General features: G+C 43.0%; 2 protein-coding genes across 4 annotated transcripts; both read right to left on the bottom strand.

The window, feature by feature from the left end:
- Positions 1-36,451: 36,451 nt before the first annotated feature.
- Positions 36,452-97,238, bottom strand: LOC142487783 (phthioceranic/hydroxyphthioceranic acid synthase-like). Of its 3 annotated transcripts, none has more exons than XM_075587660.1 (8): positions 97,070-97,238; positions 94,611-94,696; positions 72,772-72,841; positions 66,582-66,735; positions 65,488-65,648; positions 58,291-58,494; positions 56,235-56,416; positions 36,452-43,249 (listed from the first exon to the last, which is right to left on the bottom strand). In XM_075587660.1, the coding sequence occupies exons 3-8, from the start codon at positions 72,827-72,829 to the stop codon at positions 37,754-37,756; spliced, it is 6,255 nt and encodes a 2,084-aa protein (XP_075443775.1). In that variant the 5' UTR covers positions 72,830-72,841; positions 94,611-94,696; positions 97,070-97,238; the 3' UTR covers positions 36,452-37,753. The 3 variants fall into 3 exon arrangements, with proteins under 3 accessions (XP_075443775.1, XP_075443771.1, XP_075443770.1); XM_075587656.1 differs by lacking the exon at positions 94,611-94,696 and adding an exon at positions 90,414-90,479; XM_075587655.1 differs by lacking the exon at positions 94,611-94,696.
- Positions 97,239-120,020: 22,782 nt separating this feature from the next.
- LOC142488857 (uncharacterized) lies at positions 120,021-126,781 on the bottom strand. Its single transcript, XM_075589195.1, has 4 exons — positions 126,704-126,781; positions 123,555-123,726; positions 121,432-121,509; positions 120,021-121,066 (listed from the first exon to the last, which is right to left on the bottom strand). Exons 1-4 carry the CDS (start codon positions 126,779-126,781, stop codon positions 120,021-120,023), a joined length of 1,374 nt encoding a protein of 457 aa, XP_075445310.1.
- Positions 126,782-144,179: the final 17,398 nt, after the last annotated feature.

The following is a 144,179-nucleotide window of genomic DNA, read 5'->3' as shown; positions in this document are numbered from 1 at the left end:
AAGTGAAGTGATCCGGTGATCCCAGGTCTGCAGACCACCCTCGGGTCTAACAGCAGTAAAGAATGTCCTTAATGTCCTTTGTGAAGCAGTGTGGGTATGAGGGGCTGGTACACTTCCAGTGTGGAGTTCTGAGTGTTCGCCGTGTCCCTCACTCTCCCCAATGCTGTCAGCGCTTCCGATCACGTAACCCTGGTGTGCTGGTCACTCACTGATGACGCAGCTCTCGCGGGATCTTATCCACGGACACCAGGAGTCAGTGTGTTAAGGTGCAGTGGACAGAAAGTGTTTAGGCAGACTTGCAATGGAAGAAAATAGATGTAGCTAGTGTACAGCTATGAGGCAATCATTCAACGCGTTTCGTAGCTGAACGGTACTTCAGGAAAGTTACAGAGGTCCCAGGCCTCTGGATAGTGATTGCCCCTGATCTTACAGGGCATCTGTGGGTTGAATCAGATGTTCCCCCAGCCCAAAGGCTGAAGGTGAGCACACTCATCCGGCTATGGGAGAGACTCACAGCTCTACTACTCTCTCTTACTCCTCCAGAGCAGAACTGACTAAATTTGTCACTCCCTCCTAGGAGGAACCAGAAGGGGCGGGATCATGGGCTATACCTATCCAAGATAGGCTTTCACAGGCCATGAGTCACCACCACACTTCTGTCACTCATAAGAGGGACATGAGGGGGGTCAAAAAGCCCATAGATTAACCAGTCATAGCCTAGACTGCTAGTAGTTACATGACAGGCAGGAGAGATAGGCCAGAAGATACAGACCATGTTATATATGTATACAGTTGTGTGAAAAAGAAAGTACACCCTCTTTGAATTCTATGGTTTTACATATCAGGACATAATAACAATCATCTGTTCCTTAGCAGGTCTTAAAATTAGGTAAATACAACGTCAGATGAACAACAACACATGACATATTACATCCAGCCACAGCATTTCAATCAGGTTGAGGTCTGGACTTTGACTGGGTCATTGCAACACCTTGATTCTTTTCTTTTTTAGCCATTCTGTTGTAGATTTGCTGGTGTGCTTGGATCATTGTCCTGTTGCATGACCCAATTTCGGCCAAGCTTTAGCTGTCAGACAGATGGCCTCACATTTGACTCTAGAATACTTTGGTATACAGAGGAGTTCATTGTCGACTCAATGACTGCAAGGTTCCCAGGTCCTGTGGCTGCAAAACAAGCCCAAATCATCACCCCTCCACCACCTTGCTTGACAGTTGGTATGAGGTGTTTGTGCTGATATGCTGTATTTGGTTTTCGCCAAACGTGGCGCTGTGCATTATGACCAAACATCTCCACTTTAGTCTCGTCTGTCCAAAGGACATTGTTCCAGAAGTCTTGTGGTTTGTTCAGATGCAACTTTGCAAACCTAAGCCGTGCTGCCTTGTTCTTTTTAGAGAGAAGAGGCTTTCTCCTGGCAACCCTTCCAAACAAGCCATACTTGTTCAGTCTTTTTCTAATTGTAACACACAAAAGAAGGATAACCCCGAAAAGGGTTAGTATGTACCCCACACAACACAACAAAGGAGTATAAATGGATGTCCTGTTTATGACAGGAAGCTACACTGCAATAACGGATGTAAGGGTGGTGCTGACTGGGATTGTGTACTGTGATAAACAAAAGAAAGAAAAGCTCCCTATTGTGTCGCACTAGAGAAAACACCCTTAACTGAATTAAAAATATTATTTATTAATGAATTAATTAAAATATATTATTGCAGCGAGATATACAATGAACCAAATAATTAAAACAAATTAAAAATGAAGGAGGTGTCTGTGTGCTATATCAAAACGACAGTTTGGATGAGGGAATAGCTATTAATCACTATCTTTTCCCACGGTTATATTATTAGACTAGCCGTGGTAATAGCTATTCCTATACAATTATAAGTCGTCAGATAACTACTCCTATATAACTGAGAGTGTTGATGATTGAGGGGGCTACTAGCTCTGTATGTCAATAACAGTGTTTGTATGTGGGGTAATGATAGGACCAATGTGAGGTCTGCTCAACCAGGTGTTAGTCCACACCTCTATATACACATACACAGTATCACCAGACCACCAGGTTCAGAAATAACTGAGCCTGTAGGTCTGTCCTGGTGAACCACTTGACAAGTAATAGCCAATTACGCCTATAGAATGAATATAAAGGACATAGACCTCTTAGACCACAATCTTAAAGTCTGACACTCAAATTACAGAAATATATAGGATCTAGTCAGAGCGTTGTGCTTCCCATGATGAAGGCTCCGAAACGCTCTGACTGAAATGAAGCACCAGACCTCTCCGACTAGCCTGCGTACCTGGTAGTGGCGCTGAGCCTGCCCAACATATGTTTCACCTCTGTGGCTTCATCGGGGGCAGTTTCAAAGTGTTCCTGATATTTATATGCATCTATCGCCGTATCAGCTAGTTAATGTCAGGCGCTAATTGGTCCTATGGTGTCGCGTCATAACCATGCGTCGTATTGGATTACATAAGTCTAATGTGCCCTGATTGGTCGTTCCAGATCACCTGATCATCTACAACAGTGCTGATTGGTCCGTGTGTACCCACATTTAAGTTTACCTGTCTTCGTGAGTTGATTACATAAGCCTAATGTGCCCTGATTGGTTGTTTCAGATCACCTGACCATCTACAACAGCGCTGATTGGTCCTTGTCTACCCACATTCAAGTTTAACTATCTTAGTGAGTTGCTATGGTCTCCCAAAATGCCAGACACTGATTGGTCTTCCGTGACGTCGCATCATGGTCGCGCGTCATCCCTCATGCAAAAGTGGGCATGTAATACGTATACAATAATTTCCCACCATCACCTGACTGCCTGCGAGGTCCGTGATTCATTGATGTCACTGGATACTCATATGTGTGTATTGTTTACATTTCTGTAGCTGTCAAAAGTGCGTGTTGATTACTATGCATAGGAATAAAGGATTATTCAACCCCTTTGTTTATTATGTGTTACTCCAACCAGTTCTAGAGTATATTAGTGGCAAAAAAGAGGGAGAAAAAACGGAGCACTAATCCACACCTGGCAATGCCAGAAAAACTTCAAGGATGCGTTCCCGTCAGTAAAAGCTTATTTTAATGGATCATATACCAGAAAAAAACACACCAACGCGTTTCAGACTATCTCTAGTCCTTTATCAAGGTGAATGGTTTACTTACCCCCTTATGGTGTCATTTATAGTTAAAGGGAATCCAGGCACGCCAATCGCAAACACTTCCGCAATTCACCACGTGATAGGGACGTCACACGTTATCACGTAGGATCGCGTCATAGCGTTAAAGCATTAAAGACTAAACAGCGCGGAGGGGGTGCGGCATAAAGACAGGACCACTAAGAAAACAGTTGATACCGATCGATAGCGCTACTCTCCCAACCGCGCTGAGTATAGAAGTCAGAAACGCCGGACAGTGTGACGTCATCACGTAACGTGATGAGACGTGCTAGCGTACGCGTGACGTGGATCCCAGTAGAATAGAGAAAACTTTATTAATTAAAAAAAATCAATGACAAACCAAAAAGGGGGGCAATATCAGGGAAAATAGAAAATAACATAAATAACAAAACAAGACATAATGATTAATTAAAAATGATTAAAAGAAATACGAACAACCTTTGATATTGGTCAAAATAGTAATCGAAGGTAGTGAATTGGGCAATGTATTTTTAGGACAATAGAAGAAATGCATATAGATAAAATTCATACATTATCATACATCCACAAAGCCCAATTTGCATAGAAAGAGAAAATGAGACTGGTCGCAAGCATATAATTAATTAATCATTTCATGATAAACATATAAATTATCAATTGCATTGTATAATCAATAACTATATATTTTTTTGTGTATATAAGTTACAATAATCCATCAAACAATTGAAAAAACAATTGAAAAATTAGAATATACACATAAGTGTACATACTCTGTACACTGACAATCCATCAACTGCTTAAGATTGTGACAAAACATTAACCAAATGCTAAAAATAGCAATGATTAAAAAACAACAGTAGTGCTTGAACTAAGTATCATAAAGAAGGGGTCCTATGTCCCAGTCTGAATTTAAACCAATTGGGGCACGTGTCTGTAGTATGAAAATCCAGTATAATTCTCTTTTATTCAAGATGTTCAATCTATTGCCCCCTCTGATTGGGCACGTTATATGCTCTATACCTTGGAAAGTTAAATTATTCACATTGCCGAAACTGCAATTAGTAAAATGAAGGGATACTGGGTGGTTAGTATCTTTTTTAGCAATAAGACGTAGATGTTCTAGGATCCGAACCTTTAAACATCTAATGGTTCGTCCTATATATTGCTTACCGCAACCACAACTAAGTAAATAAACCACAAAGGTGGTGTCACAATTGATAAAAGATTGTATATTAAATGATTTCTTTGTCTTAAATGAACTGAATTGTGAGGTCTGTTTCATGAACTTACATGCATTACATTTGGAACAAATGTAACTTCCTTTGGGTAAAGTGTTGGTAGACATTGTATGTGAAGTAAACATGCTTGCAGAAACATAATTGGCGATTGTTTTTGCCTTTCTGAACACGAACCTAGGGCCCTCTTCAAAGATTTTTTGTAAAACCGGGTCTGCTGCAAGCACTGACCAATGTTTTCTAACTATGTTTTTAATAGTCAGGGCTTGATTGTTATGTTGTACAATAAAATACGGTGCTTGAAAAACTTTTTCTTGACATTTTTTGTTATTCTTATCCAAAATGACTATTCTATCCATCATTTCTACCTCCTTAAAGGTTCTATCAAGTTCTACTCTAGAATAACCCCTAGCTTCAAAGCGTTTAATCAGATCAAGGGATTTATCCATAAAATCTTCATGATTAGTACAAATTCTTTTTAACCTTATCAGTTGGCCTTTGGGAATGCCTTGTATGAGTGACTTGGGGTGGCAGCTGTCAGCACGCAAAAATGTGTTTCGTGAATTTATCTTACGGTATACAGTTGTAGTAATATTTTTTTGTATATCAATAAGTAATAATAAATCCAAAAAGTGAATATGGTGAAAATCATAATTAATAGTGAATTTTAAATTGAAATCATTATTATTAAGGTGCTCAGTGAATAATAATAGTGAGTGCTCATCCCCATTCCAAATAAAAATAAGATCGTCTATGTAACGTTTATAAAAAGTGATCAAGTGTCTAAAGGGATTTCTTTCTCCAAACACGTGGATCGACTCCCACCAACCTAAAAAAAAGGTTGGCGTAGGAGGGGGCAAAACTAGAGCCCATAGCGGTACCACGTGTCTGGAGAAAAAAATCCCCATCTGGCTTACCCTCGACATAACTTCCTTATACACAGTAATACTGCATGAACATGGGCTGGCAGCTGTCAGATTTTATCTACAACACTCTGATTTGTCACCTGCACAGAGCACTTTTATATTAAACGCAATAAGATTTTTACTAACTCACAATTATTTTATGTTTGATGGGGATTTTTTTTTGGATAGAATAGTCCTTTTGGATAAGAATAACAAAAAATGTCAAGAAAAAGTTTTTCAAGCACCGAATTTTATTGTACAACATAACAATCAAGCCCTGACTATAAAAAACATACTTAGAAAACATTGGTCAGTGCTTGCAGCAGACCCGGTTTTACAAAAAATCTGTGAAGAGGGCCCTAGATTCGTGTTCAGAAAGGCAAAAACAATCGCCAATTATGTTTCTGCAAGCATGGTTACTTCACATACAATGTCTACCAACACTTTACCCAAAGGAAGTTACATTTGTTCCAAATGTAAGGCATGTAAGTTCATGAAACAGACCTCACAATTCAGTTCATTTAAGACAAAGAAATCATTTAATATACAATCTTTTATCAATTGTGACACCACCTTTGTGGTTTATTTACTTAGTTGTGGTTGCGGTAAGCAATATATAGGACGAACCATTAGATGTTTAAAGGTTCGGATCCTAGAACATCTACGTCTTATTGCTAAAAAAGATACTAACCACCCAGTATCCCTTCATTTTACTAATTGCAGTTTGGGCAATGTGAATAATTTATCTTTTCAAGGTATAGAGCATATACCATGCCCAATCAGAAGGGGCAATAGATTGAACATCTTGAATAAAAGAGAATTATACTGGATTTTCATACTACAGACACGTGCCCCAATTGGTTTAAATTCAGACTGTGACATATGATCCCTTCTTTATGATACTTAGTTCAAGCACTACTGTTGTTTTTTAATCATTGCTATTTTTAGCATTTGGTTAATGTTTTGTCACAATCTTAAGCAGTTGATGGATTGTCAGTGTACAGAGTATGTACACTTATGTGTATATTCTAATTTTTCAATTGTTTTTTCAATTGTTTGATGGATTATTGTAACTTATATACACGAAAAAATATATAGTTATTGATTATACAATGCAATTGATAATTTATATGTTTATCATGAAATGATTAATTAATGATATGCTTGTGACCAGTCTCATTTTCTCTTTCTATGCAAATTGGGCTTTGTGGATGTATTATAATGTATGAATTTTATCTATATACATTTCTTCTATTGTCCTAAAAATACATTGCCCAATTCACTACCTTCGATTACTATTTTGACCAATATCAAAGGTTGTTCGTATTTCTTTTAATCATTTTTAATTAATCATTATGTCTTGTTTTGTTATTTGTATGTTATTTTCTATTTTCCTTGATATTGCCCCCCTTTTTGGTTTGTCATTGATTTTTTTTAATTAATAACGTTTTCTCTATTCTACTGGGATCCACGTCACGCGTATGCTAGCACGTCTCATCACGTTACGTGATGACGTCACACTGTCCGGCGTTTCTGACTTCTATACTCAGCGCGGTTGGGAGAGTAGCGCTATCGATCGGTATCAACTGTTTTCTTAGTGGTCCTGTCTTTATGCCGCACCCCCTCCGCGCTGTTTAGTCTTTAATGCTTTAACGCTATGACGCGATCCTACGTGATAACGTGTGACGTCCCTATCACGTGGTGAATTGCGGAAGTGTTTGCGATTGGCGTGCCTGGATTCCCTTTAATTATAAATGACACCATAAGGGGGTAAGTAAATCATTCACCTTGATAAAGGACTAGAGATAGTCTGAAACGCGTTGGTGTGGTTTTTTCTGGTATATGATCCATTAAAATAAGCTTTTATTGACGGGAACGCATCCTTGAACTTTTTCTGGCATTGCCAGGTGTGGATTAGTGCTCCGTTTTTTCTCCCTCTTTTTTGCCATTCACATCCATTTGCAGGCGGAGGCACAGTTAACCCGTGGATTTTGGATACAGCTGGACTCATTCCTCATCGTGGACATTCAATCCCATGTGAGTCTTTTCCAATTTACCCACAGTTTGTCAAGGACTTTCATAGTGTTTTCCATTTCAACAGTTGCTTATATTACTGATCACCGGAAGGTGTATTGCTATAATTATATCCTTACTGCTTTGCCTTGTAGGATTATAGTGTATCAGTTTGCAGCTTTTGGAAACACCACACATACGTCTTTATTGGGTTAATTCCACTCCACAGGACTTCATTTATATCTAACACTGCTGTTTTATTCAGAGCACCATACAACGCTTTTTTCTAGAGTATATTAGAGCTGATGATTTCAAGAGCTATGTTGGTGATCAAAATAAATGGTTATACAATGAATGGTTAGATCTGGTTGGTCTAAAACAGGAGGAAATGATCAATGGATACATATCTACTAGGGGTATTTATTTAGATGATCACTGATGATTGCTCAAGTCCACAGGGGGAAAAAGGAGGACTAACTGAGTAATGTAGATCACACAGAACCCCTATGAGTCATTAGAAATATTCATGAGACTCTTAGTAGTGGGGTGTTAGTAGTGACTCTAATAATGTAGAAAAACAGATATCAGGGCAGGTTTACAAAAAGGGGGTGAAAAGGAAGCCCTCATTCAGGCCACATGGGGTCAGAGTGGATAGTTGGTATATCCAGCGGGATTCTAGTTGTAAAAGTTTTTCTAATTGTACTGTCATGAACTTTAACATTTAACATGCTAACTGAGGCCTGTAGAATCTGAGATGTAACTTGTTTTTTTTGCAATTTTTCTGAGCATTGCACAGTCTGACCTTGGGGTGAATTTGCTGGGATGTCCACTCATGGGAAGATTGGCAACTGTCTTGAATGTTTTCCACTTTTGAATAATCTTTCTCACTGTAGAATGATGAACTTTAAATTGTTTGGAAATGGCCTTATATCCCTTCCCAGATTGATGGGCAGCAACAATTGCTTCTCTAAGATCATTGCTGATGTCTTTCCTTCTTGGCATTGTGTTAACACACACCTGAATGCTTCAGACCAGCAAACTGCTAAAACTTCGTCTTTTATAGAGGTGGTCACACTTGCTGATGATCAATTAATCAAGGTCATTTGATTAGCAGCACCTGTCTGCTACTTAGCATCTTAATTCCTATGGAAGCAGTAAGGGTGTACTTAGTTTTTCACACATGGCTTCTCCATTTTGGCTTTATTTTTGTTAAATAAATCATGACACAGTGTAATATGTCATGTGTTGTTGTTCATCTGAGGTTGTATTTACCTAATTTTAAGACCTGATAAGGAACAGATGATTGTTAGTATGTCCTGATATGTAAAACCCTATATATATATATATATATATATATATTGTGACAAACGGCTTACTCCGGGGCTCCGTCGTTTGTCCGGGACTGTTTAGAACACGGTCTTTTAGGGTAGGTTAAATGATGAGGCGTCACGTACTGTTCCTTTAAACAGGCTATGCCTGGTTTATTCAGTCCCAGGCACTGAGACTGCCACAGTGCATACAACAGAAAACAGATCAAAACAAAAGCTGCTCACCTGAGCGATAACTTAACTTAGATATCCCTGACTCAGGGTTGGAAGTGGCTTTTCCACTTCCAACATCAAAACACGGTACTTTTGCAGTCTTACACAAATGAACAGAAAGATTGAACCTGTTTGGGGAAGAGGCTTCTCCCCTCTGTAGTTCAGCAGCCTTCCAGCCTCCTGGCTCTTGTGGGGAGAGCAGAGCAAACAGGAAATCAGTCTTTCATACCTGATTCCTAATTAGCATGACAGGTGACAGAAATCAGGCAGCAGACAAACTCTGGTCTGGATCTCTCATCCCTCAGTTCCAGCGCTTGCCAAACTGTGGGATGGAGTGTATGTATTATAAGGCTGCACTCCCAGGCCAAACAGGATAGAAACTGTCTAGTATCCTGGGAGCCCTATATACGGAATTTATTACCATCCCCTGGTTTCTGTCACATATCCTCCCCCCCAGCTCAGACCTCGAGGGATGAGCGACCATGGATATTAGGGAGTGCATCCTTGACAACCCGTCAGCATTGCCATGTTTGTGCCCTGACCTGTGTTCCACAGAAAATTTAAAGGGTTGTAGGCTTAGGAACCACCTGGTCACTCTAGCATTCTTTTCCCTGTTTTGACACATCCAGGTAAGGGGTGCATGATCTGTGACCAACCGGAATTTTCTCCCCAACAGGTAGTATTTGAGCGTCTCTACAGCCCACTTTATTGCGAGACACTCTTTCTCTACTATGGAGTAATTTTTCTCCTGGGGATTTAGTTTCCTACTTAAATAAAGGATGGGGTGCTCCTCACCTTGAGACTCCTGGGAGAGTACCGCCCCCAGCCCTACCTCAGATGCGTCGGTTTGGACTACGAACTCTTTCGAGAAGTCGGGTGTGACCAACACTGGTTGGGCACAGAGAGCTTCTTTCAGGCTTCTAAAGGCCTGTTCGGTTTCGGGGGACCACTTTACCATTAGCGGTCCTCTTGCTTTTGTGAGGTCAGTTAGTGGGGTTGCCTTAGTTGCAAAATTGGGAATAAACCTTCTATAGTACCCAATTAACCCCAAAAAGGTCCTTACTTGTTTTTTTGTAACTGGCCTTGGCCAATTTTGTATCGCCTCCACTTTGAGTGTTTGGGGTTTGAGTAAACCTCTGCCAATAGAATATCCCAGATACTTGGCCTCCTCCAGACCAATAGTGCATTTAGCGGGGTTAGCAGTTAGTCCAGCAGACCGGACTGCGTCAAGCACAGCTTGGACCTTTGGAAGGTGGGATTGCCAATCTTCACTATGGATTACCACATCATCCAGGTAGGCGGCAGCATACCGAGCATGTGGTTTTAAAATTTTATCCATCATTCTTTGGAATGTGGCGGGAGCTCCATGTAAGCCAAAAGGCAACACCTTATACTGAAAGAGGCCGTCTGGGGTTGAGAAGGCTGTCTTTTCTTTTGCCCTTTCTGTGAGGGGAACCTGCCAGTACCCTTTTGTTAGGTCTAGGGTTGTGAGATATCGGGCTTTGCCCAGTCTCTCTACAAGTTCATCTACCCTGGGCATAGGATAAGTATCAAATTTTGACACCGCGTTTAGTTTCCGGTAGTCATTACAAAACCTTGTTGTACCATCTGGCTTTGGGACTAAGACTATAGGGCTGTTCCACCCACTTTGGGATTCCTCAATTACACCTAGTTTTAGCATTTTTTTAACCTCTAAACTTATAGCCTTTCTTTTGGCCTCTGGGATTCGGTACGGTTTAAGGTTAACTCGGACCCCCGGTTCAGAGACTAGGTCATGTTCAATTACGCTAGTTCTACCTGGCCGTATAGAGAAGATTTCTTTGTTTCTTTTCACTAAATTCTGAACCTCTCGTTTCTGATGAACAGACAGGGTTTCAGCTATGCTAACCTCTGGGTCAGTTTCTTGATTCTCTGACGGACCTGGGGGTACTAGGGTTAACAAGACTTCTCTATCTTTCCAGGGCTTGAGTAGGTTTATATGGTAAATTTGCTCAGGTTTCCTCCTACCTGGCTGTCTTACCTTATAATTTACTTCTCCCACTCTTTCCAAGACCTCATATGGCCCATGCCATTTAGCAAGGAATTTACTCTCCACGGTGGGAACCAGAACTAGTACCCTATCACCTGGAGAAAAAATTCTGACCCTAGCACCCTTATTATATGTATTCCTCTGTGCTTCTTGAGCTTTCTCCATGTGTTCCCTCACTATGGGTAGGACTGCAGCAATGCGGTCCTGCATCTGGGCAACATGCTCTATTACACTTCTGTAAGGGGTAACCTCGTGTTCCCAAGTCTCTTTGGCTATATCCAGTAAGCCCCTTGGGTGTCGGCCATACAATAGTTCAAACGGGGAGAAGCCAGTGGATGATTGGGGAACTTCCCTAATGGCAAATAACAGGTACGGTAACAAACAATCCCAGTTTTTCCCATCTTTATCAACCGCCCGCCGTAACATGCTCTTTAAGGTTTTATTGAACCTTTCCACTAAACCATCTGTTTGTGGATGATAGACTGAGGTTCTGAGATGCTTGATTTTTAGGAGTTTACATAGCTCTTTCGTTACTTGGGACATAAATGGTGTTCCCTGGTCAGATAGAATCTCTTTAGGAATCCCGACCCGGGAAAACAGAACTACTAACTCTTTTGCTATGTTTTTAGCTGAGGTGCTACGTAGGGGAACTGCCTCCGGATATCGGGTGGCATAATCTAATATTACCAATATATGCTAATGTCCCCTAGCAGACTTTATTAGGGGTCCTACTAGATCCATAGCAATCCGGTCAAATGGTTCCTCTAATATGGGAAGGGGTACCAATGGGCTGCGGTACGCCTTGAACGGGGCGGTGATCTGACATTCTGGGCATGAGGAACAATAATTCGTAATTTCTGCCAGAACCCCAGGCCAATAGAAGCTTCGGAGAACCTTTTCTTTTGTCTTTTCCACCCCTAGGTGTCCCCCCAATGGATGACTATGTGCGAGGTGTAATACTACGTTACGGAATGTCCGTGGTACCAACAATTGTTTAGTTGTAACTGATTTCCTTTTATCAACCCGATATACTAGGTCGTTCTCTACCTCGAAGTAGGGGTAAGCAAGTGACCTATCTGGTTGGCAAGGAGTACTATTCTGGTCCCGTATATTTCCCCTTGCTACCGCTAATGTGGGGTCCTCCCACTGGGCCTTCTTAAAACTCCCAGGACTGACCTCTATGTCAGCGAGGGTCTTATCCGGTTCTGGGGTGGTAAGTGTCTGCTCAACATCTTGATTTGGGGTATTCCCTACCAAAGTAGTGATGGGGAAGGGAATTTTACAGCACTCCTCCTTTTCCCCCTTCTTATTTGGGCCCTCGTCAACCTCCATTTCTGAAAAAGGGAAAGGATTTGTTTCTTCTAATACTTCGTTATGGTCCGCTATTGACCTCTGGGCGCTATTCTGAGCGGGGGACCACATTTTTAGAAAATGGGGAAAGTCGGTCCCTATTAACACATCATGTGCCAGTTTGGGTACAATACCCACCTTGAAATCTAAAGAACCAAACTCTGTTTCAAAAAAAACATCAACAGTGGAATATTCATGATTATCCCCATGTATACAACAAATTGCCACTCTTTGTGAACTGTTTCCCTGTTTCTTCTTAATGGGCAAGAGGTATTCGGACACTAGTGTGACCATGCTCCCAGAGTCAAGAAGTGCCCGAACCCTCTTACCATTAACCTTTACAAATGCCCACAGATGGTTATTCAAGGGGTCCTCTGGGCTAGGGCCCATACATTGGGACAACAGCGAATAAGGTTCCACGCTGTTGCATTGCATGGGCTCATCATTTAGTGGGCAGATTTTTGCTGTGTGGCCCCTCTCATGACAATTTACACATTTAGGTACATAGTCTGTGTCCCACTTAGAGCCTTTTCCCGGCTCCCCATGTTGGCTATTGCCCTTAGTGTGCGAACCACTGTTGCTGGTGCTGCGTGAAGGTGGTCGCCGCTCTTCAGCGCCCCTTAACCCCGGTACCCTTTTACCGTCTCTGGAAGAGTCCTGGAACCTCGGGTAGTGGGGTTGCTCCACGACTGTGGGTTGCGGGTGCTCTTCTGCTGCATTGTACCTTTCTACGAGGGCCACAAGCTCATCCGCATTGTGGGGGTCACTCCGACTGACCCAACGGCGTAAGGCAGAGGGAAGTTTCCTCAAGAACTGGTCCATGACCAACCGTTCCACGATGTGGCTGGCTGAGTTGATCTCGGGTTGTAGCCACTTCCGGGCGAGGTGGATGAGGTCATACATCTGGCTTCGGGTGGCTTTATCCATCGTGAAGGACCATGCGTGAAACCTTTGGGCGCGAACAGCCGTGGTTACGCCGAGGCGGGCGAGGATCTCGAACTTCAATTTTGCATAGACGTTAGCTTCGGCTGGCTCTAGATCAAAGTAAGCCTTCTGGGGTTCGCCGCTTAGGAAGGGTGCGATTAGACCAGCCCACTCAGCTTCTGGCCATCCCTCTCTCTGTGCCGTGCGTTCAAACGTGAGAAGATAGGCTTCCACATCATCCGAGGGTCCCATCTTCTGAAGGTAGTGGCTTGCCCTGGTCATTTTCGGAACTGGGGCTGCCGCTGCCAGTGGAAGGTTACTGATAGTCCCCCTCAGGATCTCGAGTTCCTGCTGTAAGCCCTGAGCGAACCGCTGTTGCTCCTCTCTCAGCAAGCGGTTTGTCTCTTGCTGGTTTGCATTCGCGTTTTGCAGGGCTTCATTCGTCTGTTGCTGGTTTGCATTCGCCTGTTGCTGGTTGGCATTAATCTCTTGCTGGGCTATTAGCAGCTGTTGATGGGCTGCATTCGTCTGCTGCTGGTTTGCATTAGTTTCTTGCTGGGCTATTAACAGCTGTTGCTGGGTTTCATTCGCGTCTTTCTGGGCAGCGACATTGCGTACCAGCGCACCCACCACGTCTTCCATCTTGTTTGCAGAGGATGAAAAAAACTTTTTTTTTTTTTTTTTTTCAAAGTTCTTTAACCCGCAGACACCCTAGTGCTCTGCCCGCATTCTCCACCATATGTGACAAACGGCTTACTCCGGGGCTCCGTCGTTTGTCCGGGACTGTTTAGAACACGGTCTTTTAGGGTAGGTTAAATGATGAGGCGTCACGTACTGTTCCTTTAAACAGGCTATGCCTGGTTTATTCAGTCCCAGGCACTGAGACTGCCACAGTGCATACTGTACAACAGAAAACAGATCAAAACAAAAGCTGCTCACCTGAGCGATAACTTAACTTAGATATCCCTGACTCAGGGTTGGAAGTGGCTTTTCCACTTCCAACATCAAAACACGGTACTTTTGCAGTCTTACACAAATGAACAGAAAGATTGAACCTGTTTGGGGAAGAGGCTTCTCCCCTCTGTAGTTCAGCAGCCTTCCAGCCTCCTGGCTCTTGTGGGGAGAGCAGAGCAAACAGGAAATCAGTCTTTCATACCTGATTCCTAATTAGCATGACAGGTGACAGAAATCAGGCAGCAGACAAACTCTGGTCTGGATCTCTCATCCCTCAGTTCCAGCGCTTGCCAAACTGTGGGATGGAGTGTATGTATTATAAGGCTGCACTCCCAGGCCAAACAGGATAGAAACTGTCTAGTATCCTGGGAGCCCTATATACGGAATTTATTACCATCCCCTGGTTTCTGTCACAATATATATATATATATATATATATATACATACATACATATATATATACAGTGTTCGACAAATAGGCATAACCACACGCCCGTGGCGAGTGGATTTAGGCCGCTGGCGAGCCGTGCTGCGGCTCTATGAATTTCCCATGCAATTTTCCCTTCTCGCACTATGTGAGCCCATTATTTGGCTCGTTCTGTACCTGCAATGGCCGCGCGGCGTCAGACGCCGTTTTGCCGAGCGTCAAGGAGCTGAGGAGCACGAGCCACCATTGGAGCCGGCATGTCCCATCTGCTGCCCCTGCGTGACCCATCTCCCGCCCGGCTGGCCGCATCTCCCATCTCCCGCCCGCATCTCCCATCTCCTACTTGCATCTCACACCCAGCTGGCCGCATCTCCCGCCCGCATCTCCCACCCGGCTGGCCGCATCTTCCGCCCGCATCTCCCGCCCGACCTCCAGCACCGCCCGCATCGCCCGACCTCACTCACCTCACACCCGGCCTCACGTACCTCCCGCCCGACCTACCGCACCGGCTGCCCGACCAACAGCACCTCCCGCCTGGCTGGATGAACTGCTGCACAGGTGGGCCCCTCCTTTCAATGAATACCCTGTCTGTGAGTGTGTGAGAGGGCCTCTGTGTGTGTCTGTGTGTCTGTGTGAGAGTGTCTCTGTGTGTGCCTGTGTGTCTGTGTGAGTGTCTCTGTGTGTGTGTCTCTGTGTGTGTGTGTCTCTGTGTGTGTGTGTGTCTCTGTGTGTCTGTCTGAGTGTGTCTGTGTGTGAGAGTGAGTGTGTGTGTGTCTGTCTGTGTGTGAGAGTGTGTCTGTGTGTGAGCCTGTGTGTGTGTGTGTGTGTGAGCCTGTGTGTGTGAGCCTGTGTGTGAGCCTGTGTGTGTGAGCCTGTGTGTGTGTGAGTCTGCGTGTGTGAGCGTGTCTGTGTGTGAGTGTGTCTGTGTGTGAGTGTGCCTGTGTGTGAGTGTGCCTGTGTGTGAGTGCGCCTGTCTGTCTGTGTGTGAGTGTTCCTGTGTGTGTGTGTGTGTGTGTGTGTGTGTGTGTGTGTGTGTGTGTGTGTGTGTGTGTGCCTGTGCGTGTAAGTGTTTGTGTGTCTGTGTGTGTGTGTGAGTGTGTATGTGTGTGAGTGTATGTGTGTGAGTGTGTCTGTGTGTGTGTGTGTCTGTGTGTGAGAGTGTGTCCGTCTGTGTGTGAGTGTGTCTATCTGTGTGTGAGTGTGTCTGTGTGAGTGAGAGTGTGTCTGTCTGTGTGTGTCTGTCTGTGAGAGTGTGTCTGTCTGTGTGTGAGAGTGTGTCTATCGGTGTGTGAGTGTGTCTGTGTGAGTGTGAGAGTGTGTCTGTCTGTGTGTGAGTGTGTCTGTGTGTGAGTGTGTGTGTGTCTGTCTCCGTCTCCGTCGCCCTCTCTCTGTCTCCCTCTCCCTATCTCCCTCTCCCTGTCTCCTTCTCTCTGTCTTTGTCTCTCTGTCTCTGTCGCCCTCTCTCTGTCGCCCTCTCTATCTTTGTCTCTCATTCTCTCTGTGTGTGTGTTCTCTCTCTGTGTCTCCCTTTCTCTCTGTGTCTCTCTTTCTCTCTCTGTCTCTCTTTCTCTCTCTCTTTCTCTGTCTCTCTTTCTCTCTCTGTCTTTCTTTCGCTCTCTGTCTTTCTTTCTCTGTCTCTCTCTCACCCACTCTCTCTCTCTCTCTCTCTCTCTCTCTCTCTCTCACACACACACTCTCGATCTCTTATTTACCCTATATATCTTAACTGCCCTATACCTATACCTACACCGAAATAACCTATTCTGCTTTCTTCCAGATCTAACTCTCGAGCTTCACACGGAAGACATCAGAATCCCCCCTAACCCAGAAGACAGGTAGGGAACACCTCCCCTCCAATGTGTAACATTGCGGGAATGAGGGTACCTGGACATTGAGGGACTGCGGATCAGGTAAGATCCCAGGCGGGATTGCTGCTTTAGATATTGTGACGCGGGGGCATCCAGGCACTAGTTATGGGGTTCAGGAACATTTACACACACATACACACACACACACACGTAACAAGGACTAATTGTAGTATAATGTAATACAATAAATAAACTAATGTCAAAAACTAATGTTGTTCTTACTAGGAATTTACTCTTTTTTTTTTAAAGCGGGACTGGGGGCAGGACTAGGGGCAGGGCTCGGGGCAGGGCTCGGGGCGGGACTGGGGGCGGGGCTAGGTGGCGAGTAGATTTTTTGTTCGGCGAATAGATTTTTGGGTGATTTGTCGAACACTGTATATATATATATATATATACATACACACAGTGGTCGACAAATCACCCAAAAATCTACTCGCCGAACCAAAAAATCTGCTCGTCACTTAGCCCCGCCCCATTCCACCCTTAGCCAGCCCCATCCCACCCTTAGCCCAGCCCTGTTTTTAAAAAAAAGTAATTGAATACATTTCTAGTAAGAACAACATTCGTTTTTGACATAACAGTTTATGTATTGTATTGTGTATATATACAGGGTAAATAAGATATCCAGAGTGTGAGAGAGTGTGGGTGACAGAGAGCGAGAGAGTGTCGGTGACAGAGAGAGAGTGGGTGACAAAGAGAGAGAGGGTGACAGAGAGAGAGGGTGATAGAGTGAGAGAGAGAGTGTGCGTCAGAGGAGAGAGAGTGTGGGTGACAGAGAGGGATGGTGACAGAGAGAGAGGGTGACAGAGAGAGAGGGTGCAACAGATAAGAGAGAGTGTGGGTGCAACAGAGAGAGTGTGGGTGACAGAGAGAGACAGGGAGAGGGTGACAGAGGGTGGGTGACTGGGTGGGTGTATTCACACACACACACTCACAGACGCACACACATACTCACAGACACACATACACTCACAGACACACACTCACAGACACACACACACACACAGGAGACAAGGGATGTCGCACATGACAGGTACTGAGGGTTTGATCTCCCCGGGTGCCCCGTTGTAATTACCTGCCTGGGGCTCTCCTCTCTCCCCTTGCCCTCCACCTCGGCAGCAGCACGTCCACCCGTGCTATCAACGCTACTGGCAGCGCAGCTCACATCCTCAGGACACCTGGGTCACCATAATGTGATGCGCTCCCTCCTCTCCCCCCCCCCACTGCCGCAACACCCCCTCCCCCACCACGAGTGCCGCGCTCCCCCCTCCCCCACCATGAGTGCCGCGCTCCCCCCTCCCCCACCACGAGTGTTGCGCTCCCTCCCCCACTACGAGTGCCGCGCTCTCCCCCTCCCCCACCATGAGTGCCGAGCTCCCCCCTCCCCCACCATGAGTGCCACGCTCCCCCACCCCGAGTGCCGCGCTCCCCCCTCCCCCACCACGAGTGCCGCGCTCTCCCCTCCACCACCACGAGTGCCGCGCTCCCCCTCTCCCACCACGAGTGCCGCGCTACCAGCGCTCTGGCTGCCATGACTGCTCAGAGAGGCTGGGGAATAGGAAAGGGCTAGTCAGAGAGGCGGGGAGGAGGGAAAGCGCTGATCAGGGAGCCAGAGGTGGGGTAATCTCCCGCAGCAACATGAACCCACCTCTGGCTTCCCCCCCCCCCTTTTTCTGCGTGAGCGGGGAAAATTAAACAGGAGCACGTGCGCTGCTTGGGCCAATCACCCAGGGGCAATTTCAGGTCGCCCCCGGCAACCGGGCGACTGGGTTTGTCGAACATTGTATATATATATATATGACATTTCCCAGAATCCCTTGCTGCGGTGAAGCACTGTATGCTAGGTGATAATGATTGAAAGGCAGGGTTGCAGACCTGTTTAAGACATGTGAATGTGCTCACAAGTGATATTCTTTATTTTGCTAACGGTGGTGGATTATTGCTAACGGTGGAGGTTTTTTGTTGCCTTTTTCACCCACCATAACTTAAAATGTGTGTATATATATATATATATATATATATATATATATATATATATATATATATATATACAGTGGTTGACAAATCACCAAAAAATCTACTCGCCACCTAGTACCAAACGTGTGCTGCTTGGGCCAATATTTACTCGCCCGGAGGTTAAATCCACTCGCCCGGGGCGAGCAAATGTATAGGTTTGTCGAACACTGTATATATATATATATATACTTTAAATAATATAGTGGTAAAAAGTTCCAATTACGCAGACTGTCATATAATGAAATTAGTACATAGGTTATAGTGATTTTCAAGTTATCCACTTCCTTGCTGCATGAGTCTCTAGTGGCATAATCCCCATTATAGGACGAAAACTTTGTGAATATAAATAATTATGAATGTGAAAACTTAAAGTGAAACAATTCAATTTATGTGTCCTTAATTAGAACTATAATTATTGAAACGTGAATGTGAATGAGGTGTGACGGTGATATGACATTGAGTCATATCAACTGAAAGAGTTATATATAATAACAGATAAGTGCAAAATCTTGATTAGCAATACATAAACTATTAAAAGGACACTAATGGGAAATATAATCTCCTGAAATTATTCAAAACAACATTAACCAATGCAAAAAAAGGGTGTGTGTGGCGAGCATGTACATTTTAAGTGAAACCTCTATTTGTTTTGTCACTGAAAGTGTAATTATACTCTCAAAAGTCTTTTCTTCTATCAAAAAAATCAAAATACAATTTCAGTGACAAAACATAAATAATTTTCAATACTGAAAAAATTTTTGATTACATAAATAATTTTCAGTTAAAACACACCATTTTTTGTTTTTTTTTTATATGTAGGACTCTAAAATAGCAGACGTCATGCCATATTACATATTCTTAATAAAGTGTACATAGTGCATCCTCTTAATGATAAGATAATTCTGCTTAATACATATTTCCACTTATATATTTACAAACAAATGAAAGAACATATAATCAGCTGTGAGTTTTCTTAATTTGAAGATTACTCCTGCATCTTTCTGTGCTGACAGGTGCTTGTGTCTTTCTATGTCACTATGCATGCGCCCGCGGCATTATCCGCCTCTGTGCATGCGCAGGAGTAGATGGTTGCCTCTGCGCATACGCTGGGGATAGTGGCTGTCTCTGCGCATGCGCTGTAGGGACCGGCCGCCTCTGCGCATGTTTTGGCGGTGTCGGACACCTCTGCCCATGCACTGGAGGCAACGGACATTTTTGCGCATGCGCAAGGCAACGGCTGCTTCTGTGGATGCATGCCTAGGGAAGAAACTTGTTAGTGGCTTCTGCGCATGCGCGGGGAGGAAGACGTCACTTCTGTCACCATGAAGCAGATATGTCCAAGCATTTTGAGCGGGTGCCGCTTCCTATTGCGGCCGCCTGGAAACAGCAGCTGCACTCCACGGGGCTCTTTCTCGCTCGCTCGGTATCACTCCTTCCACTCTCCTCCTGGATTCTACACGTTTCACTTGATAGAGCTAGCTGCGTCAGGAATCCTAATACCCTACACAGCTTATAACACTTATAAAGTATTGAGTAATTCCTCATTTGGTCCGGAGCAGTAACAGTAACACTTGTCTATATGGTATGTAATTATTAGGCATCAGCAGCATCAGCCAATGTTTGACGCTAAAGATGCCTCAATACCCGCTCCAGTGCCAAAATGACAAACCCTCACATCTCCAATCGATCATTACAGACATTTAAATCCAATAACAACATACATCAAAAGAGGCCTATAGTTAATACAGCACACAAATACTAAAGGCGTTCTGTTTCTATTACTCCCAAACTTGTTGCAATAAGCAATACGAGCTATCTTAAATTTTACCATCAAATATTATCAAAAAGTTCCAACTAAGGTTCAGAAAAAACAGCAATAAAACCCAACAATTATACAGAAGCATGAACAATATATCATTCATTAAAGATATATAATATATTTAAAAAATCTTCAATTAAAACTCATCACTAAAAACTGGAAGATCTAATAAACTATTATAGAATGTTTGTAATTTCTGTCTTCTTGTAGATATTGTTCCAGTTTAAATGTTCAGCCGAATAGCATGAAAGATTCAAGATATCAAATATGAATTAATAATGGAGTACTGTACTTGGAAGCAACTATAGTAATTACGTAAAATAAGCTTAAATCTAAAGCCTATTTATATGCATGATCATACATGACACGATCTATCATTGAACTACATGGAGAGTGTACACAAATGACACTAAGAAAAAGGTAGCAATAAGACTTAAAAAATACCTTTAAAATATATCTTTAAAACAGTCTTAAAATTAATTATACAAAATGGCTCTTATTACTAAAAACACCTAAAAAATTATAGTAATATATAACAAAACTTTATGTGCAGCTGGAATAAAGATCCATACTAATATATACATAAAGTGCTAGACAAATAAGGTACAATGTAGGATCTGGTCATGTGATATAATCAGCAATCGAAAAAAGGTCCAATAGGATAGTGATCACACACACAGATTGGTACTCGAGTAACAACTAGACTGACGAATTAAATCAGAAACACTCCCAGTTCTATATCTGCATTTTATCCCATAGGGATCAATGTCTTTAATTTGTATATCCAAAATGCCTCTTTATTTGTTAAATCTGTGCCCCTATTGCCTCCCCCCCTATGTCTCTTAACATGCTCCATTCCTTTGTACTTCAAACCCATAGCGTCTGCTTGGTGGCATAAATCAAAATGTCTGGATACACTACAGTACTGTATGTGTTGCTACCTTTCTCTTTATATTGCCTAAGTGCTCCAAAATTCCCACTTTCAGTGGCCTTGATGTTTTTCCTATGTATTGGAGGCTACATGGGCACTCCAATACATATATAACAGTGTCTGTAAGAATCGTTATGTGGCTATTTATTTTAAAATTGTCACCTGTAGTGTTTGATTTAAACTCTATTTTTTGTCTGATTTTATATTTACCAACCTTACAGGAGAAACACCTTGAAAAAACCTTTTATAGGATTCAGCCAATTATCATTCTTATTTTCATTATTTGCTAATGCACTTGGAGCCAGTTGATTTTTCAGGTTCTTAGATTTCCTGAAAATAACTCCCAGCATATCGGGAACATGATTTTTTTTAAACAGGATAATTTTTAACAATTTGCCAATGTTTTCTCACTATTTGTCGTACTTTCATGGCGTCTTTTTTTTAATTTAAAACCAGAGACAGAACATAAAACACAGACAGAGCTCAGTGCACATCCAGTGAAACTTATACACGGTACAGTGCCTAAATATATATGTATAGATATCTATTAAATAAAATGGTCTTTTAGTTTAACATTTTGGCCAAATTGTTGTAAGCCCCTGAGCCACTACACGGCAGACCACATCTCAAGGGTCCCTAACACTAATATAAATTCTTAATAACCTGTGCATTACCAAGAAGAATGATTTATAATAAATCTGTCAAAATTAGTTGCATAGTTCTAAGTCTGATTGAAGCTTTTATTAACCTGTACATTACCAGGAAAAGCACTCTGTATTAAATTTGTCACAATCATACTGCAAGCAAGTTCCCCTGAGAGTGGGAGATGCTATGGAGTGAGCTTTTAACCATTTAAATGTGGGAGGGGGTGAACTTCTATTAGGTAGGAGGTTGTCACCCTCCAATCAGCTAAGACTAGCTGAACAAGAATTGTAAAACATTCAGGACACCTACAAGCTCATATTGAACCCCCAAAATAACCACAACATATATATAAGCATATAAGTGTCACAGAGGAGTGCTACTGAGCATGGCAATATATATTTAAAACCAGAGACAGAACATAAAACACAGACAGAGCTCAGTGCACATCCAGTGAAACTTATACACAGTACAGTGCCTAAATATATATGTATAGATATCTATTAAATAAAATGGTCTTTTAGTTTAACATTTTGGCCAAATTGTTGTAAGCCCCTGAGCCACTACACGGCAGACCACATCTGAAGGGTCCCTAACACTAATATAAATTCTTAATAACCTGTGCATTACCAGGAAGAATGATTTATAATAAATTTGTCAAAATTAGTTGCATAGTTCTAAGGAGGTTATGTACATGGTACCATACCAGTACTTACCATTTCGCCTTGAGAAAGCGTCTCTCGCGAAACGCGCACGTCGGCTCCGTTTTCAGACGTGCACGCACACAGTTCTGACTTCCACCGCACCTGACTATCTCGCACTGCGAGCTGGTGCGGCTCTGTGTACATGCACTATACAGGTTCATCATGTGCCCCGACGGACACTATTAACCTCCTCCATAGCTTACAGGGCTACTATACCTTCTCAAGTTAGATACATATGTACTCACGATTAGTCTCATTACCTGATTAGCCAGGTTCACGTACCTTCTGCTTATACATGATTACAAGAGTCTCTTTTGACAGCACATTTCTGCCTCACTTACCTTATTCAAGAGTCTCCTCTGTCAGCAGTATATATGGGCAACTTATCAGTACATTTTTATTTATGTGAACAGCAGCAGCTGCTACAACTGTGTGTTACTAAGCTGATCCTGATTCTCGAGTACTCTTTGCCTCAATGCCTATATACCACTAACCTCCCTTATGCAAGGGCGAACAGAGGACACCCTCTATATATTTTATGGTCTACCACAAGGTTATTTGAGGTCATAGCATTGATGTCAGTCCTACTGATATGTCTATCTACGCTTAGGGGTCTGCAACTATAGGGACCTTATACAGTGACACTGGCCCAAGTACCTACTTGAACAGTTCCATCTCAGTGATTTGATGACATGTGATATCTAGATTATACACCTATCTTGAGCACTGCTGCAGATCCCCTATAGGTTATCTGAGGTCAAGCCAGTGACAGCAATGTTATAGATTCATCTATACCTTTGCCCACAGTTATACAGAGAGCACCTAATCTCCTCTGATCACACCCTTTCCTTGCCGGCTATATTGTTGTGTATCTATATAATATAAACGTAACACCATAATCACCCACCGGCAACTGTATATCCTATTACCCAACTTTACATAGTTACATAGTAGTTACATAGTAGATGAGGTTGAAAAAAGACATAGGTCCATCAAGTTCAACCTATGCTAAATTTAGACAACAGATATTTTATCCTATATCTATACTTACTTATTGATCCAGAGGAAGGCAAACAAAAAACCCCATTAAGGGGAAATATTAATTCCTTCCTGACTCCAAGAATTGGCAATCGGATTAATCCCTGGATCAACATCCTTCCCATGTATACTTATTTGGTATGTCCCTGTATACCTTTCCCATCTAAAAAGATGTCCAACCTTTTTTTGAACAAATCTATTGTATCTACCATCACAGTCTCCATGGGTAATGAATTCCACATTTCAACTGCCCTTATGGTAAGAACCCTTTCCTTTGTTGCTGGTGAAATTTCCTTTCCTCCAACCTTATAGGATGGCCCCGAGTCCAACTTTATTAGGTCACTTGTTCTAGTGATTTACAGTGTATGTTATCTTGTATATGATTTCCCTGTACATATCCATTTCCATACAGTTCCTCTACAAGGACTGTGATCTAGTATGCTAGTAGCATTTTCTATTGGCACACTTATATTTCAGGATCCTGAGCCTGTACAGCTGTCAGCATTTGGATCCAGCACCTACCTTCAGTTTGTCATTTTAACACCCTTTATTTTATTTGGTTGCTAATAATAATAAAGATTACGTTTTAATTACTACACAAATCACCGGAGGATGAGCTTGAGTGCTACATTTGGGTTCTTTCTGTCTCAGTTTTGAATTCATCATTACCCATTAGCACCGCTCACTATCACCATTATTGTGGCAGTAGCAGGTGCTCCCCTTTTGTCCCTACATTTGGGAGAGCAATCCTTGGATTGCCCCAATTCCTCAACTCTGCATCGTTATTGAGAAAAATCTCTTTACTGGTATTTTTCTTATATATTTACTTGCATATATAAATAGTCCAAAATTACTTGAACCACTGATATGTGCAAATGTAAGTCCCCTGGTGATCTCTCGTTCTTGATTTTGTGTTAATGTTTTGGAACTCAAGTTGAATATACTCCTGTTATCTACCTGGATGACCTTTTTCTGGATTTTCTCGTTGGAAAAACCGCTTCCCTCTGTGTTTCTTTCTCGTTTTTTAGTCGTTATCGGATCTTCCTCCCTCAATCGATCAAAGATGAATACATGTTGGCCTCCCAATAATTCGGAAACCTGGCCCTCTCTGGAAAAAAAAAAAAAAACCTCCTCTCACTGTTGTATTCACTTCTGGATTTTGTTGAATTTCCCTTTTTGGATTCTCAGGCTTTGATCTATCCCTCTATTCTCTATTGTCCTTTTGGAATAGTGTCTATAATCTCTAGGTTTAAAGCCTCTTTTGTTATAGAATCTCTTATTGTAATTCTGATATTGCCAATCATTATTCAATCTATACTGTCTCTCAGGGGACCATCTATCATGGTATCTCATCAGTCTGTATGGCGACTTTTACCTATCTTGGATATATGAGGGGTGGTCGCTCCATTTTGGGCGTGTATCATATATCTTCTCTGTATTGAGAGTGTTCTCTCTCTGATTCTCTATGACGTGAGGGATCTCTCTCTTTGGGGCCTATGCAGAAAGGGCCGAAAAATTGCATTCGCCAGGGTTTCAATTCGCCAGGTTTTTGGCGTGTTAACCTCGCTGTATGCAGGGAGGGCCGAATCCCTGGCGAATTAATGCGCCACCACCATTTGATAAAATGGCGAGTAACCGGTGGCGAGACGGCTGCCTGGCGAGAAGCTGCCGAGAAGCCGTCCCCTGGCGAGATGTGTTTGCAGCAGAGAGAGATCCGCTGCTCTCTATGCGCAAACATCGGCACATTAAAAATTATTGAAAAACCATTTTTATTGATAGTGTAGATGTGCAGGGGGTCTCCGGAGCTAAACCGCGTTGGTTTCAGGTCGGGGGACCCCCTGCTTCCCGAGATACAGGCCCCTTTATGAGGTGCCGGTATCCCTCTGTATTTAAGGTCCCGATCACGTGACCGCGGAATGTAAACAAAGCAGAGGGATACTGGCACCTCATAAAGGGGCCTGTATCTCGGGAAGCAGGGGGTCCCCAGACCTAAAACTAAAGCGCTTCAGCTCCGGAGACCCCCTGCACATCTACAGTATAAATAAAACACACATATCAATAAACACTCGTTCCTTACCTTTGCGGCTATGTGCTACGTTAACGAAGCAGGATGAATGTATTTTTAATAATATTGTACAGTGAGCAGGGGGTCTCTGAGCCACAAATCAAAGCTCAGGGGACCCCCTGCTACCGCACAATATTATTAAAATACAGAAATGCTGCTTCATTACCATAGCGTATAGCCGCTAAGGCAATGAAGGGTTAAGGCAGAATAGCATGTTTATTTGGGACAATTGCCCCCAATAAACATGGCACTAAACAACATACACCCCCTGTGTATTTAAAATACAAAAACAAGAATAAAGACATTAAATACGTATAGCACTTACCCATTACCGGTTGCCACGATGAAGGCCATCCTCCTCTTCATCCTGCCCATGCCTCCTCCGCTGCTGCAAAACAGACACTAGAATGAAAACATCCAAAGTAATGTCCCCTAACCCCTTAATCACCATAGCGGTTATTAACCGCTACAGTCATTAAGGGATTAACCCACCCTCACCCACCACTCGGGACGCCTACATACCCTCCTACACTAACCCCCCACCCCGTGAGGCCTAACCACCCTCACCCACTACCCACAAGGGAGGCCTACCCACGTGGGAACTCCATCCCTACTCTGATTGGCTCTAGTATACCATGTGACAGAGGCTTGGGGGAGAAAGGATGTGACGTCATTGAAAGCCTGACACATGGTACCAGAGCCAATCAGAGTAGGGATGGAGTTCCCACGCCCTGATTGGCTACCGTACCATGTGTGGACGGCCATGTTTCTTTTAATGACGTCATCTTAAAGGCAATTGAAGCAAAGCCATTCTGATTGGCTGTGCTTTCATTGCCTTTAAGTGACGTCATCAGTTTTTTTTTATCGGCCAAAACACATGGTTTTCATGGCCCAATCAGGGCCGTGGGAACCATATGACGAAAATGTGACGTCATAGGCCTTTAAAAGCCTATGTCGTCTCATTTTGAAGCCAGACGCCGAGGAGGAAGGACCTCCGGAGAAGAAAGAAGACCAGGGCGTGGCCGAAGACGGGAAGAAGACCCCGGAAGAAGGTAAAAGAAAGAAGAATACAGATGAAGATGGATTACAAGTAGAAGACCCGTGGATTGATTTGGATTTTTAGTTTAATGTTTATTTTTTTATGGTTTGTTATTTTATAGGTTCATGTGCCTGGTGGTTTTGTACGTGAGTAACCAGTTCAACGGGAGTCGGTGGGGCCAAGTAATGGTAAGTGAAGTAAAGAAATGTATTTAATTCAACTAGTTAATTTTTTTAAATTCTGTTCTTTACATGTTTATTTAATTATCTGTGGTATATAATTTCTTGCCACTGTATGTATGTATGTATGTCTAGAGAGATATATACATACAGGGTAAGAAATGATAGTGTTTTAAAAGCTTGATTTGCTGTGTTTTTAATTATTTTGACTATGCATGTATGCTTAAATGTGTGTTTTAAGTCTTTCAAAATTAGATAGATGTAATCGTTGCTATTGTATGTTGTTGTAGAGGCCAGGGGTAGCCTTCGTTGTTAATTTTTTATGCTTCTTGGTACTTATATATTTACACAGCCTACATTGCTGAGTTGCAGGTTTTAATTAGTTAATTGTTTAATTGTTAGGGATTGAATGTAAATTGTTTAGGGATGCAATGTTAATTGTTTAGGGATGTCATTATTGAATGGTAATTGATTTATGTTTACCGGATTGGTTACAATAGTATATTTGTTTAGAGTTATCTGTATTTGGATTGAAATGTTATTGTTAACATTCATTAGCAGAATGTATATGGTGCATAGATTGTATGCATCATATATTCAATGTTAATGCAATGTGTTGATTGTGATTAGAAGTTTTTGATTGGCATTTTATCTTTTTGATTGTAATATCAGTTAGGATTTTGACAGGAAATTACTTGTATTGTAGTGTGCATAAATGGAGAACTGTTATTTTGAGTAGTGCCTTTTTTTGATAACCCTTCTACATTTATTTGTATATTGGTTCATCATGTGTGTGTATATATATATCTCTCTCTCTCTCTCTCTCTCTGTGTATATATATATATTTGCATGATGAAGCCAATGTACAAATTCATGGGTGAAGGGTGGGTATCGGGCCAGTGTGGCTTAACCCCTTAATTACCTTTGAGGTTATTATCTGATATGGTATTTAAGGGGTTAATTGATATCTCAATGTAATTGCAATGTATTGGCATTGTATTGGCTATGTTTTTTTGTGGCCAAGACAAGGATGTTGCTGGCGAATGAGACTTCTTATTGATAAGGTCAGTAGTACTTAATTTATTTGAATATGCTAGTTAATGTTTTTAATAATGGCCAAATAATCTATTATCCCTATCTGGATAATAGTTATTTTGGACATTGTTGTACTGTAGGTGTTGGGGGGGGGGGCTGTTCCCCACCGGTATGTGGGTAGGCCTCCCTTGTGGGTAGTGGGTGAGGGTGGTTAGGCCTCGCGGGCTGGGTGGTTACTGTGGGAGGGTATGTAGGTGTCCCGAGTGGTGAGTGAGGGTGGGTTAACCCCTTAATGACTGTAGCGGTTAATAACCGCTATGGTGATTAAGGGGTTAGGGGACATTACTTTGGATGTTTTCATTGTTGTGTATGTTTTGCAGCAGCAGAGGGGGCATGGCCAGGATGAAGATGAGGATGGCCTTCATCGTTGCAGCCGGACATGGGTGAGTACTATATGTATTTAATGTATTTATTGCTGTTAATGTATTTAAAATGGGCAATTCACTATTATCCCTTTGTGGATAATAGTAATTGTGGCCATAGCTATACTTCTATGTGTTGGGGGGGTTATTTCTTTAAAAGTATGTATGTGTTTATTCATTAATTTGGGGGGGGCACATAATTGGTACTGCAGGCCTGCGGGTAACACCCGAGGCCCCCCGCCGGTCTATAGTATCATTGATGTGCATATATGTGTATGTTAGGGGTTATAGGTGTTGTTGTTATATATATATATATATATATATATATATATATATATGTATATATATATATATATATATATATATATATTCATATATATATATATTTATATTCATTTATTTATTTATTCTTTTACATTTATTTATTTAGTGTGGGGCTGCTGTGTGTGATTATTTTTCATTGTGGGTAGTGGGGGTGGGTGAAGGGGGTATTAGCCCCAACGGTGGTTGTTTAGGGCTTGCGGGTGGGTAGCTGGAGGGCTTAACCCCTTCATGACCGTAGCGGTATTAACTGCTACGGTCCTGAAGGGGTTAAGTGCACCCGCAACCCCCCCGCAAGCCCTAAACTCACACCAAGGGCCACATACCCCCTTCACCCACACCCGCTACCCACAATAAAGCTGGCACGGTGGGTTAACCCCTTCATTGCCTTAGTGGTTACCCGCTAAGGTAATGAAGTGGGCTGTACATGCATTTTTCCTGCCTCGGATGCATGCCGGGGGCCTTCGGTGCTGATATTCCTGGGTATCAGCTCTGGAGCCCCCCGGCATCAATCGGAGCCAGGAAAGGGGATGATTTTTTTTTATGGTCCCTCTCGCCCGTGATGGGATAAGACCTTCCTAGAGAAATATTTGGAATGTGAAAGAGTACCGAAAGGCCTCAGACTCCCTAATTGGGAGGCTGTAACAGGGGAGTTATCCCTGTTCAGGTAATGTGCCTTTAATCCAGCAGTGTGGTGGTTAACTGCTGGTAGTCAATTAACAAACACCACCTGCCTGATTGCTTAGAAAAGCCTGTCTTTTGAGACAGGAAGTGAGACTCCTTAGCTCACACCTGAGCTGAACTTGGAGACAGAGCATAGATTCCTTAGTCCACAACTGGGCTGAACCAAGGAAGGCCAGATGTCTTGAGCGACAAGCTGACCACAAGACAAAGGGGACAAGATTCTAACCTGGAGCCTGACATTTCCTGTGCACACAAGGGTGCGGTTCCAAGAGAGCAGAGAAGCTTCCCCTACAGCAGTACAGCTAACAGATAAGACTTTCATTTCTAAGACTTTTTATATCTGTTCGTTTCATGCTATATGTTTGGGGCTGGGAGACATGCTTATCTAAAGGGAGTTGTGGATTGCATAGTATTTCACTAGAAATACTCCCAAGTGAATAGAAGCTTTGTTTTCCCCTTGTTTGGATGGTTTCCTGATGTTAAGGAAACAGGCGCAATAAAAGCCTTATTTAATTTCACCATAACCAGTCTCCCTTGCATACCTCTGTGAGCGTCCGCCTACAGAGGCCAACAGGTATTCATTCATCTTTGAGGGAAGTAGATCCGATAACGACTAAAAATCGAGAATGAACCACCAAGGGAAGCGGGGGAGAGGAATGAGAAAATCCAGAAAAAAAGATTAGCCAGGTAGATAACAGGAGTATATTCAACTTGAGTGCCAAAACATTAACACAAAATCAAGAATGAGTAATCACCAGGGGATTAACATTTGCACCTACCAGTGGTCCAAGCAATTTTGGACTATTTATAGACGCAAGTAAATATATATATAAGAAAACTAACATTAAAGATTTTTTTTTCTCAATAACGATACAGAGTTGAGGAATTGGGGCAATCCAAGGATTACTCTCCCAAATGTAGCAGACAATGTAAATCCAAAATACATTCATACAGAACTAAAAAATAAATCAACCTTTTATTCAAGAAGGAGCAAGGGCAACTTTTTAGATGTTTTCAAAAAATTGATTTTGAGAAAATGGCTTCAAGCAAGAGCAAATATAGACATAATTTGACAAAATTAGAATTACTTTTCTTCACTAATCAACACGCACAAGTTTAACCAACGCCGATGCTTCTCTGTCATTGACTCTCTACTCAAATCACCTCCAGCTGCCTCTTCTTCCTCCATTTCACCTCAGGACTTTGCTGACTATTTTAAGGAAAAGGTGGAATCCATACATCAGAACATCCCCTCTGTTTCCTCCTCCCATCCTACACTGCTTCCTAACTCTCCTCCTGCCTTCCTTGACTCCCTTTCCACTGTCTCAGAGGAGGATGTGTCACTGTTGATCTCCTCTTCTCCCTCTGCCACTTGCCCTCTTGACCCCATTCCCTCTCATCTCCTAAAACCTCTTGCTCCTACTATAATCCCTACGCTAACACACTTTTTTAACTCCTCCATCTACTCTGGTACCTTTCCATCCTCCTTCAAGCATGCAACAGTTATTCTGTACCATTACTCAAAAACAGCAAGCTTGACCCCACCTTTCTTTCTAACTATCGACCTGTCTCCCTCCTGCCTTTTGCCTCTAAACTCCTTGAACGTCTTGAATTCTATCGCTTGCTCCATTTTCTCAACACCTATTCTCTCCAAGATGCTCTACAATCTGTCTTCTGCGCTGCTCACTCCACTGAAACAGCCCTCACTAAAATAACTGATGACCTCCATGCTGCCAAAGACAGAGGTCATTACACTCTGCTCATATTACTCGACCTCTCTGCAGCATTTGACACCGTGGACCACTCTCTTCTCCTTCACATTCTCCATACTCTTGGTATTCGAAACAAAGCTCTATCCAGGATTTCCTCTTACCTCTCCCATCGTACTTTCAGTGTCTCTTCTGCTAATACCTCCTCCTCCTCTATTGATCTCTCTGTGGGGGTACCCCAGGGCTCTGTCCTGGTACCTCCTCTCTTTTCTCTGTACACACTCTCTCTAGGTGACCTAATAACATCTCTTGGGTTTAAATATCACCTCTATGCTGATGACACACAAATTTACTTTTCAACCCCCGACCTTACACCTGCTGTACAAACCAAAGTTTCTGAATGTCTCTCTGGGATAGCATCCTGGATGGCCCTCCGCCGCCTTAAACTTAAAATGGAAAAAACAGACATCCTTCCTCCCAAACCTGGCCCTACTACCTCCTTCCACATTACTGTTGAAACTACAATCATTCACCCAGTAGCCCAAGCACGCTGCTTAGGGGTCATACTCTCACATTTTCCTTTCATATTCAAAACTTTACCTGTCGCTTTTTCATCCGCAATATCACAAAGATACGCCCTTTCCTCTGTTGCTCGACTGCTAAAACTCTGACTCAGGCCCTCATTCTCTCCCGTCTTGATTACTGTAACCCCCTGCTGTCTGGCCTTCCTGCCTCTCACCTGTCTCCCCTACAATCTATCCTAAACGCTGCTCCCAGAATCGCTTTACTCTTTCCTAAATCTGTTTCCGCGTCTCCACTCCTGAAATCCCTCTCCTGGCTTCCGATCAAATCCCACAGCTTGCACTCAATTCTCCTCCTCACTTTTAAAGCTTTACACTCTTCTGCCCCTCCTTACATCTCAGCCCTAATTTCTCGCTATGCACCATCCCGACTCTTGTGTTCTTCTCAAGGATGTCTTCTTTCTACCCCCTTGGTATCTAAAGCCCTCTCCCGCCTTAAACCTTTCTCACTGACTGCCCCGCACCTCTGGAATGCCCTTCCCCTCAATACACAACTAGCACCCTCTCTATCCACCTTTAAGACCCAACTTAAAACATGCTTGCTTAAAGAAGTATATGAATAGCACTGTGGATAATACTGGATTAATGATACATAAAGCTTGGCCCCCTGCAGACGCACTTACCAGAATTCCCTCCTACTGTCTTTGTACGTTCTCCCTACCTAACAATTATATTGTAAGCTCCTCGGAGCAGGGACTCCTCTTCCTTAATGTTACTTTTATGTCTGAAGCACTTATTCCCATGATCTGTTATTTATATTATTTGTTATCTATATGATTACCACGTGTATTACTACTGTGAAGCGCTATGTACATTAATGGCACTATATAAATAAAGACATTCTTACATACATACAAAGGGATGCAAAAAAACTATCTGATGACAAAACAATTGTTATAAAACAAGCGGACAAAGGGGGTGGGGTCGTTATAATGAATAGGGTTGATTATGTTAAAGACTCCTGGGTGACTTGGATACATATGAGAAATTAAGTAATGACCTTACGAATGTGTATCATAAAGAATTATCAACGTTATTAACAAAAGGAAAAGGCCTAGAAATTCTAAGAGAGAAAGATTTCCAATATCTGATGGTCGAGAATCCAAGATTACCTCTCTTCTACTATCTTCCAAAAGTACACGTCACTGACCCATCCACCAGGTAGACCCATTATTTCTAGGATTGGTTTTCTGTCCCAAAATGTATCAGAATGCATTGATCAATATCTGCAAAAATATGTCAAGTGTTTAAAATCATATCTTCGTGATACCACAGATGTTTTAATGGTTTTAGAAAGTTTTAAATGGGATGATGGTTTTATTCTTTCTACTTGCGATGTGACATCCCTGTACACGTCCATTGGACATGTACAGGGGTGTACCACCATAAAACAGGTTTTAGATAGGGATCCAGATATGCTAGAAAGTCAGTCTAATTTTATATTGGATCTTATAAATTTAATTTTAAATCATAACTATTTTAATGGTCAATTTTTCTTACAAAAGTGTGGTACCACCATGGGTACCACGCTCACGCCGAACTACGCTAACCTGTTAATGGGAGTATGGGAAGACAAGTCTGTCTAGTTGTTACTCGAGTACCTATATATGTGTGTGATCACTATCCTATTGGGCTTTTTTCTATTGCTGATTATATCACATGACCAGATCCTACATTGCACCTTAATTGTCTAGCACGTTGTGTATATTTTAGTATGGATCCAGTTCCAGCTGCACATAAAGTTTTGTTGCATAATACTATAATTTTTTAGGTTTTTTTTAGTAATAAGAGCCATTGTGTATAATTAATTTTAAGACTGTATTAAAGATATATTTTAAAGTTATTTTCTAAGGCTTATTGCTACCTTTTTATTAGTGTAATTTTTGTACACTCTCCATGTACTGCAATGATAGATCGTGTCATGTATATCCATGCATTTAATTAGGCTTTAGATGTAAGCTTATTTTATGTAATTACTATAGTTGCTTCCAAGTACTCTATTATTAATTCATATTTGATATCTTGTATCTTTCATACTATTCGTTTGAAAATTCATGCCGGAACAACATTGACCTTACCTACAAGAAGACAGAAAATACAAACATTATACAATAGTTTTAATTGATGATTTTTTTAACGTATTATATATGCTTCTGTATAATTGTTGGGTTTTATTATTTTTTGCTGTTTTTTTCTGAACCTTATTTTGATCATATTTGATGGTAAAATGTAAGATTTGAGCTTGTATTGCTTATTGCAACAAGTTTGGGAGTAATAGAAACAAAATGCCTTTAGTATTTGTATGCTGTATTAACTATAGGCCTCTTTTGATGTATGTATTTGTTGGAGTTAAATGTCTGTAATGATTGATTGGTGATGTGAGGGTTTGTCATTTTGGCACTGGAGCGGGTATTAAGGCATCTGTAGCGTCAAACATTGGCTGATGCTGCTGGTGCCTAATAATTACATACCATATAGACAGGTGTTACTGTTACCGCTCTGGACCAAATGAGGAACTACTCAATACTTTATAAGTGCTGTTAGCTTTGTAGGGTATTAGGGTTCCTGACGAAGCTTGCTCTGTGACACAGAGTGAGCGAGAGAGAGCCCCGTGGAGTGCAGCTGCTGTTTGCAGGTGGCCGCAAAAGTAAGCAGCACCTGCCCGACATTGACGTTCAAAGACATACATCCAATCTGTGCAAGAGGGGTGGTGAGATTGTCGTCGCTCTGTGATTTTTTTATGTGCCTTGTTCTATTGCACTAATAGTAAGTGCACATTTTAAAAGTTTTTTTTAACTATTACTTTATTAAATGATGTTCGGATAGCCTGCTATGGTGTTCTCCTATCTTATACCTTAGCGTACCCACACAGCGTCTTACCTACGAGGTCATCTTACATACTGTAGGTTGGATCGTTTTCTGCACACCTGAATATTGAGTGTAATACGCTCTATTTACTCATACTTATGTGAGTATAATGTTTGAAGATTAACCTCACTGTATCTGTATTTTTTTTATCGACAGTACTATACTATATTTTTTTCTCACTGATTACAGTACGTATCCCGCTCCCTTATCCCGTTCGACATCCCAGCATCTATGTATATGCCCGGGGTGAATGCGTAGACCTTTACACAGAATGTACAAAACATTATAAAACGTGCTTTAATAAAGTATATGTTCTGGGGAACCTTATGCCTGTGAGAGAAATGGGTCTGGGATACTTGAGCTTGAAAACAAGGATTCTGGGGGACACCGTGTAGCCCCAGTGTAACTTGCCACGTGTACCCGCAAATCATACCTGCACGCTGGGGAGAGTTACCTACCGGTAACTTTGTCACCCGAACTCCTGCAAACAAGACACATACATTTCAACTCAAATATCCCACCTAAAACTTACACTCTCAAAATCTCATGTCTCTAGGGCACCGAGAACCCAAAAAGCCCCTAAACAGGTCAAGTTTTTACTCTACTTTAACATTGGGACTGGGAATAGAACTTGGTCCCTAGAACATGGTCCCAGGACACAGATTTTCCATAGACATTCATTGGACTTCCATAGTCCACTGCGTCTTTATGTATAGACGCTGTGACATAGTCCCAGGGTAGTAGGCAGCTTTCTGTCTGATTCATAGCAGAAAGTGCAGACATAGTGTGGATGTGATCCACCCCACAGATTCACAGTCCCTAAGGCTGGTGGATAGGTAATGCATACGAGACTTTACAATGGTTCTGGTTCCCCTCACCTGCTCACCTAATTACTAGAACAGGTATTTAGAGCAGAGAGGGTTGCTTTTTCAGTCTCTCTCTCTTAGAGCCTGGAGGCTGGGAGGATGCTGCTCCCCAGGATCCAGTTCGGAGTAGACGGCCGCCTCACGTGTTGCAGTATCTGAGAATCTATTGGGACGCTGTCCCCATCTGACTGTTAAGAATTGAATGTTATATCTGTGTGTTATTTAAAGTTGGTAACTAGCTTACCCAGCCAACATTGCAGATAAGGACATGCTGTGAGTTAGACTCCTGACAGGAGTAGATGTTATTTTTATGATTTCTTTTGTTTTTTTAAAGTGATGGTGTTTGAAATATTTAGTGTCACTAATGGAAAAATAAACCGCTGGAGCTTGAGGGCATTCTATCTCCCCCCTTCTCTGGGGAAACATCAGTATCTCTCAATGGCAGCTCTCAGTCTGTCTTTTAAAACACCTCTGTTCACTCAGGAGTCCAGCCTGATTAGCTGCACCTGTGGGTAGCTTCTCCCGGGGAAATTAACTCTCTGTATGCTGGAAAGCCCCTAAACTGCCTTATTCCAGCACCTAGAGACAGTGATTGCATCACAATAGGAACAATACAATTCACAATGGCTAATGCAAGCTGGGGCTATGCTGAACCAGGGCACCCTAATGGTGAGTTGCGGTTACATTTTTAATGGGAGATATTAACGGGGTAATGGGCATACATGTACTGCAAACTTTGGCGGCTTGTCGGGTACTTTCACTGGGGAACCAGAAAATTTGGCCCCGGACCCCTTATGCACAGTCTGACAACAGTTTCACCCAAATATCCCCCTTAAAACTCATACACAAGAAATCCTGATTTAATGCATGCACGGAAATGTGAAAACCCAACACATGATTTGCAATACAGTTTGATAATAGATTACTACCCAAATACACATGGTATTGCAATGCTGAATCCAAGAGCTGACCCTTTCAGCCATTGACATACAGTTTTCAGGGCCAGCCAGCCCAGCTTCACCTTTATTATGAAGGCCGGCGACCCCCTACCGTCACAGATAGTATCCCCTGCAGGAACCCCCTTATCCAGTAATGACACAGAGAAGTGGAACCATTCACCTTTTATTTTGGCGGGCCAGGAAACAATACCATCTCTTGCAAGAGAGGTACTACTTAGACCAACCATCATATATCTTCCCTCACATCTTGCATCATTGTCATTCCTTGACTAGGCCCCCCAAGGGCTTGAGGCCCTTGAAGCTAGTCGCCACCCCCTCAACCCCTGATGGGGTAAGGCAGAAACCACCTCACTCACTGAGGAGCAGGCTACATCCTGGAATTGTCTGATCTAAATTTGGGTTAGGAGCCTCTTATACACCTGGGGAGGGGTTAGTGACCCTGCCCAAACTGGGCAGGTGTTAGAGGACATCCCAGTGACACACTATACCACGTGGGACCCCTTAACACTCCCCACCACCCCCGCAGGCATGACATTCCCAACTGCCATCCAGCCTGCACCTTGCCATGGCAACAATATAGCTAGTGTGCCAACAGACTCACATCCTGGCCATCTGAAGGGATTTAACCCTGACACTGCCTGCCTTACTAGGACTTACATGCCAGGCCCGGGAAACACAACCAGGGGCACTAGGCTACATATATATTTAGTCAAACTGGCTAAATATTAAAATCCTTTATTAGTAACCTTATTAAAATTCATTAAGGAGTAAATCCATTAAGTTAGGAACAGAAACACCTTAATGAAAATAAGAATAAAAATACATCTATGTAATGAAGAATATAATACATAATGATCCCAAATAATCTGTGCAGATAAACATTCTTAAAAAAAAGGTGCAATATCCACTACATCATTAAAGCCCATTGGGTGCTTGGTTCTAAGCATAAAAATCCAGAATTGTTCCTTGTGTAGCAGGGCTAAGGCTTTGTTTACCTTCCTCTGGATCAATATATTGTAAGTACAGATACAGTATAGGATACCGTATATATATAACCTTCCATAGTTAACAGTCCATTTAATATAATTTGACATACACGATTGCATATATATATTTACATGATAAAGGAATACCAAAGGGCTTTCTAAACAGATGACAAATTATTATGCACAACATACACCAGAAAATAATTTATATACTGGCGCCTATTATGCTTAGCATCACCAAACTATTAAATATTTAATTTACAGAGATTAAGATTTTGTGTATCTTGTAACATGTTTTAATGGACCCATAAAATAGTTATTTTTATATAATAATTATAATGATTATTATTATTATTATATACAGAGATTTTGAAAAACATTCTGTATTTATTTTTTGCTATTCAAACACAATAAATTAATGTAAGGTGTCCATCTTAATCAATAAAATATGTTTGTTGGTTTTTTACAACCTTGTTTCTTCCAAGATACTGTCTTCTATGGTTTCTGCTATGTCAGCAGTATTTTCCTTGAACATTGACACTAAAAATGAGACCGTTGTGCTGGGGTCAAGTAGTTTCACAAGAGGTAGATTCACATTTTTCTCCTGAAAGAGACGATTCTGCAATGTCATGGCCAACATGGAGTCGATTCCCAATGAATTCAGTGAAGTACTCATTGTAATATCACTGAAGCTGACACTGGCAAGTTCACTCACCAATGATATAATGTAATCTTCTTGTTTAATGTTAGATGGTTTTTGAGATACATTCGACATGGCTGTGTCCTGCAGTTTGAACATTTCTTCAAAAAACACATTGTAGAGTCGTTTATTCAATGTAGGAATAAGGGAAACCAAATTATCATGCAATGCTTTAAAATTAAATTTGACAATTGCTTGATGAGAATTATTTAGCATTAAGATTTTTTCAAGACATTTGTGTATCTCTCGTGTTTCCAAGAGAAGTATTCCTTTTGCTTGCAACAATCTGTGAATATTGTATTGATTAAGCAATACTCCAAGGTTGAGGGCACCCCAGTTGATGGATTGTCCAGAAAGTCCTTTATTTCTTCGATATTGACAGAACTTATCCAGAAAGGAGTTGGCTGCAGCATAATTTGCTTGTCCTGCATTTCCTATAAATGAAGCAATAGATGAATAGCATACAAAATAATCAAGTTCTTGTTTTATTGTAGCATGGTGAAGATTTAGTGCCCCCTCCACTTTTGGACTCAGGACTTTCTCAAAGTGGGACATATTCAGATTCTGAAGAACTCCGTCATGAAAAACTACAGCACTGTGAAAAACACCTTTGATTTGAATATTTGGAGAGATTAAAAGAACAGAATCAATGGCCTTCATTACCTCAGAGTCATTGGTTACGTTACACTGCAATGTTATTATTTTGCACATCGTTTCATTTTGAACCTTTTTTATTTGGTGTTGCATCTCGGTGGTCGGATTTCTCCTGGAAAGAATCACAATGTGTCCCCCACCATGCTGTGCAATAAACTTTACTGTTTCGAAACCCAGACCAGTGAGACCTCCAGTAACTATGTAGGCAGCATCATGTTTGAAAAGCATTTGCTCTCTGACAGACAATGATATACTTGAGATTGTGTTTTTGTCCAGTTGAAGAAGTGGTAAAGATTGGGCTGTGAAGTAACTGGAAACTGTAGCATTCGTGCAGTTGTTAGTGCAGATAGACTGTACAGAGCTGGAATTTGGTAGACTTATGATCATGTCTGCATGCATTGACTTTAACCACTTATATATATCTTTTGCAAACTGATTTATGTATGCCTTCTGAAAAATGTTAGCAAGATTGAGCAAGTGAATGTGAACATCCTCTTTGTAACTTTCAGTCAGATTCTGATAGCTATCCGGATTTTTCCTGTCACAAATTATAACTAAATCTTTAAGTAGAGGTAGGTGAGATAAGTCTTCCCTAGAAATGTCTCCCAGTGGAGGAAGAATAATCATGGCACTACATTGCTCGGCATTTATCCTTTTATCTGAAGACGCTGTTAGTTCCCAGCCGCTTTTTTTTGCTGTCACAGTCAGAACTTTGCACAAAACTGACTTGGCTTCAGAAGTTATGATGGTCAGTTTAGGTTTATTTGTTGCCTTTGGCAGCTGGTGATGTAATATTTCCCACGCTAAAATAAAAGGAGAAACACAGGGAAGATTCTTTAAGGGCGGAACCTTTTTTACTAAATAGCAAACTGTCTCTGGAAGAGCCACTCTGGATGACGCAACAGTTGGATAGCATGCGGCAACATGATCACCCAATTTAAGTTTTCTGACACCCTTTCCAATGGCAGTTACAGTACCAGTGAAATCCAGAGCAATGAGTTTATGTTTATCCATAGCCAAAGTGTTCCAGTACAAAGTCTTTCCAAACTGGTAACTGGAAGCGCTAACAGGAAAATAATCTTCTGTATGGATGCATATCTGATCAATTTGTACCTCAACATTGTTGATTGGGAGCTCAGTAGTTCTAGGATCTGTGTGTTTAGCTGAAAGCTCAGTTACTCTATAGGCATCAGCAGAATGCAACGTGAAACTGTCAGACTTTTTCAGGAGGACCGTATGTTGCCTGTTATCTGTAACATTAATTGTAGTGCGAGTGATTTCACTTGTGTATATTTTGCCCTCATTTATCCAAATTTCTGGATGTTCATTTGGTTTATAATTAAGAACAACTTGTGCTAGAGCTTCTATGTTTTCTGTATTGGAAGAGCTAATGTCAATCAGTTGAAATGTAATCTCAGTCATTTCCATGACACACGCTCTAGTCATGCCAACCAGAGCAAATCCAGGGTTAATGTGATCCACTGTTTTCTCAGTTGTTCTGTAGGTGACTGTTCTTATGCAAGCCTTAGAATTGCTTTGTCTCACTGCTAGAATCACCTGACGATATGCCTCACAAAACTTTGCAAGATATTGTGTAACATTTTTTGGGAAGTCTTCACGAACTCTGTGAATTCCCCACATAAACAAAATATCCTTACACTCGCTATTGTGTATTTTCTGCAAATCCATCTCTGAATCCGAATTGTTATACATAATGTATGTCAATCCATGGTGTATGTATTTTTCTAATCCTAGACCTATTCCTGAAATGTCAGCAAAAACTAGGATTTGGGGCTCTTGTTTTGATCTATTAATTTTTTCTGATCCTGGTGCCTCTATCCATGTATTTTGAAACAGAAAATTATCAGATTTTTGCATTGCTTGCCTTACAGATGTAATTCTAGCATTTTTTACTTCTGCCAAAATGAAACCATTTCCATCTGCAAAATACCCACATACGTCAAAATAGCTTTCCGTTGTTTCGATTGTTTTTACATATATGAACATTTCTTCTTGAAGGGGTCTGAAAACTGTCAGACTGCCTATGGAAGAAGGAAAGAAAGCTGCAGATTCCGTAGGACTGGCACAAACAAAAGCAGACATTTGCAGGAAGCAGTCTAAAATAACTGGATGTATGCAGTATTCGTACATTGTTTCTTTGATCTCTTCACTCACTTTGATTACAGAGATGGCTTCATTTAAATCTTCCCCACAGTGGACTTCACTTAGTTGTTTGTAAACATTTCCGTACTGAAATCCAAATTTAGATAGTCTATCATAAATCTGATCTCCTTTATGCACATTTGTACATCGTTTGGAGATGTGTTGAAGGGAGATTTTCTCTTCATTCAAAACTCCGTTCTTTTTTTGTATTTGTCCTAGAGCGTAAACATGGGATGTCAGTATTTCAAACTTAGTCACTTTGTTTCCTTGTTCCAGCTTTATTTGCAGATTATGAGATTGTTGGTTGACAACATATGGTTTCGAAAATTGGATGCTGATTTCAAGGGAATTTAAGGGCACTTTGGGTTTTAAACTGTTAATTGTAGATGCCAGACCAAGCTCAACAAAGAATGAACCAGGCACAATAATAGTTCCATTGTTCTTGTGCTCATACACATAGGGTGTTATTTCCTGTGAAATAGTGCAGCTGAATTCAGTAAGGTTTTTGCTCATACCATGGAGCAACGGATGGTTGGAGGTTGCTACTGTTTTGTTTCCGTGACGGGTTGTCTCAAATTTGATATCTTGTTTAATGTGGTCGAACTGATATCTTGGGATAACAGCTGGCACAGATGTATACATTTCATAGATATTACCCCAATCAGGGTTGTGTCCGTCTGTAAAAAGTTTTTGTAGGATGGTAAAAATTGTCTCATATTCGTTGCTTGGCTGCACAGCAGGCAAAATTACAGTATTTTGCCCAAAAACTTCAACTATGTTGCGTTGTAATGCTCTCCTGGGTCCAATTTCAACAAATACTAGATTTTCTTTACCGTTAGTTGATGTTTTTAGAGCTTGTTCAAAAGCAACTGGTTCACGAATATTTCTAGCCCAATATTTGCCAGTCGTAAAATCCCCTTCAGATGCTGTCTTGCCTGTCACTGTTGAAATAAGATCAGTTTCCAACTTTTGCTTTTTCAAGTCATGCAGATTGGCTTTTATCTCCTCTAATATTGGATCCATCAAGTGGCTATGGTATGCAGCAGGAACATCTAGTGGATGAAGGGATATTTCCCCTTCACTGTACTGTTGAGTTAATTGACTACTAAGTCGTTGAATTGAATGTGCATCACCGGAAAGAGTACATGAGGTAGGACTGTTATATGCAGCAATACAAATTCTTCCAGAGTAAGACTCAATAACATTTGATATATCAGTCACAGGTACATTGCTGATTACCAGCATTTTGCCTCCAGTGACTTTGGATTGTAGTGTGCTCCGGTAATAAATGACTTTAACAGCATCCTGCAGTGAAAGGAGTCCCGCGCAATGTGCTGCAGCAACTTCTCCAACAGAGTGTCCAACAATAGAGTCTGGTTTGACTCCCCAGTATCTCAGAAGAGCCACTAATGAAACCTGGATGGTAAAGAGCAGTGGCTGTGCGATGTCTGGTCTTGAGAAATCATCAAACTCCTTTTCTAATAAATCTATCACGGAAAGAGGTGTATATGCCCGAAGTATTTCATCTATCTCATTGCATTTCTTTCTAAACACAGGTTCAGATCTCAGTAACATCTTGCACATGCCTTTGTAATTGACGCCATTACCACAGAACACAAACACGATCTGTGGGATCACTTTGGCTGGAGATATGTCAGTGTTTGCTGATGCAAGTTGTTGCTGTAAATGTGGTAAGGAAGTTGTGACAAATGCCGCTCTGTATTTGTAGTTAACGTGACTTCTTCTACAAGCAGACGTGTAGGCCAAGTTCTGAAGAGATAAAGATTTCATTTTACTTATCTCCTGCTTTGTATCTTCAATAGTAAGTGCAAGGGATTTACTTGAAGCTGCAGATAGAATAAATATTTCAATGGGTCTTTTTGAATAACATGGAGAGTCTTTTTGTTTATGCTGCCTAATCACAACATGAACATTTGTCCCTCCAAAACCAAAGCTATTGACACCTGCGGTTCTGCCCAATTTTCCAGGGTCCTCCCATTTTTCATTACCTGTTGGTATCATTATATTGGATTCTTCTGTCTTTATGCTGCTTAATTCTTTAGAGTAATGTAAAGATGGAGGAATCACTTCATTGTGCATCATTAGGATAACTTTAATTAAACCAGCCATCCCAGCCGCTGACTCTGTATGACCAATATTCCCTTTAACGGAACCAATCTTTAAAGGTAGTGATCCACTGGACCGTTTTTTCCCAATGATGTTTCCTATGCTGGCTGCTTCTACAAGATCCCCAACAGGTGTTCCAGTGCCATGTGCCTCAACATACTGAACAGCAGATGGATCGATGGTTTTATAGACGCTCTGCAATAAGTTTTCCTGTTGAATTTGAGATGGTTTGGTGATAGGTGTCACTGATCTTCCATCTTGATTTACTGCACTGACACATATCACACCCCAAACTTTACTGAAATCTTCTTTTGCCTATCATGCAAAATAAAACAAAATAAATATGAATGATATTCAAATGAATATAATGGACTATTTTTGCTTATTGTAGTACAGTATATATTTAAAAGTAACTGAAAACTAATGTTAGAATGATATCTTTCTTTAAATAAAATTCTAAAAATCACTGACATAAGAATTCCATAAATGGTATCAATTTATCAAAGTCTCTCGATGGCAACACTGGTGCCAAAGAATTATACAGTAGCAATATCACTGTTCTCAATGGCATTCATATTATTTGATCATTCTGGGGCTGTTTTTTTCTCCTGTTCTGCAGACTTTGCTAAATAGATCCCATTGTGTTAACAATGAATATAAACATGCAAATGATAAACAACCGAGGTAGTACCATAAAAGTGCATATCCTCAAAACTGCGTTGAGGTTAACGTGGCGACTTAAAGTTATGTTAGTTAGTTCATACTTTAATTTGGCATTACACACATTCACACCATGAAAAAGGGCTTTTACCGGATGGGTGTTAATCCACATTTAACCATGACATAGTCATGGAAGGTCATCAACAATATATTCCATCCTTTTAGACATCAACAACATCTAATATAAAAAAGGATGGTATTAATCTAACAAATCCCAGTTACATTGCAAATGTATTTAATGAATACTTTGTGGGGTGTGCTACTTTTCTATTAGCAAAGCACAACCCAAACTACAAACATGAAGCTCAATCTGGGAGAATAGCCCCATAACCCGACCCTCTCCCAACACGGCCCACAATTTTCAATTTGACTCAGTATCTGAAGAGGAGATTACACAAGCGCTCCTCAAATTAAAACAAAGCAGCCAATGTGAACCTGACTTACTGCAATCTAAGTTCCTATGACTTGTTGCTCCAGCCATTGCTGTACCGCTTGCTTGCCAAATCAACTCAATTTGTCTGCAGGCCATATCCCTAAAACCTGGACAACTGCCAGGGTTGTCCCACTCTTGAACGAAAACAAAAACACTGTTTCAAACTACAGGCCAATTACTCTTCTCCCAATACTATCCAAAGTCATGGGAAAATGTGTCTTCTCCCAATTAAGCGATTACTATAACAAGACAAATGTAATTAGAAAGCTCCAATCTTGCTTTCACCCAAAACACTCCACAGTAAATACCCTCCTAAAAGTTTGCAATGAGATCCAGTGTAGAATTGAACTAGTACCCAGGGCCGCAGACAGATTTCCCGGGGCTCAGGACTAGAGTTACATCTGGGCCCCCCACCCCCACGGCACCCCCACCCCCTCGTTTCACACCTCACGAGTCCCCTCTATTTCCCATCCTCTTCCCATGTACAGCTCAGCCCCGTTATAGTGCGATCCTCGGGGGCCACCCGATCCGACCGCGATATAACCGGGGTCGCGCTAATTTAAAAAAATGGCTGCCACGCGCCCGATCGGGGGGATGAGGTGGAGTGAGGTGCTGGCAGCTGCACACGTCCCTCACATCCACCGTACTTTCCCCAGCATTCCCCTTGCACTCACCCCAGCAGCCTCACTTCTGAACAGCACTGATCCCCGCTAGCAGCCCCGCACCGATCCCCCCGCCAGAAGCACCCCAGCCCGGCACCGTTTCCCCCCACCAGCAACCCCGCACCCCAGCCCCTCACTGATCCCCCCAGACCCACACCAATCACCCCCCTCCCCAGCCCCGATCCACGCAGGCAGCCCCACGATGCCCCAGCATATAACACGGGAGGAAGGGGTGGGGGGGGGCTGTGTGTGTGCTGTGACTAGTGAGTGTGTGCAGTGTGCTGTGTACTGTGCAGTGTGCAGTGTGTGCAGTGTGCTGTGAGTGTGTGCAAAAAAAACTGTTTAAAAAAAAAATTCGGGGCGCTCAAACCGCGTTATATGCGGATCCGCGTTATAGCAGATCACGCTACAACGGGATTGAGCTGTATTTCTCTCCCTCATCTCACTCCATCTTCCTCGCTCACCCCCCTCCCGTCCCGCTTGTATATCTCTCCCATGGGTCTCAATCTTAGGCCGTGCTCAGGGTGCTGGTGTGTCGATGTGCACATGTTAGTCTATGGAAGGTAGCATGGTAGTTCCGGCACCTGGCGGCACTGTAGCGCATCGACACGGCTGCAGCTTGGGGATACAAGTGATTTTGAGATTTGAGGCTGCAGTCGCGTGACATCAGTATCACGTGAGCTTGTTTAACCAATGAGGGCGAACCAGCTCCGTGACGCGTTTGCCATGCCCGCAATCACCTTCCTAATCTCCTGAATCTCAACAGTAGGGATGTTCACACATCGCGCGGGAGACGGCTGCACACAAGGGTGGGCGTTCGCACTATCTATTGCTGTAACGGATCAGGGGACACGCGCCTCTCAGCGGGTCCCCGTCACCTCTGGCCCCACGGCGGCTCCCTGCCCCGTTTCCCCGCTCCCTCAACATCCTACCTCTCTCATGCTGAGCCGTTCCTCCGTGGCGCATGCCACATCTGCATGCACGCGATCGGGGCACACGCACGGCAGCCTTACAGAAGGCGCACGCACCCAATCCTATTACCGTGCTGCTGGCGCCTCCCCCCAACGGCTGCAGGCTATTACCAGGTATCATTCTCCTGTCTCCCTTCCTGCTCACCTGGACCTATCACTGCAAGCTCTCAGCCAAGCCTCCGCTCCACCCCTTGCTACCATTGGTCCTCCTTTCCTTATAACCCCAGTCTGCCCTCTCCGTCGTCGCTCAACATAGCTTCTCTGTGGCTCCTGTGTGCAGTGACTTTGCCATGCTCTCTGTTTCAGCTCCTTGTTCCTGTTCCTGCCTCTGTTTGGATTCCCTTGGATTGATCTCGGCTCGGCTTGACTACGTCTACCTCTTTACCCCTAGACTCTGCTTTGGACCTCACTATGCTGCTTTCTCCTGCCCCTGACCCTAGGCTCTTGGACATTAACCCTCCGACTTCTAGCACCCCGGACTCAGCAAGTATATCGTTAACCCTTTTCTCACCAGGCCCGGCAACGCATCTTGATGTCGCGAACTGCTGTGGGTGCATGTTATACCATTACCCACCTCAGTACTGGGGACTGGCCAGGTCTGCAGGCATACAGGCGTTATTACATTATGCAGAGCCCAACAAACGCAGACACCCCTGAGGTGGGCCAAGGTGTCACTATGGATCACTGGCAATTTTTAAGCGACCAAGTTACCGCTGTGGCGCAAAAACTTTCTACTCTCTCCCTGCGGGACTCTCCAGCTGTACCGTCCCCTCCTACCCCACAACCTATGGGTAATTTGGAACCACGTATTCCAACTCCTAATCGATATGCCGGAGACACCCTTACTTGCCGGGATTCTTGAACCAGTGTGACGTCCAGTTTGAGATGTCCCCATTTCGTTTTCCCTCAGGTCGTTCTAAGGTGGCCTACATCTATGCCCTGCTCACTGGTGACGCAGTCGCCTGGGCTTCTCCCCTTTGGGAACACTGATCAGACCTAACCCAAGATTACCCCAACTTCCGGTGAGAATTTCAGCTGGTCTTCGACACACCAGCACATAGGGAGACTGCCGCTTCTTCCTTGTTTCATCTTTCCCAGGGTCACAGGCCGGCTGCAAGATACGCGGTGGAGTTCCGCACCATCGCTGCAGAAACCCAGTGGAACAATGAGGCTCTCGCCGCGGCATACTGGCAGGGTTTGTCTGAATCCCTCAAGGATGACCTTGCAGCTCATGTTCGTCCTTCATCTCTAGAGGAACTCATTGCCCTCAGCATCCGGATGGATCAGCGCATTCAAGAGTGACGCCACAAGCGCCAGCGCCCTCGTTTAATGTCTCCCTTGCCTCTTTCCCCTAGGTCTCCTCCCTCGGCTCTTCCTGCGTTTGACCCCCCGAACCGATGCAAATCGGTAACCAATAGCTTCGGGCTGTGGAGAGAACACGACGCCGAGATGAGGGTCTCTGCTACTACTGCGGTTCCCCGGAACACCAACTACGTCACTGTCGCCTGAAACCAGGAAACGAAAACACCCAGTAAAGGTAGAGGGGCTTCTACTGGGTACCATTTCCCCTTGCCCCTCTTCTCCCAAAGAGCTACCGAAGAGAATCCTTCTCCCCATAACTCTTGTGGGTCCTCATATCAAGGTAGAGGTTGAAGCCTTCATCTACTCCGGGTCTAGTGGCAACTTTTTGGATCATGACTATGCTTGCAATAATCGAATCCCGTTAGTCAAGAAGAAGTCGCCCATTGGCCTGGGGCTATCGACGGCCGACCGCTTCAACCAACCTTCATTATTTAGGAATCTATTCCCCTCACCATGACCACCGTGGATGGTTATACTGAAATCATCATCTTCGATGTCTTCCACTCCCCCACTGTCCAGGTCATTTTGGGACTGCCGTGGCTCCAGCTTCACAACCCGCGGGTTGATTGGACCAACGAACTACGATCCAGTGGGCTCCTACCTTGGAGAAGACGGTCTCACCTTCCGTTACCGTGCTCGCTGGCCTCAACGCCTCTACTCCTCCTCTTTCTTCCCTGCCAGAGGTATACCACGACTTTTCGGATGTTTTTAAGAAGACCCAGGCTGATGTTCTTCCACCTCATCGTTCGTACGACTGTCCCGTCGAATTAATTCCTGGAACCACTCTCCCCAAGTCTAAATCATATCCCTTGTCTGTCTTTGAGACCGATGCTATGGTGACCTACATCCAGGAGAATCTCAAGAAAGGATTTATTCGGAATTCCACCTCCCCCGCTGGGGCCGGTTTCTTCTTCGTGAAAAAGAAGGATGGTTCTTTAAGACCCTCTATCGACTTTCGTGGGCTCAACAAGATTACAGTCAAAAACCGGTACCCTCTTCCCCTAATTTCCAAACTCTTTGACTGGCTCCAGGGAGCCTCTATATTTTCAAAACTTGACTTGAGAGGAGCCTACAACCTCATCCGAATACGAGATGGTGACGAATGGAAAACTGCATTTAATACGCGTTCAGGTCATTATGAATACCTAGTGATGTTGTTCGGCCTCTGCAATGCCCCTGCCGTATTCCAAGAATTTATGAATGATATCTTCCGGGACATTCTGGGAATTTTCGTCATCGTATATCTAGACGATAGCCTCATATTCTCCAAGAACCTGGAAGAACACATTCGTCACACCAGGGTGGTCCTCTCACGTCTGCGTGCTAATCGCCTCTACGCGAAGATGGAGAAATGTCTCTTCCACCAATCTTCCACAGCCTTCCTTGGCTATATAATCTCCGATAAGGGTTTCACCACGGATCCTGAGAAATTGAAGTCTGTTTTGGATTGGCCGCTGCCGAATTCCCTTAAAGCCGTTCAACGTTTCCTTGGTTTCTCTAACTACTATCGAAAATTAATCCGTAATTTCTCCACTATCGCATTACCCATTACGGCTTTGACCAAAAAAGGTGCTGATCCCACAGCATGGTCTTCCGAAGCCATCAAAGCCTTCGAGTTCCTCAAAGGGGCTTTTGTCTCTGCCCCCATCCTTCGGCATCCGGATACAGCGCTTCCTTTCACCCTGGAGGTAGACGCTTCTGACGTGGGAGCTGGGGCAGTACTCTCACAAAGATCCTCTCCACAAGAAAAACTATACCCATGTGGATTATTTTCCAGGAAATTCTCTTCTGCCGAGAGAAATTATGATGTCGGGAACCGTGAACTTTTGGCTAACAAATTAGCTCTGCAGGAATGGAGACATCTTCTCGAGGGTACCAAAGAGCCAGTAGCCATTCTCACGATCACAAAAACGTATTATATATTGAGGGAGCTCGTCATCTAGGATCCTGCAAAGCACGTTGGGCATTGTTTTTCTCTCGTTTTATTTACACGATCTCTTATATTCCCGGTACCAAGAATATCAACGCCGATGCTCTTTCTCGCCAATTCTCGACGGAGGAAGGATCTAACGAATTTTCTGAGATGATCCTTCCCGCAAAACATATAATTTCTGACAATAATTTTGATATCCTGGATGAAATCAATAAAGCTCAGGCTCATATTCCTAGGAGATTTAAGGTGCCAGATGGACGTCTGTATGCGGCTCCACGTTTTCGCCACAAGATCCTTGAATGGGGGCATTCTTCTAGATCTGCGGGGCATCAGGCTTCAAGAGAACAGTGGACCTTATTAAACTGACTTTTTGGTGGCCCAAAATGACCAAGGACATTTTTTATTTCACCAGAGCTTGTCCAGTCTGTGCTCAGAGCAAGTCCGCCCGGCACAAACCTTCTGGTCTTCTCCTGCCTCTTCCTATTCCGGAATGGCCCTGGAAACATATTTCCATGGACTTTATTGTGGAACTTCCAAATTCTCACGACATGAATACGATCCTCGTGGTAGTGGACAGGTTTTCTAAGCACACACACTTTACACCCCTCAAGGGTCTTCCCAATTCAGCTACCTTGGCTGACATTTTTTCTAAAGAAATTTTCAGGTTACACGGCGTGCCACTTTCCATTGTTTCTGAAGAAGGTACTCAATTTATCTCTAAATTTTGGCGAGCGTTCTCGCAAAGACTTGGCATTTCCCTTCTCTTCTCCTCAGGTTACCATCCACAAACCAACGGCAAGACGGAAAGAATGAATCAGACCTTGGAGCAATATCTCAGATGCTTTGTATCAGAATCTCAAGACAATTGGGTGGACCTATTACCCTGGGCTGAGTTCGCTATTAATTCGCTGAAGAATGAGTCCACGCAAGAGTCGCCTTTTTTCATTAACTATGGGTACCATCCCAGCAGTCTTCCCCTCTCCTCCCTCCCCTCTGATGTTCCTGCAGCGGATACTCACGTCTCCAATCAACAGAATTGTTGGAAAAAGATTCAAAGAGCCTTGCAAGGGTCCATCCAAAAACAAAAGACACAAGCAGATCGACGACGTCAGGTGGGCCCAGTATACAAACCTGGAGACAGAGTTTGACTTTTCTCAAGAAATATCAAACTCAAAAATCCTTCCCAGAAGCTGGCTCCTAGATTTTTGGGTCCCTTCAAGGTCCTCAAATGGATCAACCCGGTAGCATATCGACTTTCGCTTCCTCCCACCATGAAGATACCCTCTGTGTTTCACGCATCCCTCCTGAAACCCTTTGTCCAAAAAGTACACTTTCCGGACCATCCTCGGAGACCTAATCCCGTCACAATACAAGGACAACAGGAATACGAAGTCCAGTCCATTCTTGATTCACATTGGTCCAGGGGCAGACTCCAATTCCTCGTTCATTGGAAGGGATATGGCCCAGAGGAATGCTCATGGGTACCTTGTCATCCTATCCATGCTCCAGCTCTTCTCAAACAATTTAGACGGAAATTTCCTCCCAAACCTTGGGAGGATCGTCCGGAGTCCGATCCTCAAGGGGGGAAGGAGGGGTACTGTAAGGGATCAGGGGACATGCGCCTCTCATCGAGTCCCCATCACCTCTGGCCCCATGGCGGCTCCCTGCCCCATTTCCCCGCTCCCTCAACATCCTACCTCTCTGACGCCGAGCCATTCCTCCGCGGCGCACGCCGCATCTGCATGCATGCGATCGGGGCGTGCGCACGGCAGCCTTACAGAAGGCGCGCGCACCCGATCCTCTTACCGGCCCTCCTGTGTTGCTGGCGCCTCTCCCCATCAGCTGCAGGCTATTACCAGGTATCATTCTCCTGTCTCTCTTCCTGCCCACCTGGACCTATCGCTGCAAGCTCTCAGCCAAGCCTCCGCTCCACCCCTTGCTACCATTGGTTCTCCTTCCCTTATAACCCCAGTCTGCCCTCTCCATCGCCGCTCAGCATAGCTTCTCTGTGGCTCCTGTGTGCAGTGACTTTGCCAAGCTCTCTGTTTCAGCTCCTTGTTCCTGTTCCTGCCTCTGTTTGGATTCCCTTGGATTGATCTCGGCTCGGCTTGACTACGTGTACCTCTTTACCCCTGGACTCTGCTTTGGACATCACTACACTGCTTTCTCCTGCCCCTGACCCTAGGCTCTTGGACATTAACCCTCCGACTTCTGGCAACCCGGACTCAGCAATTATATCGTTAACCTTTTTGTCACCAGGCGCGGCAACACATCATACCACACTCCGGGCACGCCCTCACTGCTGTGGGTGCGTGTTATACCCTTACCCACCTCAGTACTGGGGACTGGCCAGGTCTGCGGGCATACAGGCGTTACAATTGCGATGCCGACACCCTGAGCGCGGCCTTACTCCCTCTTTTCCTCACACCCTCCCCCCCCTCTTCTCACTCACTCCCACATATCATCATTTACACCACTCTCACTCAATCCCCCCAATACACAGGAAAAATCCCCACACTCCCCCAAAACACAGTAAAAAGCACTCCACTCCCCCAATACACTCTTAAAAGCCCCCCACTCCCCAATACCCAGCAAAAAGCCTTCCCACACACAGTAAAAAGCCCCCCACGCCCCCAATCACATTAAAAAGAAAAAATCTTCCATTGACCTCTTGGTCCTCCAGCCTAATGGCTGAACTCTGCTGCCTGTCAAGCTGCATCTCTGGCTGTCGGCCCTGTAGCGGGGGAACATTGCACCAGATTGGGTTACTCGAGCAGGATACTTTGGGGCACTCCATCCACGGATGGTATGTCCGGTCTTCCAGGGAGTACCGGCCCTCGTGGGCATCCTCTGCCATCTTGGCGGCCGCGAGGCAAGGCACCCAAGTGGTGCCATCCTCAGCCAGTCAGTTGCTCTCATGGAGGCAGGTTCGCCGGCAATGTCTCGCTCGACCTCAGCCTCTCTAGCTCCTGGCTGACTCCACCATGGCTTGGCGGCTTGGAAAGAGTCAGCTACTGGAAGTGCTGGGCTCACTGGCACTGTAGCGGGGTTTAGGACCCGCTTCTCGGGGTGCACCTGTGGTAATCAAACTGGTGCAGGTCCTGCAGGACCTCTCACTAGGTGCACAATGTTCCAGCGAAAGTCCTCTGTTATGTCTGGACCAAACGCTGCAAGGAAATCTGCACTAACACTCTCCATAGCAACGTACTCAACCAAACCCCTCTACAGTCCCTGACTGACATCACACAATTTCTTGGCACCATTTCCTCTCTGAATGAGAAGAGTGAGCTGCTAGTTCTTGGGGATTTCAACTTCAATTGACTCGACCCTAAAAACCACAAAATCCAGATACAAATCAAGTCGCTTAACCTATCACAACTTATTTCCCAACTCACACGGACAAATCTGAAATCGCACAACCATTCCTTGCTTGACTGGATTCTCTCCTCAAATCCCAGCAGAATCCAATCCTTTGGCATCCTTCCTGACATTTTCAGTGACCATGCAATAGTGTGCTGTGTAAGGAAAATTAAACCACCCCAATCAAGCCCTAAAGTTCTCCTCACTAGAACATTTAGAAACGTTAACCCACAACAGTTTCTGGCTGACCTTACCAACTGGTCTTGGCACAGAATCGATTTAATTCCTGACCCTGATTTTGCGCTCGACTATTTCCAATCCGAGTTCTTAAAACTCTGTGATACCCACAACGCAGAATAAGGGTATGGGGGTCCCACCTTCCATGGGTTACAACTGACCTTATAGCACTCTACCAGTTCAGGGATGCCTTGTGTAAAAGCTACAAAGTAACTGGCACTACCGAGGATCTTAATCACTACAGATGCCTGCGGAACATGTGCACAAGGCAAACAAGGCATGAAAAAGCACAATATTACTGTGACAATCTCCTCCAGAATACATCAAACCCAGCTAACATCTGGAAGGTTATCAACAACATATTCCAGGCTTCTAAGCATCAACAACCAAGTAATATCACTAAAGGGGATATTACTCTGACAAACCCCACTGACATTGCAAATGCATTCAATGATTACTTTGTGGGGTGTGCTACTAACTTATTAGCGAAACGCAACCCAAACCCCAATCAGGAATATCATCCTGGGAGTACCCATATAGCCCCACCCCCTCCCAACACTGCCCACAATTTTCAATTTGGCCCAGTATCCGAAGAGGAGATTACACAAGCGCTCCTCAAATTAAAACTAAGCAGCCAATGTGGACCTGACTTACTACAATCGAAGTTCCTAAGACTTGGTGCCCCAGCCATTGCCAAACCAATTGCTTCCATAGTCAACTCTATCCTGTCTGTAGGCCATATCCCTAAGACCTGGAAAACTGCCAGTGTTGTCCCAATCTTCAAAAGTGGGGACAAAAACACTGTCTCAAACTACAGGCCAATCTCTCTTCTCCCAATACTATCCAAAGTCATGGATAAATGTGTCCACTCCCAATTAAGCGATTACTATACCAAGACAAATTTTCCTAGCCAATTCCTATCTGGCGTTTGCCCCAAACACTCCACCGTAACTACCCTGCTAAAAGGTGGCAATGAAATCCAGTGTGGAATGGAACGGGGATTGGTGCAATATTCCTAGATTTTGCAAAGGCTTTTGATACTGTTGATCATGCTATCCTGCTTAACAAACTCCAGTGCTCTGGTATAGGGAAGTATGCTTTAAACTGGTTTCTGTCCTACCTATCAGGTAGATCCCAACATGTGTCCATCTCAGGCTCTAACGCCAAACCCTTGGATATCACCTGTGGTGTCCCGCAAGGCTCTGTTCTGGGGCCCCTACTCTTCTCAGTGTTCATCAATGATCTTCCCACAGCTTGTAAAGAAGCTTCAATATACATGTATGCAGATGACACAATCCTATATGCACACAGCCATAGCCTCTCCGACCTTCAACACATACTTCAGTCTGACTTTTTGAGACTCGAAAACTGGATTTTCCAAAACAAACTGTTTTTAAACACTGACAAGATTGTAACAATGGTGTTCGGGACCAAGACTAAATTTTTAAAGATTCTAGTGACTGAGCTCAAGATCAGAACCAACGCTAACACCACCCTAAATCCTGTTACGAGTTTTAAATACCTGGGCATATGGTCTGACTCCCACTTAACATTTGGGATGCACATTGATACCCTGACATCCAAAACCTATGCCAAACTAGGTGTACTCTACAGGAACAAATCCTCCCTAAGCCTGCTGGTCAGACAGCGTATCGCACTGCTGATGCTAATGCAAATTATCGACTATGGAGACATAGTTTACGGCTCGGCACCCCAAACCCACCTTAGCAAACTTGACACCCTCTACAATTCAATATGCCGTTTTGATCTCCAATGCAACTACAACACACATCACTGCGAAATGCTCAAAGAACTAGATTGGTCATCACTTGAGTCTAGGTGCAAAGTTCACCTTTCCTGTCTTGCCTTCAAATACTTTCTGGGCAAGCTACCCATCTATCTGAACAAGCTCCTCACCCCTACCACATGCAGCACTTATCATCTGAGATCTGACTCTAAAAGACTGTTCATGGTCCCAAGGCTCAACAATGTATCCGGCCACTCCTCCTTCTCTTACCGTGCACCCCAAAACTGGAACAACCAACCAGCGACTCTCACATCCACCATCAGTTTAAGTTCTTTCAAAACCAAAGCTGTCTCACATTTTAATCTGGTCTGTAACTGTTACATACGCCTATAATATATATTATCTTTAACTGTGCATGCAATGTCTTGTATACAGTATAATGTATACCCTGTTCACTTATGTAACTGTATTTGTAACCATGTATTATTTGTCATCTTAACTCTATGCCCTGGACATACTTGAAAACGAGAGGTAACTCTCAATGTATTACTTCCTGGTTAAACATTTTATAAATAAAATAAATAATGCTTGTTACATCTGTACTTTCATGTGCCTCAGAGGTTTACTATATACATTATCACTTCCACATTTTATGTTGTATTGTGTGCATAGCAGTGAGGTGTGCTGTAGTGCTCAGTTTTAGCAAGTTGGAAATACTACAGACTTTCTTTAGTACAGTACATGTGCTTATTGAATAAGCCCTTGAGACACTGTAGTTCTTATATAAAGTAGCATTGACATTGTGTGAAGCATGGTATATATGAGAGGTTTGTTCTAGTGCTAACTTTATGAGTTGAAAATACTAACTGTAGTTCTTCTACAGTGCTATCTAATATCTGTGTATACAGCACGATATGATGATATTTGCAGACCCAGTAAGTCCATGCCCTAAGGAACTTACAATTTTATTTTTAATTTGCCTTTAGCACAGTGACTTGCTCAAGGTTTTAAGGATTCATCCACTTCAAAGAAAGTCGTGTTATCACTTATTAACTTATTCTCTTGTATTATGTATTTTTGTATTAGTACAAATGAGGAAGCACCAGCTACTTTAAAATAAATTACAAAAACTGGGCATTTAAATTACAATTTTTGGGGGGTTTGACTGTACTTAGAAATCAAGAATCATTCCATCAAAGAGGTAACAAAACAATTACTGTACTTGTAGCTGTCTTGCAACAGACATATATATTTTTTTAAAGGGTTGTTTTGTTTTAAAAAAGATAGAAATCCCATCAGAAATCACAGAAATAAAAATGTATGTCAAAAATGTAGATGTGTGAACATGTTCCTGTTAACTTGCAAAAGTTCAAGCATTTTTTTAAGGACATTCGCAAATTGTCAGGGTTAAAAAATGCATGTTTTTTTATTTTTGGAACAATAATTGGAAAGCTCATCAGTATTTATTTAACATTTATTTCTCAAAATTTTCAGGAACGTTGCTGTCAAGGTGTCAACATTTTCAGAAAATGTACATACAGTATACTTACATCTTTTTTGTCAGCCACGGATGCCAATAATTCACCAAGTATGCCAACGTGCACAGAGGTTTCAAACATCTCTCGGTAAATTGTCAAATGACTGTATGTTTTAAAATATAGTATTGCATACATGTGCTTTATGTGACTTTATTTTCCATGTAATAATTACTCGTCATAATGCTATTTGCTTTATAGAGATTGGCCTATAACAAGACTACTGATCATAAATTATAAGAAGGGAAGAAATGACACAACAGTTGTAAAGTTGTACAGTTAAATACAGTACATATTTACATTTTACTCGTACTGTATGTTTGATCTGAATTAAATATACCTTTTTCAATGGCTTCAGTAAAACCATGCCACATCCTTCCCCTCTTCCGTAGCCATCTGCTTTTTTGGAAAATGGTTTACTTGTTCCTTCAGGAGAGATCATGTTTGCCTTGCTCAGAGCAACAAAAACACGCGGTTCTATGATACAGCTTACTCCGCCGCATACAGCCATCTCACAGTCTCCTGTTAAGGGTTTTTAGAAAATGAAGAAATGATGCACTGATTATGGATGTTGTTGTTACAGATATGGCCAGTATTACTGTATATGGCTGTGAAAATAGGATGACCTTAATTAAATATGACGCTTCTGTTACTCTAGGATACCACTGTACCAACATACAGATATATTTAGAAATTATATCACATCTCATCTGTCAAAAAAAAATATTTCAATTATTATTTAATAAGGCTGGTCAGGTTTGCATGCTCAAAATGTTATATTCAAGAATACTTTTTGGATAACAAAGACATCAGTAAAACTCAGCATACTGTAGTTTTATGACAGATAGGTCAAAGTAACCTTATTTAACTTTTTCAGATTGGGAAAAAGTTGTAAGACGAGTACCTCAATGTTTAGCACTGCAAGCACTGATTTTTACCTTGCTATTAATTACCTTGCGTTTGGCATAGAGAATAAAGTTTACAGGGCATATGCACTAAGGCAGGGGGGCGCAAACTTTTTTCCCTGCGCCCCCCTGACGGCTGTCCCCTCACTCCCGCGTCCCCCCCCCCAACCCCAACTTACCCGCGCTCCGGCGTAATGACGTCACGTTGCCATAGCAACGTGACGTCACATGACCTCGCAGCGTCATTTTGACGCCGCGTTGCCATGGCGCCGCAGGGAGGAAGCCGCCGGAGCCACGGTAAGTTAGGTTTACAGAGGCCCTGCAGCTCCCCCGGCACTTAATTTAAATGCCTTCGGGAAGCGCGCGGGGCCTCTGTAAACCCCGCGCCCCCCGTCGGCAGTGTCGCGCCCCCCCTGGGGGTCGCGCCCCACAGTTTGCGCACCGCTGCACTAAGGGTTCATTAAAAAAATCACTGGGCCATTTAAATCGCCGTTTTTGTGAACGTTGCTATCACGGTATTCAGAAAACCTTGATTATCTGTGATAGCAAAAATCAGAAAATGGGCGAGTAGCCGTCGGTGTGAAGATCGCCTCTCTGAAAAGGCCTTACCCAGCGATTCCTTTCTGCTGCAGAGAGAGCTGCACAGAGAGAGCTGCACAGAGAGAACCGCCTCTCCCTGCGCAAATCTCGCACGAAATTAGTTTTTTAATTTACATTTTATTACAAGTGTAGATGAGCAGGGGGATTCCCACGGTCACGTGACGTGGGACATTTCAATGCATAGGAGATACCTGCACCCCATAACAGGGCTTGTATCTTGGGAAGCAGCGGGTCCCCAGACCTCAAATCAACAAGGTTCTGCTCCGGAAACATCTGCTAAAATACACTATTAATCAAACCATAATAAAAAATGTAACACATTAACACATTATACTGTATTGCCAAAGACCCCTACCAGCAAGCCATCTAAAGAAGAGAAAGGTTAACAGAGATTTTGTCTGTGTATGTGAGATGTGTGTTTAGTTTACAAGCAACAGGAGAAACTGTTAGGGAGAGATCTCCAAACAGCAGAAACGCTATAAACACCAAGCTGCTGCAAAAGTGCTGATTCCTGTAACCCACATACATGAAGAAACAAAGCTAAGGAAAAAAATAGAGTTCTATAATGTGCTAATGTATGTAGCTAATATGTACTTCCTAATCTGTTTAGCTCTTAACTTTTTTTTGTTTAAAACATATACTCCATTGCTACAGATGCAGTCAGATTTATATCTGTATTAAACCACTCAAGGGCAAAATGTGATAACAATCCAGTCCAGGATTTGTATTCCCATTTGCTGGTTTTTCAGCTATTCTGGTAAAATAGAAAAAGAGCTAAAGAAAAAACCATCCTGGATCTCCATCACACATTTAACATGGAGTCAGTGACAGGTATGATATACCTGTTCAGTTACTTTAAGTTGCACCTTATTAATTGTATAAGAGCTGTACCTTGTTTGATAGCCTGACAGGCATAATGTAAAGCAACAAGGGAAGACGAACAAGCAGTGTCCATGGCAAGGGATGGTCCAGTAAGATTGAAGCAATATGATATTCTGTTGGCAGCTATACTCATTGATGTGCCTGTACCATTGAAATGATTGATACTATCTTCAGAATTATTATAAATTGAATTACAATCTGTATTCATGAGTCCTGCAAAAAAAAGAGAAAGGGACAAATTTACCAAACCAGATTTAAGACATAAAGCACTGTATAACCTATTTAAATGAAGAAAGAAAAACAGCTTACTGTAAATTCTACTTTCTAAAAAGGAAATGCTTTTTATTCCCCCAAATATATTTGTATTCATTTTAGCGTTTTTTTTTTAAACATTTATAAACAAACAAAATACATTGTTATAGTGGAATTGTTGCACTTTCAAGTGTACTTACTATAGCTAATACAGAAGGTAAGTATCAAACACACTTTAAACACGTGTTAAACAATAACAATGTGGAAAGGCAAGACAAGAAAAAAAAGAAGAGGAGAACATAAAAAAAAGAAAAAGAAGTTTGTTAAAATATGTCTACCAAACCAATTATTCCTTTGGTCATTATAATACTCTATCCACGGGGACCAACCATATGGAATTTCTCCATAGAGTCTCTTAATGTGTGAGTAAGTTTTTCCATTAACATCAAGTCCCAGATGCATTCGAGCAAGAGATCCTGGGGAGAAGTACCGTGTTTTTTCCACGTGGCCGCCTCTGTACATCTGGCAGCAATCAATAAGTATCTTATAAGGACTTTACAGAATTCATTCCTCTCATAGATTTTCCCAGTAGAAAAAGATATGGATCTAGAGGAATGCTGATTTGGAAAATGATTGAGAAAAGGGATCTAGCCTCTGGTCAATATTTAGTAATGATTGGGCATGACCACCACATATGTAGCATAGTGCCAGAGTGTCCACACTGCAGCCAGCTGAGACCATGTGTGACAGGGTAGATTTTTTTCACAATCTAGTTGGAGTTACTGTAGGTACCATCACATCTATATTTTATAAGTGGTTTCCTTAGTATGAGTAGATATTGATATTTTGGGGCCAAATCTTTTCCCATTCCTCAAATGAAAGCTCCTTCTCAAGATCTCACTCCCACGTGTCTGCGTAGCTTGGTTTCACAGAATCTTTATCTGATAAAGTTTTATATATTCCACGACATATTTTATTATAGTTTAGATAGAAGATTTCAAATGAAGTGTTCTTTTAGTGATTCCTTGTCTCATATAATAAATAGATTGGGCAAAGTGCCTCAATTGTAATTACTGTAAATATTCGGCGTCATCAGTATCATATTTCATCTTAAATATCTTAACGCACCTTGAGAGTAAATCCTGGAATCTAAGACTTGCATTGTTTATCCATGTTTGAAACAAATTACCAATGAGTCTATGAGGGAGTGAAGGGTTATTATAAATCGGGATTATTAATGAAGGATTAGAAGTACTGTAAATCCTTAAGATAAAGAAACCTTATCCCAGATCAGTGAGGGTATAATTTATTTGAGGATTAGAATAGCCAAGATAAGGCCTGGAGCTAGCAGAAAGCCAGGCAATCATATTTAAATCAAGGGATGGATCTATACTGAAGTTCAATTTGAACCCAATGTTTAAGATTCGCGTCACATCCATTTTAACATGGATCCCTATAAGCTTATGCCTACCGCATTACACAGCTTTTCCAGCACAGCCTGGGTTAAAGAAGTGTGTTGCTAGTGTAACGGGTATTCCACCCCACCCAATCGCATATATAGTGTGAGTGAGTAGAACATGCAGTGTTACCGGTGTGGTGCGTATACCTGTAGGCTCACAGGAGGGCTGAGCTTCCGCCACTGGGAACCTGGGGCAATTATACTAGGGGTAACCACTTACTCAATAGGTGCAGCGCCTCCACCTGCGATGGCTCCCACCAGAGAGGGAGTGGATCCTCGCAGGACAAACTCAATGATCACATACACAATGGGGTATAATAACTAAGGACTTTACTAACATGTAATACGACACATCACATTCATAATATAACCCGTGTCCCTCTCAGGAGGAGACACTAACCGTGACGTCTCGCAGGACGATTCCCCAACACTAGGTGATCCCACCCAGTGTCCAAAGAACCCCACCCAATGTCCCGCACTCTTGCAGAGAATCAATGGGTGACTGCGCAGTCACTATTAAGCTAAGGGCCCGGTGGTGCACTTAGAACTGTAGATACCTGCCGAGCACTCCAGTGCTCGGATCAGCAACGCTTCACAAAGGGTCAGACGCGTGATGAATCCGTCTGATCCTATCCTGGCGATATTCTCTGTGACCCCAACGTGGGTCCGAACTCCTTCACTGGAACCACAGCATCCGCTGAGTCCCTCACTAACGATACAGCAACGTGACACACCCTGCACTACAGGCCGTCCCTATAGCACAGCATCCTTAAGTGGCTTAAGGGTCACTCTCCTAGGGCCTTCGGGGTTGCCTATCCTATATAGGTAGGTCTTGTACCCACCCTACTCATAATACGGGCCCTGGGCCATGGATCCCCGGACTGGTTACCGCTATGAACCCCCCCCAGTTGCCTCGTACTACGCGCAACGCCGGCCTGGGCAATGGCTCCCCGGATTGGTTACCGCTATGAAACCCCCCCCCCTCGCCTCGCCACTCGCAACACGGACCCTGGGCTATGGCTCCCCGGACTGGTTACCGCTATGAACCCCCCAGCTGTCTCGTGCCACTAATTCACAACAGGACCCTGGGCTATGGCTCCCCGGATTGGTTACCACTATGAAACCCCCCAGCTGTCCCTATCTTCCCTTCTGTTCCCCAGTTGCTAACTAAAGTAAGTGACAGGTTCCCTATCCTGAGGGCTATCCCTGGCAACACTCACACTACTGGGGGACTCAGGGCCATCTTGGGCCAAGGGGGTGCTGGCCTAGTACAGGGAGTCCCTCGCTCCTGTACCCTACCTCCTTCCCTTGACTGCTCCTTCCTCTGACTGACAACGTAGCTGCAAGCCCGCCAAATGTATCCACTTGCTCTCCTGGCAGTCCTGCAGCCCTATTGGCTCCTATGAGGCACCTGGTGCCTGTCTCCCTATGCCTCCTGGGAATTGTAGTCCCAAGGCCCTTACTGTAACATTGGGGCCGCGTGCGCGCCTTCCCTGTGCTTACACTAACCCCTAATGGCCGCCGCAATCTCTCCCTACCTCTCGCGCTACTCTCCTGGCTGGCTCCTACACTCGCGCGATCTTCTGCGCATGCGCGACTATCTCGGGCCGCCGGGGACTCTCTGCGCATGCGCGAACCGGCGCAACATGGCGGCGCCCTGTGCAAGAGCCACCGGAGATCTCCTGCACTCCGGCGAGCTCCCTCCTCGGCCCCCACCCTCCTGAATGGCCGTCGGGTCTGCCGCTTGCCGCTGGCAGTACCCGACAGCGTCCGTGACCACGGAGGCGCCCGGGGAGGTCGCAGGGGGAAAAAGATGACCTGGCTACACTAGTAAACCTGCTCACAGACAGCTGCTTCAACCTTTTGAGTCTCACCAGAGTGAGGCTGATTATACTCACTCTACAATGTGAAGCTGGTAGTGGTTACAACCAGACATAAATAAAGTAATGGTGAGTTAAAAAGTGATAAAAACCCTCCACCATACAGTGTGCAGCGAATAAAAATACCACTTGTGAGCATTAAAGGTCGAAACAGCTGTCTGTGAGTAAGCTTACTGGCAATGCACTTCTTTAACCCAATACTGTGCTGAAAAGCTGTGTATTGCGGCAGGCATAAGCTTACGGAGGTCTGTGTTAAAATGGATATGTAGCAAAAAGTGACATGCTTTGAGTGCTCATTTGCATGTCATTACCCAGAATCCCTGGCCGCAGTGGAAGTATTGTGTGCAAAGGGATAATGGGGAAAAGCAGGATTGTGGACCTGTCTGAGACATGTGAAATGTATTTGCTGTAAAATAAAGAATACCTGCTGCACTCCATACAAGAAAAAATGTAAAATATATAAATACCGGTGCTCCTGTGCTCAGGGATGGCCTGTTGGTAATCCAGTGTGCATGATAAGAAAAAGTACAACACAGGGCACTGCAGATTTTCTTATTCTTTTTGTTTAGCCAAAAACTGTGCGACCTGAGTTGGTCTTTTTGAAGTGCCACTTACCACTTGAAAAAGACCAACTCATTTCGAAATGTCACACAGTTTTTGGCTAAATAAAATGTCTTTGCAGTACACTGTACGGTGGAAGGTTTATTGTCACTTTTGTCACATTACACCTGTCTTACCTAAAGGTAGCATTGGATTCTTCCATGTATGTGCGTGCGCTCTGGATGGGGCCAATTACAGTATATTAGGTTGTTCAGTTATGCTATTTTAGTTTCCTTATTGTTTTGTTTTTTTATGTTATGCTATTTTAGCATTTTTTTGCTTCATGAGTTTTTTCCATAATTTGGTAAAAATCTAAATCCAAATCCAAATAAATAGAACTTTGGCAAAACCAAAACCAAGACACGAAAATGTTAAGAACCAAAACACACGTAAAAGTTCCCACCCTTAAATGCAATATACAGTTAGGTCCGGAAATAATTGAACACAGATACAATTTTCATAATTTTGGCTCTGTAGCAACCACAATGGATTTGAAATGAAACAACCGAGATGCAATAGAAGTGCAGTCTTTCAGCTTTAATTCAAGGGGTTGAACAAAAATATCGTAGGAAACGTTTAGGAATGGCAACCATTTTCATACACAGTCCCCTTATTTCAGGGGCTCAAATGTAATTGGACAAATTAACACAATCGTAAATAAAATGTTCATTTTTAATACTTTGTCGAGAATCCTTTGCAGGCAATGACTGCTTGAAGTCTGGAATGCATGCACATCACCAAACGCTGGGTTTCCTCCTTTGTGATGCTTTGCCAGGCCTTTACTGCAGCTGTCTTCAGTTGTTGTTTGCTTGTGGGTCTTTCTGCCTTAAGTTTTGTCTTCAGCAAGTGAAATGCATGCTCGATCGAGTAGAGATCAGGTGATTGACTCGGCCATTGCAGAATATTCCACTTCTTTGCCTTAAAAAACTCCTGGGTTCCTGTCGCAGTATGTTTTGGGTCATTGTCCATCTGTAAAGGGAACCGCCGTCCAATCAACTTTGCTGAATTTGGCTGAATCTGAGCAGACAATATATCCCTATACACTTCAGAATTCATCCGGCTGCTTCTGTCTTCTGTCACATCATCAATAAACACAAGTGACCAAGTGCCATTGGAAGCCATGCATGTCCATGCCATCACACTGCCTCCACCGTGTTTTACAGATGATGTGGTATGCTTCTGACCATGAGCCGTTCCAAGCCTTCTCCATACTTTTTTCTTCCCATCATTCTGGTACAGATTGATCTTAGTTTAATCTGTCCAAAGAATGCTGTTCCAGAACTGGGCTAGCTTTTTTAGATATTGTTTGGCAAAGTCAAATCTGGCCTTTCTATTCTTGAGGCTTATGAACGGTTTGCACCTTGTGATGAACCCTCTGTATTTGCTCTTGTGAAGTCTTCTCTTTATGGTAGACTTGGATAATGATATGCCTACCTCCTGAAGAGTCTTCTTCACTTGGCTGGATGTTGTGAAGGGGTTTTTCTTTACCATGGAAAGGATCCTGCGATCATCCACCACGGTTGTCTTCCATGGACGTCCAGGCCTTTTTGTGTTGCAGTGTCCAGTGCGTTCTTTTATTCTCAGAATGTACCAAACTGTTGATTTGGCCACTCCTAATGTTCCTGCTATCTCTCTGATGGGTTTTCTTTTTTTTGCAGCCTAAGGATGCCCTGTTTCACTTGCATTGAGAGCTCCTTTGACTGCATGTTGTGGGTTCACAGCAACAGCTTCCAAATGTGAATGTCACACCTGGAACCAACTCCAGACCTTTTACCTGCTTAATTGATGATGAAATAACGAAGGAATAGCCCACACCTGTCCATGAATCAGCTTTTGAGTCAATTGTCCAATTACTTTTGGTCCCTTGAAAAAGAGGGGTCTACATATTAAAGAGATGTAATTCCTAAACCCTTTCTCCAATTTGGATGTGAATACCCTCAAATTAAAGCTTATAGATTGCACTTTCAGCCCATGTTCATTATTTAACTGTAACTTGAATTTATTTTGCTACACAGCCGAAATAACAAAACTTGTATCAGTGTCCAATTATTTCCGGACCTAACTGTAAATATGTGTGCCAATATCACATGACTTTTCAACTGAAAGTATTAATCAACACAGAGAGTAAACCTTTCTTCAATAAACTCTTTATTCTGGGACACATTTAACTATAATTTGCAAAGCCATATATCCCAGCGAGGTACCTCCGGTGTGCTCCTTTTTCAGCACAAGCAAGTGTTCATAATTTATTTGGAGGGATGTTTGAGGGGACCCACCTAACCACCGGAGACACACTAAATTAACCAAAAACAAAAAGCCCATCTCTACTCATAAGAAGCTATCTTATTATGCTAACATCTATGCATGTACAGTACCTGCTGAAGCTAATGGTTTGAAGTAAATGGCATGCTTCCATCCTCTGTGTGTGAACAGAGCAAAGAAGGACTAACATGCACGAGAATTTGGAGATTTGGAGAGAGTATCATGCAGATTAGAGAGTAGTTACGTAACACACATTCTGCATTCAACAGTATCTGTCTTTTTCGTTCCCTTTGCTGAGTGTAAAAAAGCTCTGTAAATGACTCCAAATAACCATTAATGCTGCATTTATTTAATTTTGCCCTCTTGAATTAACTTTTCATTTTGGTCGAGGAATAAGATTAAAAAATAATTATTATTCTTTTATGATGTGGCTAACCTAGAAAACGCCCTGCATTTGACCAGGGTAAGAAAAGCAAGTATGAAAGAAAAAGCTTGCAAACATGAATAAATAAAGAATTTCCTTGTGGCAAAAGTTATCACTTGGCAGCAGTCTCCTGTTTAATATTTATATTATTTTATGTTTCTCTTAATCAGGCATTAAAAAAGTTACGGTGGGTAAAAAAAGTGACAAAAACCCTCCATTGTACAGTGTACCGTAAATAAAAATACCACTTGTTGTGCATTTGCATGTCTCAGACATGTTTGCAACCTTGTCCTTCCCCATTATCACTTAAGAAACAATGCTTATTTTACCAATAAAGACTCCAGTTTTGCTTCCACTGATGTTTTCCGCTGGAATGCCTGCATCCTCCAGCGCTCTGTATGTACATTCTAGCAGGAGCTTTTGCTGTGGATCCATAGACGCCGTCTCTGAATTGTGGATTCCAAATAGTCTGTTGTCAAATTCATTAAATCTGAAGAATTTGAAAATGTTCACATGATTATCAAAATGAATTTGCTATTGCTTAGAGTAAATAAAAAATACCACATGTGGAGTATTTGCATGTCTGAGACAGATCTGCAACCCTTTTATTGATTGGAGAGATTTTGTATGTTTATTCATGGGCAGGAATTTTTAATGGCAACTATTTTACTGAGTTATTTTCTGCACATGATATTAACGAATATTGCAATTAATGTGTTAGCTAAAAAAAATGTCAACAAACACTGTACTGTATTTCATACTGATGGAGTATGTGTCAAAGACTCTCATCTGTATATCCAGTTTAAAAGTAATGTAAAAACTGCATTAGATTTGTCTAAGAAAAGCAAATATTAAAAATATAGGATTTATTTATTGGATAAATTAGTTGCTCTTGCACCAGTGTTGTCTTTTAAAACTCTTCTTGCTAATAATTACATAGTTACATAATAATGTAATAATAATAATGTGATCTCTTAACTTACATACAGAATACTTAATGCAAATTATTTTCATAATTCTTTTTTGTGAAAGATAAATACATATATTATAAAATATAATAATTGGGGAACTGCCATTTTCAGTTTAATGAGGAAAATTACATTTTTCTTTTTCTGACTCCTGCAAAAAAAATATTTCAGATTTCTCACTGTGAAATCTATGGGGCTTATGTATCAATGCAAAAACAATGCAATTCTGAGGCACAAAACTGCACCAAACATACTAAAGCAAAAAATCTGATTGAAATGAATAGGTCGTTTTCTATGATACATCTGGTACAGAATTGTTGCCCTAGAATTGCATCACTTTTGTATTGATACATGCGTCTCTATTACTTTTTCAGGGTAGTATTTTTTTAATTGACTTAATTTAATGCTTTTCCTATACAGTTAGCACATATACATAGGTATAATCAGAGCCTTACCCTTCAATGAGAGCCGCTCGACTTGTGCATATTTTGCCTGGTTTGTTATAATCTGGATCACACCAGTGTTTTGTATCGAATCTTTCAGCTGGTATCTCTACGGTACAGTTTCTTCCCTCGACAATAACTTTCCAAAAATTGTCTATTCCTTCACCTGTTCAATGATTTCATATAAACATTTTAAACATAAAGTAAAAGCATTTAATCGGTTTTACTGTGTGTGTGTGTATGTGTGTGAGTGTATATATATATAGAGAGAGAGGGCAGCAGTGTGTGTGTATATAGAGGGGGCTGCAGTGTGTGTGTGTGTGTGTGTGTTCAGAAGGGGTTGCAGTGTGTGTGTATAGAGGGGCTGCGGTCCGTGTGTGTGTGAGTACTGAGAAGGTTGCAGTGTGCGTGTGTGTGTGTATAGAGAGGATTGCAGTGTGTTTGTGTGGTTGTGTGTATGTGTATAGAGGGGGCTGCAGAGTGTGTATGTGTGTATAGAGGGGGCTGCTATGTGTGTATGTGTGTGTGTGTGTGTGTGTGTGTGTGTGTGTGTATATATATATATATAATCAAAAAATAAATAGATGATACCGTTCTGTGGCTAACGAAATGCTTTTATTTGTGCGAGCTTTCGAGACAAATAAAAGCATTTCGTTAGCCACAGAACGGTATCATCTATTTATTTTTTGATTATTGAAGCTCGGCTAACACGGTACTGATACCTCTATATATATATATATATATATATATATAGTTATACGTTACCGTTCCAAGGATTGGTAAACAAGAGACAGCACTCAATGTTGAAGATCAAAGTGTATTAGTGAAAGCAAAAATACATCCAGAAACCCAACGTTTCGGTCCTACAGAATGGGACCTTCCTCAGGGGGATACAAAGTTTACCAATCCTTGGAACGGTAACGTATAACTACATTCTCTATATGGGACGTGCACCTGTGGCTTAACAGCACCTATTGGAGTGCCAACTGCCTTATCTGACTATATATATATATATATATATATATATATATATATATATGCGGCTGCAGTGTATTTACAATTTTATTTTAATAAACAAGTACAGTAAAAGCACAACATAAAAGGTGGAATATCATGTATAAAAATCATATAACTACAAAAGTGTCTATAATTGATGAAAAAAAGACTATAATTTAGCCTATAATAGTAATAAACCCATTGGAACAGGGCATTACTGGCCAATATTGCTCTGGCTGGATTAATGTTCCATGGCTTCTCTCGGGCAACTTTAACTCAGGCAGGGAATTATCAGCCACTAATTCCCTGTTCTTCTGGGTTTATTACTTAAATAGTGCTCAGAATTTTTGGCACCTGGCTAATCTGCTGCAGCATTTCAATAATGCAATCCTGGCCCCCCAGATTCCTCTTCCCTCCAGTTCAGATGGCCGTCCGACACATGGACCACCCACCTTTCAAAACGATTGCCTGTCCTGCTGAGCGGGAGGGTGGAGGAATGGGCATTTTAAAAAAACGGGTGCTTGTGGAGCTGATGGGGAGGGTCTTGTAAAGTGGGCAGGGAGGGGTCTGAAATGTGCTGAAGGAGCTTCTGAGATCGCTTCACCTTGGACCTTGAATTCCTAAATCCTGCTCATTATCGACCAGATCCTGTCCTGCGGGCATTATTACTTAAACGTATAATAGTTATACTGTAGTGCCGACGAGTATTCTAAAACAAATCTGGGGCAATCACCAACAAGACCCAGGTACATTCTGGGTATATGCTGTGTACATGCTGCAAACATTTCAGTGACATTTCTGCAGACAGACTAATGGCCCATCGGATTAACAGCGGGGGTCCCTGCAGTCCCTCCCATTCAAACCAAGGCAAGTTTTAGAATACTCGTCGTCGTACCTGTAGATTGGGGTACGATCACACACAAACTCCCATTGAAGTCAATGGAAGTATTTATTTGATAGTGCCCTAATAGGAACAATCACAGTTTAAAAAATAATCCCCATAGAAACCTTTATAGACCCTAATTCCGGGTGCAAACCCAAGTTAGTGTGAGAATACACTGTAAGTGCCACATTAGCATAAACAAGAGCATGTAGCAGTTGGGAAACAAAGCAAAATTAGCCAAGTAAATGATATTAACTATCTATTACATAGATTGTAAGCTCCACGGGGCAGGGACCTGTGCCTGCAAGATGTCTCTGTAGAGCGCTACGTAAAACTAGCAGCACTATACAAGAACATGCTATTATTATTATTATTATCTAATTTAGTAAACAAAATAAAAAGCCTGGAAATCAGAAAATAAATAATTGGAACATAAGGAATCAAGAGCTGGTGAGTGTGGCTTCAGTTCTGCGGATCCTCCTGGTCGGCCAATTGTCTCTAGTATTGGATCTTTGGGAGATGGTCTTTCTAGATACGTTAACAATTTTCTTCAACCTTTTGTAAAAATGTTACCCTCATTTATACTGGACTCTGGTGATCTTTTTAGTCAAATTAAGCATATCACTTGGGATAATCATTATTTGTGGGTAACACTTGATGTCATATCTCTTTATTCAATTATACAGCACGATCATGGGATGGCAGCTATCTGCCAATTCATTGAGATACCAGAAATTTCAATCTTTCAATCTGCATTTATTTTAGATGCAATCTTATTTCTCCTCACGCACAATTTTTTTACTTTTAATCACAAATTTTATTTACAATTAATTGGCACTGCCATGGGTACGAGCTTTGCTCCTTCGAATGCAAATCTTTTTATGGGGTGGTGGGAAGCACAATTTATTTTTTCATGCACTAACACTTTTCGTAACAATAACATTTTTTATAAAAGATTTGTGGACGATTTAATTTTTATTTGGAAAGGGGATGTCACTACACTGCACTCTTTTGTTAATTATCTTAATAATAATGATTACAATCTTAAATTCACTCTTAATTTTCACTCACACCATATTGAGTTTCTGGATCTACAATTATTTGTGGAAATTGATAAAATATTTCACATGGATGTTTATAGGAAACTAAACTCAATAAATACCTTCTTAAGGGCGGACAGTTGCCATCCATTCCATGTTATTAGAGCTATTCCTAAGGGACAGTTCCTCAGGCTGAGAAGGAACTGCTCTACACCCGGTAGTTTCCTCTCTCAGTCTGAGGACCTTAGTCAACGATTTATTGACAGAGGTTATTCTGAGACTAGTATCAATGATGCGTTTGATATCGCCCTCAATACAGAGAGATCATCCTTGCTGCCCACTCGGAATATTGGACACTCTCCCCTTGATACACATGTACAAACTTATAAGCAGTGGTCGACAAATCACCAAAAAATCTACTCGTCGAACAAAAAAATCTACTCGCCACCCAGTACCACACGTGTGCTGCTTGGGCCAATAGAAGCTCACCATTATGTTAAATCCACTCGCCCGGGGCGTGCAAATGTATAGGCTTGTCGAACACTGCTTATAAGAATAAATATAAGAACCAAGGACATAATTAATTTGACAATAAATGTCCACTTTTTATCTCACAGTTTAATAAACAGAGTGGGAAGATAAAATCAATTATATCCAAGAATTGGAATGTCTTAATCTATGGACCCAGTATTGAATAAATACATTGGATCAGGTCTTAAGTTTGTGTATCGTAGGACGAGAACTGTCGGTTCATATATCTCCCCAAGTGACATAACTATCCCTAGAACTAGTAATTCCTCTTTTATCACCAGGGGTTCTTTCAAATGCAGTTCTTGTAGTGTTTGCAAACAGACGAAACCTTCTAATTTTTTCAGGACAGTTTACCACATCCACATGATAACCAAGTGGGCAATCACATAAAAAAATTCTACATTAAAAGCTTTATAAACTGTAAAAGTCAATTTGTGGTGTACCTCATAACATGTGGTTGTGGTAAAAGATATGTGGGGAGAACGATCAGAGCTCTTAAAGTCAGGATATTAGAGCATTTAAGACTTATAAGATTGAATGATACTAATCATCCAGTATCCAAACATTTCTCCGAATGTAGACAGGGAGGCATTGGAAACTTTTCATTTTTGGGCATAGAATTAGTTTACAATTGACCTAGAGGAGGTGACCGTATCAATTTATTGAACTGTAGGGAAGCGTATTGGATTTTTATTCTTAGAACGCGCTTCCCTATGGGTTTAAATATTGAATGGCAATTAGCCCATTTCTTGTAGGTTTAGATCAGTGTTGAACCAAGGAATTCTTATTCATAAAATATGTTTCTGGAATTTCAATATATATTTTTCAATTTATATATATTTTTCCTGGTTTTCTTCTACCTTTTTCTGTGTTTCTTTAATATATTATGTTTTAAGTCCACATATCTGACATTTTAATTAGTTATATTTTTGATGATTTAATATTATTATATATTGTGTCATATTGGTCATCTCTATTTACTAGTTATCAATGTTTTCTTGTTTTTAAAATTTAAGTACTTTTAATATTGTTTGTATTGTATATTTCTTAGGATTCTTATATGCCTTATAGTGTTTTCTTTTTCTCCTTTTCTTTCTTGTTCTTTATTTATCCTTATGGTGTGTAGAGTATTATTAGTTATCATTTCTACTTGAGCTGGTCTTCGGATCCCTTTATGTCCCATTGAGGATACTGTATTTATCTTGCCCTCACTTTTTTTAGCCTCTCTTCTTATCCTGCACAGACACTTCCGACCCTTCGATCGCGCGGTGGCGTTCTGCGCATGCGCAAGTCTTTGCGCATTGCGTCATGACGTCATCACGTTGCCGTCTTGGCGCGAATTAGATGCAGGTAAGAGGGTATTTATTAGGTGATATCACATTGTATTTTATCCTTGATAAAGAACGCTGTGACGTTCGAAACACGTTGGATGGGTCTCATGACACAATAAAGTACCCTTTTTACTTATTTTGATTCTGGGTCCTTTCCTGCTCCATTCGGTACATGCGCTCCTCCTAATTTTTTACTCCTGCATACCAGCATTGGAAGCTGCACAGCCGCCACACCAAGGAACGTGAGTACTTTTGCTAACTTAGGGGAACCTACCAATGAGATTGATCGTGAGTGGGCTTGTACTACCCACTAACTGTCTTCAGGAGGACTGTACCCATTATTGTTGTTGCATTATCACTACTCTATATTTGTGATTACGGATTTCCTTTGGATGGTGGTTCTGGCATTATATCATTATTGGCCTGGCATTTGAGCGCTTTTGCCAATTCTCTATCTAGTAAACAAAATAAAAAGCCTGGAAATCATAAACTAAATAAATGGAACATAAGGAATCAAAAATAAGATATAGGCAATATAATGCTGAAACAGAGGTAAACAGACTGTCCTGAATTTATTCGCAGACTATACTGTAGTTGGTCAAAAGATGAGTTCCCTTTTTCTGCTTCTTTTTTATTTTGTCCTCCCCATCCCTTTTTGTTTTTTACATGGGTGTGAAACAGGTTGTCCCCTGAGCTGAAACACACTATTTTCAGTTCGGTACACCCTGGCTCTATGATACATGACAGACAAAATCCACACAGAAGACATTACATATCGCATTCTTCGATTAGAAATGTATTATAAATTGTATTACAAATCTCCATTTTATCAACAACAGTTTTGAAATAGCACAACAATTTGTATAGAAGGATGATACAAGTAGGTGTGCTGTTTCAGAGCTGTTATTGATCAAATCAGTACCTCTGATATGATTACATAAATAGGTGATCTCACAGATATAAAATAGTGTAGTCAGGAGGTAATCCTGAATAATGCTTGAATGATCAATCTTTGATGTACTTGATTATACTTTTAATATGTGGCAGTACTGAAGGCACGTCAAGAGCCAGGGGGTCCCAAGAGCTGGTGAGTGTGGCTTCAGTTCTGGGGATCCTCTACTTCCCACCCATGTAAACAAAACAACAAAACAAAGGAGGGTGTAGGGTGCTGACTGCTATTTTAAGAGAGCACAATATCTTAAGTGGAGAAATCTTCCCCTTATCTGCTTTTAACAGAGATCAGTGACAGGATAGTGGGGAGTGCAGATGTAAGAGAGAAGTGTAAGAAGGAAGAAATAGGAAAGCTGGTCTTTTCGCAGCTCTCTATTAAAATGGGTCCTGAGTGGAGGCAACAGGGAGAAAAAAAAGTATTCTCTAAACTGTGCTCTATGCCTTTTAAACTCATATCATTTAAAACTCACCTCCAGGAAAATTGCAACCTATTCCCACTATTGCAATTTGATCCTCACTTGCATCCATTTTGAAAACTACCTGCAAGTAAAAACCAATTCAGTACTTTTGACCATTGCTGTTAGATGTAAATATTATCATCAAACACGTGCAATAATATAGAATTTGTATATTAATGTTACAAAAATTGCATTTGAAATATGACTGAGCAAATGGCACTACTTTGATAGAACAGGGCCAATCCACCATTTAGACATGTAATCCACTCAGTGGCATAAAACAGATGAATGAGAGAGTAACAAAAATTGGCTAGTCATGTGAAATCAAAACCTTAATAGCACATCCTATTCCATTTTGTATTTATTTTTTACCTTATAAAATTGATGTGCTGAATCTTCTAATGTCTTAGGTACTATAACCAAATTGTAAGCCCTACAGATGTAAGCAGACTTACTGTCCCCGTGACCCCGAAAAACTAAGTCTAAGTCCCTGTCAGTTAATTGCGTTTTGCGAATTGGGTGCGTTGACCGCGACTGAGCCACAAATGCTCAAAATTGAACTATGCCACAAATGCCACAAATGCCACAACTGAGCCACAAATGCGCTGAAAAAAATGGAAACAAATTAGTTTTAGCATTGGTCGTAGTACTCTTCAGAAATGATAGGCGGTGCAAGTGTGTTTTTAATGTAAATGCAATGTAACCCCATCTCTTAATCCCATTCATTTCATATGATATCATATCCAATTTATTTCAATGTAACCCACCACTTATTCCCCTAAAAACTTCAGATGGCTAAACAGTATTTTTAAAGTATGAAATTTTTTTTATTAGAGCAGCGGTGCCCAAACTGGGGGGTGAGAGACTTTATTGGGCAGGGCGCAGGCCATGCAGCGGTTACAGAGGCCCCACGCAAAGAGCGTGAGGCCTCTGTAAATTTACTTACCGGCTTCTTGTCCATGCGTTTCCATGGCAACGCAGCGTCAAATGACGCCCGTTACCATGGAGACGTGACGTCAAATGACGCCGTGGGTCACGTGACGTCACATGATCCCACCGCGTAATTTGATGGATCATTAGAGGCGAGGGGGGGCACGACCGAGGCGGCAGCAGGTTAGGGGGGCACAGGGAGTTTTTGCACCGCTGTATTAGAGTATAGTAAATTACAGTTGTGAAATAATACAATTTTCTTCAATCTTCTTCCAAAAATACAGTGTTCTTCAACCGACATCTTCTTCGGACTGTCTCTTGTGCAGTTTTCAATTGTGAGAATATTATTTATTAATAATCGAGAATAAATAAATGCATGAATTACACAGTATGTAACGCGTACTACTGATAAATTAAGTTATAAACTTTATTTATATTTAATTTATGCACATGCATGTTCTATGGAACCCTGGTTTAAATGTATACTGTATGCATGTCATTGAATTTCTTTTTTTGTATCAATCTTTTTTATTGGCATTGACATTAACATGAATGAGTACATACTTTTCAATAACATAAAATTGTTTAAGTTCGACTTTATTGAGTGCATGCTAGCCAACATTGATTTTTAATAGTAGGGGTTAAGGGAGTGGAGGAGGGGGAGGGGTGGGGGGGACTGGGGATGGAGGAGGGTAGACAGACAGAGGGGGTAGGGAGGGGGAGGGTTGGAGAGAGGGAAAGGGAGGCGGTGTGCGGGGGGGGGGGAGTCCCCCTTGGCTCGTCTACGTCTCCCACCTTTGGGATCTGGGTTATTCCCTTCACTAGTGTTTGAGCTTTATGTCTTTATCTGAAGCCCTGGGGGCCTATCCATGGGTCCCATGTGTTACAGAACTGTGTCATTTTTTTGTGCAGCATAGCTGTTAATTTTTCCATAGACATTACTTCGTCCACCCGCCTTATGACTGTGTTTCTTGCAGGGGCTTTGACCTGCTTCCAGGCTGCTGCTATTGAGCACCTGGCTGCAGTCAAGATTGCAGAGACCAGTCTACTCATGGGTGGGGGTAGGTCATCAAAGGGTTTACTCAGCACCAGGGACAGTGGATCTAGGGGGAGAGGAATTCCCGTTGTCTCATAGAGCAGCGTCTGGATCCTAACCCAGAACCTCTGAATGTCCGGACATGTCCACCAAATATGGGCCATGTCTCCCTTTTGACCACATCCTCTCCAGCACAGGTCTGGGGTGCCGTGGAAGATCTGGCTCAGTCTAGCTGGGGTCAGGTACCATTGGAATAGAATTTTGTAGATATTCTCCTTTGTTACTGTGCAGCTTGAGGTTTTTGCTGCCATCTCCCAGATATCCTCCCACTCCTCATTGTCAATTTGTATATTTAAGTCCGCAGACCATTTTTGCATATAGTGGTGGGTCGGGGATTCTGATGCTGACTCTGTCCCCCTATATATCTCAGAGATTAGGCCTCTTTGATACCTGCCTTTACTGCATAGTGTTTCGAATCTGGTGGGTGGGGAAAATTTGGAGATCTGCGAGAGCGAGAGCAAAAAATGTCTAATTTGTAGGTATTTGAATAGGTGGAGGTGTTGAGCTTGGTATTTGTCCCGTACCTCTTTAAATGTTAGAATCACTCCATTTTTCAGCAAGTCTGCAACCAGCCTTATTCCAAGCCCCTGAAATTGGGCAAGTTGCTTTTTGGAGCACCCGGGCGGGAAGTTCGGGTTCCCAAAGATCGGGGTGATTTGTGAGGGGGTGTTTAGCAGGCCATACTTCCCTTTGCTTTTCAGCCACGAGTCCCACGTGCATCTCATTGCTCCTAGATCAAACCTCCTTGATCCTCCTTCTTTTCCTCCTTGGGACCACAGAAGTAGCTGAAGTGGTAGCGGGCTGCGTAATGTGTTTCTATCTCGAGCCAGCGGGCCGCTGCCGGGTCGCAATTCCAAACTACGGCTTGCTTTAGCTGGGCTCCGAGGTAGTACCTGACCACATCGGGGACCCCCAGACCTCCTATTAGTTTGGCTGATAACATTACCGATCTGGGGACCCTCGGTCTCTTGTCAGATAAATTGGAACATTTGGGCCTGTACATTTTTCATAGCTGTTAGTGGGACGACTACGGAGAGTGTTTGGAAATAGTACAACAGCCGAGGTAGGATGTTCATTTTGAGGGAGACTATTCTCCCGAACCATGATATTTGATGTTTTTTCCACGACTCTAAGTCTTTTTTAATTTGATCAAATAATGGGGGGTAGTTGTATTGATAGAGGGATCCATGGGAGTTCGAGATTCTTATACCTAGGTATTTGATGTATGTGGTGCGCCACTTGTATTTATAATTGGACTGCAAAAGCTTCCACGTTGTGTTTGGGAGGGATATGTTAAGTGCTTCTGACTTGTCTATATTTATTTTATAGTCAGAGACTGTTCCAAATTGGTGGAGTACCTTTTGTAGGTTCGGGAGGGAGATGTGGGGGTGAGCGAGGGTCAGGATCACATCGTCCGCAAATAGGGAAATTTTGTATTCCTTTGTGGAGATCGAAATCCGCTTGATGCCCTTTTCTTGTCTAATTTTGGCTGCCAATTGTTCAATTGTTAGGGAAAATAGGAGTGGGGATAGCGGGCAGCCCTGTCTGGTCCCATTTCTGATTGTAATTAGGTCTAATAGTCCTCCTGAAATTTTTACATATGCTGTGGGGTTTTGGTAGAGGGCTCTGACACCCTTTAAATATGGACCACTAAAACCAAACTTCATTATTGTTTGGTCTAGGAAGGACCATCTGATCCTGTCGAATGCTTTTTCCGCGTCGAGGCTCAGGATCATTGCATTGGTTCCTGTGAGATGCAAGTGGTCGATGATATCCACTATTTTGCGGGTATTGTCGGAGGCCTGTCTTCCTGACACAAAACCTACTTGATCTGTATTAATGAGTCTGGGGAGAATTGGGTTGAGCCTGTTTGCTAGTATCTTGCTGTAAATTTTGAGATCTGAGTTAAGTAGGGATATTGGCCTGTAGTTGCCGCAAAGGAACGGGTCTCGACCCTCCTTGTGGATAATGGCTAAATTTGCTGCAGTGATGGTAGCGGGGATTGGCTCTCCTAGTAAGAAAGAGTTGAACATGTTAAGCAGGTAAGGGGACAGGGTCAGCATGAATGTCTTATAGTAAGTGTTAGAAAATCCGTCCGGGCCCTGAGTTTTTGCCGGTTTGAGGGAGCTAATGGCTTCGGTTAGTTCTTCTAGGGTAATGTCTTTATTTAGTTTATCTAGTTCGGCCTGTGAAAGGGAGGGGAGGGAGCACTCCTCCAGGTATTTCGAGATTGTCTCTAAGGGGGTCGGATTTTGGCCCAGAGGATGTAGGTTATACAGTTGAGAGTAGTAGTCAGCAAATTCTTGTGCTATTTCTTTTTCGTCATATGTGATTTTCCCTGATTTTGTGCGGTTTTTGGATATTTGTGATTTTACCCGTATGCCTCTGAGTTTCGAGGCTAAAAGCTTATCGGCTTTGTTTCCTTTATCAAAGAATTTTTGTTTTGTCCATCTTAGGGCCCTTTCTACTTCCTCTAGTTGTGTTTGTTTGAGAGCTGTTCGCGTTTGATTTAATTGCTTTAGTATGTTTTTGGATGCTGTTGTTTTGTGTTGCTGCTCTAGGTGTTTGATTTTATCTGTTAGTTCAGTTTGGAGTTTAGCTTTTTGTTTTTTCTTATAGGCCGATATCGAGATTAATTCTCCTCTAATTGAGGCCTTGTGTGCCTCCCAAAGCATAGCCGGGGCCGAGACCGTACCTGCGTTTATCTGGAAAAAGGAGAAGAGTTTGCGTCTTATATTTGTCTCTGTCTCTGGGCAGTTGAGTAGGGAATCATTCAACTTCCATTTGTAGGGATTGTTTTTGATAAAGGGTAGGGTGAGGGTGAGTTCCACTGGTGCATGGTCAGACCAGGTAATTGGGCCGATATTGGAGTGGGAAGAAGCCTGGAGTATGTTATTGGTACCCAGAAAATAGTCTAACCTCGAGTAGGACTGATGAGGGGTGGAGAAGAAGGTGTAATCCCTTTGACCCTGGTGCTGAGCTCTCCACACATCGACCAGGGAGAATTCTTCTATTATTTCCCTGAATTTTTTTGCTTTTTTTTGTGATTGGATCATGTAAGATGTGCCTTAAGTTGCATTGGGTAGGTCTTTTGGAGTTTTTGTTTTATCTTGTGTGTGTGAGGCGACCATGTTAAAGTCTCCTCCTATAATTAAGGAAGAGAGTGCCTGCTGTTCCAGTGAGTCCAGTACTTTTTTGAGGAACTGGGTTTGATTTTCATTGGGGGCGTATATGTTCACCAATGTTATGGGTGAACCTTCTAGAGTACCCCGGAGCACCAGGAATCTTCCCTGTGGGTCTGATTGAGTGTGAGTTAGGGCGAAGGGGACATTGTTCCTTATTAGGATAGCTACTCCTTTCTTTTTACTCGGGGAGGATGCTTAGAAAGCCTGAGGGAACAGGCTCTTGAATGTATTTGGGGGAACTGGTGAGTTAAAGTGTGTTTCTTGCAGGAAAACGATGTCCCCCTTTTTTTTTGAGTTCCTGGAGTGCTAGTTTTCTTTTTTTATTTGAGTTTAGTCCCTTTATGTTAAGCGTGATTAATTTTATGTCTGTCATTTTATGTCGTGCTTGTTTTTCGGAGCTCTGAGCTCTGAGGCCCTCTGTATTCCCACAGTGAGGGCTACTAGTCCTGCGAGCCTTAGGTGAGTTTGTGTAGGCGAGTGGGGGGGGGTGGGGGAGGGGGGAGGGTGGGGGGGAGGGGAAGGGAGACACAATAGGAAGGGTGGGGGTCGTTGGGCCTTCAGATAGCCCTAGAAAGTAGGCCTCTCCCCTGTGGGCGAGAGAGGTACGGGGGTTTATTACCCCTAGAGATCCTTCCAGAACTCAGAAAACGGTCGGAGACCGGAAAGAGGGTCCCACACCCTCTATGTGAAAACCACTTCTATGGAGACCACTTAGTGTGGTGTCCTATATACATTTCTGAACATCATCACATAAACCGTTGGAAGAAACAAAACCTTTTTTTAAGACCTCTATTTTGTCGGTCAACATTTATATAGTCTATATTGTTATGTTGTGGGCGTTCAATATTTATCAACCCGCTTTTTGGATACTCTGGGCCCGGAGTTAGCCCCGTCTCCTCTAGATGCTATTTTCCACTTCTCCGCTATAGAGGTGCGTCGTTCCTCTTCAAGACGGAGGGATAGGATGGGGGGAGGTTGGGGGGGGAAGAAGGGGGGGCTTGGAGGGGATGGGGGGGAGGGGGGAGGAGGGGGAGGGGAGAGGTGGGGGGAAGGGTGAGGGGGGTAGAGGGGGGAGGGGGGATGGAGGGGATGGAGAGGTGGGCAAAAAAGGGGGGGAGGGGAGGTGGGGGGAGTCTCTGGACAGGATAAGGATGTCTGTCTGGTTTGTCTTAGCTCAGGATCGTATTGTTCTCTTTCTGTCTTTGCATGTATATTGTCATTTGGGGGGGGGAGGGAGAGCGGGGGGGTGAGGAGGGGGGGCAGATTGGGGTTGGGGGGAGGGGAGGGGGGGGAGAGAGGGGAGGGGGGGAGAGAGGGGGGTGGGCAGGGGGGAGGGGAGGGGGAAGGAACCACTTGTCAAGGGGTGGATGCCTATCTGGCTTGTCTTATTTAGGAGCCCATGTGGGTTGGGTAGACATTTTTTTTTTTGAATTAACCCTTTGTCTCTTCTCTTTTTGACAACTTGTACGAAAAAACACAACATTTGGCATTTATCATATGACATTTGCATTTTCTTATGGTAGCAAGGGGGGGGGGAATAGACAGCACTCTGACACAATGACTCAGCAAGGTTGCAGGGTGCACGGAACAGGAAGGGACCCTAATACCCTTCAGAAGTACTAACAATCCAAAAAATAGTACCAGCACTCTCTGTCTCACAGCTACAGATATAAGCGAATACCAGTGTAGGGCAAATGAATAATTTAATGACACTAATAATAAACTGAAAATATAGCAACAATAGCCAATACGCCAATGCAAGAATAAATATCACCATAGAGGAAATGAAAATATAGGGGGTAGAGGGGAAAGTAGTCAAATGATCCCACACTCAGCTAATGATATAAATCTAAAGTCTAAAGAGGGCAAATCACATAAGCAGATATCAAATAGAACTTGACAAGGCACCAGGAAGAGGGTTTGCTTATACTTGTTCACTGATTGATATCTGATATCTGCATATGTTCTGTGTCTTTCACAATATTCTTGTATCTACATTCAGTGGTTGATATTTGATATCTGCTTATGTGATTTGCCCTCTTTAGACTTTAGATTTATATCATTAGCTGAGTGTGAGATGGGAAGGCTTAGGGAAGTACCTCTGGGACCCTTTGGGACCAGGGGGAATGGGCCAGATGAAGAGGTCACCCCTCGAAACGTCGCCCCCCTAGTTTGCTTTCCTTTTTCCATTTTTGTGATTTTTTGCTTTTCTTTTGTGTTTTTTTCCCCTTCTCCTTCTTTCCCCTCTACCCCCTATATTTTCATTTCCTCTATGGTGATATTTATTCTTGCATTGGCGTATTGGCTATTGTTGCTATATTTTCAGTTTATTATTAGTGTCATTAAATTATTCATTTGCCCTACACTGGTATTCGCTTATATCTGTAGCTGTGAGACAGAGAGTGCTGGTACTATTTTTTGGATTGTTTGCATTTTCTTATCATTCGATACATATATCCTATTGCTAGGGGGTACATTTGCTTTTATCTGCTTATCAACTCTATTTCTTACATGAACAATTGGCATCTTACATATATCATTTGCATTTACTTATTGTCTTCTGCTTATATCTTATTTCTGCATAGTCCATTTGCTAGTATCTGCATTACCACATTGTTCTTTGATATGATCGTTCGGTTTCTACCTTACCACATTTGCATTTTGCTTTTGATTGTTGCTTAAGGCTAGACAATAAAAAACGGGGGGATCGGGAGTGAGGATGGGCAGGTAGCGGGGGGTGGGTGGGAGAGAGGGGAGCGGGGGAAAGGGAGCGGGGGAGGGTGGAGCGGGGGGGAAGGGAACGGGGGGGGAAGGGGAGAGCAGGGGGGGAACTTATGTAAGGGAGTGGTATAGGGGTTGCAGGTACTGTACATCCTGGATAAACAGTATATTCATTGCTCTTTCTAAATTGGCTAACTTTCCCCTGCTAGGCTGCTTTAAAGAGCATATTGACAAAGTCCGGGGGGGACTGGGAAAAGAAGGGTTCATACGACCTGGCTCCTCGGGCCGTGAGGTGGCAGGCCTGTCACTGCGTCCCATCGTCCTGTGAGAGGGGGGAGTATGAAGGGGGATAGGGGGTCTACCCCTTCTGTTCATACAGGGGGCTGCATCCTCTGTTCGTGCAGGCGTGTTGCAGGTGTGTAGTTTGGCTTCGCTTACTGCACCTGTGGAGGGTGTCAACAGGACCTCAGTTCACTCCGTAGGTCAAGGTGGTGCTTGTCCTCCTCGGGGGAGCTTGCCGGGTCAATCAGCTTGCTACCTCGGGCAGGACTTCGATCGAACGCTGACCGGCCTGGACGCGGTCGACCAGGATACCTTCTGGCGCTCCGATGAGATGAGTAGTGAGAGCTTTTCCTCCTCGATGGGGTGGGGGGGATATTAGTTAGCTGATGGGGTTTGTTGCGGGATCGCTGGGCAGGATATGTGGGTGGGGGGTGGGGAAGTGAGTGGGGTGTGGGGATAGAGGGGGGGAGGGGGGTATCAAGGACGGGGATGAGGGGGGGGTGGGGGAAAAAAAAAAGGGGGGGTGTGTGGGAGGGGGGTGAGTCAGGGGGTGAGGGGGGTGAGGTGTCTGACCTGCGTTGGTTAATAGCTGGGTAGTGGGATTGGAGGTGCAGGCGAAGCTTCAGGGAGGAGGGGGGGGGCAAGTTTGTAGAATAGGTTCCATAGGTGGATCGGTGGTTGATGGGGTTTACTTGCTTTGGGGCTGCTTTCATAGTTCGTTGTTCCCTTTGGGGGGACCGCCATCGTGCTTCAGGTGGTATGTCCGTTACTTAGGGGCCTCTGTGTTCTTCTGATTGGCCAGCCTTTCAGAGGCCCGGGGAACCTCCATCTCATCATTGTTTGTGGGGGACTTGGCTGGTGGTCTGTTGTCCTGTTGCTGAGTCAGGCCCAACGCTTTTAGGAACGCCGGCGAATCCTTTGGTCTGGAAATTGTGTGGTGACGTCAATTCTTCAGGACTATCAGCTTAAAGTGGAAACCCCAACGGTAGGAGATTCCCCTTTCTTGTAGTATGTTCCTGAGGGGCTTCATTTCTTTCCTTTTTTCTAGCGTGGATCTGGATAGGTCGCTGAAGATCTGTATAGGTATGTTCTCCACTTGGATATCTCTTGCTCTCCTGCTTGCAGCCATGATCTTCTCCTTGGCTGAGTATGCGTGGAGCTTTATGATTACATCCCTGCGTCGTTCAGGGTCCGCAGGTTTGGGGCCCAGCGCTCTGTGCGCCTTGTCCATCTGGAGATCATGCTCCGACAGGTCTGGGGCTAGTTGTAGGAATAGTTTGCGAAGGTAGGCATGAAGCCCCTCTGCAGTGATCGTCTCTGGTATATTCCTGATTCTCAGGTTTTGCCTTCGGTCCCTGTCTTCTTGTTCTTCCAGGGCGTCTCTCAGGTCTGCGACTTCTTGGCCGAGTCTTATGACTTCGTCCTCTGTTGCGTGTTGTGTGCCAACTACGTCTGTGACTTTGCGTTCCAGCACCTCAGTGCGCTTAGATAGCCCATGTATTTCTGTTCTCAGGCCTTCCAGCGCCATGTTCATGTCCGTTTGGATTTCTTTGCGTAGCTCCTTATGCATTCTTTGGAAGAGGGCTTCGAAATAGTGTTTGTTCAGCCCCGGTTCTTGTAAGTCTGCTGCGCCTGAGTCGGGGGCTAAGTCCGTTAGGGCCGCATGGGCTGCTTCTTCGGCGCCATCTTGGGAGTCCCCACTATGTTCAATGGGGCGGTGTGCGGGGGTAAAGTATTTTGTGACTCCTGGGCCTTGGGTCCCTTTTGGGCGGGCCGGCATCTTCCCTAACGTCTGCTAAGTTGTTTGTGCGTTTTTTATGCTTTTTTGTGTGGTTTGGGTCGCTCGATCATGCAATTTGCTTGTGAGGGTGGCGGGAACTCCTCGACAATCCGACCATGTTCCCTGACGTCGCCGGAAGCTCTCGGAACATCTTTGTTTTAATTACTTCTGTTTCGGTAGTTCCCAAGTGGTGCGAGGCCGGGACCCCTCCAGCTATATCCCTGCAGGTGGGTACTGTTTATTGACCTTAGTTAATTTATCATTCAGGGTCTGTGGTATTAGGTATCCTATAAAATGCGTGTATAGGCTCTGGTTATGATTAATCTTTAACCCTTAGTCTTTGAAGCCCAGGTTATGAGGGGATATATGGGGTCTTTGCACCGTGGCAGTGTGATTCATTCAGCAGCTCAGTGTAAGATGGACACCCCTCCTCCCACTTGTAGCTGTGGTGATGTGCCCCTCTGGTCTGTCTCCCTAGTTGTGGGGACCACCCCACCTGCTCCGGAAGCTGGGTTTAGGGTTTTGTGCTATTGTCAATTGACCTGGGGAGAGCAGTGTATGTGCTTCACTCTTTTTTATTTGTCTTTATTTGGGGGTGAGGGGGGGGGAGGGGATTGTTGCGTCTTTATTTGAGGGGATGGGGGGAGGGGGTTTATGCGACCCCACCCGACGGCACTCGGTTCAGCCGCCTCAGGAGCGGAGACCCCCACACCTCTCCCCGCTGATCCAGCCTTGGGCTAGTCCCCGCGTGCGAGCCTGACAGCCATCCTGCGGTGTGGTGTGCTCTGGTTCCCGGGCCGGGGCCCAGACCGAGCACCCACGCGCTGCTTCTCTCTCCTCCTCAGCCGGGGACCTCAGATCGTTGCAGGGGCAAGATAGCCACCCGCTCTTCTCCCAGCTCCCCGTGCGGCCGCCCCTCCAGAGCCCTCGGTGATCGGCCTCTCCCGCTGCTGCAGGTGGCCCCCGCACCACACCGCCGGGACCCCACACCAGCTGTAGCCATCCCACAGCACGGGGCAGGGCTGGAGGCCTCCGCAGGCTGACCTGGCAGGGAGATCTCCTGCGTGGCGCTCACCACTCTCTGTCCGCACCTGCGACGGGCCGATGCAAGGCACGCCGGGCAGATCTTGTCCTGCGGAGCCCCGACGGCCCGACGACCTGCTGGACTTGGACTCCTGCTCCCCTCCGGCGCCGCCACTACAGATCCCAGCGGGAAGAGACGACCGACCCGCTCATCTCCCCTGATTCCCAGCCGCCCCGGGTCCTAAAGCTCCACTGGTGGTGGGGGGAAGACCCACCCGTGGCTGTAGGGAAGTTGGGGGTTTATTTATGTTTTATTTATTTGGCAGCCCACTGTTCTCTGCTCACCTGCCTCCACAGCAGTCCCCCGTGGAGAAGATAGCCGCCTCGTCTCCCAGAACACGAGCCTCATGTGGCAACCGCTAACAAGCTGGGACCGGAGACTGTCGGCAGGTATCCCTTTTTTAATTTATTTAATGCGTCAATATGAATGTCTTTCCAACCGCCTCTGGGCTGCTTTGCTTCGCTGCTTTGATAAGTTTTAGTTTTTATGCAGTTGCGGCAGCCATTTTAGATTTTTGGCGGCCTGCCAGGGAAGCTTCCGGGGGCTGTTTTGTTGCCTCTGGGCTCTCTTCTGATTAGTTTTCAGCCCGTATGGAGCCCTCCACATTTAGAAGGGATCTCCCCCCCTTAGTATATTCAGTTTGGGGGAAGAGGATCTGTTTTTTTGACCCTTTTCGCCCGGTTTTGGGGATCCTTGGGATGGAGCTCCTGTGAGACACGTCTTCCCTGCTTAATGTCTTGGCCACACCCCCCATGTCATTGAATTTCTGCGCATGTGAACTGTATATAAGGGAAATGAGGGCCCCGCTCAAAACCGACCTTTGAAAACTATGTGCTGCATGGGAGCTAGGCATATAGAGAACATTCAGTACATAGAAGTACTATAGAAAAGACTCCCTAATCCTTGTTTTCATCCTTTTTATTTTTTGCAGGTTAAGCAAAATCTGATGAACCTCAACACCGTCTTCATGTAGGAAACACATCTAGCGATAGTCGATACAGAAGGTCATGTATGCATTACATTCAGTTGTCAATACCTGTACTACGCATGCGTTCCATACAGTTCTTACATTCTGTACAGTTCACATAGAGAACATCTAGTACATAGAAGTACAAAATAAAGAAAATTGGACTCAGTAATAATATATGCACCTGGATTGAAAACTGGTTAAAGGACAGACAACAGAGGGTTGTCATAAATGGAACTTTTTCGGGTTGGGCTAAAGTCGTGAGTGGAGTACCTCAAGGTTCGGTACTGGGACCCCTACTTTTTAACTTGTTTATTAATGACCTTGAGGTTGGGATCGATAGCAAAGTCTCCATCTTTGCTGATGATACTAAATTGTGTAAGGTTATAGAATCAGAGCAGGATGTAATTTCTCTTCAGAAGGACTTGGAGAGACTGGAAACGTGGGCAGGTAAATGGCAAATGAGGTTTAATACAGATAAATGTAAGGTTATGCATTTGGGATGCAAGAATAAAAAGGCGACTTACAAATTAAATGGAGATATATTGGGGGAATCCTTGATGGAGAAGGATTTAGGAGTTCTTGTAGACAGCAGGCTTAGCAATAGTGCCCAATATCATGCAGTAGCTGCAAAGGCAAACAAGATCTTATCTTGCATCAAACGGGCAATGGATGGAAGGGAAGTAAACATAATTATGCCCCTTTACAAAGCATTAGTAAGACCACACCTTGAATATGGAGTACAATTTTGGGCACCAATCCTAAGAAAAGACATTATGGAACTAGAGTGCAGAGAAGAGCCACCAAATTAATAAAGGGGATGGACATTCTAATTTATGAGAAGAGGCTAGCTAAATTAAATTTATTTACATTAAAAAAGAGGCGTCTAAGAGGGGATATGATAACTATATACAAATTTATTCAGGGACAATACAAGGAGCTTTCAAAAGAACTATTCATCCCACGGGCAGTACAAAGGACTCGGGCCATCCCTTAAGGTTGGATGAAATGAAATTTCACCAGCAACAAAGGAAAGGGTTGTTTACAGTAAGGGCAGTTAAAATGTGGAATTCATTACCCATGGAGACTGTGATGGCAGATACAATAGATTTGTTCAAAAAAAGGTTGGACATCTTTTTAGATGGGAAAGGTATACAGGGATATACCAAATAAGTATACATGGGAAGGATGTTGATCCAGGGATTAATCCGATTTCCAATTCTTGGCGTCAGGAAGGAATTTATTTTTCCCCTTAATGGGGTTTTTTGTTTGCTTTCCTCTGGATTAATAAGTAAGTATAGATATAGAATAAAGTATCTGTTGTCTAAATTTAGCATAGGTTGAACTTGATGGATGTACGTCTTTTTTCAACCTCATCTACTATGTAACTATGTAACTATAGAAAAGACTCCCTATTCGGCGCACTATAGAGTGAATGATTTATGAATTGTATTTTAAAACATAACATTTAATAGTTTTATCATAAAAGAAATGTCGCTTAGACAATTGACAGAATAATTTAAAAAAAAAACAGTTCTAGGTAGAGAATATATAAACCTGTCTGGTCCTAATCAAATATTGATTAACCTCTGTTGCTGATAATGACGTTAGCTCATGAGAATACCGCTTACGTATTTCCTGGGTCTACAATATCTTATATGAACACATAGTTTTGTTTTGTTCCCCAAAAATCCTAAATTTCTGGAAGCAATTTATCCTCTGTAGGTTGTTTACATGTCTTAGTATCCAGTCAAACACTCTTTTGTTTCAAATTACAGCTTGTTCTTCTACCACACACTGTGTTACACCCCAGATACTATATTGCTATATTAGCTGTTTGTATCACTTTATGTGGTTATGGCAGACTCAAAAAAACATCAGACTGCAAAGAACATACTTTCACCACTTAACTTCTGCAGATTGCGTACCAAGTGTGGTACTGTAACAGAATCAAATCAGTGACTCAAATGTTACTTACTATTGCTAATTACTCAGCCATAGGCTGTTATTATACTTTAAATGGCATCTTGCTGCAGTTTGCTGTGTTTATATCATTGCCATGTAATTATAGCAGATTAGAGTAGAATCATTTCCATCAAATTGCAGGAGAAAACCTGTTTTACAGAGGAATCCTTACTACATACTTCCCACCATAACCGTAATTGGGATTTGAATTGTTTATCAAGGCTTTGAAAATAGTTTTTAATATTCACCGTTGTCACAGCTTCTTTAGTGTTGCTCTCTAAAGTAAAGACTGTCTCTGAGTCTAATTCCCAGTTGTTAAAATCTATAGTTTTAGATAGAAAGCCTGCCATCAGTTGGCTTATGTAACAACTATTTTTAGTGAATCATATAGATACAGAAAGAAATAAAGGAAGGCGGGCTGGGGAAGAGTGCAAATAGACAACCTACAGATGCTTATACATAAGAGAAATGATGGCCCCGCTCAAAACCGACCTTTGAAAACTATGTTACATAGAAGTACTATAGAAAAGACTGCCCATTCTGCGCACTATAGAATGAATGATTTATGAAATATAGTTTAAAACATAACATTTAATAAAGAATTTGCCCAAAAACACTTTATGAATTGCAGAACTAAAGGGATTATCTACATGGCAACTTGTGTGTGTGTGTGTGTGTGGCCTTAAATATGTAGGTAAAACACGAAGAGAACTAAGGGTAAGGATGCTTGAACACTTAGGTATCATCCGGAATGCTGTAGATACCCCTCTATCACGGCACATGTGAGACCACCATGGGGGTGACACAGGAAGCATAATGTTTCAGGCAATTTATCACATTCCACAAACAATTAGGAGAGGTGATTGGGACACGGCTCTTTTACGTTTGGAGGCATGGTGGATTTATACTTTAAATACCCTAAGCCCATCAGGACTAAATGAGGGGTTTGTATATAACCTCTTTCTCTGAAGCATAGTTTCCAGTTTGATCTCATGAAAATGCGTAATATCAAGTTTCGAGCAAATAGCGTGCAACGGGTTGCTATGGCAACACATTTTTACATGTATATAGGGGGAACGCTAGCGCTGGTATGTCCACCCCAGGAAGAAGGCGTGTCTTACGCCGAAACGTATGTCGGGTACAGCGATTCCGTGAGGCAGTCAAGCAGTCTTGCAGTGAGTCTAGCAGTGAGTGAAAGCAGAAAATACACTCTGTACTGACGCGGCTCCGAACAAGTAAGGTAACGGGAGCTAAGCAATTAGCTCTGGCCAATGCAATAAGATGGGTAAATGTCAGGAATCCACTCCTGGGTTTGGCTGGAGCCCATCCATCCGGAGCTATGCAGGTTCCAGACAAACTATTCCCTGCTTCTGCAATCACCTGCCTCCTGCTGCCTCCTGTGCAGCTCTGGCCTGATTGGCCTCCTGTGCTATTTAGTTCCTGCCCCGCCCTCAGGAAGTTGCAGTCCAATCCTAGTTGCAAGTAACTGTGCTTGTCACAGACTCTCTGTTTGGCCTGCTAGCCTTCCTTGTGCCTTGTATCCTGCGCCTAGTCCCCTGCTGCCTAGGGCTTCTTGCATAGTAGCCTCGGCGCTGCTTCCTTGTTCCTGGCAGACTTCGCCTTCGCCGCACGGATGCGGCTATGCTGGTTTCCCCAGCGTTTCCTGTGGCGTGTCTGCACCTCTGGTTCCTGCTTCCTCCAAGTGGAGTTTACTCCTGTCCTTTTCCTGACGCACTGCAGCACCTTCGCTGAAGCATCTCCGCTGCAGTGGCTTCTCTCAAGGTTCTAGCCTCCAATGCTGAAATACCTTCACCCAAGATTTCCTGCTGATGACCTCGGCTTGTTTCCTCGACCACCGCTCCTGTGCCACCTGCCTTGACCACTGCCTGGATAACGTTAACCCTACCTTCTCCAATCCTGACCTGGTTATGGCTAACTATGGAATCCGCACTCCGGACCTGACTCCGTGGCCTAAGGTCGGTGTTTATACATCCCCACCTCAGCCCCGCGGTCCGGTACCAGTTTGTGGCAAGCACGTACATTACAGTAAAATTGAGCAGACCTTTTGTGCTGAATACACGAACAGGACTGCCTCACGGTAACACTCTGCTTTTAAACTTGTGTACAAATAAGATTATCCCTCTGTGAATTTGCTTCTGACTAATATACGCTCTGGGTCTGGTAAGATTTATGATAACATAACCTGCATTAGCTGATGAAATATATCTACACGTATGTATACAATATGAATTACTGAATGGGAACCTTACTAACAGCTTATAAAATCTAAGAAACGGATACCTTATCTTTGTACAAGTGACCACCAATAGTGAAAACATAAATTTATCTTTTTTTTTTTCATTAAATAAAATGAGTGTCACAGATACTTTAGAGTAAAAAGTTATGCCTTAAACGTGGCATTTATAGGGTTAAGTGTGCATGTATGATACCATCTTTGAATGCAAGAAAAGTGTGGAGCATCAAAAGTGTTTCCTATTGTGCCAATAAGTGTCTCCTGAACAATCACCCGTGGGGATTCCTCTGTAAAACAGGTTTTCTCCTGCAATTTGATGGAAATGATTCTACTCTAATCTGCTATAATTACATGGCAATGATATAAACACAGCAAACTGCAGCAAGATACCATTTAAAGTATAATAACAGCCTATGGCTGAGTAATTAGCAATAGTAAGTAACATTTGAGTCACTGATTTGATTCTGTTACAGTACCACACTTGGTACGCAATCTGCAGAAGTTAAGTGGTGAAAGTATGTTCTTTGCAGTCTGATGTTTTTTGAGTCTGCGGTAACCAAATAAAGTGATACAAACAGCTAATGTAGCAAGATAGTATCTGGGGTGTAACACAGTGTGTGGTAGAAGAACAAGCTGTAATTTGAAACAAAAGAGTTTTTGACTAGATACTCAGACACCTGTTACTACTATATGTAAACAATTTACAGAGGATAAATTGCCTCCAGAAATTTAGGATTTTTGGGGAACAAAACAAAACTATGTGTTCATATAAGATATTGTAGACCCAGGAAATACTTTAGCGGTATACTCATGAGCTAACATCATTATCAGCAACAGAGGTTAATCAATATTTGATTAGGACCAGACAGGTTTATATATTCTCTACCTAGAACTGTTTTTTTTATTATTCTTTCAATTGTCTAAGCGACATTTCTTTTATGATAAAACTATTAAATGTTATGTTTTAAAATACAATTCATAAATCATTCACTCTATAGTGCGCCGAATAGGGAGTCTTTTCTATAGTACTTCTATGTACTAAATGTTCTCCATGGGAACTGTATGTAAGAACTGTATGGAACGCATGCGTAGTAGACAACTGAATGCATACGTAGTAGTATTGACAACTGAATGTAATGCATACATGACCTTCTTTATCGACTATCGCTAGATGTGTTTCCTACATGAACATGGTGTTGATGTTCATCAGAATTTTCTTAACCTGCAAAAAATAAAAAGGATGAAACGAGGATTAAACAATGACTAAAATAATACAAATACTGTTTTAAATAATACAATCTTCTTCAACCAACATCTTCTTGCTGTGTCTTTTGCAGGCTCAAGTAATTGTGAGATTGTTATTTAGAGAAGAAATAGATGCAAGAATTACATTATAATACAGTAGCGGCCGGATGTGTTTTCTACACGAACATGGATGCTCATCAGGCTTCCGAACCTGCAAAACAAAGATTAAACAATGACTACAATAAATTATTGTATTCAAAACTGTATAAAAAACCTGTATTTATTACAAAAATTCATGTTTCAGTCATCAGTTTTAATCACTCTGATTACTCCAGCCCATAGTCCTCTGATGCCTTAAATGCACCTTAATTGTGTCTTTCAAGGTATTGAATTGTGCGTCAGTGTACTGTACTGTATGTAAACTGCATCTTCAGTTCTTCAAAATTTGCTCTCTTCAAATTGTCAAAAATAGCCTTCTTACCCTTGGAGCGTCAAAGTTGACTTTTTTGTACCACAGGGAAAAGTGATGAAAAGTCACATGGTATTGGAAGATTAGCTGGGCAAATTAACTCAGCTGTCCTCTGCTGTTTGAAACATAATTTTCCAAAGTTTCTGCTGGTATTACATAAAGCTGGGTGTCATCTACTACATCCCAATGGATCTTCTCAGGTCTTTGCCTCCGTTGTGCCGCAGATGTGCTTTGGAAAGCAGGTTCCACTCTCCTATACGTCTGTCCCTGTATCATGGGGGTTCATAGCCACAATTTCCTCATTGTCTGTAATGTTGAGTAACATCTAGGTATGTCATTGAGACAGAGGGGTTGGGGAGGGTTCCCCCAGATGTCTTGCACTCTCCTGCTTCTGTGGGTCTAGAATAGAATAGAGACCAGCGATGTCCCTCACCATTCCCGTCATGTTACTCGTTATTTGGTCTATCTTCTCCAAAATCAGGTCCATTTTTTCTTCCAGGAGTGGCTCCTCCCCCCCAAGGTTTAAGCTTGTCCCTTTCCACTTTCCAAGTTGGCAGGTCAGTTTCAATTTGCCAGGTTACGACAGATCCAATGTGATCATTCTTCCTGTAATTATACAGGTTAATAAGAGTTTAAACTCAGCGAGTGCTAGGACCTGCTACGGTCCTGCCTTGAAAGTGGCAGCAGGCTTAAGACGCTTTGGCCAAAGGGTCAACTAAATTACCCTTTTTTCAAGAGAATATATAGATATTGCACTGTGTATTTTTGTCACATTGGAAGTAGCTTTGGGCATATTTGTTTGTTTTTTTGTTGTATACATCTGTACATGGCAGGGAACTAATATTCTATATATATATATATATATATATAGTGCTGACCGGTGAGGGTCAGGAGAGCTGAGATGTCCATGTTGGTGTGGGGACAGATACAGGCTTTTGATAAACTCAAACTTCGTTCATGGTGACAGCGCCTCCAGCTTCAGTGAGCTCCAGGAATCCCAGAGGCAGTTCTCACCAAAGCACACTTTGTTCCCTCCCCTGCCCAATATACTGCGACTCAGGCAGGGGTATATAAAACAAAGGGCTTTATTGCAGACACTGCAGATGGTACACACACAGCGGATGCAGGTGGATAGCAGAAGGTCCCAGACCTCTGGATGGTTTTGGACCTCTGGTAGTATTGAGTCCTCTGTAGAATTTAGATGATCTCTCAGCCCCCTAGGGGCTGGGGGGCATGCTCATCTCTGATTGGAGAGACTCACAGATCTCCAGTTCCTGCAGACTCCAGACTAGAACTGATTAACAATTTGGCACTTCCCCTTTGAGATTAAGAAGGGGAGGGCCTAGAGTCCGCACCACTATTGGCTGTACACAAACACCAGGTCATCTCCTCTCCTGTCACTCAGAGAGTAGCATGAGGGGGGTCAATGCCCCTTGGAATAGCTTGTCACAGCCTACAGAGCTATCAGGACTTACGTGACAAGGGCAGAGAGGCAACTGGGACCAGCCCTGTTACATCTAATATTTACTTTTAGAAATGTTCATACTGTATGTGGGTCACAAAATAGCCCTGAGGAAGATCCAGATGGAGGGGCCGAAACATTCACAGATGAAAACATTTCCCTTGTTCCACGGAGACAAATGATTTACTTTCTGAAGGAAGTGCATGCATAGCATTATTTGATCAAAATTAGCCAAAACTTGTAAAAAATTAAAAAAAAAATCAAAATCTAGTACCATAATTGGTCTTTGACATGAAGAAGACATTGAAATATCTGATTAGATAATGAATAAGGTGGTAGAAAAAAAAGATAAAGAATAGCGCACCCAACTGTGTGTAATAATACCTTTAAAAAATATTTGACATTTGTGTTTGATTCAAAGCAAAGCATCAACCACCAATATGTACTTTAACTGCACTTATCACTGCCATTAGTTCACCTTTGTTGTAAGTGAGACTGAACCATTGATTGCAATTTTCCTGCCACATGTCACATATCAGTAGCGCTTCTCTCCACAACATATGGGGGCACATGTATCCAAGCAAGACCCAGATAAATGAGTTTGGTGCCATGGAGTTATTCTTTGGGCAGGAGGAGTAGCAGGAGCCAGCAAGAAGAGAGGCAGGATGGGAGCAGGGGCCAGTAGCGGCGGGCGGGGAGCAGGGGCCAGCAGCGGCAGGCGGGGAGCGGGGGCCAGCAGCGGCAGGAGGGGATCAGGGGCCAAAAGGGGAGGGATGGGAGCATGTAACTAAAGCAAAGAAAAAGGCCAAAGGCAGAGGTCACACTGGGGAGTTACAGTCATCAGGGATCACCACCTCAAATACCTTTGATGCATTGTCTTGGGGGGATACTATGGATGCAATGGAGGAAGGTGGAACAGAAGCCCTCAAAAGTGAGGGGGGGGAGGAGGAGGGAATAGCAGATACTGTAAAAAAATAAAATGTAAATATTTGAAATAATTGCACTGAATTTGTGTTCTATTGTTTTTATTTGTATTTTTTTCCCCTCCCGATGTAAATATGTAATGTTTTGACTGTCTGTTTCTGTTTTGTATATGTTGCATGTTTTTCAATAAACAAAATCACATGTATCCAAGCAAAGGTGGTGCAATTCTGGGGGGGAAAGTCTAGATGAAAGCAATATGATTTTTTTCTTTGATAAACCTTGTGCAATTGTTTTGATGGAAATGCTAAATATTTGTCTTAAGAAATATTCCCTATGGACCCCACTGAATCCACTAGCTGGCTAGCTAAATACTGTATGCATGTTCAAATGTTTCACCTGATCTGTGTATTCATGTCTGTGTAATAGTATTATATGGCATATCCAGAATCTTAATGGTTGATTGCAGGATCACCTGTCTGTTATTGATACATTCTTTAACTATAATGTTTATTCACCTTGTGAATGCTAAAGTGATTCATTATTTGGCTTTGATTTTAGTTTTTGTTTCCTGTGCATTTTGCTAATACTTGCCAGCATTATTCTTTTCTATTCCGGTACTGTATGGAGTTTATTTATCAGTGTATCCTTGTTGCTAATCTGTGCAATCTAAATAAAAGCATCATATTCAAAAAGAAAAGAGAACATACATCTCCACGGAAAACCACAAGCTTGTTCACTTTAATAAGTCTGATGCTATATATATTTACCATTTATGTAGCATTTTGGAGATTATTTATTGAAGCCTCCCTGCTTTAAAACTACTGCAAACATTAGTAAGGGATTTTAACTTTATTTGTATCCCCTTATTCAGAGGAAAAACACGCAAACCCAACATCTGGGGGGTCATAAACCTCTATTGATAAAAAATCTGTGGGAACCATGAGAAGAAACCATTTAAATAATTAACAGGTCACTTACATTTGATGTAATCACAATGAAAGGAATACAGTAGTAACTGAGACACCCTTATTTGGGAGATTTCTAGTGTTTTTGACATTAAATTCATTCTAAAAGGAGGATTTTTATTCTGTATTTTACGGTCCATGTATCATGGTAACTACTGAAATAAATCAACCTGGTGATTGTTTGCAGTAAAGGGATATAGACAAACAATCCTCGTGTGCGTCCTGCAAATGGAATTTCTCCTTACATACTGTATGTTACCAAACTATGGGGGGGTCATGTATCAAAGTGTCATGGCTTCAAAACTGGGGCGAAACTGATACATAAACACCACACATATACAGTATCAAAGAGGAGAATCCCACTGGTTTCAATGGGAATGTTTTTCCTTACTAGTTTTTTGCCCCAGTTTTAGAGCCGGAAGACTTCTATATATATATCCCCCAATGTGTTCCAGGTCAATCAAGGAGTTAAGTTAATGGGTTATACGTCACAAAGCACAAATATAAATGCAAAGTTTTTACCTAATGCAAATTGTGCTGAAAAATACCTGCACCAAGCAGTGTCAATGTATTAATCCTGGTTGCTCTATTTTCGGGTATGTCTGCGTCTGTCTACGATGAGATGTGGGATTTAAGGAGCAGATGGAAGGGATTAGGGCAGAGTTATATTTGCATATAATACAACAGTAGAAATACACTTCATAAATATGTTGTATTTCAGACAGAAAATAATAATATTTTTTTAAGCAAATGTGTCAGCGCAGACTAATTTTCTTTTGACATAGTACCCAGTATTTTTAACGTGTATAAATCTCTCATAAACACATTTATTAAAGGTCAATTTAAGATTACAGTTCTTTTAAAGTTCAAATCATGTTTTTATTGTTGTTTATGGTTAAAAAGTAGACACGAATGTTACAGAAATGTACAGTAGTACAAAAGTCATCTATATCATTAATTCAAAATATTAGACTACTAAATGTATTCCCCTATACAGTAAATCAAGACAAATGTGGTACAATTGGGGTTGGGGGGGGGGGGGGGGGGAATCTGCACCAATATAATTTTTTATTTGATACATTAGGAGCAATGTTTTTGCCCCAAAACTGCACCTGTATTGTAAATAATATAAAATACATCACAGATTAAAAGAAATACAAAAGGCTGTTTCTAGGCTACAAAACCCCCCTTTTAGCATAACTGCTGTTGTTATTATCATTAAGAAACAAACAGTAATCAGAGGGACATAGTAGATGGGAATAAAACTAAATGTATATACTATTTTTGTGTACAAACTTATAGTTTCCTTTCCTTGTAAAAGTTTGATTTAATTTCTTGAAGGAGTTCTCCTTTTCTGTTTATAGAGAGCTCCGTTCTAATATTTAACAGGTTTAAAATAACTTGAAGTCAGTCAGAGTTGCACTACTTTTTAATGCACTTTGGTTACTTGCAAAAGATATCTGTTGGGACATCACTGCGAATAGATACTAGAGTCTAAAAAGTACTGCATATATATTTTTTCGTTGCAAATCGCGCTGCAAAATCATTTTATTTGTATCAGTTTTATATATTTCTGCGACGAGATGAGAGATTTATGGAGCAAGTGGGAGACGCTTGTGGACTCAGAACATTTGCACCTTGGTGCATGTATATGTACTGTATTAAGATTTGATAATGAACTGGTTGTTCTATCTTGCAATTGGTAATAAGATACAGTATGTGCATCTTGCATTACTTTCCTTGAATATTTTCAGTGTTTGGTTTTCTCTGTCACCTTTATTTAAAGTGGTGTAAGCACTGATTGTGGTTCACTTAAGCACATCGGTATTTATTAATCAAATTTTAGAACAGTAGAAAAACTCCTATTAAATATGTTGTGATTCAGATAAACAAAAGGCTAATTTTGTAGAGACAAATATTTCATACCCACTGCGTTTGTGTAGTATGTACAGTACTGTTGTATGCTGCTGCTCAGAATCCATGTTAGTACTTCCCAAGCCCCTGATAATGAGAATTCTGAGGGTCACTATACATTGTAGGTCATCAACACTGTAGAGCATGTAGAATTAACGGGTCATTCTAACCCCAAAAACATGAATTGTAGTTGGTAACCTCTGTGATTTACTGCAGACTTGTTGGCTAACAGATATACCACCATATAGATGTTACTGTAAGCTGGCACAGCTATATTATTTTAAGCACTGCATTGCATGAGCTATACACCCCAAATGTAATATTTACCACGAGAATAGAAGCTTTGGGCAAACATTTATTTTTTGGAAAGGAGGAAATTTCTCATAATACAGTAAACGTTGATCAAACATGTGCTGTAAATTCTTTCAAAAAGCTATGCCGGTAAATATATCACATGCAGGTGATTACTGGGGAATGTTAGTTGATCTTTATTTTCTTTCAATTTCAATAGTTAGTAAAAATACAAATCATTATTGTTAATCTACATGTATGCGAAAGGCTAGTATATTATCAAATAGATGATATTAGTGATATTAAAATGACAGTTTTTATGTTATTGAAATTACATCAACAGAAGCAAAAAAATTCAACTTCAACATTACATCAACGTAAAGTTATAGAAACCTAGGTCATATCTGTTGTGTCAATGCTCATTTAAGGATGTATTTAGAATGGTAATGTATCAGTAGAGTTAATCAGTTAATGTGAACTCAGCCGTTATCTTAACCAAAGACCCATTCTGAAGATCCATGTTTAGCTCAGACCTCCGCTGTGAAAAATCCACATGTAAAAAATGTTTTATATACACGTACTGTATAGGTACAGTATTTAAATGGCTAATGTGTACTGTAGGTGTGTATGTATATCAAGTTTATATGCGTTTGAAATATAGGCTCCTCTTTATGTTTGTGCTACTGTTGATTCTAAGCTTTCTCTGCAGCCGCTTTAAAAGTTTCTAGAAATAAAATAGAAATAGTTATTTAATTATTTAAGCGCACACTACTCACGTTTTGCAGCCACTCTACAGAGTTTCCGTATGTTCACTTTTACTTTCTGAGTGGCTGGACTTGCACACAATCCAGTCACCGGTGGTCTCTGATATATTTTTAGCATTTGTTCCTCCCTCTCTGTGATTTCTCTCTCTCTCTCTCTCTCCCAGTACTGCTTTTTCCTTTGCCTGTGTTACTCTTTCTCTGTTTGCTTTATGTGCTCTGCCTTCCAACTTTCTCTTTCCTTATTCATTGTTCTCTTTTGAATGACTTCCCCTTGCTTTGTCTCTGTGGGGCCGATTCACTAAGCTCCGTTAAGTGGCTTAAAGAGCGCAAAGTACCCTTTAAGCCCGATAAGGCTGCAGTGAGATTCACTAAGCAGTGATAACTGCACTTTATCGGTCTTAAAAGGGCTTTTTTAGCCCTCGGCGCAAAATGCGCACAATCATGCTATTGCGCTGCTTTTTGCCAGTACTACAGATTCACTTAGCAGCGCTAAGTGAATCGGCCTTAAAAAACGCGCCAAACAAACGCGCCAGCTAAAGGCAGGCGCAAAAGAAGCTGGACTTAGAAAATTTTTCTTTGTTTACCTTTTTGCTGGCACACCATCCATACAACAGGACCGTGTGATGCCCGTGTGATCCCCGAGGGACAAAGGGGGTCCCCTGGGGGTCCACGATGTCCGGGGGTCCCAGCGGGGGTGTCTGGGGGTCCCCGCGGGTGTCAGGGGGCGTCCGGGGGCCCCCGCAGCCATCGCGGGCCTACGGTACCAATGTGTGCCCCCCAAAATTAAACAATACTCTAAAAAAATACCCCCATCCTCTAACACATACACTACATTAATGGGCAAAATTACTATTATCCACATATGGATAATAATGCATTTGCCCATTAAATATACATTAATCACAATAAAAACATTAAATATATTTTGTACTCACTCTTGTCCGGCACCCACGATGAAGGCCACCCACATCTTCCTCCCCGTCCATACACTGGGGTGCTGAAAAATATACACAATAAGAAAAAGAGCCAAACTAATGTCCCCTAACCCCTTAATGACCTTAGCGGTTATTAACCGCTACAGTCATTAAGAGGTTACGCCACCCTGACCCGATACCCACCCTTCACCCATTTATTTGTACAGTGGCTTCATCATGTATATATATATATATATATATATATATATATATATATATATATATATATATATATATATATATATATATATTCTAATATATATATATATATATATATACTGTATATGCATGATTAACCAATATACAAATAAATCCTGTACATGGCCAAATACAAATCTCTACCAATATCAAACAGCACCAAGCAAAATCAATATCTAATAAATCCAAATACAAACACTCAATTTGACAGTGTACATGATATGATTAATCTGTGCATCATGTATACTATGTCAACCAATGCTCTAAATCAAATACACTAATCCAAACAAGATACAAAGACAATCATTAAAGAAAAACAAACCATCAACACAATTAAATTACCATCAATTAATCCAATCACCAATCAATTATAATCCAAATCAATTACACACTTCAAATCCTACAAGCAAACCATTGTGAAAAATAATCTATGTCAGAGTAACCATCAAACTAAATAACTTCCAAAAATAAGCCAATAAAATAATCTATAGCAAACAGCCTTTAAATAAACATTTGAAAAAATGAAATGTACATTAGCAACACATTTTTACACAAAGCAGCAAATTGCAATTCCAAAAAACATCCAAACAAGGCAAGCCAACAAGTTTTTATTATACCTGTATGTATGTCCATGTATGTCCATCTATAGTTTAATATAGTATAATAAAAACTTGTTGGCTTGCCTTGATTGGATGTTTTTTGGAATTGCAATTTGCTGCTTTGTGTAAAAATATGTTTCTAATGTACATTTCATTATTGCAAATGTTTATTTAAAGGCTGTTTGCTATAGATTATTTTATTGGCTTATTTTTGGAAGTTATTTAGTTTGATGGTTACTTTGACATAGATTATTTTTCACAATGGTTTGCTTGTAGGATTTGAAGTGTGTAATTGATTTGGATTGTAATTGATTGGTGATTGGATTAATTGATGGTAATTTAATTGTGTTGATGGTTTGTTTTTCTTTAATGATTATATTTGTATCTTGTTTGGATTAGTGTATTTGTAACGATGCGCAGAACACGCCCCCTGCGGCGTGTTCCTTCCTTACCTGTTTACTTCTGATTGCCGCCCTCTAGCTGCGAGTCAAGATCCTGTGTCTTTAAGGATTCTGAAACAAGCAACGCCATCTTGCTTTCTGGCAAACCCTGCCCTCTTCCTCCTGACAGGAAGTAAGCCTCTCTTTGACTTTCTCTTTGCTATTAGTCATTTGCTGTCTGCCCTGGTGCCTGCTGGTACTCATTGCATACTGTTCCTGTCTGGACCTCCCTGGGACCTTTACTTATCTCCTATGGATTCCAGAAAACTGGGCCAGTCACTCTTATACTACTGAGGTTAGTTTACTGTCGGGTAGTGTAGGTACCTGCTTAGTAGGGTTCACCTTGACGTGGTAGCAAGTTTATAATTCCTTGGCCAATGGATTAGACTAAGAACCCTTATGTTATGTTTAGTTTCGCTGCACCTTGCTGTTTCTGTCACTATGCATTTAAGAAGTCTGGACGTTCTCCAAGAAGCAATCCTTCTCTGGATGTTACCTTGTGCTCTGGACTCCCTGCCCATGTTCTATGTTCCTGGTTTCTGTTTCCAGACTCCTGTGCTGAAGCGTTGGCTTCCCACAACCCCCACGTTGATGCCTGAGAACGCGCGCACTCCCGCTCTGCTGTCAGAGCATGCTCGCACATGCAGCTGGATCACTCATGTCTCTGAGTAGGCACCGCACCTCCGGACGCGTCACGCATTCTCATGCGTGACGCGCGGTCACGTGACTACGTGCACCGATTCCCAGCTGCGCGGCAACTCACTCCCTTCGTATCCCCTGCGGCCTCCCCACCTCGCTAATGGGTCGTTCCCTTTCCCTGCACTTGTGAGGAGAGCACAAGCGTGACAGTTTTTGATTTGGAGCATTGGTTGACATAGTATACATGATGCACAGATTAATTGTATCATGTACACATTGTCAAATTGAGTGTTTGTATTTGGATTTCTTAGATATTGATTTTGCTTGGTGCTGTTTGATATTTGGAGAGATTTGTATTTGGCCATGTACTGTATTTATTTGTATATTGGTTAATCGTGCATATACAGTATATATATATATTATAATATATATATATTATATATATACATGATGAAGCCACTGTATAAATAAATGGGTGAATAAATATTCCATCAAAGTCTATTTCCGATGTGTTTTAAAAACGTCAGACCATATCTGATCCTTGCCTTTCTTTAATATTTAGAATAGCTTTATGTGTATACCAAGCATGTTTTATACCCCATTCCCTGACCATATTAGCCTCTTCCACCTCTGTTGAGAATTCCATGAATCCATCACCCTTTTCATAAAGGAGTACTGCATTCCCTCACATTTTCCATGAGGCTACCACCCTACAGCTTCAGAGCATGGCCTTTGCTCAATTTTTTCCTCATCAGCTTGCGATTTGGGGGTTGTAAAAAAAAAAAAAAAGAACATGAGAGATGTTATGTGATTGTATTAGATTATAATGACATATATCAAATTCTGTACCTCTGTGTCTCATTGTTTCTCCTGTTAAACTGTGTCCAAAAGTCTGCCAGGTATGAGATGGCATGGACATCTTTATGGAGAAAGATAAACTTGAACTGTATCACGCAAGTAACGTGGATTAAGTTATCACGCATAAGTAGGTATGAGGTTCCTTATGAAAATGAAACATCCACCACCAGTTTAAGATCTTTCAAATCTAAGGCTGTCACACATTTTAACCTGGTCTGTAACTGTTTCATACGCCCATAATATATATTTTCTTTAACTGTGCATGCAATGTCTTGTATATAATGTATACCCTGCTCATTTATGTAACTGTATTTGTAACCATGTATTATTTGTCTTAACTCTGTGCCCAGCACATACTTGAAAACGAGAGGTAACTCTCAATGTATTACTTCCTGGTAAAATATTTTATAAATAAATAAATAATGTAAGTTGGGAGTACAAACCCAATAGACCCTAACAAGGTGTAAATATACTTTCTAAATTCAGAATATTAGCTAGGAAAATGCCCAAATACAGATGCTGCATGACTCAGTTTACTCAGAAAAATGACTATGGCAACCTGTGGCCATTGCATCTTTATCAAAGGCAAAGCCGTGGCTTATGCTTTTTCCTGTTGTGGCAATTCTGTAGTGCTGGTCATCAACACTGAAGCCCACTACATCTGTACTCTTCCCGACACTATTTAGCAAGTAACATTATATGTATTGCGCGCTGGGTTTTATATGTAGTAGTAAAGTGCACAGCCATAAAAAACAGACATTGTGTCACATGATCCCAGGGAGATAGGGAGAAACACATTTTTTAGTACAGCTCTGTGCAGTATTGATATGTGTGATCTGATCATACTATATTTCTAAAGTTATTCCAAGCACAAAACTTAGAAGCTTTTAATGCCTCAGTGGAAAATGTCTATGTTTCCTAAAAATACACAGTTTCAGCAATTCAAAGCATCTTCTCCAATGACAAATATTCCTTGATAAGGTATGGCTCAAACATTTTAGCAATGACTAATATATTAGCTTTCAGTACAATCTGAATTGATATTATATATGTTGAAGTTTCATAAAGCATGCTACATGTATACTGTATAAAAAGGATGGGTATCAGATCTCATGGTTCATTCAGCAGAATCTGCTCCATAAAAATGAATATTCTCCAGAGACCTATATTTTTGAGACCCTCCCGATTTCCCTTCCTATTAAGATGATCAGAAACCTCCAAAAAAGGTTCTTTGCATTTATTTGGCAAGGCAAGAAGCCCAGAATAGCTTGAGCAGACTTATTAGCACTTAGGTTAGGTGGTGGTCTCGCAGTACCAGATTTAAGATAATACCTCCTAGTAACCTATATAAAACAAGTCATTTATTGGCACTCCAAACCTAAATGTTACAGATGGGTAGATATTGAGGAGACCTTATCTAACCAATTTCTTTGCACTTTCGGATCTGGGTGTCTGGGGGGCAACTCTCAGAATACTAAGACCCTTCCTTGACTATAACATTCACCCTCCATATATTTAACCTGGCAAGGAAAAAGTATAAACTCCTCTCCTAAAAATTGATCCGCCGATTTGGTAATCCTAACTTCAAGCCATGTACAGTATATCCCCCAGAGGATTCGAACATTGGAAGAGTTGGGGTATTACAACTGTAGGTGATCGAATGTGAGTGTTAGATGGGTAGGCAAATTATTGGAGATAAGGAAAAAGCAGAGGTATTAAACAAATTCTTTGCCTCTCTATTTACCAGGGAAGAATCAATTGCAATATTATTGCCACAGGAGGAAGCCACAACCTCTATATTAACTAAGAATTGGTTAACTGAGGAAGAAGTTCATAGGCGGCTTGATAAAATTAAAGTAAATAAGGCACCTGGCCCCGATGGTATACATCCAAGAGTTCTTAAGGAGTTAAGTGCAGTAATAACCAAACCGTAACATTTATTATTCAAGGACTCAATTTCCACAGGCTCAGTACCACAAGATTGGCATAAAGCAGATGTTTTGCCTATATTTAAAAAGGGAGCTAGATCACAACCAGGGAATTACAGACCTGTACGCATGACATCAATAGCGGGGAAGCTACTTGAAGGTTTAGTACAGGATAATATTCAGGCATACCTAATGGAAAACATAATTATTCGTAATAGTGAGCATGGATTTATGAAGGATAGGTCATGCCAAACTTACCTTATTTGTTTCTTTGAGGGGGTAAGTGTTACGCCGGTGCTGCCCGCAGACCAGACCCGTCCCTTCTACTGAGGTGAGGAACGTATATGGGCACGCACCCGCAGCAAAAGGAGCGTGTCCGGAGTGTGGTGAGTTTGGTGTTGCCAGGCCAGATGACGTTTAGCTAGCAATACTTGCCGGTACCGGTGTAGAAGTGCCGTCGTCGTTGCCGTTTTAGCCAAGGTCAGGGATTGGAGAATTCCGGAAGGTCGTTTGTCCAAGCAGGGGTCGAGAGCCAGAGAAGGACGTCCGCCAAGCCAAGTCGTAACCTGAGTGAATGAGAGAGAGAATGCCAGAATAGTGATCCTAGTGGAAACTATGTCGAGCAATGACTGAATGACAGGACAGGCAATATAAAGCGTGGCTGACCAATAGGAAGAGGAGGCAGGCCTGGAGGAGTGCATGGAGCTGTCCTGGATAGGCTGTCCAAAGGAGGATACAGGTGAGCAGTCTTTATGCCTGATTGATCCTTGTGTGTGTGTTGGGGGCGGAGCCTCACTGCAGGAGCAGTGAATAAATTAAGAGAGTCCTGCGCGTGCTCTGTAACAAAGACGGGCGCGCGCTCGTAAACGGTAGCAGCCGCATGAGAGAGGGAAGATCCCGCAGGAGCGCGACACCGCAGAGGACGACGGGGAACCCCCAGAGCCGCCGGAGGTAAGTGACGCCAGCGAGGAGTGCACGCCATGGCAGCGGGGGTTAATGAAGGTGAGGAGGGACCAGGGCGCGGGTGCCACGATCCCAGAGTCCTCACAGTACCCCCCCCTTCAGGATCGGCCTCAGAACGATCCTTCCATGGTTTTGATGGAAACTTCTTTTGGAAGCGTTTGAGGAGTCCTGGAGCATGAATATCTTTCAGGGGTACCCATGACCTCTCTTCGGGTCCAAAATCTTTCCAGTGGACCAAGAAGTGAACTTTACCTCTTGAAAGACGGGAATCCAGTAAAGCCTGTATCTCGTACTCTTCGTTACCCTGTACCATCACAGGATCTGGTTTAGAAGTGTGGTCCGGAAAGAGGCTACTGGAGATGAATGGTTTGAGAAGCGAGGTGTGAAAGACATTCGGAATTCTCATGCTTTGAGGAAGTTTAAGTCGAAAAGAAACCGGATTAACCTGCTCCAAAATGGAAAAGGGACCCAGGAACCTAGGAGCCAATTTGAGGGAAGGCGTTTTGAGACGGATGTTCTTGGAAGATAGCCAAACCTTGTCCCCGGGTTTGTATTCGGGTGCCGGACGACGGTGACGATCAGCCTGATCTTTAGATGTCAAGGATGCTTTTTGTAATGCAGATTGTATTCTGGACCAAGAGTCTTGTAGGAGAGCAATATGCTCGTCCACGGCTGGTACTCCAGAGGAGTCTTTAGCAATCGGTAGGCGAGCCGGATGGAATCCGTAGTTGATAAAGAAGTGGGTCTCACGGGTAGACTCATTCCTGGAAGAATTAAAAGCGTACTCAGCCCAGATAAGTAATTCTGCCCAGTCATCCTGAGAATTAGAGACAAAGCACCTTAAGTATTTCTCAAGGGATTGATTAACCCTCTCGGTCTGTCCGTTGGATTGGGGGTGATATCCAGAAGAAAAGGAAGATGAGATACCCAGTCTCTTGGTGAAATTCCTCCAGAATTTGGAGACGAACTGGGAGCCCCGATCAGACACGATGGATGTGGGAATCCCATGGATACGGAAAATCTCTTTGGAGAAAATATCAGCCAGGGCGGGTGAGGAGGGTAATCCTTTGAGAGGAATAAAATGTGCCATCTTGGAAAACCGGTCCACTACCACAAGAATGGTGTTCATGCCATTCGACCTAGGCAACTCCACAATAAAATCCATCGATATGTGGGACCAGGGACGCTCCGGAATGGGTAAGGGTAAGAGAAGACCCTGAGGTTTCTGACGAGGAATTTTGTTACGTGCACATACCGGACAGGACCGTGTATATTCAAGAATGGTTTTAACCATATTGGGCCACCAAAAAGTGCGACGGATGAGATCCAACGTCTTCTTGAATCCTGGATGCCCTGCCGAGCGGACGGCATGTCCCCATTCCAGTACCTCAGGAACGAATCTGGGCTCTACGTACAAAGAGTCTTTCGGAACCTCAAGACCGGTCGGAAGATGTTTTTGTTATTTAATGATCTTCTCAAGATTCTTGAACGCCACAGCTGCAATGATCTTTTGTTTAGGAAGGATGGACTCGGTGGTCTTTTCCGGTCTCTCTTCAGAAGAGTATTGCCTGGAGAGGGCATCCGCTTTGACGTTCTTTGTGCCGGGAATATATGAGAGAACAAAATTAAATCTGGAGAAAAATAACGACCATCGGGCTTGGCGAGGACCTAAACGACGGGCATTCTCAATGTACAATAGGTTTTTATGGTCCGTGAGAATAATGAATGGCTCTTTTGACCCCTCCAGAAGATGTCTCCATTCTTGAAGAGCCATCTTGACGGCCAAAAGTTCCCTATTGCCCACGTCATAATTTCTTTCTGCAGGAGAAAACTTTTTGGAGAAAAACCCGCAAGGGTGAAGTTTGTCCTGGGGAGAAAATTTCTGAGAGAGAACCGCACCTGCCCCACAGTCCGAAGCATCAACCTCTAGGGTGAATGGGAAATTAGTGTTCGGATGTCGAAGGATGGGAGCGGAGACAAAGGCTTGTTTCAGCGTTTTGAAAGCCGAGACTGCCTCTGGTGACCAAGATGAAGGATCTGCCCCTTTTTTGGTCAGTGTAGTGATAGGAGCGATGATAGTAGAAAAATTACGGATAAATTTCCGATAATAGTTGGAAAAACCTAAAAATCGTTGAATGGATTTGAGGGAATTGGGTTGCGGCCAATCCATGACGGCTTTCAGCTTCTCTGGGTCCATGGCTAAGCCTCTGTTGGAGATAATATACCCAAGAAAGGAAGTGGTAGACTGGTGAAAAAGGCATTTCTCCATTTTAGCATATAACCGGTTCTCTCGGAGGCGTGAAAGCACAAACTTCGTGTGAATGATATGATCCTGTAAGTTTTGGGAAAAAATAAGAATGTCATCCAGGTAGACAATGACAAAACGATTGAGAACATTCCGAAAGATGTCATTAATAAAGTCCTGAAAAACTGCTGGTGCATTGCACAAACCGAAGGGCATCACTAGGTATTCGTAGTGTCCACTACGGGTGTTGAAAGCAGTTTTCCATTCATCGCCCTCTCGGATGCGGATGAGGTTGTATGCCCCATGGAGGTCAAGTTTGGTAAAGAGGTTGGCCCCCTGAAGTCTGTCAAAGAGTTCGGAGATGAGTGGGAGTGGATAACGATTTTTCACCGTAATATGGTTCAGACCCCGGTAATCAATACATGGTCTGAGAGTACCATCCTTCTTCTTGATGAAGAAGAATCCGGCCCCCGCGGGAGAGTTGGAATGACGTATAAAGCCCCGCTTAAGGTTCTCACAAATATATTCGTCCATGGCTTCCGTCTCGGGCAACGAGAGAGGGTAAGATTTGGCCTTTGGCAAGGTGTATCCGGGTACCAGGTCAATCGGACAATCGTAGGAACGATAAGGAGGTAGGAGCTCAGACTGCGTCTTGCTAAAAACGTCCAAAAATTCAGCGTAAGGAGAAGGTAACTCCCTCTGAGGATTGGATGTGTTAGCTAAAAGAAAGGACGGTCGCTCCGTAGACACTGAAGATTCTTCTGACCTTGACCTCCAGTCAATGGGATTAGGAGATACCCAATCGATGAGCGGATTGTGCTTCTGTAACCAGGGCAGTCCGAGCGTAATCGGTGTACCCGGGGCATGAATCACGTCAAAGCCTAGGGTCTCTTCATGGGAATGAGTAGAAAGGGTGATAGGTCCGGTCTCCAAGGAGATATATGCCGGAGTGAGAGGACGATTATCTATCCCGACCAAGGCAACGGATAGTTCTTCTTGGACAGTGGGATCTGATTCTGTTCAGAAAATGTCTGATCCATGAAGTTCCCTCCTGCGCCGGAATCGATAAACGCTGCTGTGGAGGTACGGAAGGTAGGACCAGAAAGGGAAACGGGAATGGTCAATCTTTTGGGGAGTTCCCTTCTGAGTAGGGGGCAAGGAGATTTAGCACCCAGAAAGCGCCCCTTCGTACTCACTGGGTTTGGTCGTTTCCCGAAGGTGGTGGATTGTCACGGGTACGCTGTTGAGAAGATCCGCAATGAAGGCACGACTCTCCGGCTGAGCGAAGCTGTCGCAAGGGCACCTGAGGTTGTTGGACTCCGAGTTGCATCGGCTCAGGAGCTTCCAGCGCAGGCAGCGGAGAGAAAACGGGTCTCGGGGTAGTAGAAAACCTGGAGAAGGAAGCACGGAAAGGCATAGACCGGGATTGCTGACGCTGAGCGCGGCCTACCTGAAGGCGCTGATCCATACGATTGGCCAGGGTGATGAGGTCCTCCAGCAGTCCTGGCCTGGGTTGAGAGGCGAGTTCATCCTTCAGGGAATCCGATAGGCCATTCCAGAAGACGGAGACTAAGGCCTCCTGACCCCAACGAGTGTCAGCTGCTATGGTCCTGAATTCCAATGCATATTGGGCCACAGGCCGACGTCCCTGTGTAAGGTGCAGCAGGGAATCAGAAGCAGTTTCTTGTCGTGCGGGGGTATCGAAGACCTGTCGAAAGTCACGTCTGAAGGCTGCGTAATCTCGAGTAATCTCAGGTCGCAGTTCCCAGATCGGGGAAGCCCATGCCAGTGCGTTACCTGTGAGCAGACTGTATACATAAGCTACCTTTTTCCGACCACTAGAATACAGTTGCGGAGCCATCTCGAACTGGATCTCACACTGGTTGAGAAAGCCGCGACAAGGGTGGGGATCCCCTGCGTAGGGCTTCGGAGCCGGAATCTTCAGAACTGAGGACAAAGTGGAAGTAGAATCGGACTGCACCGGCGGCGCAGACGCAGGTGGTGCCTGTAGAGATAGGTCCTGTACCTGTTGGGAGAGGAGAACCACTTGATCCGTTAAGGCCTGTATTTGTTGATACATGGCCGTCATCATAGAGTCCACATCAGTCTGGTCTGCGTCTTGTGGGCTCGACATAATGTTACGCCGGTACTGCCCGCAGACCAGACCCGTCCCTTCTACTGAGGTGAGGAACGTATATGGGCACGCACCCGCAGCAAAAGGAGCGTGTCCGGAGTGTGGTGATTTTGGCGTTGCCAGGCCAGATGACGTTTAGCTAGCAATACTTGCCGGTACCGGTGTAGAAGTGCCGTCGTCGTTGCCGTTTTAGCCAAGGTCAGGGATTGGAGAATTCCAGAAGGTCGTTGTCCAAGCAGGGGTCGAGAGCCAGAGAAGGACGTCCGCCAAGCCAAGTCGTAACCTGAGTGAATGAGAGAGAGAATGCCAGAATAGTGATCCTAGTGGAAACTATGTCGAGCAATGACTGAATGACAGGACAGGCAATATAAAGCGTGGCTGACCAATAGGAAGAGGAGGCAGGCCTGGAGGAGTGCATGGAGCTGTCCTGGATAGGCTGTCCAAAGGAGGATACAGGTGAGCAGTCTTTATGCCTGATTCATCCTTGTGTGTGTGTTGGGGGCGGAGCCTCACTGCAGGAGCAGTGAATAAATTAAGAGAGTCCTGCGCGTGCTCTGTAACAGAGACGGGCGCGCTCGTAAACGGTAGCAGCCGCATGAGAGAGGGAAGATCCCGCAGGAGCGCGAGACCGCAGAGGACGACGGGGAACCCCCAGAGCCGCCGGAGGTATGTGACGCCAGCGAGGAGTGCGCGCCACGGCAGCGGGGGTTAATGAAGGTGAGGAGGGACCAGGGCGCGGGTGCCGCGATCCCAGAGTCCTCACAGTAAGTAGAAAATTACACCAGGGTAATACAGTTTTTGTGGTCTACTTAGATTTTGCAAAGGCTTTTGATACAGTTCTATGCAAGAGGTTAGTGTGCAAAATAAAACAAATTGGACTTGCTTAAAAATATTTGCACCTGGATTGAAAACTGGTTGAAGGATAGACAACAGAGAGTTGTAATAAATGGAACTTTTTCAGGTTGGGATAAAGTTGTGAGTTGAATAACTCAGGTATCGGTACTGCCACCCATGCTTTTGAACTTGTTTATTAATGACCTCGAGGTTGGCATAGAGAGCAAAGTCTCCATGTTTGCAGATGACACTAAATTGTGTAAGGTAGTAAAATTAGAGCAGGATGTAACTTCTCTCCAGAAGGACTTGGATACACTGGAAACTTGGGCAGGTAAATGGCAGATGAGGTTTAATACAGATACTGATGTAGCGTTATGGTCGGTAGCACTTGCCTCACGAAATCCGCTTTTCTTCATCAGTGCTCGCGGAGTTTCAGTAAGAAGACTTAATAGCCCATCGGGATTAACACAGCGGGGGACCCTGCGTCTGAATGGGACTCGCGCTATGTTAATCCTAACAGATTCTGTGAGACACGCTGTAAGAATAGACTGAATCAGTCGCTTTCTCTGCGCGCCTCTAACAGGCGATCGTGTGGCTTTTATTTTATTTTGATAACACAGTATTAAAGCAGGGGTTTCCATTAATTTCAGCCCCGGGGACCCCTGATTCCCGAGTTACAGGCCTGGTATGGGGTGTTGGTATTTCCTATGTGTTTAAATGTCCCGGTCACGTGATGCAGGAGATTTAAACATTGCATGCGGATACCGGCACCCCATAACGCGGCCTGTAACTCGGGAAGCTTGGGGTCCCTGTACCTAAAATCAATGTGGTTAAGCTCCGGAGACCCCCTGCTCATGCACACTGAATTGTTTAAAATATGTCCGGTCACGGAGGCGGAGCTTGGGAGCTGTGGTGCATGGATGCTTGATAGCTGAGCTCCAGCCCGTCAGTGCAAACAATTAACTAAATATCAGCTTTAAGATGCACTGGCGGAGATTACCCCCGCTGCAGGCTTCTCCTATCTCGACCCATTCCCCAGTAATGGGTCGTATTCTAGTCCCTAGGAGGCTGGTCCCTCGGGACACAGACAAGTCCACCGTTACGGACGGTCTGCCAGGCCATACCTATGGGCATAAGGATCTCTCTGGGTCCACCCCAGATGAGAACTTCTCAATTCTATGTATATTCACTGTCAGAAACACACTGTTTACGCTGTCATTTTTGTCTCTTTGTTCGTTATATGTTTCCCTGCCCCTTCCTACCTTCATGTGTCCCCCCTCCCTGGGCCCTGGCTTCCCATTTCCCCCATCCCCCTCCCCCCTAGAGGAAAGAGGAGCGGACGTCAAGGGAATATGCGGTAAAGACATCACCACATCATCAGTCAGTCCATCAGACGGATATCTCGGCCCTAGGAACGGGGTAAGACTATGGTTCATGATACGCCCTACACACCCACTATCACTAGATGGCCCTTAACATCATTTCACATAACGTAAAGGGTTTCAACAGCCCCTTAAAATGCAAGATAGCATTTACAGAATATAAAAGGCGGGGTGCCGACATATTGATGCTCTCAGAAACTCATTTTAGCGACAAAAGTGCCCCCAGTTTCATGGATAAGCAATACTCGCAGTTCTTCCTCTCATCAGCCCCTGATAAAAAGAGGAGAATTGCTATACTTTTCCACAACAAGATACCCTTTAACGTTAAAACAGATAAAAAAGATAAGGAAGGTCGCTACATCATCCTAACGGATTCCATACATGAGCAACCTATTACCCTAGCAGCCGTGTACGCTCCCTGCGAGCAAGACGAAAACATTTTTGATACCTTCTTCCAAACCCTGAATACCTGGGCACAGGGCCATATTATTATTGCAGGGGATTTTAACATAGCCCTTCAGTCAGCACTAGATAGATCCAGCACCCCCAAAGAGAATAACAAAAAAGCGAGACTCTCCAAGACCTCAGGCCTCCGGAACAACCATCTAGCGGATATTTGGAGAGAGTTGCACCCGCTGGAGAGAGATTACACGTTTTACTCCCATCCTCACAACTCATATAGTAGAATCGACTACTTCTTCGTCTCTAGTAGACTGGTCCCGCTGGTCGCCCGTGCGGTAATCCATGATATTTCATGGTCAGACCATGCACCTATTGAGCTAAGGTGTAACCAAATTAAACATGGCAGACTGGGGGCAAATTGGAAACTCAATGAATCCCTCTTAAAAATCCCTGATATATGCGAACACATTGGTAAAGAAATTAACCAATTCTTTGAAGTCAACACAGGCTCTGTGGAATCCCAGTTAACTCTATGGGAGGCTCACAAGGCGACCCTCAGAGGCACGTTGATAAGTGTCGCGGCGAGACGCAAGCGGGAAAGGGACGTTAAAATTATCACCCTTCAGTCTAAACTAAGCTCCCTATCTGAGAGACATAAAAAACACCCAGATCCGCAGGTCCTCAAAGATTTGAAAGATACTAAGATTGAATTAAATATGCTTTTGACGTCCAGGGCAGACAATTCGTTATGTTGGTCCAAGAGGAAATTTTACGAAAAGGCTAACAGACCAGATACAATGCTGGCATGTACACGGGTAAAACACAATGTTTTAACCCCTCAGGTGCTCAGAAGAATAGTAGCGGGTGCTGTTGTATTATATTCCAAATGCAGTCATTAAATAGTAGTTACCCACTCCACATAGCTATACATTATTTATTATTCAAACATTGTCTTTCCCAGCAGCTGGCTCCAAATGAGCTCTAGTGGCACTGAGGTAGAAAGACTCACTGTTTAGATGAAGTGGGCAGTGTATAGACTGAATCGTCCGTGTAGCCTATAGATCCGTTAGATCCCTGGTAAATGATGCAGCCATTCTCTCCTGGGCAGGCTGCAAATCAGCATATGGAGCTGTGGCTCTGCGATGTAATAAGGTTCTTCCTGCCGCCAACCCTCCTGTAACTGCTCCGTCGCAGTGGTTGGCCGCGTGACCGGCGGCTATGACTTCACTCCGGATCGACAGGATATAGCGTGGGACCGTAATGCAAGGCTCAGGAACAGCAGCAACCCGGCGTGCTTGCAGTAGACAGCAATGTAGATACAGATACAATGCTGGCCCGTCTGCTACGTAACAGACAGACCAACTACAATATCCAAGCGATTAGATTGAAATCAGGCTCCACCTCGGCCAATTCTAAAATCATAGTTAATGAATTTGGTAAATTCTATGAATCTTTATACAACGGTGAAAAAGTGGCACATACCACAAAAACGAGTAAGTCACTAGCCCCAATCCCCGGAGAGATGCTCCGGGCATCTATATCACTAATCCATAAATCAGGCAAAGATCCGCTGGAATGCAAAAGCTATAGACCAATCTCCCTCATTAATACTGACATTAAAATCTACGCCAAACTGCTGGCCAGTAGACTAAGGGCCTCATGCAGTAAGCGTTGATAAGGGAATTATCGCCATTTTATAGGCAAAATTGGGTTTGAGATTCAGTAAGCGCCGATAAGTGCTTGATATCGCCAGGTTTCGGAGCCGATTATTTTGTTATGGCCATTCGCCTGCCGATAAGCCTGTTTTCGCCACTGATCGCCACTTTTTTAAATCGGCTGGATTCAACAAAAAAAAACAGCTTATCGGGCCTGATCGGCACTACGAAATTGAGATGTTATGGCCAATTTCTCCCGCCAACTAAAGTTGGCAGTTTGGAGGGGAGAACGATCGCTAAGGCTGCCGCAACGGCACTTAGAAAAAAAAAACTTCTGTACATCAATGGAGTCAATGGAGCGGGGACGTATAACAGTATAGTACTGTTTATGTTTCATTGCTCACAATACAAACGTCATTTGCATTACAGTGTGGGGGCATTCCCTGCATTGTGTCACAGCTGACGTGTATTATTTGCATAACATTATACTTTTACATGTTTGCAGCATTTGCGGGTCACATTACTCATCATGTGATGATGTGCCAAGGGAAAATACTATACTCAACTCTTAAAGGAGAACCCCACATCATATCACACATTTTACTGAACTGAGCAACAATTATTTACATGATGTTACACATGACACACATGTCACACATACACCGTATATTCATGTTCCTTTACATTACACAATGCTTGTAATGTGACACGCATCTTTAAACGTTCATGTACATCTGTCTTCTCATGTTTACATATAGTTTTGGGTCCTCCCTATTTTCATGACGTCACTTATTGGACGCTCAATCACATTGCATGTTTACAATGTAACCGTAGCATTACAAGCACTTCAACCTAACTTATACACACATGTACAGTAATTCAGCATTGGGACACCTTGTAAACTCATTCTATAGCAACTATCCTCATTACACAAATGCATGCATATGCACACGACTATTCATTGTTGTCAACATGTCACAATAACATGCCTAATTACACATGTTACACAAAACTTTTCCCACGTCAATCTCAGCCTTTTTGCCTAATTACATGACTGACTGTTGCGTTCACAAGTGTTACATGCATTGCACATGCAACTATTTATTTGCAAGCAATGTTTCTACAAAGGTTCACGTCACATCATTGCCAAATATCATCATTCCCTGCAGAATACACACAACAAATACTTATAACAAGAACTGCACACAGCTTGCCACAGAAGTACTTTATTATGTTAATGTAACACCTTGCATTTTACTATGTCACCTGACATCATCACATACCTATTTAAAGGACGCCCATTACCTGATCATTCACAGCTACTCATTTCAAAATGTTGAGATTGTTTAGGAGACGGAGGAACATTCTTTTCTATGACATGCTTGATGATGAAGACAATCATATAGGGCAAGGGAGGGACACACCGAGGGACAGTGACAGTGACAGGGACAGTCACGCGGATACGACAGAGACAGGGAGAGGGACAGGAGATCAGAGGAGAAGACAGAGGAGACAAGTTGTGCCTCGTCCGCGTCTGTACAGGGAGAGAACCATGTTAGATGGGATGAGTGAGGAGGAGATTGTAAGTCGCTATCGTTTGAGTTCAGCAGCAATCTTAGCTCTTTATCAGGAGATAAGGGGAGATTTAGATTTTTTCACAGCCAGAGGTCGTGCAGTCCCTGGGCTTGTTAAAATGCTGTGCTCATTACATTATCTTGCTTCCGCGTCATACCAGACAACTGTGGGCATAGTGGGCGGGGTCTCGCAATCTACATTCTCGCGGGCCTTGACCCAGTTTCTCTATGCACTCAATAGACGCGCTAGGAATTATATTCATTTTCCTACAGAGGCGACAGAGTGGCTGGAAGTCAGGACTGGCTTTTATAATATAGCAGGGATACCATGTGTGCTGGGTGCAATCGATTGCACACATGTTGCTTTGATTGCACCTAGTCAGAGTGAGCATGTGTACCGCAATCGTAAGCACTACCATTCACTCAATGTACAGGTGGTATGTGATGCGACGATGAGGATAATGCATGTGGTACCCAAATTCCCTGGTTCCAGTCACGATTCCTCTATCCTGAGGAACTCTTCAGTCTTCCATGCGTTCGAAGAGGGACATTTTGAACATGGTTGGCTGCTGGGTGAGTACACATTTACATGTTCTAACACAAAACACATTTTTATTTAGGAATGTTGGCATTGTACAATTTGATCACTAATGTCAGCTTATGTGTGCTCCATTCATTATAGGTGACTCAGGATACGGAATTAGGCCGTGGCTCTTGACTCCGGTGCTAAACCCTCAAACTGAAGCAGAGGAGAGGTACAATGCAGCACATATATCTACAAGATCTGTTATAGAGAGGACATTTGGCCTACTCAAGACCAGATTTAGGTGTCTGGACAGAACTGGTGGGGCTCTTCTATACAAGCCTCAAAAAGTGTCTGATATTATCCTTGCCTGTTGCATTTTGCATAATGTTGCACTCAGGCACAATGTACAGTCAGACCTAGCTGAGCCTGTGGTAGACGAGCATCCCACCCATGTAGCTGCTGAAAATGAACAAACAGCCAGTGGTGGCCAGACACGCCAGAATCTCATCAATTCATTTTTTTCTTGTAAGTACAAACATATATGTTCCAAGTTCTACTTTTATACTTACATTATGTTATCTTAACAATAATGTTTTTTTATATACCCTTCTGGTAGGACACAGATGAATATGGGTTGCACACCTTTCTTCTCTCTGCTGTGTGCACAAAGGGATGTGGCACCGGTATGTTATTGTTGCACAGGTTATATAATCCCTCTTCAATTTTACTTTAGTTGTGTGTATGTGAATAAAACTGGGGTAACAAAGCACTAATATTTTAGCATTGTGTTGTTCCTTATGCTAACACAATACACATATTATGCCCATACTCATTCATGCTTCTAGTATGCTTACATACAATGTTATTGGTGCAGTGTAACATGTACATCCATATGATGTGTACACCAGCCTGATTTACATTTTGAATGTCATGAAATATACATGGTGTTGCACATTTAACACCAAATACACACTTTGCTGTGTTGTTTACGGTACTGAAGATGGCATGTCAATGTTTGCAATTTATATATTGTTCCTTTGCATTATAGGTATATCTCCAGTATGACTGATCATGGTATGTATATTTGCTGACATCTCTCATAAGATGTGCCTACATCAATCTTCCTATAATTATTTGAAGTCAAAACCCAACATATTGGTTTAAACACAAATGCCTGCAATCACAACAATGCGTACTACATCTTATATTTAGCAATGTTGGTGTTTTGTAATGCTAGGAATTAATAGTCAACATTAATTTAAATTTGTGACATGTGTATGTATAAGTCACACGTGTGTGGATGTGTCCTACATGTACCAAGTGTTAAACTGTTAACAGAGAAGACAAATTTGTCACTAATGTTACTGGCATTTAGCATTTATAATTTACCAATATGACAATGTTGGTAATATTTTTGCAATATAAATCACGTCACTTCATCATTATCATGATGATAATTATCAAGTATTGTCACAATTGTAACGTCAATCACGTGCACATTAGCATAGACACACTTTGTAAGACAACTGTTTGTGTCTGTATCAATTTGTGTAGGATCCATACCGACAAATGATAACACCAGCTTTATTATGGTAGCTTATATCATCATATTGACTATACTATGTATTTTTAGAACGTTTAATAAACACAGTAAACTATAGTTAGTTAGGTTAATGAAATATACACAGAAACGTACTTCATTACATGATGTTGATGTCATAATCAGAACATCATGCATTGTAGGGGACCACAACATCTGGCCAATAACATTATTTGCTACAGTCCCAAACCATTTTATCAACATACCCATGTAACAAGAGATTTTTAACAAGAAATGGCTAGTTGGTTGTAAGTGTCCTTTACATTGGGAGAAGGAGTGGCTCAGTGAGTAAAGACACACACTGGCACTGAGATTTTGAAGCAGGGGAGTCTGGTTCAATTCCCGGTGTCAGCTCCTTGTGACCTTGGGCAAGTCACTTTATCTCCCTGTGCCTCAGGCGGCAAAAAATAAATTGTAAGTTCCACGGGCCAGGGACCTCAGCCTGAAAAATGTGTCTGTAAAGCGCTGTGTACAACTAGCAGCGCTATACATGAACATGCTCATATTATAATTATTATTATTATTATTATTATTATTGTTACATAGTTTCGACAGTCATACGTTCCATTACACAATATAATTTACAAATGTGTTAGCAGAGTGGAATGGTTGTTATATATAAAACACACCATGCCATAAAATGATAGTAGTCATTAAAGAACACTCAATAAAAATTCATGAGGCACTATTTTGCAACATCATTATGTTAATTAAGTGCTTATGCAATATAGGCATAAGGGTATCACATTTTTAATTGTTTGTTAATAAGCGCTGCAAGCAATATAAAATTAGTTCCATATGTAGTATAGTAGTCGGTGGCTCCTCCTCACAATCATCTCATATAAAGGTAGACTCTTCTGAAATCATACATTGATCCGATTGTATCTTCCCCGACATCTCTGAAATACAGCAAACACATGATGGTCAAATATGGCACCTTACTATATATGTATCCGTGACAACGCATTACACAGCTCTATATGATTGTGTACATACACACGTCACTCACTTATATGTTAGAAGTACAAGTGTACATCAGTATGTAATGTTTCTTTAAATTTGTAGCAGGCATAACTATGTATATGATGTGAACGTTGCCTGTATACTGAAAAATGTGCGCGCACATCTTAGTGTGCGCACGCACTTCACGCTTGGCTGCACTAACTGTTAGCGCATGCGCAAAACAAAGCGTACGTTGTGCGTTCAATACATCTTGAAAATACCATTAAACATAAAATCTTTATTTCAAATACAATGAATACGAAACTACATTCGTTCTAAACGAGTACATCTGTATTCTTTTTAAACAGACGTGTTTGGACAGAAAGGACGGCCGATAACACAATGCGCAAATGCAATACGTGTGACGTCATGTTAAACCAGCGTGAAACGCACGCTAACACTCCTCCCACTCAATTAACATTCAGCTAACGCCCAGTTGACGCCTACAAACACTGAGCCGCACACATGACACACTGCAGTTACCGTTACTATAACAAAACATGACAGCCAATAGGCTTTGAGGCGCGCACGTCGCTTGGGGGCGGGACTTACATCCGTAATCCTTTTTAAGGACTCCTTGGGCCATGACAAGGGTCCCACGTCATACGTGGTGGACCCGCTTTTAAATGTTGCATGATAACAAAACAGGTATGTGTTAGAGTTATGTTAAAATGTTGCTAATATGGTTAAAGGGATAGGAAAGTACGTATATTTATTCCGTCAGCAATGTGTACTACTCTTTCAGGTTATACTATATTGTATTCGGCAACAATTTCTTTGTGATCGCTACATGTTATGCAGTCTGCAATGTTACGCTGTATCCACGCATTGAAAGGGAAAATGGTGGTTAAAAAAAAAAAAAAAAAAAAACATTTAAACGCACAGTCAACGCATAACGGTTGTTATATTTACCATTCTTCTAGAATTAACTCTTCGTCTGGCTGCAACTGGTCGCTCCAGAAATGCAAGGCATTTTCATCCACGCTTGACCCACCCGCTGAATCCAGTATGACACACATCTCCTCCATGAAGCGCTCATAGGAATCGCCACTGCTTTCTTCAAACAATTGGTCGGGAGGTAGGTTCATTTCTTCTGGTTCCCATTCCAATGCATTTTCAGCTGAAAGGCTTGGTACATAATCATAGTACTTTTGTTGTTGTACAATGTGGGTTTCAGGAATGGAGGGTGCAGATATTGCAGCAGGTATCGATTCACACGGAACAGTAGTAGCGGATCCATTGCTATTGGCATTAGGAATAAATATGCCTTTCACAACAATATATGTGCCCTCTTTCAGGGTAAAATGCTTTTCCTTTGCAATCTTCCAGAAGCCATAGGTGTGTTCTAGCTTATCCTGCACACGTTCAAAAAAGTCATTAGTTGATAAAGTGAATCTTATTGAGGAATTAAAATTCCGCGCATGCCTACGGTCTTGGTAATAAGGATATTTAGCTCGAATCAAATCATAGATTTGGCGTGTGCTTGCTTTGTGTCCGCGTTTAAAATTGCTTCTGAAACCATGTACTTATACCCTAAGAGGGGATTCATATTGTTAACGAATTCATCAGCCATGTCAGAGTAGCACAAAAGATGTGTGCAGTTCTGTCTTCTTTGCTCATCAAAATGATTCTGCTCAATGGCTAACAAATTCCTGTGTTTCGTTTTCAAGGTCAACAAAAGTAACTACTTTTACTCCTTATTTCAAACGCCAATTGGATGTGTCCTTTTAATTGGTTTAAGTTTTGTGGTTAGTGATAGGCGAATGTGGGAAAAACATGTATCATTTTTTTATCTCGTTTGTGAAAACATTCCTACACTTATTTCAGTAACATTGAGTTTTCTATAAAAATAACAAAGAGCACTGTGTGAAAATAGTGCTTAGACAGCCATATCAGTAAATACACACACCTGCAAAATGAAATGTTTTTTTCCCACATACATTTCTGTGTGTATTTGAAATTCTGGTTAACTACCTGTCTGCATGAGTTTAAATACGTGTGTATCTATATATATATAAATATATCTCTCTCATAAAAATATATATATATATATATAAAGTGTATATTGTACTATATGTATAGTGTGTGTGTGTGTGTGTGTGTATATATGTATATGTGTATATATATATATATATATATATATATATATATATATACATATATATATATATATATATATATATATATAATGTATCTTTTTTTTTTTTTTTTATATTGCAGGAGTACACACAACATATTGATGGCAGTAAGTAGGCCTTGTATGAAACCTATTTAAATGGTGATAAACATGAGTGAATTAAGTAATAAACATTTGTTTGCACCCAATAATGTTAGAGGCTCACACTTAGTATAGTTGTCAAACATTAAGCCTGTATTATTAAAATAGTGTGTTTTCACAAGGAAGCATGAAGTGTATGTTTTTTGTAAATACATCTATACCAGTTTAGATAGTACTATATATATACACACACACACACACACACACAGTGTGTGTCTGTGTGTGTGTGTGTGCATATATCAATACATACTACATATATATTAGTATCAATTCAGAGATGTTCTTGAAACAAGAACACATAAATGATTAAAGGACAACATTACAATGGCCACCAAAGGTAAGTAATATTTAACACAAAATCCTGCTGTACACGTACAAGAAAGATGTTTGCAGTTAAATAGGTGCTTTTATAATTGCATGAAAATAATATGCACATGCAATGATTACATCAATTAACACACCCAAATGCAATGTTTTGCTGCAAAGTCAATGGCAGCTTCTCTAAACTTAGCAACTGGCTCCTGGTGGACTATTACTGAACAGACGATTAAAACATAAATATTTATAACACTATTCATTAATTAGGAGTGTTAACATTTCCAAAACTTCACGTGTACAAGAACATACTTGAAAGTTTGGAAACAACACAGTCTTCAGCATACATACAATAGTAATTAGATAATCTGAAGTCAACAAAACAAGGCCAAAGACATATTTTCTGAATTATAACATTTATTTTTTTTGTTCCTTTTGCAAGCGAGTAACAGGCCTGCTTGTTGTCTCTTGAATTTTCCTTTTTCTTTTGCCACCAACTTTAGGCACAACAGAGCCACTTTGAGTGGCCTCTGGCACTTCACGGGCAGGGCTTGTGGCCAGTGACTGTTCACCTACGGGGCTTGTGGCCAGTGACTCACCTACAGGGCTTGTGGCCAGTGACTCACCTACAGGGCTTTTGGGCAGTGATTCACCTACAGGGCTTTTGGGCAGCGATTCACCTACAGGGCTTTTGGGCAGCGATTCACCTACAGGGCTTTTGGGCAGCGATTCACCTACAGGGCTTTTGGGCAGTGACTCACCTACAGGGCTTTTGGGTAGTGACTGTTCACGGACAGGGCTTGTGCCCACTGACACATGTGAGCAAGTTGGTAGACACTGCACAAGTGATGGTTGGTCTGTTTCATGTGTGTCTTGTTTTGTTTTTGTCGCCTCCTTTGTAGGTGTCTGCTGCTGAATTTGTACAGATGGCAGCGGTAGGATGTCATCAGGAACCTGCACAGCAATGTCTGCTACTTGACCGGTAACATTTGGGCCTGGTGAATGAATATCAGATGAATGTGGTGAAAACTGACCTGCATGAACAGATCCTGGCTGGGAGGTGTTGAATTGTGGTACATTAGTCATTCTCCAGTAATTAGCTTGTGTTTGCTGAACAACTAATGCTTCGAATGAGGTGTTGATTTTTTGCAACTGTTTAGGCACTTCAATGAAGACTCTGTGGAGATGTGCCAATTGTGAAACTGTTTCTTCCTGCAGTGCAATCATCCTTTCCAGCACTGTCATCAGGTCAGAATGGCGACGATTTTCTGCTTCCACAATTTTTCCCTCAGAAGCTACAATTGCATCATATGTGGTATTTGCTGGACGTTTTGGCGGTAAAACAGTTTCAATTGGAACCTCTTCATGGTCACTTGCTTGTATTTGTGTGTCTATGGCGGCGGCGGCGGCATCATCATCATCATCATCATCATCATCATCATCAAAATCCTCTTCATCATGTTCTACAAATAAATGTACACATTATTAAATGGCATGTTAATCTCTGCTGTGTTACTATGTAATTGTACTGTGTCATAAGTAACAACTAACATGTTTCCATACGTTTTATAACCTCACATTAAAAACTACCTTGACTTAAGAATAATGTTTGGACTCAGTATGAAATATGAGTGAATGAAAACTTGCTGTAAACTCACAACTCCTACATGATAGTTAACATCACTAACACAATACAAGTTGCCTTACACTTCATTTTCACTGACACTAAGTAATCCTATTTAAAGAAGATGTGCAAAACAAATAATGAACATGACAACATAACATATAGAAGAGCACATATTATATGGCCACCAACTGATACACTCACCTTCTAGGTGTGTTGAGCTGGCTGACCCAGGTGAAGACACTTGTTCAGTCTCAGGTGACACATGTCCTTCAGGGGCAACTATATATAACAATAACATAAGTTTTACATTTACATGTGTAAATATTGAACAAACAGTTATTGTATGTTCTGTATTTATGAGTACCTAACAGCATCATTTCCTTAACCCAAAATGTGTGTGTGAAAGTGAACATAAATAGTTGTAATAACAATGTACATGCCTGTGTACTTAGAACTTTTGAGTTCCCTAACATAAAACATACTATGTTCCTGCAGTAATGCGTGAGGATAAATAGATAAAATTTGTACATAAAAATCATATGTTGTGTAGTGATATCAGTATCATAATGTACATAACTATCATGAGATGACCATTCACAATGGTTATCATGAAGGTGGTCATATTGCAAAAAGTGTTGTTTTTGGTAGAGGATATGTGTGGTACATTAATATAAGATGTGGCACACCTGAATGTGGCTGTGACTCAACAAGACAACACATGCAGTGTGTGATAATGTGTCGTTGATAGTAGTAGTTCAACTATAGATATGAGTGAACTAATGTGTGAGGTACGCTTTGATAAGTAATGAGTTGTTGGGGCATTTAGTAGCTAAAGTGAAGCTTTCAAATGAGTGTAGGGAGGGGATTGGTAACCGTGGTCACAGCACTCCACACAACCAACACTTGAAAAAGTGAAAAACTTTATTTAAATGCTACAGTGAGCATACAAGCACCACTCTGACGCGTTTCGTCTATAGAAAGTCTTTCTATAGACGAAACGCGTCAGAGTGGTGCTTGTATGCTCACTGTAGCATTTAAATAAAGTTTTTCACTTTTTCAAGTGTTGGTTGTGTGGAGTGCTGTGACCACGGTTACCAATCCCCTCCCTACTTACGTCACTTCCGGATAGGAGCACGCCGACACCACGAGGAAGCAAGATGGCCACCGGAGCATTCTGAGCAGCTTGCAGACCGGGTATCGTGAGTAACGAACTATACATTTAAAGCCATATTTCTATCAGGCAGCTTTGAGGCTAAACGGCACCGGTTTTTGATTTACCTCGGGGTCTTTTCTTTGAAGAGGCTCCGCTGTATCTCTAAGGATTGACCAGCCCACTGCCTGTATCATCATTGCTTTTCCTCCATCAATACTACAGAAGTTATTATTTTAGTGGTGTCAGCTCCAAAATATATTGGAAGATTGCAGATTCTGTACCTTTCTGTGGTTTGGAGACTCGGTACTCCAAGGGTTAATACCCATATGTTCCTTTTTCAAATGAGTGTGATTAACTTCAGTTGTGCTAGTCAGGTTGTAAGAACGGTATTCCCTTCCCCAAAAAGCCTAATCAGCCACACCTTTCAATTACTTGAAACAGGTGAAAATGGTGTGAACTAAGTTGACCCTAAAATGAGGCTGTAATTAGTGTGTGTGCTGAACCCCACCCCCTCTGTTGAAGTGTATGCTGTGATGAGATATTAATTGCAGCTGCTTTAACACAATGGTAGATGAGCTAAATAGTCGTGTGCAGTTTTTAAGTTATGAAAACAATGACATAAAATATGATACGTGTGCCTCATTATGCTGTCTGTATATGAGTTAAAGCAAAAATGGACCTTTTCATAAACAACTATAGATGTGTTAGTGCAAGTGATGTTTGTAGGCCGTTGCATGCAATATATTTGATGCATGCTTAAAATAGGCAGTAATGTCATGTTTGTCGGAGTAAAATAAATAAAATACACAATAATATTCTACATATTTCTGTTCTGTACCTGTAGCTAGTAATAATTTCTCATTAACATGTGTTACACATGTGTACTACCCTGTTGTTCCCCATCTTCGCCCACCATCAATTGCTTCCACTGCAGCAATGCATTTTGGGAATTCACATGTAAATGAGCACGCAATGGCACGTGCTATATTAGTTACTGCTTTTAGTAGGACTGCAACATATATGTCTATTTTGAGATATATATATATACAGAATCAGACATATACATATATAGATGCAGGTATGCTTATATTGTGAAGACAGTATAAAAAGCAGTGTAACTATGCAAAATAACTGTAAGCAACGACACGCCTAGTACAGTAATATTTCTCACCTGGTGGAAATTGTGAGGGGTAAATTCCTATATCACGGTCACCAGGTAAGCCTTCCACGACGACGGGAAGTAATTTTGCCCGAAGCAGCTCCTCCAATGGACTTAATATGAGACGTTGTGGTGTCGGCCCACCTCCAGTGCCAGTAGCATGCACGCGTTGGTGTTGTATTTTCTTTTTCAATTTGGACCTAATATCATCAAATCTCTTGTGACAATTCCGCTTGTCCCTCACATGATTCCCACACGCATTGACACCAATGACTATTGTGTCCCACATTTCTTTTCTGCTTGCTGAACTTGTCCGCCCTTGAAAAACATATAAAATATATGAGGTAAATGATTAATAATAGAAGCACCAGTTTCCTACACTGCTAGCTGTTCCAAGAGATAGCAAACATGCTGTTTTATGTGTAATATGTGAAGCACATGAGCATTCACTACTAAACCTATACATGTAAGCAAGGTTGCATTCATATTGTATACAGTTATGGCAAATTGACCGCCTGTGTTTAGTTGTCCTTGTAAGGCATGATAAAAAGCTGTGTTTCCAGACTAATTAACATAGAAAGATATTCTGAACCCATATTTGCATATGAACAAAACTCAGATGACCTAGGATCACATGTATTTGAATAATAAATGTAAAGGTACACTTACCTAGTAAATGTCCATATATACTGTCATAGTGCTCCAGAATGCCAGTGACAAGAGCTGTATTTTCCTGGTCATTGAAGCGAGGATTACGTGGCTTCTCCACACGTTTCTTCCGAGCAGGTTTAGGGTCAGAGCTTGGCTGGTGCTGACTGGACTCTCCTTCTTCCAATGGAAGAGCCTCCAAAAGCTGCCCACCAGCAAGCACGCCACCACCATCCACCCCATCAGCAACTGCGCCACCAGCAGCACTCACAGCACCAGCACTCCCACTCCTAGCACCAGCACTCCCACTCCTAGCACCAGCACTCCCACTCCTAGCACCAGCACTCCCACTCCTAGCACCAGCACTCCCACTCCCAGCAACAGCACTCCCACTCCCAGCAACAACACTCCCACTCCCAGCAACAGCACTCCCACTCCCAGCAACAGCACTCCCACTCCCAGCAACAGCACTCCCACTCCCAGCAACAACACTCCCACTCCCAGCAACAGCACTCCCACTCCCAGCAACACCACTCGGTGCACCAGCAACATCACTCCCCTGAACAGTACGTTCACTCCGACGCGTACTCGCACGAGTAGCACTCCCACTCCCACCAGCATCACTCTTCCCACGCTTTGCGGGCATACTTCCAGCACTCACAAAAAACAGACAACTAATGTACAGCCAATCACACGAAACACTTCCACATATAAAACAAGACAAAGATGTAAACAAAACAACAATGGACAAAGCTCACCCAATACACAACAAGTCTCTCCGTCAATATGCAAATGTTCAATCAGCCAGCTCTGTGCGTCTCTCTCTCTCTCTCACTCCCAACAACACAGAGAATGATTAGCAGTACACGTTGCCTTTAAATATGGCGCGCAATCCAATACATGCTTGTTTCGCCTGATTCAGCAAGATTTGTGATTGGGCAACCTATCAGCACCCCGCCACGCACGCCGATACACCTGTGTGTGATCGGATAATCATCGTGAGAGTGGGCGGATTTGTTTTCGGGTTCATTTTGAATGTATTCGGCACTTACTGCATACGGAGAGGAAAAATCGCCATTAACATGACTAATCGGTAAACTTGCCGATTTCACTTAATCGACGCTTACTGCATGAGGCCCTAAGTCAGATCCTGCCCAGACTGATACATCCAGATCAAGTCGGATTTATTAAAGGTAGACAAGCAGCGAATAATACCCGACGAATCATTGATCTGATGGAATTGGCTAACAGTGGAAAATCACAAATTATGATGTTAAGTCTGGATGCCGAAAAAGCGTTCGACAGGATCGACTGGCCGTATTTAAAAGAGACGCTCGGGGCGTTTGGATTTGGGGAAAGGGTGAGTGAAGCGATTATGGCACTTTACTCAGGCCCTACTGCTAGGGTCATACACCAGGGCTTTTCATCTGCCCAATTAAAAGTGGCACGAGACAGGGGTGCCCGTTATCCCCCCTCCTGTTTGCCCTTTGTATGGAACCCTTAGCGGCTCAGATCCGTGGCTGTCCTGATATAGTTCCTCTGTGACCAACTCTCTGTCAATATGGAACACGTAAAAGCACAATCACTCCCTCACCACCAAAAACTCCCTAATGTCCCCCCTTTGGGGGAACTCCGACTTTGCTCCCGGTCTGCAGTGCTATAGTACCTCTAGTTGGAAAACGGCCGGCTATACGCGCCTTAGAGACTTGGAGGGCGGTGGCAACAAAATTAAATCATTTGAGCAAATCAGATCTGAAAAGCATATCCCCCATTCTGAATTTTTTAAGTACCTCCAGGTCCGAGCATTTTATAATAAACTAGCCCTTTATTCAGCGATGGACAATTTTCAAAAGCTCTGTCTGGCAGAATCAGACACTTCAGGATTCACATCGCAGTTATACGGAGAAGTGGTGGGTTCTGCTGACCACGGGCAGGGACACCCGAGATACAGATCTCAGTGGGAATCTGACCTTGGAGAATCCCTAGAAGATGAGGACTGGAGCGATATCTATCTAGCGGCTGCCAAAAGCTCAATCTGCACCACACTAAAAGAGAATGCATATAAAGTCCTAATGAGATGGTACCACACCCCACTAAAATTATCTAGGTATGTGCCAGGACCCTCCCCGCTGTGCCCTCGACAGTGCGGAGAGTCGGCAGACCTGTTACATATGCTGTGGTCTTGCCCTCGGATCGCACCTCTATGGGAAGAAATTCGTGATTGGACTCAGAGGTTCTTGGGCCTCCCGATTCCCCTAGACCCATGGCTGTTCTTGCTGAACAGACCGCTAGGGGGCTCTCAAGAGCAAACAACAAATTAATCGGGCACTTTGCTCTAGCAACCCAATGTGAGATTGCAGCAGTATGGAAACTTAATGTGATTCCTTCCATCCCCAAGATTCGGAACAAGATTTGGTTTATCTGCCAGATGGAAAAGTTAACGAGTCTAGTTAACGACACTGGCATCAACTATCTAAAGATCTGGTTACCCTGGTTGGCCCAAACAGACATACCCGGGGTGGAACGGGCCACAATTTGGCATTGATAGCACCAGATGCATTTTCCTTTGGCAGGTCCAGCCTATATTCCATCTTATTACTCAAATCATCAGGGAATCGGCAAACAGGTCATAAAAGTTCCTCGACAACAGGTGTACATACACGGGTTCAAATAAGTAGGTCTTAGTGAGCCTAACTGAAGAAGCGCCCTCCGAGAGCCGCTTTCACCTCAACGAGAAGACATGCCTCCCTCAACCCTATACCCTCCCTCCCTTATGTCTCTCCCCACACTCCCCCATCATCCAGCGGTGAGTTATATGTCTCCGGATACTACGGTAGATACCAAGACACCGAAAGATGGATGCTGTCTAAGTTAGTCTCGTCTTGTGTTGTCCTGTCGTCATCCAACATACAATTTGAAAGACTATGTCATATGCACCTCCCTTGAGTGGGTTTATGCCACGTTATGATTTGTACCTGTACATTACTGCAATAAAAATTACAAGTTATAAAAAAAAAAATATGTCCGGTCACATGGGCCGTGACGTGGGAGAATTGAAACATGGCAGGGATACCGGTATCCCATACCGGGACCTGTAACTTGGGAAGCATGTGGTCCCAGAGGCTGAAATTAATGCAGTTCAGCTCTGGAGACCCCCTGCTTCAATACTGTGTTATTAAAATGTAAATTACAACTGTGGGAGCGCCTGTAAGAGCTGTGCAGGGAGATGCAGCTCTCTTTGTGCAACTTTGCCAGACTGCTGGAGCAACATTTCACTTGTTATGTAAACACCAATTAGTGCGATTTGGCATTTTTTTTACGGAATGATAAAAAACTTGCGATTTTTCTTACTGAATACCATTTTTACACAAGTTTCATAGCGTGCAGTAGGGACATGCAAACCCGATCGGTAATGCCATTAACTTATCAAAATTTAGTGAATAGGCCCTTGTAAGAGACGTGTTCAGAGGTATGCAATGGAGACTGTTTTAAGGTGAAATTAAAATAAGGCTTTATTGCGCCTGTTGCTTTAAACACAGCAAACATGTAAATCAGCAAACAAAATCCGCTCCACTCTGGAGTATATATACACTTTTGATCCAGCTCTCTAACTGCATGGTTAGCCCAGCGATTCACCAGCCCAAATCATAGAGACATTCATATACTTAGATAGACATAGATAATAGTCTTAAAAGAAAAGTCTTATCTGTTAGCTGGGTTGCTGTAGGGGAAGGCTTCTTTGTTCTCCTGTTGTCCACACCCATCTGTGATAAGGCAATGTCAGGATCCAGGTATAGAAGTATTATCCCCTGTGTCTTGTTGTCAGCTTGCAGTCTCTTTTGGCAGGCTCAAGACGTCTGTCTCCTTGTTCAGTCCAGTTGTGGACTAAGGAGTCTCACTTCCTGTCTCAGAGGCAGGCTTTTCTAACCCCTGTTATCAGCCAGGTGGTGTTAGTTAATTGCCTACCAGCAGTTAACCACCACACTGCTGGATTAGAGGCACATTTGTGAACAGAGATAAGTCCCCTGTTACATACCTCCCCTGTTTGTGGGAAGCTCCGGCTTGCCACAGCCAAAGCCCATCCTTCCACTCTCATTCGAGATCTTTCTGTGACTTGAATGAGAGTGGATGGAGGAAGATAACCCTCAGTCCCGCTGGGATTGGAGCCCTTTCTCCAGTTTATTCGTGTCTCTTCCCGAAGGTGCTTGAGATCAGCACTCCTCAGTCGCTCGAGGAGGACTTTTTCCAAGAATAGTCTTTTTACTGCATGCGCGGTCATGAGATTTCCCTTGCGTCTGGTGCTCCTCTTATTGTAGGCAGACTGTATGGCAACAGTTGCAGAGTGTTGAAGAATAGCCCTTTGGGATCCACTGAGGAAGTGACGTCAGTCACGAAACGCGTAGGATCAAAGGTCACAGTGCCTTGGAGTAACACTGGTTATGAGAAGTGTCAGTCAAGTGAAGCAGGATGCAGCATCATCAAAGCTGCAGTGCTGGCAAGCAGGAGAGTGTAGAGTTCCCTTACTCGGCGTCCATCTTGGAGAGTGTTTTGAAGCAAGAGGGAAAGATACTACACATCAGGGAGCCCGTGAGGACCCCCGCTGCTGCAGGCATCTGCCCCACTTGGTCACACATGCTTGTCATTCCAGTCAGGCTGTAAGTAGGGTTTTGGGTTTTAACCCATTGATGACCCGCTGCAGCAGGCTCCGTTTGTTTTATTAAATAGTTATTTTTCTTTCAGCTTGATTGTTTTATGTTTGTCTTCTGTTAAGTGTTTCATGTTGTTTGTCCCATTTTAACATTACGAATTACACTATTATTTTTCTTTGTTTCTGTCCCTATGTCACGGACCCCCGGATTGGAGCTCTTCCAGTGATTGGAGCATTTGGATTATCTTCCCTTCCATCTGTTTGGACTCTATTAGGGATTTTGGACTCTTTTTGGGCGCTGGTTTGTATATGTTCTTTATATTTCCTATCAAGTTTAACCAAGGTTTTTATTCGATTTTAAATACTTCTGATTGTGTTTTTTTCCTTTATAATTTCATGTGTCCCGGAGTTAAAGTGGAACCACGCGCCGGGGAATCCTTTTTTCTTACGACTGTTAATTATAGAGGTTGGTGAATCACCTCTAAGAAACTCTGCCAGCAGGACTCCATCTTTTATGTGGGACTGAACTATACCTTTTATCTTAAATACGGTTGGCGCAACTATTCTTTTTTCTTTTATTTGTTCCTTTATCCAGACAAAACATACAAAAACAACAAAATAACAAACCCCTATCCCTATGTAAGGGCTAACGTACATACCCAGACCATATCTGCAGGACTGGAGGGATATTCCCATTACCAGTCTATCACCCCAAAATCTCAGGAGGAACCTTAAGCAGGTGGCCCTCCATGTCAGTTTCTGGCAGGTTCCTGGGTCCTCTGTGTTCAGGAAATATAGGCCTCTGAGTGTCTGGGTGTTTTGATCTCAGCACACCTTGGGGCTCAAGACAGTGTCTGTGTGCATGCTTCTCTGCTTTCCTGTGTCAGCCCAATTGTGAACTCAGGAATCTCTCTCCTGTTGCCAACAGGAGGCTTTTCTTTACCCTTGTCCATAGAATTGTCCATAAGCTACCACAGTCCTCTTGATGATTTGCAGGTAGGCACAAGGCAATTGGTACTGACTGGTCCCTTGATGGTCCTCCTAATATCAAATATACAAAGAGAAACACACCATTGCACAGTAACAAACACTAGGTTGCAATTCTATGAAACAAATAGCAATGCCTACTTACAAGAGAATTTCTTGTTGTGTTGAATTGAGATAATCTGTTCTTTAGCCTGTGTCTTCTCCTCGACCTTACGAATCCCACGTGTAGTCGCCACTCAATCAGTCTCTCCAATGGTTAAGGCTAAGATAAACATCAACAAGGCGCGCCGAAATTAGAACTGTGATCAGTGAGAGTGCTCGTGGTGCATTGCGGCTTACACAGCACCCAATTTACAAGCTGCGGACGGCACATTGAGAATTGTTTTATCTTAGTTTTAACCATGTGAGTGAATTTTTGGCTATTTTGTTATTTTATTAAATACATTTTTTAGCAATCTGCACCATTCTGTCCACTGTCATTCTCTCTTTGGGGACACACGGTGGATACATGGAACATCCCAATTGGAGAGACTGATTGAGTGGCGACTACACGTGGGATTCGTGAGGTCAAGGAGAAGACACAGACTAAAGAACAGATTCTCTCAATTGAACACAACAAGAAATTCTCTTGTAAGTAGGCATTGCTATTTGTATAATAGAATTGCAACCTAGTGCTTGTTACTGCGCAATGGTGTATTTCTCTTTGTATATTTGATATTAGGAGGACCATCAAGGGGCCAGTCAGTACTCCCTAAAATCCTCCCTAAGTCTCCTGGTCAGAAAGCGTATCGCACAGCAGATGCTAATGCCAATTATTGACTATGGAGACATAGTATATGGCTCGGCACCTCAAACCCACCTTAGTAAACTTGACACCCTCTACAATTCAATTTGTCGTTTTGTTCTCCAATGCAACTACAACACACATCACTGCGAAATGCTCAAAGAACTAGATTGGTCATCACTAGAGTCTAGGCGCAAAGTTCACCTTTCCTGTCTTGCCTTTAAATTCTTCATGAGCAAGCTACCCAGCTATCTGAACAAGCTCCTCACCCCTACCACTTGCAGCACTCATCACCTGAGATCAGACTCCAAAAGACTGTTCATGGTCCCAAGGCTCAACAAAGTATCCGGCCGTTCCTCCTCCTACCGTGCACCCCAAAACTGGAACAACCTACCAGAGATTCTCACATCCACCACCAGTTTAAGTTCTTTCAAATCTAAGGCTGTCTCACATTTTAACCTGGTCTGTAACTGTTTCATACGCCCATAATATATATTTTCTTTAACTGTGCACTCAAAGTCTTGTATATAATGTATACCCTGTTCTTTTATGTAACTGTATTTGTAACCATGTATTATTTGTCTTACTCTGTGCCCAGGACATACTTGAAAACGAGAGGTAACTCTCAATGTATTACTTCCTGGTAAAATATTTTATAAATAAATAAGTACCAATTGCCTTGTGCCTATCTGAAAATCATCAAAAGGACTGTGGTAGCTTATGGACAATTCTATGGACAAGGGTAAAGTGCAGTTATAGCGCCGGGAATCCCACTGTTTTGTATTTTTATATGTGGATTGCAAATTTGTGGGATAATTTGCTTGGAGAGATTCCCACGGCAGCTTTTACCAATCATTCACAAATTTTTGGATTGTCAGTCATTTACACTTTTTTACGTTCATTCACCATTCACGTATAATTACAGGTTGAAGCACTGAGCGATAGGGTTTTTTAGTTAGGTTTTTGCACTAGGAGACTTTTCTTACAGACTTAATTGGCCAGGTGGAGTCTGGTTAATTGCCTGCTGCACTTAACCAGATACCTGCTGGATTTTAGAAATAGTTTCTTCAACAGGGATAAGTCCCTGTTACAGTAACCATGTACAGGCATACCCCAGTTTAAGGACACTCACTTTAAGTACACTCGCGAGTAAGGACATATCGCCCAATAGGCAAACGGGAGCTCACGCATGCACCTGTTAGCACGTCCTGAACAGCAATACCAGCTCCCTACCTGTACCGAAGCTGTGTGTAAGTGGGGAGACTATAGAGCCTGTTACAAATGCGTTATTTACATCAGTTATGCATGTATATGACGATTGTAGTACAGTACATGCATCGATTACTGGAAAAAGTGTAGTGCTTCACTTTAAGTACATTTTCGCTTTACATACATGCTCCGGTCCCATTGCGTACGTTAATGTGGGGTATGCCTGTATTTGTACAACTCTGTGCCCTGGACATTCGTGAAAACGAAAGGTAACTCTCAATGTATTACTTCCTGGTAAAACATTTTTATAAATAAAATAAATAAATAGAGTATGTGATTTGTCTTCATGCCAACTATCATTTTAGCTTGTAGCTGTAAAAAAGGGTGGCAAACATACTTGGCAAATAAAGTATCTGGGATTTTAATAGGAAATAATTTTATTTAAGCTCTCTTTTGTTTGTGTCATTGTTAATAGAAAAGAAATCAAAACAGACTTCACATAATCTTATTTATTTAGAATTTAAATATCTACCAAGGCTACGTGTGATATTAATACAGCCAAAAGAGTCCTGTTCTGACTTGACTAATTTAAGCAACTGAAATTGTGAACCTTAACCAAGGCCAATAATATTCTTAGGGGCATATGTATCAAGGTAAAAGTGGTGTAATTCTGTGTCAAAAATATAACTCATGTATAATGTTACTGTAGCACAGAAAAAATCCTGTGAAATTTTGACGCAAAATGTCTAGCCCCTATATATCAAAGAAAAAAATCGAATTTAAATCAATAGGATTTTGTCTTTCATATGTTAAGTGCAGTTTGCTGCAGAATTGCACCACTTTTGCCTTGGTATATAGCACCCTTTGTGTTTCCGTGCTGAGCTATTTGTTTATCATCAGTAAGCTCTTTGCTCCAGTTTTTGCCCCACATATGTCAGCTTGTGATATAGGGACTAACATAGGAAAGATAAAAATTACAATATGCGAGATCATAATGAGATGTATGACATTGTGCCCCTCTGTAACTCACTTATTCTCCATTCAAACTGCATAATAAAATATAGCCGATATCAGGTTGCATTAACATTCTTGGTTAGACATCTGCACCAATTGAAAAACACTGAAGCAACAAGCTTCTTACATACAATATGAGGCAATTTGGAGCCTATAACCAAGGCCGCCGACAGCTATTTGGTGCCCAGGACTATCGTTGACCTGGGGAGGTCAGTTTTTGTTGTGCGTACACAGGTGGTGGGGGGGTTATGGGCAGGTTGTGGAGCAGGGAGGGAAAGCTCACCCGTGTACCGCACCATCATGGACCCAGCAGAGGAAGAGGCCTGGATGGCCAATCACAGAAATTGCACCAGACTTTGAGTTGGAAGGGCCCAACGTACGGAATCAGCCGGCTGATCCCGCCTCTGCAATGTGCATTTAAGTACACTTTCTGGAGGTTGTAGATTTATACATGATTAAAAACTCTATTTTTTTTTCAATTGAACTAGCATTTTGACATGTACAGTAGTTAAAAAAAAGGAGTGACACACATGTAGCCTGGAGCTCCCGTGGCTCCTGGAGACCCCCCTCCCCTTGAGCAGCTCGGTCGCGGGTACCGACAGACCCGACGGCTGCTTCCAAGGGTGGGGGCTGGAGCAGGGAGCAGCGCGGCTTTCCCCGCCTGCGGCCGGTTGCCAGGGACGCGATCGGGCCGTTGCTAAGACCGCGGTCGCGTCTCTAAGGTCCCGGCGGCCGGTGAAGCAGGGCGCCGCCATTGCGATGCGGGTTGCGCATGCGCAGGGACGCGATAGCGCGAAAGGCCCCCAGATAGCTCGCGCGAGAGCAGGGTTAGACCAGGGAAGGTTGAGGCAGCCCAGGACAGCTTGCGCAGGCGCAGGAGAGGTAGGGAAAAGCCCGCGAAGCCCTAGCCTACCAGGGAATGCTCTGAGCTGGGACTACATATCCCATGAGCCTCTGTACACCCCACGTGACACCAGGGAGCCAATAGGGCTTAGGGAGCCCCTGCAGAAGAGATACATTTGGCGGGCTTACAGCACGTTGACAGGCAGTCAGAGACCGGAGCAGCCCAGGGAAGGAGGTAGGGTACAGGAGTCAGGGACTCCCTGTACTAGGCCAGCACCCCCAGGGCCCGCGATAGCTCAGCTCCCCAGTAAGGTGAGTGTTGCCAGGGGCAGCCCTTAGGTTAGGGACCCTGCCACTTACAGGAGCTGGGAAAGGAAGGTTACAGAGAGTTGGAGTCAGGGAGCTGTGAGGGAAGGAAGGGTGTGGGGAGCGAGTGCAGCTCCTGCCCCAGGTAGGCCCCAACTCCCCACTAGCTTAGTGGGTAAGTGCTTAGGGAGGCCCAAGATAGGGACGCTGCCCTTAGTATAGAGTGCTGCCTTGTCAGAGTCACGGCTGTTAGTGCTGTGAGGTCTGACAGGCAGGCACCTTGTTGCGCAGCACGTTGGCTGCAGCATCCAGTGAGCTACAGCTTGCTAGTTAAGTGTTATTAAGCATAGTCAGGCTGGGAAGAGTTAGGGGAGTGGGGCAGGTTATTAACCCCTGTAGGCCCCTAGGAGTTCCCCAAAGCCACTACAGGTTGCTGTACTATAGGGACGGCCTATAGTGTAGCACGTGCCACTTAGACTAGATAGGGACACAGCGGCTGCTGCTGTTCCTGTTGAAGCGGTTCGGACCCACGTTGGGGTCCGCAGAGACTATTCCGGAGTGGGACCGCCCTGACGGTCCACGTGCAAGGAGTTCAGTTGGAGGATCAGAAGGAGGCATCGCCCGACTGATCCTTGGCGAAGTATTGCTGACCCGAGCACCGGAGTGCTCGGCAGGTATTATACAATCATACGTGCACCACCGGGCCCTTAGCTTAAATAGTGACTGTGCAGTCACCCATTGACTCTCTGCAAGAGTGCAGGACATTGGGTGGGGTTTCTTTGGACACTGGGTGGGATCACCTAGTGTTGGGGAAGCGTCCTGCGAGATGTCACGGTTAGTGTCTCCTCGTGAGAGGGACACAGGTTATGATTGATGTGATGATATTCTCCATGCATGTTAGTAAAGGTATTAGTTAATATAATCACTGTGTATGTGTTTATTGATTGTCCTGCGAGGAACCACTCCCCCTTTGGTGGGAGCCCTCGCAGGTGGAGGCGCTGCATCATTGTAAGTATTATCAATAGTGTAATTGCCCCAGGTTCCCCGTGGCGGAAGCTCAGCCCTCCTGTGAGCCAACAGGTAATGCACCACACCTATGGTAACATCGTATGTTCTCTTGCACCCCACACTATATCTGCGATTGGGGGGGGGGGAATACCCGTTACACACACAACCTTTGGGGTGCTAGATACAAATGCTGCGGCCATTATTTTAACAAATCACGTGGTGTATACCTCGGAATACTGATGTCATGGTGCGGGATTGCTTCCAACTGTAGACGCCTTAAGACGCGACTGCAGGCGAGAGCATAAAATGGCATTTTAGTGTTCTGGCTTTTAAACGCCTGAAATTGACACAGTAGCACAGTACTGTACACATTGCAATTAACTCATTTCATTGCATTTAGTTGCACACAAGCCATGAAATTCAAACAAAGCAACCGCGATAAACACGTGTGCCTGGGGCGATTGGCCGCGTTAATGCCGCGTGGAGTACAGCAGCGCACACGAACGCGGCGCCTTGATTTCCTAAAATAATGGCCGCTGCATCTGTATAAAGTTGTGTTTTGAAAAGGAAATGAAAGACTGCATAGCACAAAAAAATCATGACAATACCTGAAATCATTAGCGACATAGGTTGACATGTTATTTCTTAATGTTCTTTCATTCAAGGCACGTCTCTTTAGTAGTTGTATGCCATGCAGTGCGTTATTTTAAACTATTTGTACATAAATATGTTGCAAGTATTAATGAAAACCAGTTAAAAAAAGTACATAATTAAAGGAGATATATTAATTGTATTAATCTTACCATTATTCTCTTATCTTACCATTAACCAAATGCACAGTTTATCAATGAGATAAAATGTTCACTGATAAAGTGTCATCAGAGCGTATTCACACATATGGATGCATAATTTTTTTTTTGTGTCGACTTAGATTTCTGGTGTACGGCAAAAACACGTGACGGGCAATTTCGACGCATGTATTGCGCACAAAAGTGGTGCATGCTTGCAGCTTAATATTACATATAATTTACGTATGTACACCACAGACAATATTCAATCTCCCCCTCAAACTCTGTAATTTTGTCATTTATGAAAAGGATGTTGATGCGCACACAGCACAGCACATAAACGTTGATTTTATACATTGGAGCACGAAAACGCACTAACTTGCAATTCTTGTGTGGACTGTATCTCTCACTGCAAAATTACAAATAGTGATACTTTATACATAGACCCTTGGAGTTATGTGAGGCACAAGTAGGTCTTTGATTACCTCCGATTGCACGTACCTGATCAGAAACAAATAGTATCCTCTTCTTTAACCGGAAATCATTTCTGTTTAAAGCTGCAGATCAGCAATATCCTGCATGTGTGTTTTTTTTTAATAAATCAGTTCTTTAGTAAGAAAAAATACTTTTAGCATTTTCTGTTTTTAAAAAAAACAACTTTGAAAGACCAGTTGTCTTGTATTCTATTTTAACAGCCATTTGCTAAGGCACTGCCCCTTCATGTCCTGTCACAAGCCCTGGCACACCCCTTTGTGAGCCCTGCCCTCCCTCTTGCACATGTCAGTGGAGGAGTGCTCATGAAAATTCATGAGTTTCAACTGAATGACAGAAACAGAGGAAATACATTCCCCATATTTAAAGATGTCGCCAAGCTTTGCCGATCAATACACGGAGAACGTGTATTTAGGTAAGTAGAGATTGCCCACATGAAACTATTGAAGTAAAAAAAAAGGGAGCTTGAACTGCAGCTTTAAGCTGTCTTTTGTTTACATGGTTGAATATTAGAATGAAACAAAAACTGACTTTAAATATTCTTATTTATTTAGAATTTAAGTATCTATCAAGTTACTATGTAATATAACTGCAACAAAAGAAGTCCTGTCCAGACTTGACTCATTTAAGCAATGGAAAATTGTGAAGCATAACCAAGGGGACCAATGATATTAACGTCTTTATCAGTAAATGGGAGATATGCATCTCAAAGTGGCTAAAACCACTATTAATATACATCCAAACATCCTAAATATAAAAACATTGAGTTGCATTATTTCCCACTGAACCATATAGAATCAAGGATAATCGCATGTTGAATAATATGAATTGCATATTAAAAACATTTTTTTTTTCGGAGACTTCCAGTGACGTCACCTAGAATGGCTGCTTGAGAGCGTAGTTCCTGAGTCCCTCCGCTTGTAGATTAATAGATCAAGCGCAAACCAATGAAGAAAAACACCAAACTATCAGGACAACACTCCCAAACAACCAGGATGTCTGGAAAAGGAAGAAAAAGACAAAGTCAGAGTGTCTCTGCGTTTTTTATCCCGAATCTCCGCTCCAAGGAGCAAAATGCGGACTCACAAGATGGCATTGCAGCATGCGCGCCAGGGGAACCCTACCGCGAGCAACAGATTAGCAGGAGAATCTACAACCCACGAACTCACCAAGGAATATATGGTGGAATACATGGAACAATTATTTCTCAAAATGAGACCGGTTTCCAGGAGGATCTGGCCTCTGCAATAAATGTTCTAAAGATGGATCTAAATACATTATCTAAGAGAACGAAGGCCTTAGAGGGCAGGGTGGAGGAAATGGGGGTCTCTCACTCTTCTGCCGAAGACGAGTTTAATAGATTTAATCATGAGATGCCTAGAAGATCATGAAAACAGAGACCGGCGCCAAACTTTGCGGATAAGAAATGTACCTGAAAACATCTCCACAGAGGCCTTGTCCCTAACCTAAAAGATCTGTTCCTCCACCTGGGTTCAGAACTCCACCTGCAAGATCTTGAAGTGGACTGGGCCCATAGCCCGGGTCCAAGGCCCACACCAGGTCCAAGATCGGAGGACCCCAGGAGATGCAGGGACGTGATAGTGAGATTTCACTCCTACACGTCAAAAGAGAACATTCTATCAGCAAGCAGGGAAAAGGGGAATCTAAATTTTCAAAATGAGCCAATCCAAATTTTCAGTGACCTGTCTATACTGACCATCGATAAAAGAAGGGAAATTAAACACCTGGCACAAATCCTGAGTAACAACAAAGTGAGGTACAGGAGGGGGTTCCCCTTTAAACTGGTGATCCAGGTTAACGGGAGGTTTCACTCAGTCTCACACACGGAAGAAATCCTCCTGTTCCTCCGGTCCTTGGGGCTGCCTCCCATGAATAGTCAGGACAACAGAGATGAAGAACAACAATCTCCAAACAAGACCAGACCTCCCCGAGCGTCAGAAAGACTGGCCAGCCAGAGGATTCCCCGATCGGGAGACTGACAAGCTGACGTCCTCACAGAAGAGGAAGAGAGAGATAAATAAAGTTTTAAAAGTTATAAGTTCTGAACTATCCCCAGTTGACTCTCAAGGTTTCTGGCTTAAAACCCTCTCAAATAACAACCCATCTCCCTTTGGGCAAAGGGCCTCTAGCGCAGGGAGCAAAACTGCAATGAAAAATAAAGAAATGGAACCAAGGAAAAGGGTGTGTAACAACCTTGGAGTCACGCCGCCCTCGACGTGCTCCCCACTCGCCCGCAGCTCCGCCGTGTCCTCCCGCGCCACGCAATCAGGCTCCCTCCAGGACGCTGATTGTGACCTCACATAGGCGAGCGCGCACGCCGGCATCCCTGTTCTAATGCCGGTTCTGGGGGAATACCCGGTCACGTGCCCGCAGGCGCGGCCACACGTAGGCGCAGCCACACGGAGGTGCACCAGCCTCTTAAAGGCACACTACCCCAATCCAATGCTGCAATCAAATGCAGCCTTACTACTGGGCTCAATAGCTCCTCCTCCGGGAGCTCTTCTGGACCTATCCCTGTCGCACCCTGGCCCATCCACACCCCCCCACCTTGCTACCCTGCCATTGGATCCTCTCACCTATATATACCCTGCGGTTTCACTAACTCGTCGGCTGAGCATAGAACTAGTTGTTCTCATCACTCTCTGCCTCCCTAGTCCTGTCTTGTCTTGCAGTCCTCCCTGTGTACCAAACCGGCTTCCTCTACGACTCTCCGCACCTCTGGCATCCCGAACTTGGCATACGGAAATACGACTCTCCGCACCTCTGGCATCCCGAACTCGGCATACGGTAAAACGATTACGTCTCTCTCTCTAACCCCGGACTTGGCTAACAGTACCCACTACTATCCGTACCTCTCCTGCCCCGGCCCGGACATCCAGACCATTCTACTCTCAAGATGTGCCCTCGTGGCTGTGGGTGGCGTTATATCCTCACCCACCCAGATCCTAAACTCCCATTTACCCTGGAAGTGGATGCCTCTGATGTCGGGGCTGGCGCCATTTTGTCCCAAAGGACTTCGCCCTTAGCCAGATTACACCCTTGTGCCTTCTTTTCAAAGAAATTTTCTTCCGCAGGACGGAATTATGATATCGGGAACCGGGAACTCTTGGCAATCAAGTTGGCATTAAAGGGATGGAGACACCTCTTAGAAGGCACAGAAACCCCCATAACCATCCTCACAGACCATAAAATCCTGCTCTACTTAGAAGGGGCACGTCGATTGTGCGCCCGACAAGCCCGCTGGGCATTATTCTTCTCCCGGTTCAATTATTTCACCTCCTTCGTCCCAGGCTCCAAAAACCTGAAGGCAGATGCCCTGTCACGGCAGTTCCTTGCAGAGGATAGGTCTGAAGAGCGGCTAGAGATGATAATTCCTTCCAATTTATCCTATCCGCCAACTCCTTTGACGTCATGGACAAGATCCGATCCGAGCAATCACAGGCTCCTATGGGGCTCAAGGTCCCGGAGGGAAGGCTCTACACGGCACCGCAACATCGCAAGAGTCCTCGAGTGGTGCCATTCCTCTAAGTCGACAAGACACCCAGGGATGCGAAAAACTAACGACATCATCCAACGAACCTTCTGGTGGCCAGGGATGTCTAAAGATGTTGAGGAGTTTGTGAAGGCGTGTGGCACATGTGCTCGCAACAAAGTACCCCGGGTCAAACCAGCAGGCCTTCTTCTTCCATTACCCATCCCAAATCGGCCTTGGAACCATATTTCTATGGATTTTATCGTGGATCTGCAAACTTCCAAAGGGATGAATACTATTCTTGTTGTCATTGATCGCTTTTCCAAGCAGATTCACCTTGTTTCCTTGAGGGGTCTTCCGAATTCTCAAAGGCTCGCGGATGTTTTCATCCAGGAAATCTTTCGTCTCCATGGAGTGCCGTCGACCATCGTCTCAGATAGGGGGTCCCAATTCATTTCAAAATTTTGGCGAGCCTTTTCACTAAAATTGGGCATTTCATTAAATTCTCCTCAGGATACCACGCACAGACCAATGGGCAGACGGAGAGAGCCAATAAAAACCTGGAACAATACCTTTGATGTTTCGTAACCGATACACAGGACGATTGGGTGGATCTGCTACCATGGGCCGAGTTTGCCCTCAACTCCCTACGTAATGACTCCACTCAAGAATCACCCTTTTTTGTAAATTTCGGGTTTCACCCACCCCGCTTACCCTCCTCTCCCCTATCCCCTGGGGTACTAGCGGTTGACAAACGCATCACCTGCCTAAAAGACCTATGGAGGAAGATTCAGGAGAACCTAAGAGTAGCCACTGGAAGACAGAAATTCCAGGCAGACCGTCATTGACGGAAAGCAAATAGGTAGCGCTATATCCCAATAGGCAGGCAGCCTGAGATATAATCCTGACCCCCAGTCAGGTGATGAGTATGGCAACAAATTATATCTATGGCGCTCTGCACTAGTGATATACTTTCACTCACTTTCGAAACGCGTAGGGTGTTACTGAGAGGTCTGAGAGGTCTCCCACACTCAGTGGTGAACACTGTCCCCCTTGGAATTAATAACTGCTACCTGCGGGCTGCTGTATCTTTGGCGCATATCCATCCGCATTTGAATCTGCTCCGGTTGGCGCGCTTTCAGCGGCAAGGCAGGAGGTGTCTACAGCGGTCAGCTTCCACGCCAGCATCACGTGTCCACGGCGGACAGAGGCGGAGGTCACAGAGACGGAGACTCCACGTGTGAGCCCAGGAGTTTGCTACAGCAGCGGCCATCCACAAGAGGGGATACTCTTTAACAATATCCATTGCCTGATACCATCTTACGTTTGGTAAGCAGGAACCCCCACTTGAGTTGGAGTGTCCTACCAGATCCTTATATATGTTTTTATGTATTTTTATGTATTTTTAATCATATACCTTATTAAATGTGTTTGTAATTTGTCACCTGTTGTTCTCAGCGTCTGTCTCATGTTGCATGTTTATATGTGTGTTTAACAATATTACACTATGCTTTGATTTTCTTTCCTTACATGTGTACCCACCACGTGTGGAGCATCAATACCAAAGGGAGAATATCCACGACACTGGTTGTATAAATTTATTTGATTTTTTTATCATATATATGGTATATCACTAGTGCAGAGCGCCATAGATATAATTTGTTGCCAGACCGTCATTGACGCCAAATTCCGGAATTCTCTCCAGGAGACAGAGTGTGGCTTTCATAAAAGAATATACGACTAAGAGTTCCCACTATGAAGCTGGCACCCAGGTTCCTTGGTCCCTTTTCCATGGTTAGGAGGATAAATCCGGTGGCGTATCGCCTGCATCTTCCACCCTCAATGAGGATTCCTCTGGTCTTTCATGTATCCTTGCTAAAACCAGCATTTCAGAGTCCTCGTTTTTCCAAGACCACTTCTCCTCCACTCCCTTTTCTGATCCAAGGTCAACAGGAGTACGAGGTCCAGTCTATCCTGGATTTTAGGATCTCCAGAGGAGGAGTACAGTACCTGGTCCATTGGAGGGGGTTCGGACCTGAGGAACAGTCATGGGTTCCCCACCGAGATCTTCATACCCCCCGACTCGTCCAAGCATTCCATCGTAGGAATCCCTCCAAACCATGCCATGGACGCCCGGAGGTTGCCCCTGAAGGGGGGGGTACTGTAACAGCCTGGGAGTCACGCCGCCCTCGACGTGCTCCCCACTCACCCGCAGCTCTGCCGGGTCCTCCCGCGCCATGCAATCAGGCTCCCTCCAGGATGCCGATTGTCACCTCACATAGGCGCGCGCACACGCCGGCATCCCTCTTCTAATGCCGGTTCTGGGGGCATACCCTGTCACGCGCATGCAGGCGCGGCTACACAGAGGTGCGGCCACACAGAGTCGCGGCCACACAGAGGCACAACAGCCTCTTAAAGGCACACTACCCCAATCCAATGCTGCAATCAAATGCAGCCTTACTACTGGGCTCTATAGCTCCTCCTCCGGGAGCTCTTCTGGACCTATCCCTGTCGCACCCTGGCCCATCCACACACCCCCACCTTGCTACCCTGCCATTGGATCCTCTCACCTATATATACCCTGCGGTTTCACTAACTCGTCGGCTGAGCATAGAACTAGTTGTTCTCATCACTCTCTGCCTCCCTAGTCCTGTCTTGTCTTGCAGTCCTCCTTGTGTACCGATCCGGCTTCCTCTACAACTCTCCGCACCTCTGGCATCCCGAACTTGGCATACGGCAATATGACTCTCCACACCTCTGGCATCCCGAACTTGACATACGGCAATACGACTCTCCGCACCTCTGGCATCCCGAACTCGGCATACGGTAAAACGATAAAGTCTCTCTCTCTAACCCCGGACTTGGCTAACAGTACCCATTACTATCCGTACCTCTCCTGCCCCGGAACGGACATGCAGACTATTCTACTCTCAAGACGTGCCCTCGTGGCTGTGGGTAGCGTTATATCCTTTCCCACCTCAGCACCGTGGTCCCGCCTCGTTTGTGGTGAGCACTACCTGACAGGGTGGAAATAAACCCCAAAATAAGAAAAGATTGAAAGGAAGGTGATCTCAGCAGCCCCCAAGGCATAAAGCTCTTCTAAAGTTCCCTTAAAACCAGGGGTCCACATTCAGGTCACCTCTCCCTTGTTTTAGGAAAGGGAAGGAGAGATGGAAATCTAACAACTTAGCAAAGCATTGCACCAAACTATGACCCGTATAGAGTCCCCCTCTCCCCCCCTGGGGGTTTTCTTCCCCCCCTCTCCCACGAGTCTTGTTGAGGTGATATCAGTTGAGCCACGAGCGAGCTCTGCAGCCTAATAACATCAGCGCAAGCCCTTGGTGCAGTCGGACATCCAGGGGTCCCAAAGGGAAGGGATAGAAGAAAAAGACTCATACTCCTTATCGACTACAGTAGAGGCAACTCTTATTCGAACAAAAACCAGTGGCAATTCCCCAAAAAACCCAGGAAACACCCAGCTACATTCTGAATACATGCCTTAAACTTTCCTTAAACTAGCCCCAGCATTTCTGCATTGATTAATGGCCTATCAGATTAACAGCGGGGGTCCCTGGCAGTCCCATTCAAACTGAATTGGACTGCCAGGGATCCCTGCTGTGTTAATCCTATGGGTCGTTAGTCAATGCAGAAATGCCTTAAACGTGCCTCAAACTAGCCCAGAACATACCCAGCACATACCCAGAATGTAACCCGGCTAGTTTACAGCAAATGTTAGAATAAACGTTGCCTCTAGTGTACATGCCTCTTGTCACTAACCCCACACCCGACTAGGGGCTCTATGCAGTAAGCGCCGATAAGGCTTTTTTCGGCATTTTTTGCCCTCCCGATTCAGTAAGCGCCGATAAGTTGGAATTATCGGCAACTTTTCTTCCCGATAAAAAATTATCGGCAGCCGGCCACTTATCGGCACTTTTTGAACCCGGCTGAATTCAGGTAGCCCCGATAAGCTTTTCGGTGCTGATCGGCACTCCAGAATAGAGAGTTTATCGGGAATCCAGCCCGCCAACTAAAGTTGGCAACTTGGTGGAGGAGAAGCATCGGCAAGGGCGACACTTAGAAAAAATCAGCCCTTTTTCCTGCCTGGGATTGATGCCGGGGGTCTCCGAAGCTGATACCGGAGAAGACCCATGGATTGATTTGGATTTTCAGTTTAATGTTTATTTTTTTATGGTTTTTTATTTTATGGGTTCCTGTGCCTGGTGGTTTTGTTCGTGAGTAACCAGTTCAACGGGAGTCGGTGGGGGCAAGTAATGGTAAGTGAACTAAAGAAATGTATTTTATTTAACTTGTTAATTTTTTAAAAAGCTTTTTTAACATGTGTATTTTTTTTTGTGGTATATCATTTCTTGCCACTGTATGTATGTATGTATGTATGTCTAGAGAGATATATACATAC

Source organism: Ascaphus truei, chromosome 2 (genome assembly GCF_040206685.1).
Source record: "Ascaphus truei isolate aAscTru1 chromosome 2, aAscTru1.hap1, whole genome shotgun sequence".
In the NCBI taxonomy this organism is placed as follows: Eukaryota; Metazoa; Chordata; class Amphibia; order Anura; family Ascaphidae; genus Ascaphus; species Ascaphus truei.
This window is presented reverse-complemented; position numbering and strand designations above follow the sequence as displayed.

What these genes read in the sequence shown, in the direction of transcription:
- LOC142488857 (XM_075589195.1), bottom strand. Translation starts at nt 126,781, where the DNA reads ATGGAATATAGGCTGGACCTGCCAAAGGAAAATGCATCTGGTGCTATC. An exon ending in CCCCTCACAATTTCCACCAG is followed by an intron (nt 121,510 to 123,554) that starts GTGAGAAATATT and finishes TGTTATATATAG; the next exon opens with TTGCCCCTGAAGGACATGTG. An exon ending in CAGCTCAACACACCTAGAAG is followed by an intron (nt 121,067 to 121,431) that starts GTGAGTGTATCA and finishes ATTTATTTGTAG; the next exon opens with AACATGATGAAGAGGATTTT.
- LOC142487783 (XM_075587660.1), bottom strand. Translation starts at nt 72,829, where the DNA reads ATGGATGCAAGTGAGGATCAAATTGCAATAGTGGGAATAGGTTGCAAT. An exon ending in CAAAACTGGAGTCTTTATTG is followed by an intron (nt 58,495 to 65,487) that starts GTAAAATAAGCA and finishes TTTTTTTTGCAG; the next exon opens with GACTCATGAATACAGATTGT. An exon ending in CTGTCAGGCTATCAAACAAG is followed by an intron (nt 56,417 to 58,290) that starts GTACAGCTCTTA and finishes AACCCTTAACAG; the next exon opens with GAGACTGTGAGATGGCTGTA.